This window comes from Carassius gibelio, chromosome B7 (genome assembly GCF_023724105.1).
Source record: "Carassius gibelio isolate Cgi1373 ecotype wild population from Czech Republic chromosome B7, carGib1.2-hapl.c, whole genome shotgun sequence".
Lineage (NCBI taxonomy): Eukaryota > Metazoa > Chordata > Actinopteri > Cypriniformes > Cyprinidae > Carassius > Carassius gibelio.
In genome coordinates, this window is record NC_068402.1 from 36,973,203 (window position 1) to 37,086,141 (window position 112,939).

At 35.6% G+C, this 112,939-nt stretch overlaps 3 protein-coding genes across 9 annotated transcripts; all 3 read left to right on the top strand.

Annotated features, from left to right (window-relative positions):
- Positions 1-8,696: 8,696 nt before the first annotated feature.
- On the top strand, positions 8,697-87,607 carry lrp4 (low density lipoprotein receptor-related protein 4). 5 transcript variants are annotated; one of them, XM_052562122.1, is made up of 38 exons: positions 8,697-9,036; positions 42,757-42,903; positions 44,731-44,847; positions 47,806-47,919; positions 48,242-48,358; positions 49,392-49,520; positions 51,015-51,134; positions 51,238-51,363; positions 52,299-52,424; positions 52,566-52,700; positions 53,775-53,900; positions 53,993-54,223; positions 55,196-55,352; positions 57,081-57,298; positions 63,129-63,305; positions 63,974-64,099; positions 66,296-66,504; positions 66,788-66,869; positions 67,190-67,295; positions 67,967-68,168; positions 68,254-68,443; positions 69,868-69,999; positions 72,414-72,554; positions 72,643-72,729; positions 72,818-72,989; positions 74,079-74,241; positions 74,801-75,026; positions 75,907-76,210; positions 76,916-77,134; positions 78,318-78,452; positions 81,752-81,860; positions 82,132-82,276; positions 83,080-83,193; positions 84,137-84,239; positions 84,368-84,432; positions 84,510-84,597; positions 84,689-84,830; positions 86,772-87,606. In XM_052562122.1, the coding sequence occupies exons 1-38, from the start codon at positions 8,979-8,981 to the stop codon at positions 87,108-87,110; spliced, it is 5,697 nt and encodes a 1,898-aa protein (XP_052418082.1). In that variant the 5' UTR covers positions 8,697-8,978; the 3' UTR covers positions 87,111-87,606. The 5 variants fall into 5 exon arrangements, with proteins under 5 accessions (XP_052418082.1, XP_052418080.1, XP_052418083.1 ...); XM_052562120.1 differs by having other exon boundaries at positions 8,747-9,036; positions 82,084-82,276; positions 86,772-87,607; XM_052562123.1 differs by lacking the exons at positions 8,697-9,036; positions 86,772-87,606 and adding exons at positions 9,530-9,705; positions 85,034-85,132 and having other exon boundaries at positions 82,084-82,276.
- A 5,255-nt stretch (positions 87,608-92,862) lies between these two features.
- On the top strand, positions 92,863-98,862 carry psmd9 (proteasome 26S subunit, non-ATPase 9). Of its 2 annotated transcripts, XM_052559943.1 has the most exons (7): positions 92,863-93,011; positions 93,099-93,232; positions 94,291-94,390; positions 94,977-95,164; positions 97,875-97,976; positions 98,114-98,202; positions 98,326-98,862. In XM_052559943.1, exons 2-7 carry the CDS (start codon positions 93,107-93,109, stop codon positions 98,351-98,353), a joined length of 633 nt encoding a protein of 210 aa, XP_052415903.1. In that variant the 5' UTR covers positions 92,863-93,011; positions 93,099-93,106; the 3' UTR covers positions 98,354-98,862. The 2 variants fall into 2 exon arrangements, with proteins under 2 accessions (XP_052415903.1, XP_052415904.1); XM_052559944.1 differs by having other exon boundaries at positions 92,910-93,232.
- Positions 98,863-100,868: 2,006 nt separating this feature from the next.
- On the top strand, positions 100,869-109,017 carry ywhae2 (tyrosine 3-monooxygenase/tryptophan 5-monooxygenase activation protein, epsilon polypeptide 2). Of its 2 annotated transcripts, none has more exons than XM_052561446.1 (6): positions 100,869-101,084; positions 102,597-102,796; positions 103,816-103,922; positions 104,918-105,124; positions 105,307-105,443; positions 106,988-109,017. In XM_052561446.1, exons 1-6 carry the CDS (start codon positions 101,021-101,023, stop codon positions 107,038-107,040), a joined length of 768 nt encoding a protein of 255 aa, XP_052417406.1. In that variant the 5' UTR covers positions 100,869-101,020; the 3' UTR covers positions 107,041-109,017. The 2 variants fall into 2 exon arrangements, with proteins under 2 accessions (XP_052417406.1, XP_052417405.1); XM_052561445.1 differs by having other exon boundaries at positions 100,870-101,084; positions 102,567-102,796.
- Positions 109,018-112,939: the final 3,922 nt, after the last annotated feature.

Below are 112,939 nucleotides of genomic sequence, written 5' to 3' on the forward strand. Positions count from 1 at the left end.
GCCCCCAAAAACGGCTCGTTCTGACACGCTCCCACATGTCTATGTCATGTTGTGCTAAGATTTGCATAACGCCGCCAAATGTTTACGCCAAGATAAAAGGCATAACTTTGATCCTCGCTGCTGCTGCCGGCAGCGTGTTATAGAGACGCTGTTTCTTGTGAAAGCAAAAATACTTTGTTTGGTCTTCCAAAAGAGGACCCGACTATAAATCAGTGGTTAAGTTGTATTTACAACACTATTCCAGAACAGTTCAACCCAAATATTCAGATGTGTGCAGCACATTTTTATAAAGGAGTGTTTGCTGATCCTGGGAGAGTATGTTAGATTACAATGCCAGTAAGTATGTTTACATATGTAAAGGATTTGCCACTGATTGTCACTGATCAGTAGCCGTGTTTCCACTGTCGGGCTAAAGGCTGGTGTGCTAGTGCGTGCCAGGGCCAGTCATGTTTCCACTGTCACTTCCGGGGCTTGATCATGCCTCGCTGGGGCTTCCTCAGGGCCAACGGCCAGGGTTTTTTGGCCCGACGAAAACCTTGGGCCAAAGCGGGCCAGCTGGGGCTAGAGGAGGGGTTATGAACAAAGGCGGAGTTTCTCCGTGTCTAGAGAGCTCAGCGCTGCGGATCATTTCAGAAAGATAACAGCTACAACACCAGCTTTAAAGACTTTTTAAAATAAGTTGAGCTCAAAACTCACTTTCAGTCAGCAGCGAGTGTTTGAAATAACTTGATCCGATGTGGATTATAATCACTAAACATGGGAGAAATATTTATAAGCGATGTAAAAGACTATGCACGCTAAACATTAACATTACCATAGTAAACATGGTAAATGCAACCAGGAGAAATCAGACGTCAGCTTCTTATTCTCTATCACAATCGTTTATTTATTGAGTAACTTATATTATCTTTCATAAGTCTCCTTTCGAGAGTTATAGCTCCACGTTTCCTACCATAAAAATATAATAATGTTGTTGTTCGGGAGCTTTTATAAAAATAGAGATATTATCATTCATTCTTAATGTGACGTATATAGGCTACTGTGGCTACAAACAAAACAGAAACAGACTCGACTGAATAAGCAGGCGATTTTCATAAGCGTATAAAATAAATAAATAAAATAGAAATAAATGTATTTCTGTGTGATTAATTTTGGATTTAAATTAACTCATTATGATCAATGTATCACTTATTCTATAGTAAAACACCGATGCTTTTGAATTTAAATATTTACCAAATCATGCAAACAAACGGCAGCTTTTATCATGTTCGATCGCGCATGTTCCAGTGATTTATTTCTTAGTTTTTTTGATAACTTCTCTTTGTTGGTGAAATAATGGGGTTTCGTGACGTTGTTCTGAGAGGCGTGTTAAGGGTGTGTTTTAGTGAAGCGCAGCAGAGCTTCAGGCCCTGACAGTGGAAACCCTGAACTATTCTGGCCCTGGTGCTACTGGCCCCAGGCTATGAGCCCTGCCCGGCCCGCTTTAAGCCCTGGCTCGCACTGACCCCACAGTGGAAATGCGGCTAGTGTAGAGCAGCAGTTCCCGGTTCCAGTCCTCACACCCCCTTCTCTGCACACATGTCTCTCATGGCTTCAGATGTTTGTTTTATTCGAACGTAAGTGCTCTGCGAAGTGGACATCACAGGATTTTTCCGCCATGACTCCAGTTCAAAGCAAACTTATATGTCCCATTCAAAGTCCATTGAAGTGAGTGAGACGTGAACTTAAATTGTATTTATTTATTTACAGAAGTATATGATGCAGCGCAAATCCGTGAATGAATGTTGTGGAGTGAGGTAGACTTCAACAGATTTCCCCTGCTCAGGGAGTAGGGAGCAATAAACACTGTGTAGGGACCATGTCAACATATAAACACAGTTCATGCATGGAGCTCACTTCTAATGAGCTGATTATCTGAATCAGGTGTGTTAACAAAGAGAAACATACAAAATATGCAGAGCTGGGGGGTGCTAAGACTGGAATTGAGAACCGCTGGTGTAGAGTAGAGCTTGTTGATTGTCGTTTCTCCAATCACAAATGCAGAAATGGTTTTATGTTTATGCAGCGCGATGCAACACAATTTGTAAAAACACAGTTATAAGTCAATATAATCCGTAACAATGTCCCCACTGGATACAACAAATGGCTCGTTTTGTGGCACCGGTGCTGTGACCGGGACATGCATCACTGTGTAAGGGGCGTAACATTTCCATCACGCGCTTCAGGCATTCAGCCAATCACAAAGCACTGCTGGCCAATCAGCATACACCTCGCTTTTCAAACCGATGAGCTTTGTATAAAACAACGCATTTCAGAAAGCAGAAACAATAATGTACAGTATGTTTAAAATAATGTGTTTTTTTTTAACCTTAAACTGCATAAACACATTTAATTACACCAAATTGTACAGTTACAATGAATGAAGAACACGCAATTTATAAATCGCGTATTAATACATTACAAATCCAGCAACTGCAATTTCTAAACTATAAAGAAACGAAGAGTTTGTTAATGATTTGTAAGTACTTTGTTAGTGTATACTGATTATAAAGTGTGATATAGTTAATATTTTCAGTACTTAGTTTAGTTTATCTTGATGCTGTTGAAATAATAGTATGTCATTTAGAAAGTTCAACAGCTTTTTCTGTACTGTCCATGGTTCATTCATGTCTGCTATTAATATTTATAGTTTACTAAGACTTTACAGTACTTCCATAACAAAAGTTTAGCTAGAAGTATAATCCTACAGGGTTAAATTTGATTTTAAATTACACATATTTACAGTGTACTTATATTTTACTTAGCCAAGAAAGTATTGGGTAGTACAAGGTAACTACATGGTTAAAGTTAGATTTAGGGGTCGGTTCAGCTTTATCACATAGTTATTACATAGTTATTATAATTGTTATAACAAGTACATTGCATGGAAAAATGGAACAGGACTATAAAATAAAGTGCAAAGTTCCCTCGTAGTTTTGTTCAAGGATAGTTGCAAAAGAATCAAAATGTAGTTTTTAAGTACAGTTAAAAACATAATTTTATGAATTACAATTTGACCTCTTTAATCCTAAAAAGTGTGCAATGTAAAAATATAAATAGTACGGTTATAAAGAATAAGTAATTGGACAGTTGACTCAAAGGCTGTTTCATGGACAGGCATGGGCTATTCTTTCATTATTTCTGCAGGTATTCTTGTATTCTTTAATAATTGCACTGTCCATGGAGTGGACCTGAATTACATTTCACTGCTGGTTATATATGCTCTATGTAATTGTGTATGTGACGAATAGCATTCTTGAATCTTGAGTTGAAAGTTCCGGAGCTGATTCTAAGTGTTCCATTTGCATTTGAGAGCTGTTGATGTGAATCCACCTCATGCAGTCGAAGGATCTCTCTATACAAGTGAAAGAAGGCTTCAAATCAAAACAAATCCATCAGAGAGATAGCAGGACCATTAGGAGAGGCCAAATCAACCGTTTTCTTACATCATGAGAAAAACAAAAAACAAATACATTCTAAACATGGATACAATATGTTTCAATAGAAATGAAATATTTTAGGTTACAATGAATGCTTGTCAATACATTCATACACCTTAACCATATTTCAAAGACATTCATAAAATTACTCATAAAGATGTACTTAAGTCCTACTTGTTAAAAACACACTCTTAAGTTTAGCTAATGAATTTAATATACATTTTAAATATAATACATTTTTGCTTTGTTGCAACTGACATTAAGTGTCTGAAAACATTACACTTAATTATATTCTATTAAATATTACACTGTTTTTAAAAGTGTACTTTTTCAAAAGGTGATACTTGGTTTTAAAAATGCTTGTGAACCAATAATCTAAAAGATTGAAGACATATACCTCAACCCTGCAATATGTATAAATCAAAATCGCATCATTCTGAGATTTATCTCGATTGTCATGATTGTGACAGGTGAGAACGAATCTCAGATTGTATAAAAAGGACTTAAAAGGGGCCCAGAGGTTTTGGATATAAATGATACAGAAAGTGCACATGGCTCAGAGCATTTCATAATAGTATACCAGGTATGAGGTATGAAAGATCCCTGTTATCAGCCAGCCTAAATCCCCAAGACCACCTAAGACCCTAAAACAAATCAATCCAGTTCCTAGAGAAAGAGGTTCTGTGACATGCATCTTCCTCTCCAGCCCACTAGAGGGAGCCCTCGTCTCAATATTACTTCAGTGCACCTCCATCAGTTTGTTTTTACAGCACTTGGTTGTTATATTTCAAGGGGTTGTTCCGGAAAACAGGTTGTGGGACATAAATGGGCATATTAACGGATAATCTCAAATTTTGGCTCCAAAACCTGAGGTAACGTTCACGGTAGTAGCAATAGCAACTTATTCTCTGAACAAAAAAGGTTAAATGGTTAATTAGCTAACTTAAGAGATGCTTTAAGACATATGCATGGATATTTCTTTCTAAATGACACAAAATGAGTATCATAATAATAATAATAATAAAATCACGCTTGCTTAAGTCCAGAAATTGACTGATGTCTAAACCAACTCCTCAAGGTCTTCAGACTCTGGAAACTTGATCTGGTTGGAGCTGGTTTGAGCAGAGGATGCTGTCATGTCCCAGATGGAAATCAATTCATGAATAATGCGAACATGTCCTTGTGTGTCCTTCTTTCTAATCACTCCGACAAACCGTCCCTATATGCCACTTTCAGTTTGTTTTCAAATGAGAACTAACATAAAGTACTAGTCTCCATTAAACCATACATATGTGTGTATGGCATTATTTTAAAATGTGACGCGTGCATATCTGTTATGGTCTAAAAAGTAGTATTTTTGTGTTTCATCGTGGCCCAGTTGAGCTTTTCTTTGACCATGCAGGTAATTCTACCACCAGCAATTTGTTGAACACAAAAGAAGATATTGTGAAGATTGTTGGTTCCCATTGACTCCCATAGTATGGAAAAATTATGCTATGGAAGTCAATAGACTGGTAGCAACTGCTACTAACATTCTTCAAAAACTCTTCTCTTGTGTTCAGCAGAAGAAAGAGATTGAACAATCTAAGGGTGAGTAAATTATCCTTCTTCGGTGACCTGTGCCTTTAATATGGGCTCAGGGTTGGGTTCAGGGTTAATACAAGTTGTTAGTAAATACATGTAGAACTGGACTGTAAAAAACAATGCTACCAAAGTATTTTAAACATTGTGTCAGCACACCTTCATAGAGAAACAGATGGTGCTGCAGCAGTGTTCAATATTCATCCTGTGAGTGTTATTCAAGTCTTTGTAAAGTAGTGGCTTGTCCTTGATAAAAACAGTTTAACAGATGGCCTCTGAATATGCAGTTCCTTCAAAAAGCCTTGCAGACATCACACGACAGACTGTGTTCAATTTTAACCGAGCAAAACTTTTGATTAACATCAGTCCAGAAACAGAGTAAGTAAAACTTTTACAAAATTAGAAACCTTTTGCTCAACATATGAGCAGATCCATGTTTTTTGGGCAATTTCCGGTTGCTTGATCTTCAAAACTCGTACCAGCGAACCAAACCCAGGTCTGTTTAGAGGATAAGTTCCCCCAGAAATAAAAATGAACTCGACCTCAGACCATTCAAGAAGTAGATAAGTTTGTTTCTTCATTTTTTTGTGGATTTCTGCACACCACCATTACACTCCCAAAATAATAAATATCACAACAAATTAAGACACTTAGTACAGAGTAAGTTTAAGGAATAATGAAACTGTATTATTTCTGTCTATTTAGCATTACATTATTAGCAATGGGTGCCGTCAGAGTGGTTCGCCTAACAGCTGATAAAAACCATCACAGCTCTTCACTTCACAAGACATTAACTGATGGACTGGAGTGTTGTGGATTACTTGTGGATTATTGTGATGTTTTTATCAGGTGTTTGGACTCTCATGCTGACGGCACCCATTCACTGCAGAGCATCCGTTGGTGAGCAAGTGATGCAATGCTACATTTCTCCAAATCTGGTGAAGAAACAAACTCATCTACATCTTTGTGAGTAAATTTTCAGCAACTTTACATTTCTGGGTGAACTATTACTTTAAATCCCAAGGACAAAATGCTGCTGCAGCAAATTCAAGGTGGTACTCTGGTTGATATTACAATATTACAATATTAAATAAATGCATTAAGTTGACTCTCGCTACACAGTTTATTAATAAGAGCCGATGGCATGAAATATTTTATTTGCTGTTGTAATAAACAGAAGAGTAAAAGTCCAGATATAGCAGAGAACACATTTGCAGACAGTATGTCCATCTGAATTTCTGTTGAGTTTGTAATGAGAAGATCCTCCCCCAGATGGGGATGACATGAAAGGAAAAGACATTTTGCATAAACACAGGAAAAAAGATGTTGTTATTGACGTTATGAAATATTCATTGTTTGTTACCACAGCATGTGCTTCACACAACCTTCGTCAGCAGCGCAACCAAAGGTGTAGTTTTGTGCTGGTCATTGTCCTCAGACAACAAGGAGAAAAATATCACCAAAAAATGACCTCAACATTGATTTTTTTTTATATTAGATACTAGGAAAACAAGGTAGTTTAGTAACTAATGAAGATCATAAGCAGTAAGCATAGCAGGATTATTACAGTTAACTCAAACTAAAAGCTCTCTCTCTCTCTCTCTCTCTCTCTCTCTCTCTCACACACACACACACAAAACAAATATTTTACTTTAAATAAAAAAGGTTAACTGAAATAATACAAAACAAACTTTAAACCTGAGCTGAAATAAAAACAAATACACACTATATAGACAATAAAAAATATATATAAAAAATTTATAAAAATACAACAAAATGACTAATACTTGAACTAAAATTGAAAAGAACATTGAAATCTAAAAATAAAAATTATTTCAAAATATTATTAAACACTATAATACTATTTTGAAAAATGGCATATAAAAAAGTGGTACAGAAGCCAGTTCATAAGACTTTAGGTCATCTTATGCCTAATCCACACCTTCAGAAGAATCATGATCACTTTATATGATGAACAGATGTATTATAAGGTTTTTATTCACCTTGACCAATGCACATACAAGTCAAATCAATGCAAAATCTCTGTTGTCCTGCTTGAAATCTCTTGATCTGCTGAGCAACAAAACCAAGCTCAGTAATATGATTAGCACTGTAAAGGCACTGACTTGTCTTTTGGCAACCATGCATTTGTAGAAAAAGGCCAGAAAATGTAAAAGATTAACAGAGCGTACTATGTTGTGAATGTAGATACAGACATCTATGTTCATAAGATAAAAAAGACAACATCTTGCCAAGATTTTCAGGCCGGGGAAACTGTCCAGTGCAGAATCTGAGTCTGTATTTTGTATCCAAGACATTTACTTGAGACCTGTCAGAAATTAGCAGGAAATATATATATATATATATATTTATTTTTCGTTGAACACGAGAGAAGATATTTGGAAGAAAGTTGGTAACCAAACAGTTGACTGTAGTCTTTGACTTATAGAAACAAAATACTATGGAAGTCATTAAGTCAATGGCTCCCATCAGATTATTTTCATTTTGGGTGAACTATCCGTTAAGACATTGGCCCTCACCTGGAGTTAAAAATACAAATAAAAATACATTTTAGGGAAAACAGGTTGGAAAAGATGGCAGCTTAATAACAGTATTTATTTACTGCTGAATGTCAAGAAATGACTTTCATACAGGATTATAATTGGTGTAAATATAATTCTCCCTCATTGGATTTTTGTGTGTTTCTTAACACAGAAGTGCACTTTGTAATAATGTCAAATCAGATGTTTTACTTTTTTTAAACTCTAGTGTGTTATTTGATATCACATTTGAAGCTTATATATTTTAAATGTACTACATTGCAGATTTATCATTATCATTTGCAAATGATAGCAATAGCCTTTGTAGCAATAGCCAACAATAACATCGTATGGGTAGAAATTATACTTTTTTCTTTTACGCCAAAAATCATTAGGATATTAAGTAAAGATCATGTCCCGTGAAGATATTTTGTCAATTTCCTACCGTAAATATATAAAAAACGTAATTTTTGATTAGTAATATGCATTGAACTTCATTTGGACAACTTTAAAGCTGATTTTCTCTGTATTTAGATTATTGTTTTCAGATCTTCATATAGTTGATTCTCAGTCAAATGTTGTTCTAAACCATACATCAAAGAAAAGCTTATTTATTCAGATGGTTATTCAAATTGACCATATGACTGTTTTATTTTTAGGTCCAGGGACACCATTACATGAATCATTTGTGGTTATATCTTGTATTTTAGTAGTTGTAAACCTATACTACCATCCAGTAAATATTCTGGGCAGGCAAAGTGTGGTTTACTGAAGCCGAAAGTTAAAGGCGTCAGGGTAAGTTCAGTCAACTGGTCTATTGACGTCTCCTTATTTGACTTGGATTGCCTCACTTGTGTTTAGAAGGGACGCTGTAGTCTCCCGTTGAAAAAGGGTCCAAAGAACTTCAATGTTTTGGTGGCGAGGCACAAACTGCGCGCATTTCCAAAACAGTCCTTTAATACATTGGACTTCCAGAGCGACAGAAACCTCGAGTGCAAACTTGGCCAAGTTTCTTACTAGTGAACGGCGATTTTTAATTTGTCCCCTAGGTTTCCCTCTAGAGATCCTACACTGGAATGGGAACTACCCCCGAAACACACATGGTACATCCCAATGCACCTTTTGATCATTCCAGCAGAAGCGACTGGCTGACTGTGTGTGAGAGAGTGTGTGTTGAACAACATTTCGAGGTTTCTGCTGGAGTTGCGCTGTCCTGATTTGATCCGTGTCTGTAGTTCAACTCATCCTGTGTCTGAACGGGGTCACGCATGCCTTAAAACAATGGGTTTTAAAGAGTTATTAATCTAACTCCGTTCATCTGAAGTGTGCTGGTACTTCAAAGAGAAACACAGAATAAAGCGCGAGAGGATTCTTCACGATGAGGCTCACCGCGGTGCTTTGTGGCAGTCTTCTAACTTTCATGCTCCTCGTCGAAGGTAAGTGTTCTGGAGCTCTTTGATTCGGCTTTGAGAAACAAACACATGGGGGCTTGTAAATCCAGTTTGAAAATATCGAAGCGTGTGATCTTTAAAGAGTTACAGAAGACTCTTACACAAACACTGAACAAACCAAAACAGCGATTCGTGATACATCCAAAGCGCGTTTAAACAGAAAACCGCTTTCAGATATGAAACTGATACTGCTATCTAGTTGCAGATGCATATAAATAGTATTTGATCCAACGCGCATAGAAATTCCCTCTTTTTTGAAACCAACTTGGTGCCTTTGGTTTGCGTGCACGTTTCTACAATATAACGCATCAGGTAGGCTGTCTTTTCAGTAGCACTGTCTTTTATAAAAAGACAAAATCGCCTCTTGGTTGTAAGTCAGCAGTGTCCGCTCACTGTATTCGCAACATGTTGGAACAGCCGCTGCCGCACGCGCGCAGGAATGTCGCGACTTCAAAAGCGCGGCGTCGGCCTGAAGAAAGAAACGCACGGACGCCGCTCTGACACAATTACACGCGTAACACGAGTGTTGCATCGGTGGAAATGTCGTGTACTAGATGGCTGGGCCTGTAAATGTCAACTAGATGTCTTCCCTTGTATATCAGGGAACAAAAGACCCTTGGAGCGATTGCAGAAAGCGTGCGTCAGTGCAGTTCTGTGAGTTTCATGATTCATTGTATGCTTTCCAAACATTTCCAGCGCTTACATAACACTAATTATATGCATCTATGTTAGCCATGCCTTACACTATTCACATCGTACGGTCAAACCGTTCAAATTCCAATGTCACAGCTTGAAGTCATGTTCTACAATATAGGGATCTAAACTTTGACACACTATGTTTCCCAGGGTTTGGAAAACACTAATGCATTTTGATTGAGTTTTGTATTGAACGAGATTACAGAAGGCATGCTCAGGTGTAGCTCTGTGAATTTAATGATTCATTGTATGCAAACAATTGCAGCGCTTGCATAACAATAATTATATGTGTCTGTTAGCCTTGCCTTATGTGTTATATTCACATCATAATGACAAATCACTCTAATGTTTCGCTACAGCTTGATGTCATGTTCAGCTACACCTCATTCAGGTCATTCTGCATGTGAATGAAACCGCATTGAGGTTCACACACTTAAACATTTAGATCATGTTTTATGAGATTCAACTTTTTTTAAGGTTTGGCAGGACATTTCAACATTTTTGTAAATGTTTGTCACATGGACATTATTTGTTTTTGTTTTCTTTGGAGGTTTTTCTTTGTTTGCAAGACAATGCAGAAGACTTGACCTGATGCTATTGGATTGAGTTTTATACAGAGACTCATTTCTGACCATTTAGGAAACAAACGTCAAGATTAATGTTCTGCAAATCTGCATTGTGCACTTTTAAACTTGTTGCTGTACAGAATTGGTTTTACAACTTTTGTCATTAATGTTACAGGATTATAAATTGTGCGTCATCCCTTGGTCTAGATTTTCTGAGATGCTGAAACCCATAACAGGATGATTTGTTGCTTCCTTGATGCTTGTTTTTATAGTCACTAGCATCCATATAGCTTTATCAATGTCCTGCTTAGAAGTGTGTAGGCTTTTTATAAAGTGTGTGAAAATGTGTGGCAGTGTCTTGAGTTTCTCACAACCCCTATGGGCATTAGATCTAATGTCATGATCCCATTCAGCTGCTCATAAGATGCATATATATGCTCCTAATTACTCTAGGAGGCTTGCCGTCAAACAGCCAAAGCAGAGCCAGGGTACATTTTCAGTGATGCAATGAAGAGGTTTTTAATATTTGTAATAATTAATAGAAGATATTTTTTCCTAAATGCATGGAAATTTTGTTGTGCGTATAGTTTTTTAATATTATAATAGTCATAAAGAAGGGAAAAAACACTTAAAAATAACAAAAAAAAAAAAAAAAAAAAAAAAATCAGACTGAATCAGACTTCAGCAACATATCAGGTGATTTGGAAACATTTACATGTATAATAGCTTTTTTTTTTCTCCATTTCTTCTACAGAATGTAATTTAAGTAATAAGTGATTCAGAAGAATTCAAATCTGAAGAAAATGCTGAGAGATCTTTGTTACTGTGGAATCATTTGTTGTAAAAATCCTTGTTATTTGAGAATAATGCGTGGAAATACAGGTATTACAAGTGCAGATGCTGGAAAAGGGACGTAAAGCAGCATTGCTTGAGACCCAAGTTTTTAGTTGAAAAGTCATTTTATTGTCTAAATGTTGGTAAATTTTGATAATTTATACAGTATAATTAAAATTTATGGTGCATTTTTCGGTTTGATTTGGTGGGTGTGAGTAATTGCAGAATAATCCTGTACCTCGAGGTAGGTGATATGATATCGAACAGTAGCATTCAACTAAGAAAATACGACAGAAATTAAATAATCAAATGCAAAAAACCTCTGCATAAACCTCACTGCATGAATTAAATATAAATGAATCATTATTAGAGCTACAAATGTTATTCAGTCAAGTACAGTAATTGATTTTTCTTTTCCTTTAGTTGTTTGATTAACATTAAGGACGCAGACAGTCACAGCTGCTGGTATGTAAGTTAACAGACTTAATTAACAGATTCCATATATTGACACGGAATGCAGATCCAATTCCCCCTTCCCAACCATTTATGCTCCTTTAAGACATGACATTGTGTATTAAAGGTAGAGTAGGTGATTCCAAAAAGGCTAGGGGATAGCAAGCTAGCTTTGAAAGCATAAGATCCCACCCTCCTTGCATAATCACTTTGGAAAGCCACAGCTCCTCCAAAACACATGAATGTGCACTCGAAGAGCAGAAACTAACCTGTGACATGATGAGAGATGCAGTGGATGCGCGAAGGATTGAATGCAATGCTGTCAGATAACCTCATGTCTCATTTACCGATGAAAAAACATTACAGTACAAGGCACGTTACAATAATTCTGTCTTTCATTCTCACTGGAACGCACTGATGACGTATCATGTATCAGGTATCCAAATATGTTTGACTGGCAGGCAGGACAGTCTATCATAATGTTCAGACCAACATTTTATGGTCCTATGCCTTCCACAGATTATAGAAATACATATAAGTTTAGACCACTTAACTTAGTGATTGCTATCGGGATGTGAAGTAACTTTCTTCATTCTCTATATCAGAGTGTCACACAGTGTAGAAACCATGAACAAAAAATGGTGCACTTTTTCTTGCAAATGTACTTTTAAATCCAACAACAAATGACACTTCTAACAGGATTATCAGTTATTTTAGAGTACCTGCATTATCTTAACGTGCGTGCTGTACATGAACTGTGTTACTGTGTCATATTAGGTGTACTGAAAAGATTTAGGCTAGGGTGTATGTTTTTTTTTTTCCAAGAAGATTACTATTTAAAGAAATGCCTGTTTTAGTGCAGTGGTTAATTTGACAAGTGAGTAGACCTTTTCAGTGCATGTGTGTTTATACTATAGGTGCACTGGGGTTACGTGCATATTGGACCATGAGTGAACCTGGGCTAAAGTGGACAAAAAGTTAATTTCGGTTCACGCTAACACTTGGTCTCTGCCGCTTAGCCCAATTCTTTTTCGGAGAGAGGAAATGGCGTTGTGCTATTTTTACTTTGTGAGTAGGCATTTTATTTTGTTGTGCAGTGGTTAATTGCATTTAAGAGGATTTTCAATCTGCATGTCATCACTAAAGTACATTGATACCATGATTAAGATGAGACATGCATGATTTTACTCAACTTAGGCTCAGTGGAGAAAATCGCCAGGGTTGACATTTCTGCAAATTGACATTAAATTACCGTTTTCGTGATATTTTCAAAGTAAAATGTCCAGGGAGTGGCATAAAAACGTGTTCATAAACCGATGCAGAAACATTTTATGTTGGCTATTGCTCATATCATGGCATTCGGCAAAAAAAAATCATTTGCTGAGACAACCGTGCTATTTTTGCTGCCTTGGGGAAGTAATTGATCTTATTTACTGAGTGTTATGACTTATGTTTTACAGTACTCCTATCCGATCACTTCACATCACAATTGCAATGTTGTATCGGGTGCGCTACTGAGCAAGTTTACAAAATCAGAAAAGCCACACATATGGAACTGGTTGTGGTGCAAACTTCAATAAGTGTTTATTAATTGACTTTTAGTGATATCCATATGGTCAAAGAGAAAAATAAAGGTAAAAAGATCATTCAGACATGAAAATGTGTGTAATTTAAGTGAGTATGCAGCATTAGTATGTGCATCATGTAGGTGTTTAGTGTTCGTTATTGGCAAATTACCCTTTTAATTGCTATCTGTTGTATTCATTAGTGTGTTCACAATGGCTGGCATTCCTAGTGTTTAAAGAAACCATTCTGAATCCAGAACAGCTATAGAATGAAGCAGTAAGTAATTTTATTTACTGGGTGCATTGTGTCTAATGAACTCTCACTACTCTTTTTCCCAGGCTGTCTGTGTCTTTCTTTCGCTCTGTCAAAGGCTTTCTGTGTCCTTGGCCTAGAAATCTTTCACTCATCCATGTCACGTTCTGTGGTCCCTCGTTTTCTAAAACCCTTCTCCAACCCCCAGCACACACACACACACACACACACACACACACATACACACACACAGAAATACATTCACACCACTATGTCTGCATACCCTCATCCATCCAAGAGGCCTCAGCAACAGGCTCTATTAAAGGGACAATATGGGTTTCTAATAGAAATAGTCCAACAACACAAGGCTTTAAGTAGCAGTATGCAAGTTAAAAGCTCCACTCACTAATGAAGTCAGAGAACTTAAGTGGTCCTTTAGTTTAGGGACAAAATGTCCAAACAAGCCAGCCTCTCTGCTTAGAAGTATAGGATGTAGCCTATGCAAACAATAGCTTTTGACTCTGTGTAGTGTGTGTGTGTGTGTTTCTTCTCTTGCAGTCAACAAGGAGGCAGTTGGAAAAGTGTTTGTCAAACAAAAACAAAAACTCACCCAGAAGCTGCTAAGAAATTTTCGAAATATTTACAAAGATATGGAAAGTAACATTGAATTAAATGTGAAAATTTATAGTAGAAACTAGAAAGCAGACAAAAACTGAAGTAGAAAGCTGAAGAAGAAAATAGACAGAAAAAGTAGAAAAACTGAAATAGAGTATTATTGTAAAACATACTCCTATAATCTAGGTTTTATTTTAATTAATTTGTAATTTAGGATCTTAATTAGGGGAATAATGTTTATCGTAACACTTTACAGTAAAATTTGTTTGTAGCTACTGCATTCGTTAACACTGACTAGCAATGAACAATTTGTTTTTTAAAATTAATTGCTGAAATTGTTAGCATTAAATAATGCATAAAATGAACAAATACAGCATTATTATTACCCTGTTACCTGTCTGTTTTTGTGCATTTTATTTTCAAACAGCTGCATTAATTACTTTCTCCCAAGCTTTTGACATTCAAATGGTTATTTTTTACGATGGATATGTTTTGAAGCATGATATAATGTGTGAGTTTTGAAAAAGTGCTCTACCAGGTGCGCTACCGAGCAAGTTTACCGCATCAACAAATGGAGGTGGTTTTGATGTAATGTACTGTGATGTAAACATCAAAATATTTTAGTTTTCAAACCATGCACTATAGTTTTTTGAGGTCATAACATGGTATTGTGCAAGAGAAAATAAACCATGAGGAAATAAGTCTTTGTTAATCAATAATCTGCCACTTTAATCATAATTTGTGTAAAAAGGAATGCAATTTTTGTTCATTTCATCTGGAAACTGTAGTGAATTGTACTGTATGTGTAGGTGAGTTTAGGTAGAGGCACGTTTTCTAGTGTTGACATTTTGGGTTAAAAACTTCTGGGCATGAATGCTACTAAACAAAACATTTCAGCATATCATTTCATGAAGTGTTTTTAGTATCCCTTTTTAATGACCTTCTTTACAGCTGTTTTTAAGATTTGTCTTGAGTCACTCAATCATAAGTAGAAAACTCTAAATTCGGGCCCAGAATGTGATCCAGTTTCTCAAACCACATTTCAGAGGTAGTCAGAAACACGCATATGTGGTGTAAGTGCTCTGAAGCGTCCTGACAGCACTGAAGAACCGCCTACTCACCTGTCAATCAACCGCCGAGCGAAAACAAGAGCTTTTAACGGTGACTGTTTTGTTTCCCTTTGATCTCTTTTTCTTCTGAAGGGCCAGATGTAGTTGAATATCATTCATGTTCAGAGAGATTAATGCTACATTTGATGAGTTTGGAAATTGTGGTTACCACGCAAAGTGAGTTCAAGTGGTTTTAGTTGGAATCAAACAGAGAAGTTGGCCAATTTCATATTTCTTTCTCTTTCTTTTACTTCCCAACAAGGACAGCCCCATTTTTTTGAGCTAGTAAGACAAAAACAAGAGGAAAAACAGTGCAACTTATACACATTATCTTTGCTGCCAGAAAATGATGGAAAATGTTTTTTTTTGTCAGTTTGTTTGACAAGAAGTACAATTTTAGACTTTCTACATCAGTATTACACATTTAGTCATGTTTAATGTTACCATTTTTATGCAGTGCCATTTCTATGTAATTAGGTCAGCTTGACAAAGCTGTATATATTGAAATCCTATTTCTTCTTTTTCTTCTGAGAATAAGTTTCCCCTCCTAAAGTTTTCAAGCTACAACCGCAAAACTCTGGTCAAACCTTTAGACTGAACTTCCTTGGGTTGCTGTATATTTCTAACTGATCTGATGTATTGTTTTTTGTAAACGGAGTGATCAAAACTACAGAATAATTCCCTAAGCTTTCATTGAGGGGGTCAAAACTTTTGTACAATAAGATCTGTGTATGTACACTATTGCACTGTTCAAATACCCACACATGAGGTCTTTGCCCTTGACTACTTACAACATATTTCCTGTATTTGGCCCAAGTGTTCAAATAAACTTGCCAAGAAATTAATGAAAGAACATAATTTACAGAAAGTAACCCACCAAATTGACTATTGATTTGAGAGTGATACCAACCACAGCTGATTTTTACCTGCATTTGGCAGGTGTTTATTTCAAACTTCTAATTAAGTGATTTATGTTATACAAAATATCACCAAAAGCAACACTAAATATGCAATATTAAAGTATTTCACTTGCATTGGAAAGTTTTCTGTGACCTCTCGCGAGATCTCGGTCAGAGAGTCTCACGATTGATGCATGATGGGATACACTAAGCCTTGAATAGTGATCTGGTAGTCCCATATTTAAATCATGCTATTAGCATATCAAAACATGCTAGCAGCATATTAAAACATGCTAGCACACTGTTAAAATGTGAGAAAAGTATAAGAACTGTGTAGCATCATGCTAATTTATGCAACAGCATGTTAAATCATGTTAGCAACTTTCTTAACATTTTAGCAATGCGTTAGAACAAGTCAATAGCATTTTATGGACTCGGAGTACAATCTTCAAACCTCAAGCTTTACACTTATTTCGAACTTTCAAATAAAGTTTTGCCAAGCCAACACTAAAGTTTGTTTACAAACATTCTCCTCTGGCTATTTCTGAAATTCACAATGATGTGTGTTTCAAGTTTTATTTGCTAATCTTCAGTACACACAATGTGCACTAACTGAACTGAATTGAAGCACTAATTATGGCACTATCATATTCTGTAGGGCTGGTTTACGGCTGAATTGCATCTTGCAACATCAACACTGGAATTGAGTTTCCATAATCATCATAATAAGAATAATAATAATAATGTGATTGCTATTTTCCTGTTTATCTCAATAAAAATGCTTTGGCACAATCTGTATTGTATGACGCGCTGTATAAATAAAGATGATTTGATTGATGATTTTCATTTTGACTGTGCTTCACAAATAGTTTTCCACCAATTTGTTGTTTTGTCACTTTTTTTCACTGTCTTGTTCCAGCTCTGTAGCTTTTCTTCCAGGTAGCAGAGCCTAAAGACCGTGAAAAACCATGGCAACAGTCTATTCTATGCCATTTTGCAGCAGGATTTCCAGTCTGCTCAGTAGTTTCTTTACTGGCACCGACTGCACAAAAAAGAAGGTGTCAGAAGCACAATGTATTTATTAAAATTAAATTAAAGCTGCTGTTGGTGTCTTCATGCTTTTTGTGGCTTCCTCTACTAATCATGAGCTATTTTTTGAGCTTGTCACTGTGTAAATGTAATAATCTTAAATTATGGGATGATTATTGCTGTGGTTGCTTAGCAACGGGCTTATGAGATTTAGAAATATGAAATCTCAGGCTACAAACCCATTTAAGTCATGGCCTTAAAAAAATCCACTATGTTCTTGAGAGGAGCAACATTGCACTAAAGATTCATGATTTTTAACTAATTTCTATTGAGTGTAATGGATTAATAGGTCATTACTGTAATGGAATTGCTTGATACTTTAACATTTTACTCTTTATTACTCTGTAATTTAATTAGTTACTTCTGATGTAATTATAGAGTACTAAACAATTCTATATAAAACAATAGTGGATTAAACATCGAAACGTAACATCTAAAAACTTAAGCTCTAGAATAATTTATGCAATTTTATTTGAAAGAATTAAAAGAATAGTTTCATGTCTGTTTTGAATTCAATTGGTTGAGGTTAATATGGCATTTATTAAGTAATTAGTAATAATTCATACTTTTTCATACTCCAGTTATACTGTTGAAGATGTGATTTAATTAGTAGGATAATTAATTATGTTTTTAGAGTAACTGCATTGGAATGGTGCTAAAAATTCAGATTTGCATCACAGGAATAAATTACACTTAAAAATATATTCAACTGGAAAATAGTTATTTCAAATTGTAATAAAATTTCACAATATTACTGTTTTTACTGCATTTTTGATCAAATAAATACAGCCTTTGTGAGCAGAAGTGACTTAATTAAAAACATTTAAAAGTCATGTCATTTGAATGCTCTTGATTCTTTGCCGGTTTCATTTTGGTCTTTCCTTTACAGTGCCAAACATTTCTTATATTAAAGTTCTTCAGATTAGTTGGAAATAATACAAAGATTACTAGAGATACTTTACAAGAAAATACTAAGATTTCACATTTAATTTGATGTGTTACTTGTCATTTCTTCGTAATGATTTATTAAATCACTAGCAATTTCTGAATGTTATTTTTTCCTATACGTCTTCAGTGTACAGTAGTAACAAACTTTGCAAACTGTAATGAGTTAATAGAGAACAGACCCTGGCTCTTCCAAACAAGCGGTACGCATGGTATGACGATACTACTTGGCATGGTGATCCTTCAGCTGCTGTATTACTGTGAGACTAAATGAAGGTGTCGTGCCACCTCTGGTCTCCAGTGTCGGGATACTGTAGGTCTCCTGCAGGTTTCACAGTGATTCATGGGGGTTTGGGCTGGAATGCTGTGAATGTGCCAGTGTTCTTCAGCCAGTCTGATACTTAAGCCTTCAGTTACAGTCCTGACAGGTGCCGCGGCTTTAGAGCAGTGTGTGCACACTTTTATCTCTGCGGGTGTGTGTTTGACATGCACAAACCTTACTGTATATGCATCCGCGGACTCTGTCCTGTGTGTGTGTGAGAGACAGGTGCATGGCGCGGTCCAGTTGCTGGGCAGTCGTGGCAGCGGACAGAAAAAAATGGCTCATTTGGTGCCTGGCTTCATAGTCAATGGTCAGATATTTTCCATTGGCAGCTTGCCCTTACTTCCACCCACCCTCACTTTTTATGTGGTATTCTTTGAACTCTTCCCACACAGTCTGACATACATAAAGAGGGTTATACTTTTATTTTTAATTATTCTAAAACCTGTTAGCGTTACTTTTCAGTTGCCATGGTATTTCTATTATTTTCTAGAATGTATCTCAATAGTGTATTTTTTTGGAATTCATATTGTGCAACACTTCCTAATCAGTTTTGGTGATGATAATTATAGGATATGCTAAATTATCTTTAAAGCTTCAGTGCAAACTGAATGCAGTGTTGTCAGACTTGTCATTGCATTATAATTGAATTCAATGTAAATACATTATAGTTTTCATTTATATTAAATGCAGTTAGTTGAAATAAGTTAGTTGAGTGTTTTTTGACTCCAGGCACACTTAAGAGGCTTTTATTTCATTACCATTATACCATTACATTATCCGCAATAACATTCAATTGTGTGTGTGTGCATACACACACACACACTTAAGATTTTAAGAACTTTAGAAATGCACATCCAAAACCGCATGTTAAGTGATCTTTGAAGCTTAAGTGTGCAGTGTTTTCAGACATGTAATTGCATGTTAATTGCATTATATGAAAATGTATTATTGTTTACATTTATATTAAATGCAGTTAGTTGAAATTAAGAGTGCTTTTTGTGTCCAAGCACACTTAAGTGGCTTTTATTTCATTAATAGCCAATATTATCTGCAAGTACATTTAAACACCCCCCCCCCACACACACACATTATTTTATTTGAAGTGCACAATCAAAATAGCATGTTAAGCGATCTTAAAAAGCTTAAGTGCAACTGAAAGGAATGCCTTTTCACATATAAATGCATCAAATGGAAATGTATTGTATTTTACACACAGATGAACACTTACATGAATATTTTCTACTTAAATGCACCAGTGGAGATTAATTGAATGCTGTTATAGATTATAATTGGTGAAATGAATAGTTCAGACCAGTAAAGTGCGGTTTTCAATACACAGCTACTGTTCTGTTGTTGATTTATGGTATATCATTTGGTTTTGATCAACATGATTGTGGTTCCTTTTATTTGCTTGCCTGACTGTGAATACTGAGATTGCAGATGACAGTCGAGCAGGGAAAAGAGAACATGAAATGCACTCATTTGTGTCCTCACTTATTTAACTGGCTATTTTGCTTTAATAGTTTTTGTTGTTGTTTGGTTTGTTTAAACACACCAGAACAAAACAAGAAACCAGTTCACTATGGCTAATCAAACACACCAGCTCTACTTGTCTGTACAATTACTTGAAAAAGTTGCAACCATTGTTTCGAACTTTCTCTTTTCTCACTAAATTTTAATGGTTTGGAGTAAATCAAATATTGTTTTCACCATCCTCCTTTTAGCCAGGATTTATTTTATTTTGATGTATTTTATTTTATTTTTGTGACATGTAACAAAAGGGTGTGAGCAATGTATCAGTGTAAAAGTATTTATTTTCATCTAAATGCAATCAAGTAAAAGTCAATAAAAAACCTTATAAAAGCATCTGGAGAAATATTTAGGAGTAAAAATGCATAACTTTACATGGATACATTTTTCCAGATTCTTTTTTCTTTTATTTCTCAAAAACAAACAAAAAGAAATAAATAAATTGATAAGAATAAAAATAATAAGAAAGATTTAAACTACATGCAGGGTGATTATAACAATAACTGATTTGTTCAATTATTTCAATTTTATTATAATTTTGTTAGAAAGAAAATCGACACTATGGCAGAGGTTATAGTAAAATAATAAAAAAAAAATTATTTTTTTATTTTTTTTATTTTACTGAAGCATACATGTTTGTTGACCACTTTCTTGACTTTTGGATGAAAAAATAAATAATTTTGCATCTAAATGTTATGATCCTGAGTGAAGTAAATCCTTTGTTTAGTGTGTGCAGTATATTAAATGTGCTTTATTACTACACATCACTGGTGTAGATTGTAGACAAAAAACAATGTATAAAGACAGAGTTTCTGTTAAATGTGGCGTTATAGTTTTGGTACTGGACAACTATGATAAAGTAGACGTCTTTGTTTGAGAGCCTGTTTTGTGACTGTTTACCCATTAGGTTATTACCTTGTGAGCCGCTGCTAGAATGACTCTGCTAACAATGTTGAGCAGCAGCAGCAAGCGATGAATAGAGTGCAAATGAGGGCCTTGTGTCAGGAGTCACATGATTTTGTAGAATAGCGCTAAGATCAAACAAACCCTTTGGCTTCTCCACAGTGAATGCATTTATAGGACTAAGTTCCCAGCATGCAAGATAAGACTTAAAAAAAAAAAAAGAAAAGAAAGAAGCCCTCAATAGTGATAATGGGTAGATTGCCTTTGGCTTCTGTCCAGAGTCCCATGACTTTTCAGTGTATTATTGCATTATTTCTCTAACTATCAAGACTGGGTTTTGTATTCGGATAAGTTGTTGGTTGATGGTCATTTCTGTTCAATAATGTTATCTCAAAATGATCTGTATGCAGTGTTGATTATTTGATGATATCCTATTGTGCAAAAAGAAGTGTTAAATTGTATTGAATGTGCACTTGTAGTGTACTTCAAAATGTAAAAGTGTGTGTGTGTGTGTGTGTGTGTGTGTGTGTGTGTGTGTGTGTATATATATATATATATATATATATATATATATATATATATATATATATATATATATATATATATATAATATAATATACACATTTTTTTAATGTGTATATATATATATTTTTTTACAGTACCTAATGAAATAAAAGGCCACTTAAGTGTACTTAAAGTACACTTTCATGAATAGGTTGTCTTGGCACACTTAAATACACAAAAAAAATGCACTTTTTAATAGTCAAAATAAGTTATATTTCATGTACAGAAAAGTACACTTATTTTGATGTGTTGACTTGCATACATAAATGCTTGTCAGTACATTCATTTCAAAGGCAGTAGAAGGGTTTATGAAATTGGTTATGAAGGTGTACAAGTCCAACTTTAAAATGGACTGAAAAGTTTGTCTAATTGAATTTCAACACATTTAAAGTAAACTATAATACTTGTTTAATTTAATTGCAGTTAATATGCAATTGTCAGAAAACTTTACGTTCAGAATTCTATTTTAAAGTATATTATTACTGTAATTAAAAAGTATGGTACAATGTACTTCTTCCCAAGTATTGATACGTGGGTCAGAAGGCTTGTTTTCTCTTTGCTTGTTTAAAGGGACTGTGTCACTGATGCTTTTCTCCCACTGGAAGTCAATCATTCACTAAAGTCATGTTCTTTAAATGGCTTTGGACATTTTTCAAAATGTGTCTCGGCATCCCGGCAGAGCTGTTTAAGTATGCTGCCATTACTCTGATAATTTTTTCATGAGCATGGCCGTGTCCAGACACGAGGATGCTGCGGATGACAGGACATCATGGCAGATCTGGGTCATGGTGCTTATCTGGCAGAATTTGAAATGCGGCTCCCTGCTGGAGGAAGAACTTATTTGTATGTGGACGAGACCTTTTGCTGCTCTGTCCTTTTCTGTATTCCAGTCAAATGAAGGTGGGGGATTAATGTAGTCTGTCTCACACATCAGCCTTTATATCCCGGTCAGTAGCCATCTGTTTCCATATGTCTGGAGCCATTTCTTAATGCGACCTCTGAACATGGGACACAGTCAATGAGGAAAGAAAACTCAGCGTAAAATCAACTCCAATCTTGCGAAAACTAAAGCTAATGTCAAAAGTTCAAAAAGTACTGTTGCTTCGATACTAAGTTGATATTGTGATGAAAAATGTATATATCTGCAATACTGGTAGTAGACAGGAGCATCTCAGTATTAAATAATTCTCCAGTTCATTTACGTCATCACACAGTGGCATCACTTATATGTTACACTGTTATCCTGGCAGCTGAAAATACACTCTTAAACTTAAATGCATATATATGGTTTATGAAATTTAATAATAATATTGTTGTATATTTTTAAAGCGCCTAATAAACGCCATGATGTCCAAAAGCAGATGTTTTACTTGTCTAAAGCATATCAAGAGGATAAAGTAGTCTTAGCTAACCTTTTTACAACCTTCATTCAAGTTTACAGTTTATTGAACTGGTGACGTGAAACTGTTGCAGCTTTTCACTGATTTTTGTTGTAAGATGTTAGCAAACTACTGTTGACTTGAGAACTACAAACTCTTATATTTCCAGTATGTTTTATACTTTCAGCTGCTTAGCAACACTCCATGCAACTAAATGATTTGAGAATCCCTGCATTTGTCACCAGAGAGAAGTGTGCCATTTCCACAGAAAGACTGAGTTATGACATTTTGATTAAACATGAAAAGGTCAAAAATGAATGAAACATTAAATGAAGCATATTCACAGATGAATAATATTTATATGCAGTGTAACTAGTAAGAGTTTAACTTAGACTGTCATACAATACAAACTGCCATATAAATCATAATGTGTTATGATTTCCAGTTTGATGTCTGATTTTGATGGTTAAAAACTACAAATGTTATTGTAAAAGCCTGTACATTGTTCAACAGTAAATTTCTATATGGTGAAAAACTGATGGTACATTTCAAAATACTTTTAATTTGACAGTTTTTGGAAGTGGAAAAAGAGTTTACAATGAAAAAAAACCAAATGAACATTTGATGGTTTTTCACTGAAATTGTTTCTTCTAAATGTCGACCGATTAATCTGCACCGATAACCGACAATCAGTTAACGGCAAAAACGATTGGTCAGATGTTGTGCTATCTGAAAAATTTTGTATTTTTCACTGTTCAACATAATTTCAACATTTACTAATACGTTTTTACATTGTAAAGTTGTCCGTTAACATTAATATACTATGAACTAATATGAATAATCAAGGTATAATTATTATATTGATATTCAGATCAATACATTTTCATTGTTCAGTACTGTTTTTTTTATTATTGTAAGAAAGTTCAGCCCCATTTTACTTGAGCCCCTTTCACACTGCACGTCGGACCCGCAATATTCCCGTAACATTGCCTGGTCGCCTTCTGTGTGAAAGCAACCACGTCCTGGAATTGATTCCCGAATTGAACCCGGGTCGGGGACATAGTAACATTGCGGTAATCGATCCGGAACGAGCGCTGTGTGAACAAAAGCCAGATCTAATTCCGTATCGAAGTGATGACGCGCGACAATTTTACCGGCTGTTTTGAAGGAAGATCAACATTCGCGACGAAAACATATGTGCAAACTGTAATGAAGCAGAGATCAGTTAGTTCCTCACTTTCCGCGCTGACGCCGAGATCGTTTGCTTGCTTCAGTTAAAGTATAACGTGCCAAGCGTTGTCGACTTGTACATTACACGTCACGTGCTGATGTCACATGTCCTTACGGGATCTTCAAGGGTTGTGTGTGAAAGCACGCACATATACCGGGTCATCACTGGCAGTGTGGAAGTGCCAAATCTAGCGACCAGGGAACAATTACAGGAACACTTTACCCCTGTATTTGCCGGAATGGCAGTGTGAAAGGGGCTTTAGAGAGTTGTTGTTGTTTTTTCATGCAGTGTCCATTTTAAAAAATATCGGTTGCTTAATTGGTTATTGGACAGCGCGGTTCAACATTATCGTTATCGGTAAAATCCACTATCGGTCAGCCATTTTTTCTGATTATGTAAATTAGGGTTTTATGTTACATCTTATGTTGTTGGATGAATGTTTTTGCATTTGCATTTTAGTGTGACCATGATGCATTATATATTGGTATTTTCCTCAGCTTGTAGAAAAGCTACTTAATACATTTTAATCCATTTTGATCTCTTTACCACTTCTGTGTTTAAATTTGTTGTGAGTGCATTATACAGGCAAATATTTGAGTCATTTTGTAGATTTACATTGCTAATGAATATACTTTTTAACCATACATTTAAGTTCAATCCTTTAAACAAAAAGAAAAAAATGACCATATTTGTGTACATTTCTGGCAAACCACAGCCTACTGATTTTTTATTGTAATTAATTTTTTTACTGTAAATTTCACTTATTTACTTTGTTTACAGTGCCACTTGGAGATGTTTATTGAACTGCCTGATTGTTGATGTGAAAATGTATTTAGCGATTCATATTCACAATGGACATTTGATTTAAAAAAATTTGGGCAATACAAAAAAGTTTGGTTTGAATAGTCATTTTTTTTTTCTGTATGCTTGTCTTGGTATCTGTTATGACTTTCCCTCATCGCTGTCTTCTCATAAGGTTCACAGCAGCTGTTTGGAGAGTCTGGCCTAATGCATGTTCCTTGAACCATTGTCTGATCTTCAGCTCTCTTGGGGAACCCCTTCCCCCTTTTCTTTTCTCCGCTGACCCATCAGCTGTGCCCAGTCAATAGCCGTCAGTCCCTCGGGGACTCGCTTGAACTCGCTCTCTGTTTTAGCACGTCCTGTCTAAAGGACACACGGCCTGTCTACTTTTGTTCTTCTGCAAATATGATCAGAGCTTTATTTCCTTTGCTCTTGTGTCTAGAGCAAATGACACATGCGCTGCTTGCAGGACTGTTGGTCTTTGACAGGTCTATCAATCAGAGGCCCCAAAAGCCTTCGCAAATACATCTTCCATTCTGCTGTTTTAAAGTGTTTCTCTGAGCCAGCAAGGGCCTTTTGTAGTTGTATGGCAGGTAGGGCTGCACGATAAATCACATGCAATATTTAATGCGCATCTTGTCAGTAAAGCCAGTTCTGTAATCCGTGGTAAATCTCCATCACCTGCGCGCTTTCACATGGAATTAGCATTTATCGTTCATCCCCTAATGGCAGGTGGAAGTCAGTAAAAAACTGTGACGTTTGTGTGCTATTTGAATACCGCACTTTCTCTACTTAGCTGCTTGCTGCACGCTGTTCAAAGTTAATTTATTACAGAGGCACTAACTTATTGGTTTGCTGATTGTGGAGATTATACCGACATCTCTTTGCATGCACTTTAAAAACTTTTTTTTTTTTTTTTTTTGGTGAAGCTTTTTTTTTTTTTTTTACACAAAAATAGTAGGTAGCCTAAATTTTTTTTACCATAAAATCAATGAGATATGCCTTTTATGAATTGAGAAAATGTTAAATAAAATATTAAGTGTCTGGAGAACTACACTAGTATGTTTTAAAAGAAAATGCTTCATTTAATTCATTGTGTTGCTTACTGAAAATAAATAGTATAATTTCTCCATCCTTAAATATTTCAGAATACACAGTATCAAGTTTATTTTAGCAATGCAATATGTAGTCAAGTACTAGTTTATTATCGTGTGTGTGTGTGTTTGTGTGTGGATATATAGATATTATTGTGACATTTACAAAGCCAATTAATTTCATTTTTAATTGTATTTTTTTAGAGTATGCATGCAGAACCTCATGTAATCTTTCAGTTACAGAAGTGCTTTTGTAAAAAAAAAAAAAAAAAAAAAAGTTGGTTCTTGAGATAAATCCAGCTTTTTCAATCATATTTTCCAAAATCACTTTCTGTAAGTTGTAAATGTTTAAATGGGGGGAAATGTGCATAAAAATGTATAAAGTCTGGACGCACAAACCCAAAGTGTCTAATCTTCTAAATCTTTCATAGCAGTTTAATTCAAACGGACCTTATTATCCTCCTCCTGGGGACAGTTTATCTCTCTTGCCCCGCCACATTAGAGAGACACAGGAAGCAGGAGCTTGAGACGGATGGCTATAATAAGCTTGGCTTGACTCATGAGTTCACAAACACACTGAAAAAAACAAGCGTATTCCTAACGGATTAGTTCAGCCGAAAATGAAAGTTGTATCCTTGTTATCACACTGTCTCCAAACCCATATGACATTCTGCTTCTGTGGACCACAAAAATTGAGTTTTTGGGTCATATACTTTCCATTCTTTTCCATATCATGACAGCTAATGAGAACTGGAGCTGTCAAGCTTTAGAACAACTAAAATATCATGAAAGTTTCTTACAAAACTCATGAAGTGGATATACTCCAAGCCAAACAATAGATTTGTGTGAGGAACTTAGACACAATTTGCTTAATTCTGAATTAAAATCTTAATTCTACTTGCAAATTAATGAGTGGTTACAAACTCTGTTTAATAATGTGACTATGAAATATGTTTACTAGTTGCTGAATGATTCATTTAGCCATTTTGTTCACATGCACTTATTCCTTTAGGAACAAAACCTTATTACCATGTTTACTAATTTACAAGAAGGTTAGCTGCAGTTATGTACGGGTTTAGGATATATACTGCTATACAAAAACAAGTAGTTTTACAGAATAAATGAATTTAGCCTTGGAATTTATAATTAGTGGCACTATAATTAGTTAGTTTTATACTTGTATTTTCTGTAATTTTTTCCTGTGGTATTGACTTGGTATTGAGTACTTTGTGGAATCTGTACCGACGAGGGGAACCAACTTTTGCCATGTTACTGATCCACCAACCACCTCAGTTTTGAGAGAGTTGGACTTCGGTGGTTTTTCTTTCTAGAGAATGGGCCGTATAATGACTTTAATAGCCACTGTTTCATGCTGACGGGGAACATGAACACAAAGGTTGTGTGTAATCTTGGTGTCACTTTTCTAATTTCATCATGCTATCATGAAACCTAATCCATTCGCTGCGGTTAAGTGTCTTTTGAAATGCGGTGACATTTTCACGAGAGGTAGCAGTGGCTTTATAACTCTGTTGTTTAGTGATTCATTGTAGTCCTATGTGTGTGAACGCACTATTTTGAGTTTGCATAGGGTACCTTTGTAGTTTCCGGTAAAAAACATTGTTGATTCATCATCGCTCCTAGATGTTAAACTTCTTTTTTTGGATATATGTGAGTGAAATGCCTTTCAGGGGTGTTGCTAAGCTGGTTTTGAGTCCTGTGGCGAACTGGCTTTGTTAGTGTTTTGGTGTGAGATCCAAGCATTTCCTACCTACAGCTTTCAATCAATCAGCCTCTTTCTTTTTGCTTCCTCTTTTTAGCCCTTTTCTGTGGCTCAGGTTTTCTGCAGGGTGGGGGGGGGGATTGAGGGACGCTGAAAAGACGGATAAGAAAGTGTGAGTTTCACGACTCTCTTCTACTTTTAACTGCAGCTCATTCTGCCTATGGTGCTTTTGTTGGGCCCTTCGCACCCCTGCCGAGCATTGTGGGACAAACCCTTCCCAGTAAAGGCTTGTGGGAAAAGCTGTGGGTTCACTCATCAAGGCTGAAAAAATCAAAAGGTCCCCAGGAATCTCCTTCACTCTGGAATGAGCAAGTAGTGAGTTTTACTTGATAACTAATCAAAAACTGCTCTTTTGAAAAAGATTATAGTTTAAGCTGGCACTGCATGAAATGTTCATCGATATTAGACGCTAATAGAATTCTGTATACAACATTGCAATTAATCACGTGTGGCTCCGCGGTTAATCATAATTAAGCGGGAATTGTGATTATCAGATTGTAAAGGTTGTGATTGAATTAAACCGATGTGTGCGCTGCATGTTTCAGAGTGAAGCGTGGCACTGTGTTCATTTACCTGTGAGCAGCTTGTGATCTGAAAATTCAAGTTCACTCTTCATAATAAAAGTTAAGTGTTATGTTTAAAAATGATCAAGCCATAAATGTTGTAAATGTACAGTTGTAGCGTAAACTAATTTGAATATTATTGTGTACTTTTAATTTTTAATTAGTAATTTTAATATTTTTATATTTGTTTAATACTAGCAGTATTAGGAGATTATTTCCCCCAAATTGTGCAGCCTTTATACCTAGTAAGACATTGTGGCGCTTAATCCACCAGACATTAGTGGCATGATTGGGGAAAAATTTTTTGTTTTTCTGTCAATATTGTGGGTATTTTTTATTTCATGCCATATGCTTTATGGATACCATGCACACCAAGAGCAAAATTAATATTCAATTCATCATTAAACAAACATTAACTAAAGGCAGGTTATTTTTATGGTTTAGTTTGCTCATTGAAGGTCAGCACCAAAAACCGTAAATAAAGCGAGATCAGATCCTTAAAGTGTTTTTGTAATGTTTAATGCATTAATATTGCTGTTTGCAAGTGTAAATATTGACATTGCAAGAGTATTGTGAGAGGGATAAAGTGAGAAGTCGCAGAGAACCAAATGAGAATGTAAAAGATTTGGTGAAAATATTGATGGAGCAAGTAGATCTGGAAGCGTCATGAATCTTTCAGACATGTTTTTTTTTTACAGAGAAATCGGTGACTGACTGTTTTCATAGAGCATCTTACCTTACCTAAAAATACATCAGATTTCCTTTTAAACTGGAAAAATTGCTGCATGCAGCTTTAAGTTGTGATCTTTAGTCTTGGCTATATTGCACTCTATTAAAAGCATGCATGACCCTGTTGAAGGAATTCTTATGACAGATACTTTTCTGAGCAAATGCCATCACCACACGAACAGCTGATAATTTGGGCTATTTAAAACACAGTCTGACTGTCCGCCTCCTGCTAATACTCTCTTATACACACACACACACACACACACACACACACTCTCTCTCTCTCTTTCTCTCTCTCTCTCTCTCTCTCTCTCTCTCTCATGAAGAAAAATGTTTCAGTCTGTGTTTAATAAAGCAGTATTGGTTGGTTGACTCCACAATCTAGTATTTTCAGTTAGCGATATGAATTTTGTGTCACATGAACACGAAATGTGACTCTGCCATGTAAAGAGCAGAGGTCAAATTAAACCATGTCATTGTGCTTTAAATACACCTTTTTTTTAAATACATCTTCTTTAATGTTGTGAATAAGCTATTTCACATAACAGAAGTTGACATATATTTATCAAGACAAAAATATAAACCAATTTTACACAGATAAGTCAGTTCAAAAGTTTACACCCCCTTTGTTCCTTGTTATGGTTTGTAGCTTCCTTGATGATCAGCCTCTGTTTGTATGTTTTGTTATCTTCTGCATCTGATTCAGTGTTTTATGATCTTATACACAATGGGAATATGATCCTGCCTTTCACACAAAGAGCTTTTAAAAAGGTGCAAACCTTTACCGATGTATAAACATCAATGGCAGGATCTAAACACTAAGTAGCCAGAAGGATTTCAGTGTCCACTGTCCAGTGTTGAATATATGCACAATTAAGTATTGTTCCATCATCATAGTCCAAGACATTAAACTCATTTTGTGAGTTACAGTTAAAGTGACCCCCTCCCCAAATAGTAGTGAGAAATGTTATATAATGAAAGCCCTGCACCCTAGTACTCCATGGAAAGGAACTTTTCCTCCAAATTCACCGAACCCTTGCTAACACCCAAAAACATTTCAGTTGGCTACATGGCCCCCTTCTATTGTGCACTGAGAGAAAATGAGAAGGACGCTTTAGGTGGAAAGAAAAGATATAGTGTGCCATTAACAGAGGACAATGGCATTGACTATTAGGCCTGGCCTAGCGGGAGGCTATGCTTTATGCTACAGATTATGCTGGTAGAAACGCTTAAAATATATTTGAAATACTGTGGGAACTCCACAGAGTAAGTTTACATAAACACGGTAAGAAAACTGCTTTTCACCACACCCTGTAGTGAAAATCTAGTTTTAAATGCTGTTGACATGTCTGTCTGATATATTTAATATGCTTAAAGACAAACCATGTGCAAATTCATCAGTTGACACCATTGCTGAGCATTTTCTCCTTAAAACTGCATCAAAGTCAGTCTCAGAAACGTGGATTGAAACAGACCTTTTTTCCCCTGGATGCACAAAGCTATAACCAATCCAATCAATTTATGGGCCAGGCTTTTCATATCATTAGCCGGCATTTCTACCGAAGGATAACTGATATTTTTTAGAAGCTATTTGTTTAAGACGGTGAATGGAGTATGGTTTATGTAACATTAGAAAAAGGTTGATAGCTGTTTGATAATGTAGTCAAGCCCAGAGGTCAAGGATATTGATTAGCATTACGTGTCTGACGTTGTAGATGCATTTCCGTTTTGATACATGGACTTGTAGATGACTCTGTATAATTCACTCTTCCTCTTCTTTGAAGTCCGTATCAAACATATATGGCTGAATTAACCCAACTTGCCATTGTGTAGTGTTTACTACTACAAGTTACTGAGTAAACGTAGCGCAGATGTGATTGAGTGGAGGCGGGGCTAATCTGCATATTCATGAGTTTGCGTGTATACTAAATGAAGTGAGAGTCGTCATACATTCAAGCAATTTTAAGGCATGAATACATTATTTTTATATGAAAAGACCAAGATTTTGATGATCACAGATGAATTTTAAGGATACAGTTAGTGACTGCTCACTACACATTGGGACACTGATGACTGATGGAACATAACTACATGCATGCTAAAACGTCACTTTTTATCACAACAGACAGGTCCAATATCTTTCTGCCATTTTTTATGGTGTTTATAGTATGCTATAAAAATACTTTTAGGTGCAAATCAAATCATCACACAAAAATACCTCATAGTCTTTGATTTGTGACAACTACTCCTTCTATTGTACTCTAACATTTTGCCAAAATAATCTATAGGTGTTACACTTTAATTACTTATGTGTCAGCAAATAAGTGTGGGCATTGCCGTCAGCGAAGCACATAAAATGGAAAAGATTCATATATAATAAGGTCATTCAGGGTCCTGAGAACTCAGACATGTGTGCAACTTCATTCTGTCTTCTATTTCTTTTAATTTGTTTCTTTCACAAGACTGATTCAGTGCTGGAGGTATTGCTGATGCTGGACATGGTGGATGTATTGAACGGGGCAGAGCAACAGGAATTGTTCGGAGAACACCCATAGCAGGCAGCATTGTTCATCTGTGTCTTTTGATGAAGACAGAAGCGTTCACACAGCGTGCTCTGATGTCCTGCTGGGCTGGCATGGGAAAAGGCTTCTCAGCACTTTGTTTAAATTGAATCTGGATGATAATGCTGAGAAAAAAAGCAAAGACACACATATATATATATATATATATATATATATATATATATATATATATATATATATATATATTCTATTATTTCAGACGTTTTCTAAACTGTTCTGATTGATTACATTTTCATGCAAGTCTTTAATAAACAATGCACAACTGGCTACATTTTTGCAAAACCTGAAATACGGGTACATTTTACTGCAATTTTCAGGTGATGTCCACAAGAGAATCCATATAATTTTTCCCCCATTGCAGATGTGTTTTTTTTTTTTAAAACAGACCAGTGTCATGAAACAAGAACTTGTTTGTGGCTACAAATGAGCAAAATGATATAGCATTGCTTGTAATATGTTTCACGGCAGTTTCACTGAAATGTCCAGTCTGTGGCACTGAAAGCATGTTCAATTTTCTCCAAAATGGTTAAACGTGACTGTGGCAACATTTTATTACATTGGTTAATGCATGTATCAGAAAAGCTAGGAAATGTAATGATAAATGGATAGTTCACCAAAAAATGAAATGAAATAAATCATTAATTGCTCACCTTCACGTCGTTCCAAACCCGTAAGACCTTTGTTCATCTTCGGAACATGAATTTAGATATTTTTGATGAAATCCGAGAACAAAGGTCTCATTGGTTTGGAACGACACAATTTGAATGGTATAATTTTCATTTTTGGGTGAACCATCTCTCTAAGTGAGTAGCACTTATAGGTTAGTGCTCTATTACATTTGAAAATAATGTACCACCTACACTTAACCTAACAGATAATGTAAACAAAAGCAAACCCGAGGTAAAAACTTTTTCAGAAGCAACTACGACATTTAGCTTCCTTGTTGTACCAGGTGCGCTAACTAGCTAGTTTACTACACCAGAAAATCTGTACATATGCGGCTGGTAATGTAATGCTAATTTAAAAAAGAGACAAATAAATCAAGCACTACTGCAAAAGTGTTTTAAGGTCATAACATAGTAAAATAAAGTCGAAAGTGTATATACATTTACTTTTTGTTATATATTTATTTACTTTGCAGCTATGTATTATTTTGTGGATGTGGATGTCTGTAGAAACTCCTGGTGTCATATAGTTAGAATAAAAACATTTACTGTACTTTATTGCTCAACTATGATAAACACTTATGGCTTTTAAACCACTTTTCCTTAAATCATTGGTCATTGGAGTGGATGTTGTGTTTATAGTTTTATAGTTTACAAGTTACAGATCTGCCACTCTTGTGTTTGGCTCTGTGTAACTTTGTTTCTTTAAAGTTGGTAATCAAGTAAATGTTAAATATTTTTGGATACAAATAGCAGAGGTGTAAGGGAGGGAGGATAAATTTCTTGAAATCAGAGTTCGAACCTATCAGAGCAGAGAGAAGAGCCATAGTTCAACAAAAGTGTCTTTGTGAGATGAGCCACGATCACAAGGAAACAAGTGACCCTTGAAGAAAACACTGCTGGTTCTTCTTTAAGGACAGGATGTTGGCAAGTGATTAGAAACAGGCGTGCTAGATGTCTGCTTGAGCCCATCTGTGATTTTTCAAAGAAATGTATGTATGGTATCTTTGTGTGGAGGAACTGGCAAATTTAGTTTTCCTTTCATCTGACACATCAAAACCCCTGAATCCCATTAATCTTAACTTCTGTATGTGCTGCTTCTTTGTCAGTTTAGCTATCGTCTTACAGTCCTCAAGGTGAATTCCTCCCTGCTGACGGATAACATGACAAATGTTCAGCGAAGAAACCACGACTATGCAACAGTTCTTAGCAGTGGGCTTGAAATGAAGCATTTTAAATAAAATCTTGGCAATGCAAAGTGATGCATACAGTAAAATATGCAATAAATGCGATCAATTCAAAACAGGACACATACACAAAAACCTATGCAAATATGTGGCATCCAAAAATTATTCACAATTTGCAAAAATTTGTGACGGCAAAACTTTAAATATTTTTTAAAATTTTTATTTTGATATACTGGTCTTAATTCTTCAATCTCAAGTTTTTTTTTTTTTTTTTTTTTTTTTTTTTTTACGTTTATGCCAGATTTTTTGTTGAAATGTGAACTTCACAAAACAATATTTTGTATTGCCTGTTATCGAATAATCCAAATAAGCTTTGTGCTCTTTGCTTTGATATAAAGCAAAATCTAAGCTTTTTAAATTGTCAGTTTTACTATGAAGTGAATGAACATCAGAAGAGTTAAAAAAACTGTACAACTTACAGAAATATTTAATGCCATATGTAATTGCTTAATGTATTGAAAGATGTCATTGTAAACAATAAGGCACATTAAGTTTACCTCAGAAAAGCATTCCATGTCCCTGAACTTGATAGTTAACTAGGAAAAAATAACTTGAGAGGAGCATTTTGATAGATACATGCATTTTAATGCTTGTTAAATTAATTTCTTAAATGTATTATATTTTTCTGATCCTGCTATTGGTGTTTTAATTAATGTGTATTTGAATAAATCAGTCATGAAAACTAGTTTTGACAGCCTCCATTTCAGAGTATATGATTCAAAAAGTCGAATCATAATTTTAACAATGTATTATAAAGTTAATATCAAAACTGCCTTTTAAAAGACAGCGATGAAGAACATGGGAGGAGGAGCTTGGAGTGTTTGTTGGCTGGGCCGGTTTGTTTGAAGCTGTTGAATTAGTGGTGGTTCGCTTGTTGTGTTTGACAAAACATCTTGTCTGACAAACTTCACCAGCCCGGAGATTAAGGAAAAGGATGTATGTCACGTGACTTACATTGAGCAAACACGTATATTTACCCTTTGCTAGACACACTAGGGAAGGAGCGTGTGCAACCTTGTGTAAGTTTTGTTAGTTAGCGAAGCTTTAGGTATGGCATGTTGAACGCCGAAGACTTTATTTTTGGGTTTTGTTTTCAGTCAGAGGGTGGAGATTTAGTCAGTGAATGTTTTGTTGTTTTTGTGTATTTTGCACCGCTCATTTTCTTATCTCCGAGGCTGTTCAAATTAGTGTTATCTTTCTTTGTATATAGTTGTAAATAAGGTTTTGGTTGGTGTTTTCATTTGTATAATTATATTTCTTTTTGTAATTAAAGCGAACTGCTTATTGTCATGTCAGTTGTCCTCGTGTCATTCTCTCCCAGTACTCCCCAGAGACCAAAATTATAGGGTTATGTTTATATTTTATTATGTACGTCTTCCTCATACCTCTATACCATCAGGAGATGTAACAGCAATATAAATGTTTTTAGATAAATCAGTTTTTATTTAAGTGTTACTTATATATCTAAAACTAAAATAGCAATTTAATTTGTGCTGTGGTGTTAATTTTAACCATTAGTGTTGTAGTAAACCGGGTTCTCTGTATATTTTTCATCTTTAGTTGAGAGAGATTTATTTCTCTTGAAGAATTGACGTGCATTTTCTTTGAACAGTATCCAAATAAATCATTGTTGTATGAAATCGACATTGGATTCAAATTCAATCAAAAAGTTGTGCATCAAAATCAAATTGACATTTCTGAACACATTCAGTACTCGGTATGAAACTTTCCATGAGCGTAATAGTGTATTTTGTTATCTCTGGAAATAAATCTGTTCATTTCAGCTCATTTCTCCAGTGTTGTATTTCAAGTTGTGTTTTTCTCCATGTTGGTATTTTATTGGCTTTATTTCAGAAAAGCACACCCATAAACTGCTTGCTAGAATCAAAACAAATCGCGGTTGGTCGCTTTGAATCAGTCAGACCGTCCGTCTCAGTGCCAGAATAAACTGCAAAGTGAACCAGACTTCATGCCGATAGTCAAGTTTGGCTACACGAGATTGTAGGTTATCCAGACAAGCTACTTAAGCCTAAAGACAAATCATTTCAGTGCTGGAATTGTTTAGTCATTACATCTGCTTAGATCAGCTTGATCCAGATCTCTCTCTGTGTGTGTGTGTGTGTGTGTGTGTGTGGGGAGGAGATTGCTGATGCATGCGTCCTGTGAAAATCTCTCTGGGTGGCCTCACTTTTACCCTGGTGTCTTTCTGAGCTGCTGGTTCAGACAATATAGAGCACATAGCAGTGACTGGGCAACTGGAGGGAAGCCAAACTCAAATATCTCACAGAAAGAACATCAGAGGAATGTGACACAACACCGAGTGTTAAAGAAGCTTCAGATGAGGAAGAGATGGGCAACTGACAAGCAAATTATATTTAATTGCATGAAACATTTTTTATTATTATTTAAAAAATGGTAACTGTTGGATAAATACCATTTTTATGTATTTATGTAAATACATACTTTTAAAAATATAAATTTTCTTTAGAAATATATTTTTAATTGAATTAGTCTTTAGTCTTAAAGATGTTATTTATAAATGAATGTTTCTTACAATAAGAAACCAAAATTGTCACCAAATTTGAAATACTTAATCTGTTGAGTCTCTTGAACATGGATATATTTGCTAGAATGTGAAGAGTTTACAGCAAAATATTTTGAAATTTTGTATAATAACATCCTATTTGTAGTCATTTTTATGATCCTACACACAAATAAAGAAAAGACGCGGAAGCAAATTGTTGGTAAATTTCACCAATAATTACAAAGAATCTGCAAGTAACACTTTTTTGAAGACTAAAAAAAAAAAAATCTTTTTACAGTGTATTTTTTTCCTACGTTCTTATTAGATAATAGAGTCTGAAATTAGCAATTAGTCATATTAGTCTCATTTTAATCGTCTCCTTTACCCTTGCCTGGAGGGCAACTTATGTGGCTCTGCTAACCCAAGTCTCCCTTAATTGTGGCACTCATAATTTTGCATAACAAATGAATGCAAATGTTTTAAATTGTAACCCTTGCTCATGCTGGTTTTGCACAAGTTACACAAATCGCCTCGGCTGACTGTACAATGATCCAAGATTACTGATTTATCTTCCAAACTGATACCGAGTCACATATTAGTCCTATTTATTTTCTGTAGTGCTTTTCACAGTACATACTCTTCCAAATCAGCCAAAACAGACTCTTTTGCAAACGAGACAATTCCTGTGAGGGTTTTGGTGTGATATCGAAGAAGTCTTTTTGGAAGAACAATGACAGTTTCTCTCCATCTGCCAAAAATTCTGTGGGTTTGTGTGAACCGATACGACTTGACAGTATGACAGTCTTCTCGTTGTGTCTGAACACACCAGAGGATTCCTTGTTTGGCACAAATACAGCAGGAATTACAGTGAGAGAAGCAAATGGAGCACAGTGAAAAGATCTGATCATTTTTAACAGCTAGGATCACATGCACACATTTGTACAAAAACAGGTAATGTGCGTGCTGGAGAATTTATTCACCTTCAGGTCATTCAAGATGTAGATGAGTTTGTTTCTTCATCAGATTTGGAGAAATGTAGCATTGCATCAGTGTCTCATCAATGGATGCTCTGCAGTGAATGGGTGCCGTCAGATTGAGAGTCCAAACAGCTGATAAAAACATCACAATAATACACAAGTAATCCACAGCACTCCAGTCCATCAGTTAATGTCTTGTGAAACCAGCAGCTTAGTGTTTGTAAGAGAAAAATCCATCAAGGTGTGTTAAACTTAATAATAATGGTTCATCCTGTGAAAAAGTCCTTCTCATGTTGTGTGTCACATTAAAATCCACACACATATTTGTTTAAAGCTGTTTTGGTTTGTAAACAGTGCAGATTTCTCTCCTGATTCAGAGGACATAATTAATGAAGCAATATTACGAGTAATAGACATCAAAAACATCTTAATGATAGATTTTTTTTTTTTTTTTTTTTTTTTTTTTTTAGAAACATGCAGCTTTTCAATTCAATAGTCATTTACTGATGGACTGGAGTGGTGTGGATTACAGTGATGTTTTTATCAGCTGTTTGGGCTTTTATTCTGATGGCACCCATTCACTGCGGAGGGTGATGGAATGATAATTTTTTCCAAATCTGATGAAGGAATGAACTCCATATTGTGGATGATTTGAGGGTTGGTGTGAAATCTGTTCTAAATGCACGTTTTCTTGTTGTGAAGAACTATTAATCCATGCATGTTTATTACTTGTTTATTGCCCTTTTAGAGGTTCTTAATGCATCAGACTTCTAATGATGTAGGCTGTACGTCTCCAATCGTTTATTCTGCTTAAACTCCTTTTTGTTTTTTTACGTTAACTTGCATTCAGATCTGTCTGGTTCAGATTCAAACTGCGGTCGGGATGTTTGAGTCGAGGCTGCTAATGCTGCGGCTGAACTTCTTTTCTCTCTCTCTCTTTTTTTATGTTCATGCCACTGTTAAACTTCCCCGTCCCATTCCTTCAGCCCACTGACTCTCAGCCCTGCCTCAAATGCAGGCTACGACAGCCAAGTTCATTAAAAATGGCTGACTGTGATGGAAAAGAACCGCCGCTCAATGACAAGTCCTCACTTTTTCTTTTCCAGTCCTTTTTTTAACCCTCTAAATACATCATAATCATTTCCCCCTTTACTGTACCTCCGTCATTCAAAGCCACACTTGGCATCTGCAATAGGATACCCTTGTTTTAAATCTCAGACCAATGTCTCTTTCCATTTTTCTCTAGGGTCTTTAAAAAGGGCTTGTGTTAGAGTTGTCAAGCGGATATTTTAAACGTAGTGAGCCCAAAGCCATTCTACAAAAAAGTTCAGGTTATCTTTTCCCAAATATATATATCCTTTTTCCATCCATTCTTCAAAACACGTCCAATGTTGGGGCTCGGGATCCTGAAGCCCATCCATTTGGCTTTTTTTTCCAGATAAACAAGATATCATCAACTAACTAGTTAATTAATTATCAAATAATAGCTCTTAGTTCACCAGTATTTCGCCAGGTCATTGTTTATTGTAAGGCCAATTTTGATTCACTTCACTAATTAAGTTATAATGAACTGTTATATTGTATTATAATATTGTTAATAATTTTGGTAAATTAGGAAAGTTTTCAATTACAATTTATGTTGACTAGCTGAAATAAACATCAAATGAAATAAGAATATAAATGTGTGTGTGTGCAACCCCCTCCACCCCAAGTAATGAAAATGCCTTTTTATGGTTTTATTTTATTGAAGATTTAGTCACTTTGCATAACTTCAATAGAAATAGTTGCTTTTTTGAAATAAGCAAAATATATATATAAAATGTCAGTGATTAACCTCTCTCCCATTTATAAAGCGATGAATAGATCAGATAACCAACTTGCAGCACCGCTGAGCTCTTGTGAGCAAACCTTTCATAAGTGTTGACGGACTTTTTAGATGTAAATCCTTTCTTTCGCTGCTGAAAGAGCGGCTCCCCGCAGCTGCGTCTTCATTCTGCGTTGGAGGGGTTAAGCTCAAAAGTCTGACAGCTTTCTGGAAAGACATGTTGAAATATCTTTGTGGTTGAGGGGTAATTTCACGGGATAGAAATTAGAGAGAACGGGAGTTGCACATGCACACACAGTGAGGTATTGGCATTTTTTGTTGCCAGTGTCTGTAACGGAGAGCAAGCGTAGCCACGGGGGGAAGAGACGGAGAGATTCCAGATGTGAGGGGTTTTCAGAAAATGGAAGGGTGGAAAATGAAAAGATGATGTTTGGGATAATTCAAGTACAGACAAATCTGCTGCTCTTTTATTGTGTAAGTGATCGGACTTAATTGGTCTCTAAAGCTATGCCGTATTTATCTGCGTTGAGCAAAAATAAGGAAACGAGTAAATTACTTTAGGAGATGCATATGTGGGTTGCATAACATGATCCTTTCTATCTTCCCTCTGGCATCCTCATTTATATGCCACCTTCGCCAATTTACGATGGTGCTACTGGATGCTAAACACTAACATAACAAAATGTCGATCAATAGTAGTCATATCTTGCCAATCGGTGTCCTAATCTGCTCTGCTCTCATGCGTAAACAAGCTATTTAGTTGGTATGATCTCAGATTGCAGATTCAAGGCAAGTTCTAGCGTGAAATAAACACGATTGAACATCAGAAGGTATGTTGAAAGATACACTTACTGAAATGTATTATGTCTCATATAATTGCTCAATCAGCGTCTCAACCACGGAAAGATGCCAATAAAACAGCCTGTGGATGAAGTGTTAACCAGCGTTCACAGTTCGTTAGTTGGCAATAAAACAAACACTAGAGGGCACCTATTCACTGTTAATTACATATGCATATTTGAATAAATCTGACGTGAAGATTATGTGCAATTGAGTTGAACATAAACATTTCCGTTATTATTTTAGTGTGATTTCATGTATCATAAATTAAATATCAGTTGAATGTTACAGTTTGGGATCTGTTCTATTGTTAACCTCTATTATTATATTATTTTAACAAATGAGAGCGCGCCCTATAGTTTAAAGCATTAGCTGGGAGAGATATCGTTTCCTTAAGAAAACCAAATCATCAGAATATCGTTATCGACAGACATCATTCTAAATAATCGGCAGTTGATGTTATTGGTGAAATTCTCGGAAATTATCGGTGGATCCCTATTTGTTGGAACAACTAAATTGTTTATATTAAATTAAATTAATAGGGATGAATGATGCCAAACCTTTTTGATTCGGTATGATACTGATACTTTTTTTTTTTTTTTTTTTTTAAGAAAGCAAATATGACTGCAATTAAGAAATGTACCAATAGGTGTAAAAATAATCCCGTATTTTACAGAAATATTGTGATTTAAATAAAGCTTAATCATTTGTTTTTCCTACAAATGAAGTTTCTTTAACTTTGCAAGTTCTCATAACTGAAAAGATTGATGCAAGCTGTAGTTTTTACATTTTTAGTTATTATTAACTTTTGTTGAGTCATCTGTTTTTAGAATGTAGACTATAGTTCAAACCGTAATTATTACTGCAATTCGATGACTCTAGATGAAGTGGACAACTAAGTGGAAAAGAATATATTTTTTTGCCTTAAGTACAGAATTGTTTATTTATGAAAATAAACAGCATTTAAAAAACCTATTGGATTAAAGCAATAGTGTAATGAATGAATTAAAAAGCATGGAATTTCTTAATTCTTTCATTAATTACAATGTATCTGAAAAAAATGTCCTCAACCATTTTTCCTCACTATTTGAGCAGTCGAGTCATACTTCAAGTATTAATTTGACTGCATTTAAATTGATTTGTTTTAGAATTTTTTTTGTCTAAATGAATGCTGATAAAAGTATACCTTAAATGCAATATTAGGATACACTTATTGATACATTTACATTTATAGATCAATACATTTAAATGTTTTAGAATGTTCATAATAGTTTGTTTTTTTTACTTTAAACTTTTGCTGCAGTTTAAAGTCTGCTTCACACACACAAAAAAAAAAAAAACATTTCTACAGGTCTGTCCAGCAATTTTAGTTAGCTTACATTGACTTGTGACTAATACAAACCAATAAAGGTATTTTTAAAACCTGCTTCAGCTGTCATAAAAGTATGCCAAAAAAAGCGCCCCATTATGTTTTGGGACTATGAATAATAAATGGTATATTCCATTTTTATCTCTGTCGTTGTTTGCTCCGTTTCAAAGATATTAAGGCTAACAGTGTTTTTGACTTTGAAACAGAAATGGCAAGTCTTTAAAGCGTACATGATGAGCGTCTTGCTCCATTTAGTGACTAAACATGGCATTTATAACTTGATCTCCCACAAGAGAAGGGCTGTAATTATTTTAGCTTGCCAAAAACGAGCACCAAACCATGTGATGCTGAGCGCCTACTCAACTCCAGTCTTCTTCACTTTCATTCGGTCACTCTCTTCGGTCCTGTCAAGAGCTGCTCACGATATGAGAGGAACAGATAGATGCGAATGATCTGAAGTTAAGCCAAGTACATCAAGTCATTCTCATGCACCATACATGATGAAGCACATACTTGAAAGAAGCGAGGTGGACTGGAATAGTTATTAATAGACTTTTCTGCTTCCTTGAATTATTGAGTTCAGAAGAAATTGCAGGGGTTGACATTTTCTAACTGTAGTCTGTGGTGAGGAGTAATTTTGGTTGAAACAAGCTGGATGAACTTTAATGTGTTTATCTTGTCACGGGTCATCTTTATTTGTTTAATAATTTCCCCCGTGCAATTTTGGGAACGTAAGCCAGTGGCCATATTCACAAACGTTCTTTGCATTTCTCTTGATAGAAACATGCAATCAGTCATTAGAAGCATATATTAATCTTCTGTTTGTGGCTAGTGACTTTTCCTTGAACTTCAGATCCCAGACTGACAGCTAGGAAGTGAGAGACGGCACGTTTTGCGTTTTGTTTATTTCTGTCTGTAGATTTCATTCATTTTAAGCACCATTTACTCCAAATCAGTTTTTGCTTCACTTCAGCAGCAGATAAATACACCAGGTTTGTGGTTTATTGCCATATATTTTGAAGGTTTTTACTGAGGGATTTGTTTATCTCAATGTTTTATTCAAAAAACAAAAAACAACAACAAAACGTAAAACCTTTAACTCTACTATTAACCTGGCTTCATGCAAAGTTCAGATTTCTATTCTGGAAATTTGAACAGATTAGTGCATGTTTGTATATTTAATGAACATTTTAGAAAACTTACAATGCAAAAAAAGTGAACTTTTAAAAAGTTTAATTAAATTAATCAAAGAGAAAATATAATGTTTTGAACACTTAATTGCATGTCAATTGCAATTATTAATTTATTTTATTCAGTTCAGATTTTTGTTTTGGAAGTTAGTGCATATTAATTGGACAAAACGGTCTCACTTTATATTAGGTTGCCTTAACTAGTAAATACTTGCTTATAAAATAATACTTTGATGCTATGAACCTATTGTGTACATGTTTTTACACTGGAAAAAAATGCATATAATTACATCTGTAGTAACTTTCTAAATTTAATTTTATAATTACACTGACCCATCCCTTACACCTAAACCCACCTTTAAACCAATCAATAGCACCAAACCATAGCAATAGCAGCAAAAGTGTTTTTGCAATACAATATAAACACAATAAGTGCATCGTACTTATTTTTTGATGCAAGTACATTGTAGTTTAGGTCACTTAATATAAAGTGAAACATTTCCTTTGCATATTTAAACAGCAGAACTTGTAATGGGTGACTCATGTTTTTGTGTGTTTTGTAGCTGTTTTAGGTGGCGCCGAATGCTCATGTGGAAGAAATCACTTCACGTGTGCGGTCAGTGCGTTCGGTGAGTGCACGTGTATCCCGGCGCAGTGGCAGTGTGATGGTGACAATGACTGCGGAGATCACAGCGATGAAGACGGCTGCAGTGAGTCTCTAAACACACTCGTTCAGGAGAATGCAATCACATCATACAAATGCACAAACTCTTTATTTATACATCCTAAAACCGGTTGCTCGGAGGTAAACTTGTTATTCAGTCCTCTACTGAAACAAGTTCTTTTGAATGGTAATGTACATTTATATGTGCGCTGGAGTATCCTTTGTTCAGTTGTTGTAGTATTGAGCACACTTCATTTTACATTGTCAAAGGGGTACACCAAATGCTTTGCTATTGAAACGTTCGGAAATCTCTTTCAAGTGCTGTGGAGTCTGTAGTGGTTTCACACTCAATAAAACAATAACGTGATTTTTTTAGAGAACAAAGAGCGCTGGATGAAGTGAGAATTTATCTACAATCAATTGAAATTGATTGTACATCACAAAGTGCTTTTACATGCACTTTAAATGTCGATTTCAGTCAGACTAAAACCATCATTTGTCTTCATAAACTGTCATGTAAATGCTTTAGCCTGACTGAAATTGTAATTTCCGGACTAATAGCCTAACATAATTGCAGTGCAGCTTTGTCTAGCATGTGAATACAATTCTTGCAAAAAATACATTTTAGCATACTTAGACACTGTAGTGTACTGTAAAATAAAATTAAGTAAAAATACATTGTTTTGGATGCTTGTGTGCATGTTAATTTCAATTAAATTAAAATGTAATATGGTTTAAATGTATTACTTAATGCATGATACATGATTTTTTTTAAACCCACTTAAGACTTCAGTTCATTTCATACGTCCTTTGTATTTAAAATCTGGTTATAAGTTCTGCTGAATGTACCGACAAAGCATTTATAATAAACAACAAAATACTTGATAATGACATTTCTATTGAAACTTGTATGTTATTTATTTAAATATATTTGGAATTGCATGTTTGTAATGAAGTTGCAATTAAGTGCTTTTAAAATACAGTACATTCAAGTACTTTAGTTTAGATTAGATGTTAGTCAACACATCAAAATAAGTGTTTTGCTTGAAAGCACAACAAAAATTAAAACAGTGATTAAGTAAAACTTAAGTTGACATTATTACAAAGTGCGCTTTTTAAAAGTGTACTTAAGTGACATATATTTATATATATTTCTTAACGCACTCAAAATATCTTTTATTTCAGTGTTATCTGTTATCAGTGTTTTATCTGTTTTTTTTTTTTTTAATAACACTTTTAACATTTGAAGTACATTAAAAGTGCACATTCAGTACAAGTAAGCGATCTTTTTCTTCACAAGGTTTTGTTCACCTGCATTCACAGTGTAGTAAAAAAGGGGCTCAGGAATTTCCTGGCTATGTATCAGGAGATACCTGACATCCGTGTGCGGCGGCACAATAGAAAGCATCTTTTTTGGCTCACAAAGGGCACCTGATGGGACTGTATGACCCTGCGGAGGGTGCCGGGCTCAGCTGAGCGTATCCACCTCGACAGGGCCATACAGACGACACTTTTGTCCAGGAGGTGCAGAACCAGCACCAGGAGGATCCCTAACAATGTCCCGTTCTCTGACTCCAGAGGGGTTTCTTCCTCTAAGCTACCATAGATTCCTAATGAGGAGCAACACTGAAGAGCTCACTACACAAAACACACGGGACGCAGAACCGTTATAAGACATGAACTATTTCAGCCAGAATGTGCAGTACAATGAATACACAGTTTATTACACTGTTTTGTGTGTTATATGTTTATCAAATAATTGTGACACTACTATTTTAACCAGATTTGTTTAAATGTCAAAATGTCAAACTTGAAGGTATTTGTCTTTTATTTACTTGTTAAATTGGTTTTGACTTCTCCACCGTTTCTTCAGTATTGCCCACATGCTCACCGTTAGACTTTCACTGTGATAATGGAAAATGCATCCGACGCTCGTGGTTATGCGATGGAGACAACGACTGTGAGGATGACTCCGATGAACAAGACTGTCGTGAGTACATTTCGTATTTGTTTTATAGTTTAAAGACCAAAAACTTTGAAAACCTACAGGAAAAAAGGAAATTCGGTGTGGGATCTGAAGTTCAAGAGCATCTGATAAATGCTTGTTCATACAAGGACAGCAGATAGTGACCATCTTTTCAAGCTACAAAAGGTTCAGAATGATTTTAAGACTCATGCTTTATATTCTAGTGTTGTGGAAGCATACAGCAAGGTTTGGAGAGAAACAAGCCAAAGTGGCATATATTATTGAGTGAAAATCCTGACCTTGGGGAGCTGCTCTCTTGTGTGCATTCATGAGTGCATGCCAGCAGCAGCTCTATCATACAATAATTGTGCTATTATTATTTTGACACCTATTTTCGAGTCGTTTTGAAGCCCAAAGATGGTCACTATTGACTAACTCTGAAGAGCAAGCATGTAACTAAATCCAGGTGGTTGTACAGTCATTAGTAAGTGCGATGTATAAATGTACCCTTAAAGGGAAATGTTCCTTTTTTTTTTTTTCTCAACCTCGTACACAAACAAAGATATTTTGACCAAACAGTTGCTGGCAGCCATTCACTTCCATTCCATTTTTGTGTGTACTATGGAAGAGAATGGTTACAAGCAACTATTTGGTTCCCAGCATTCTTCAAAATATCTTCTTTTGTGCTCAACGGAAGAAAGAAACTCACACAGGTTTGGAAAAACTTGAGGATGAGTGATGACCTCAAGTGTTAGACTGGACAACAACATGGTTTTTGTTGACCTTAAAAGAGGGAAATATGTCTATTTTCTGTCTTTTCTAAAAGTGCGTTACAGTAGTCAATTCTAAATTGAATAAAAGATTATAAAATAGTTTCCAGATCCCTGTATGTGACAACATTGGCTTCACTTTGGCAGTGGTTGTAAGTGGAATAAGACCACAGATGCGCTCAAACATGTCTCCTGCATTTCTTGCGTTGTTCACACAAATTAGAGGATTAGTGTTATGAAAACATAAACAGTTAAATATCTATAGTTAAATATTTATTCATACTCTTGTGCTGCGCTGGAAATCCTTTTTTCAAGACTAATTTGGTGTTCCTGATCAAAAATCACCGGCCTAAAATAATACATTAAATTGCTTTTAAATGTCTCACTATGCTGTGTTATCACCAAACAGTGAATGCATCTTTTTGTCATCTTGTTTTCTTCCAGTTAGCACAGGTTTTGTTTTTCTTTTTGGAGCTGATTGTATGTAGGGCTCATTGATTTGAGCTTTTGCACTTTTTTCAGTAAATCGATGTCGATGTTTGTTTAAAAACTGAGGTGCATAACCTCAGATCACTGAGACTTATAATCTGTCAGGTCCAAAGAAAACCAGTTGATAAAAAGATTGAGTCCAAGATTTAGTAATAACTATATAAATATAACATTTAAGCCTTTTTTGTAGGCCAGTCATTTTTGATGGGGAGCACACAGCAAGTGGTTATATCCTGTGTGAGTAGAGTCAGTAAGACTTAAACCAATAAAATGACTAGCATCTTCAGGACAAATGTAATATATTTTACCTTTTTTCAAACTGATTTTAGCACTGCTTACTAAAGGAACAGCATATGGACCTTACTATTAATGTCTTGTGTTAGTTGTATTTCTCTCATTGTTGTTCCATCTGAATGCTGTGAGGCAGAAAACAGAAGCAACAATAGTCTTTGCATCTGACCCATATTTCTCAGCGCGGCACTCTTGAGGCTCGTCTCTTGATGGGGGGTCTGTCTGCCATAAGCTTTCCATGAATTTTTCATTCCTTTCCACAACACTGCCTCATCTCTTACATTCAACATCTCGCTTTTTCAGCCTTTGTCTCCTTTTGCTTTATATTATTAGTTAATACATCGTGAATTAGTGGCATGCAATCAGAATAGCCCAACGACTGCTGTATTTCTTGTGTATTTGGAATTCATTTTTCATCTTAATTTTGTGAGATAGTGAGATTTTTATTTAACCATATATGCTTATATTTTACTACATAGGAACCATAAAAAAGAGGTATCAGAAAATGAGTGATGGATTTCATTAGATTTGTCCTTTTTTTGATTTGTGTTTTTACTTTAGAGAAATGTTTTCTTTATATGGCAGGTAAAAGAGCAGTGGTGCAGAAATACACCTGTGTGTGTGTGTGTGTGTGTGTGTGTGTGTGTGTGTGTGTCTGGCGCGGCGGGTGGTGTAAATACAAGTAGCATCACGTTTAATGCTGCTGTTCTGGTGTCCCGTACCAGTATCAGTATAATGCTGTGAGCGCCACCAGTGCACGGGATTGAGTCGCTGCAGTGTGTTGCTAGCTCTTTCTGTAGCACTGCTGGTGAGGAGCACAAGGTTAATGTTTAGATGATATACTTTTGAACTCTCAAACCTTTAAGAATAAGGAATAGTTCAACCAAAAAAAAAAAAAAAATCTAATTGATGAATGTATTCACCCTCAGGCCTTCAAGATGTAGATGAGTTTTATTCTTCAGCAGATTTGGAGAAATTTAGCATTGCATCACTTGCTCTGCCGTGAATGGGTGCCGTCAGAATGAGCTGATAAAAACATCACAATAATCCACAAGTAATCCACAGCACTCCAGTCCATCAGTTAACATCTGGAGAAGACAAAAGCTGTGTGTTTGTTAGAAGCAAATCTATTTTAATATATTTCATCCTTAAGCTGTCACTTCTGGCCAAAATACACGTGAAATACAATATTATAGATTTATAGACTAAAAATATTTATAACTATTTTAGTCGGAAAACAATGTTTTGAAGTTATATACGTCTTAATGGATTCATTTCTTGCGAACTGCTTTACTCAACTGTAACAAGACATTGTTGAAGCACTGGAGTGGTGTGGATTACTGTGATGTTGAAGGTAGTCATCTACTGTACGTCTTGAATGAAAATGGTTTGTTTTCAGTGTTTAATCTGTGTTATGATTTTTTTTTCTCAGCTCCACGAGAATGTGAGGAGGATGAGTTTCATTGTCAAAATGGATACTGTATCCGGAGCCTGTGGTACTGTGATGGAGACAATGACTGTGGAGATAACAGTGACGAGCAGTGCGGTGAGATCACATACTGTGTGTGTGTGTGTGTGTGTGTGTGTGTGTGTGTGTGTGTGTACATATGACCTTATGGTTTCTAGCCATCAGTTTATTAAAATATTCAGAAGTTTACCAAACAAGGTTATCTAATCAGGTCTGCACCTGCCTTTTAATTAATATTATTTTTCTTCCAAATGGGGTGGGATTGGGATTTATTTGTTCATTTTTAATTTCTGCCAAGTTTGCCTGAAGGTTTCTTCCAAACAACCTTCATTCCAACCCCAGCAAATAAAATAAATATATTTTTCCAGACTGCAAGAATTGTGCTTGTATGTGTGTCCAGATAAGAGGAAGTGCTCTGATAAAGAGTTCCGCTGCTCTGACGGAAGCTGCATCGCAGAACACTGGTACTGTGATGGAGACACCGACTGCAAAGATGGAACTGATGAAGAGAATTGCCGTAAGTTGATTTTGAGTTTAAGTGCACCTATTTGTCAGATAAACAACCCTTCTTCTATCTATACATCCACTGATCCATGCATCCATCATGCATTATGTATCATCCATCCATCCATCCTTGCATCCATTGATCATGTATCCATGTTTCCTTCTATCATCCATGCATCCATCCACCCATCCATCCTTGTATCTGTTAAATATGCACCCATGTTTCCATCTATTTTGTATCCATCCATCCTTACATCCATTTAACATTAATCCAGGTCTCCATCCATCCATCCCTCAATGCATTATCCATCAATCATCCATCCATTCATCCTTCCATCCATTAATCATGCATCCAAGTTTCAATCTATCAGTCTATGCAGCCATCATCCATCCATCCATCCATTTATCCATCCATCCATGCTTCCATCCATCCATCCAGCCAATATGCACCATCCATCCACGTCTCCAACTATCCGCCTATGCCTCCATTCATCCATTCATCCATCTATGCCTCCATCCATCCTTGCATTCATTAGTCAAGCATCCATGTTTCAATCTATCAGTCTATGCAGCCAACATCCATCCAACATTCATCCATCCATCCATCCATGCTTGCATCCATTATTCATCCATCCATCCATCCATCCTACAGAATCTATAGAACAAAACATACATGGTTGAAACATAAAATTTAGGCCGAAGGTTCAGAAAACTGACCGCTACACATGGAATCAAAGTCATGCAAATTGTCATATTGGTGATGCTAAAGATAAAATGTATGTTTTAGTCGTATTCAATTATTTTAGATTTTTCGGAATCAATTCTGCTCATTCTAGGCCATCCAAAGCTGTGCATGTATAGTGTAAAGAGTCAGTTTCTCCACTTTTTTCATATGCTTGGAACCCATTAATTGCTGCTTGTGACTGTATTTATTTCTGTTATATTTGTTATGTTTGTTTTATTGATGGCAGATAGCTGTTGAGAGGGATGTGTTGGACTGTTTGTGTGTGGGAGTGTTAATCACGTTACATCATTTCTCTCTCCAGCATCTGACGTGATGACGGCCACATGCAGTGTTGAGGAGTTTCAGTGTGCATACGGCCGCTGCATTCTGGACATCTACCACTGCGATGGAGATGACGACTGCGGGGACTGGTCTGATGAGTCGGACTGCTGTAAGGAACATCGCGCTCTCACTCTCTTCTCATTTATTTATTGATTTTTGGGTTTAGAAATGCCTCTTTCTCAACTTTCCTTATAAAAAGCACACTTTAGCATACTTAGAAATAATACACTTTGTAATTAAATTCAAATGTATTATAGTTTAAATTTGTATTACCAATTAAGTGAAGTATTTTGAGCCACTTAAGTAGGTTTTAAGTACATCTTTATGTACTTTCATAATTGTATTGTCTCTGAAATATTGATAAAGTGTACTAACGAATGTACAGACAAGCACATGGAAACTAAACTATACTTTAATGTCATTTTTGTTTCAATTTTAAAATGAAATATATTATTTTTAAGGCCTGGTTTCACAGACTAGTTCAATAAGGACACTTAAGTATTTTTTTTATAAACATGCCCTTTCAGGTAATCTGAGACAAAACAAAGGCGGTGACATGTTTTAAGATCAGTCAGTGCACGTTGTTTAGTTGAAACAGTTTGTTTGTTTTTAGTTGAAACAGTTAATTACAAAGTGCCCTTTTAAGTGTGCTTAAGTGTGTTAGGAATGAAAGTGTCTGTCTTTAAATGCACTTAAAAAGTGGCCTTTTATTTAATTGATATTATCTGCAAGAAAATTATTATATATTTTTTAAATATACATTTACTATTTGATGTACACTACAGGTGTGCATTTAATACAATCAAGTGCACTTATTTTAGTGTTTCATTTAAAATTAAAAAAAATGTAATTAAATGTATGTATTTAGCAGACGCTTTTATCCAAAGCGACTTTCATTCAGGCTATCTATCAAATTTCATGCATTCAGGCTATCAATTTTTATTGATAGCAATAATAAAATATATATATTTTTAACGTTTTTTTAAGACCGTTCTTTGGTAACTGTGTGGATTTTCTTTTGTTTTTGCTTGTTGAATTTTTTTTTTATTAAAATGCTGTAAAGTATTTGATAATAATATTACCTATATTGTGTTGTTAAATCTTACAAAGTATTTTTTTTTTTAATGTAATAAATTGCAACATTATATTCTCTCTCTCTCTCTCTCTCTCTCTCTCTATATATATATATATCTATATATATCTATATATATATAGATATATATCTATATATATATAGATATATATATATCTATATATATATAGATATATATATAGACACACACACGTTTAAGTCCTGCTTTAATGGGTCAAAAATCACTCTGAAGTTAACTGTATTCATTGTAGATTTAAACATGGTATATTTGCATTTAATTGAAAATAAGACACAATTTAGTGTCTGAAATCATTTCATTCAATTCACACTTAAGTGTATTCTTATAAAATAGTATATTCCCACAAAAGTGCTCTTTTTAAAAGTATGCTAAAGTATACTACTTTTCGCAAGGGTTATTCAAGAAGATTTCCTTATGAAGACGTGCTTCATGAGTGTGTATGTGTCTGTGTTTATGTCTGATTTGGTGTGTGTGTGTGTGTGTGTACGCAGCCTCCCACCAGCCCTGTCGTTCTGCAGAGTTCATGTGCAGCAGTGGCATGTGTATCAATGCAGGCTGGAGGTGTGACGGAGAATTCGACTGCGATGACCAGTCAGATGAAAAGAACTGCAGTGAGTAGCTGTTTATTGTGGTATTTGTGTGTGTGTGTGTGTGTGTGTGTGTGTGTGTGTGAGTGGATTTCCCATCTGTCACACGCCTCTTTCTCACCATCAGGTACGTCGATGTGCATGGCTGATCAGTTTCGCTGTACGTCTGGTCGATGTGTGCGGCTGTCCTGGCGCTGTGATGGGGAGGATGACTGCTCTGATAACAGTGATGAAGAAGGCTGTGAAAAGACAGGCAAGGAACATAAAAGCCAATTTATACTTTTTAACTCTTAAAGGAATAGTTAACCCAAAAAAGAAAACTTGCTGAAAATGTCCTTGAATGCCCTCAGGTCATTCAAGATGTAGATGAGTTTTTCTTCATCAGATTTGGAGACCACTCACCACTGGATCCTCTGCAGTGAATGGGTGCCATCAGAATTAGTCAACTGATAAAAACATTACAATAATCCACAAGTAATTCACTTCACTTCAGTCCATCAGTTAAGAATCAAATCCATCATTAAGATGTTTTAAGCTTCAAGCCGTCACTTTTGAGCTAAAATATTATGAGTCCATAATAATGCCTCCACCAGTGAAAAAGTTGTCTGGTAAAAAACATATGTGGGTGAATTTTGATATAAGCGACAATAGGTGATTGACTTTTTATTTTTGCCAGAAGCAATGGTTTGAAGTTCAAAATGATAGATTTGTTTCTTTTTGCTTCCCAAGCTGTTAACTGATGGACTGGAGTGGTGTGGATTATTGTGATGTTTTTATCAGATGTTTGACTCTCATTCTGACGGCACCCATTCACTGCAGAGGAACCATCGCTGAGACACTGATGTGATTCTAAATTTCTCCCCAAATCTGCCCAAAATAGACTTAGTATATATAGATCAAATGAAATGGATTTTTTTTCAATCTTTCAGATTATTTATAAGATCTAGTAATGAATGCTGTGCTTTGGGACAACAAAATAATGCACATTTTGTTAAAACAGGTTAAAAGTGATGTTTTTAAGCATTAAATCTTCGCACCTGCTGTGCATAGTTATGGTTTCTAAAAAGTCTGCTTTGATTGTTTGATAATGTGTAGAAAACATATTCGTATTTTTAATGTAAAAGGGTTATTTACATTTTATTTGCCTTTTTATGATATTATATATATTTTTTACATTCTCCTTCGTAGAAACTCCTCCATGTGCGTCGGATCAGTTCCTGTGTGGAAATGGGCGCTGTATTGGCCAGCGTAAGGTTTGTAATGATGTCAAGGACTGTGAAGACGGGACGGATGAGCATCCACACCAGGACTGTCGTGAGTCTACTAAATGCACTATTACATGCTGTACCTGTGAGATTTTACAAAAGATTAGTAGTGGTAGTTCCTCTGTGATTTATCTTATTCCCTCTTCTTTTCTTTGTTAACATTCGACTGTGTGCCTGTGTGTGTTTATAGGCTCCAAGTCGAGTGAAGAGAACTGCAGTGTGAACAATGGAGGCTGCTCGCAGAAATGCCAGATGTCTCGAGGTCTGGTGCAGTGCACTTGTCACACCGGCTACACATTAACACAGGACGGGAAGACATGCAGAGGTGAGGCCAAAGACAAGAGAGGAAAATAAAGGACAGTTATAAAATGAGAAGACAGCAGAAAAGATTGTTAAGAACCAAAGGGACAAACTTTTGAACAGGATGGCTAGTTTTATTAATCAGTTTCTTATGGGTAAATAGATGCATCATCTGAAATATTGTCCGTTATCTTTATTTTTTATTTTATTTCATGATCAAACATTTAGTTAGAAATTTTTTTTTGGCCCACTTTAGTAGAACTTAAGTACGTACATACAATTACTTCTATTGTCTTTAAAAAAGTTACTCATTGATGATAAACTAAAATATACTTTAATGTAAATTCTATTGAAACTTCATATATCTAAATATATTTGTAATTACACATTTGTAATGTTGAAATTGCCATTTTAATACATTTAAAATGTATTAAACTAACATACTAACTTAAATAATAATATAAGCTTGAATATAATATCAAATGAAACATTGCAGTTTAAATCATAATCAAGTACTTTACCTGTGCTTTAGTATGTTAGTCAGTACATCAAAGTAAGTGCAAAACAAAATATTTTAAAATCAATTAAACATGTACTTTAAAGTAAACCTTTATTTTGTTACCATTACAAAGCACACTTTTTAAAAGTGTACTTAAGTGTGTAAAGGAACATAGTTATGCAATGTCTTTTATTTTGTAAATATATTATCTGTAGTGTTTTTTAAAAATACACTTAAGTTTTGAAGTACATTAAAAGTGGACTCAATACAATTAAGTGAATTAAGAATCTAACTTGTAAAACTTTTGCACGGTACTGTATATTTATTGCACAAGCACAAGAGTGTAAGAAGTGTGACAGTTTAATTTTAGGAGCTTAAGTGCTCACTTAAGTGGTTACTTTTATGCAAGCTTATCAATTTGTTTTTTTATTAAGTGTAGAAATCCAGGGATGTCTCTGGCTTTTCTACATGGTTCACCATAGTGTAATTAGATATTGTTGCAAGTTCTAAATTGTTAAAGGTTAAACTGATTAATAAATGTTTTTTATGTGATGTATTTAATCACTCTAAACGTTTCCTGCGTCTGTGGACTGAATGCAGATGTTGATGAGTGTGCAGATGAAGGTTATTGTAGTCAAGGCTGTACCAACATAGAAGGAGGATTTCACTGCTGGTGTGTGCAAGGTTACGAGCTTCGACCCGACAAACGCAGCTGCAAAGCTTTGGGTGAGGCGGAATATCTTCTGTGAAAGCAGCAAAACGTTGGTGATTTTGTAACCAGGATGACTAATTGAAAAGAAACTGTTCTCTACTTGCAGGACCAGAACCGGTTTTGTTGTTTGCGAATCGGATTGATATCCGTCAGGTTCTGCCGCACCGCTCAGAGTACACGCTGTTACTGAATAATCTGGAAAACGCCATCGCACTGGACTTCCATCACAGCGAAGAGCTGGTGTTCTGGTCAGACGTGACACTGGACCGCATCATGAGAGCCAGTCTGAACGGTAGTAATGTGGAGGAGGTCGTGTCCACGGGTCTCGAGAGCCCAGGTACGGCGACATTTTCACTGATTTATGACTATTCCCAATTAGCTGAATATAAAAGAGCAAGATGCAACAAAAATGAAAAGAAACTTATAGTCAACATGCATTGCACACAGTGTATATAAGAGTGTAGACCGCTGCATTGATTATAACAGGAGTTCAGACTCCTACTAAACTGCACCGATACATGAAACAGTCTAAAGTAGTCAGTGACAATTTCAGTGATAATGGAAACTTTCCAGGATCATTATGTTTCTCACTTTAAGTAGAATTTGTTCAAGGTTTGAATAACAGTTTTGTTCTTTATGCTGCTTAGTTAAAGTCAAAGCTTGCTCAAAAATAAAACTTCTGCTGTCATTTTGCTCACACTCAGGTTGTTCAAAACCTTTATGATATTTTTTTTCTTCTGCTGAGTTATTTTGAATATTGTTTTGGTCAAACAGTTGCTAGTTCCCATTGACTTCCATGTTTTTTTTTCTCTCTCTCCATACTATGGAAGTCAATGTATACCAGCAACTTTCTTCATCTGTTTTAAGCAGAGGAAAGAAATTTATACTGGATTCAAATAACCTGAGCGCGAGCAAATGATGACAGAATTTACATTTTGAGAGAGCTATGCCTTAAACCATTGAGTTTGACAGTTTAGGTTTTGATATCCAGACTTATAAAGCAGCAATAAAGTCATCCAGGAACAGTTCTTGCTTTATTTTTAATGCTTTTGTAGCTTAGATACAAAAAAAAATGGCATGCAATTTCCAAACACAAAACAAGACTTTTATAAAAACTCAGACTAATGAAATTAGTTAAAACAACAACCAAAATCTGTATATATGTCTAAAACATGTATTACAGAGTGATTTTTAACTAAATGGTAGATCAAGTATGTCAAATGTTAATTCAGTGCTTTGGCAAGGAAACAAGGATAATACATAACGTGTAGAAGCAATAATAGTTTTTTCCCCATATTATTATTCTTAGGTGGTCTGGCCATAGACTGGATTCATAATAAGCTCTACTGGACTGACTCAGGGACGTCTCGAATCGAAGTGGCCAATCTGGACGGCACGCAGCGTAAAGTGCTTTTATGGCAGAGGATGGAGAAACCCCGGGCCATCGCGGTGCACCCCATGGAAGGGTAAATAATTCCGACTGTTTTTACTTAAATTATACTATGATTTGCAAATAATGCTGTTTTTCAGGAGGGTTTTCAGCACAGTCTTTTTCACAGTAAATACTCAATACTGATTTTGAAGAGTTACAGCATTTTCATAGTACCCCTCGAGGAAAAGAAGTGCAATGTATTATTGAATGTGTATACTTTAAATATTAAAAGTAAATTTGGTTGCACTTTATTTTAAGGTGCCTTTGTTACAGTGTAATTATATATTAAAGCAATATTATTAATTAACTACATTTATTTACTATATGGTTAGGATTAGGATTTGGCTTAGTGTTACTTGCATGTAATTATGTGTAATTTATTGATATTTTAATAGTATGTACATGTAACGTGTAACAAGAACACCTTAAAATAAAGTGTTATTGTATATTTTTATAATCTGTGCTTGAAGATATTTTCATATGAATAAAAGACCACTTAAGTGACTTAAAAACACTTTCTTAACACACACAAGTACACTTTTAAAAAGTACCCTTTATAATGTCACATGAAAACTTTTACATGAAAATGTTAGTACATTTTAAATAATTGTTTTAATACTCTTTTGTTGTGCTTTAAAGTACACTTATTCTGATTTTAAATGACATTTAAAATGACAAAGCACTTGATTATCATTTCAGCTGTAGTGTGTCATTCAGTTTTACATTAAAAATATTTTAAACATACTACAGTACAACATCATAATTACAAATGTCCAATTCTCAACATATTTTTTAAACACAACACTTTATCATAAATGACTGTCAGTGCATTCAGCAGTACTTTAACCATATTTCAAAGACAACTACTTAATTCCTACTTAAGTGGGTCCAAAAATCTCTCTTAAATTCAGCTAACTGCATTTAATATAAAACTACAACACATTTTAATTTAATTGCAGTTAGCATGTTGTTACTGTAAGCGTCCAAAAGCACTGCATTCAGTATATTTTGTAAAGTTTATGATTTCCATAAGTACTTTAAAAAAATACTTTTAAGTGTACCTCTCTTTTAAAACCGACATCAGATTCTTTCCTCATATGTGGACCCCTTTATTTTATGTGCATGCAAATTCCGTACATTTTATGATTTGAAGCACTGAAAATTGTCCCTGGAACCTCTTTGTTCTTTTGCATTGGGAAAATCCTCTCTTGTGACCAGTTGTTGTTGTTCTGTAATAAGCAATGGTAAGCAGAGCATGAAACCATTCTGGTGACTTCTGGCTAAACTTCATAACTCAATTTGCTTCTAATCACAAAGGCTGGGCAAAAATTTCATCCAGGGACTGTCACAAGGCTTGAGTTGCAGCCGACGCTCATCATGGCTCTTTGTCATAGAGGACAAAGAGGTTTATGAAATCTGGCTTGAATTCCCTCTTCAACAAGATTTAGCCCTTGTTTTCGACCGGCTGTGTGTCCACTGATTCTTACGCACAGATGCATGCAGATCTAGCTGTATGTGAGAAATAATAAGCCTTGGAAAAAAGCCCTATCCATTTTACTGATGGATAAAATGCATGGCACTGTTCTTCAAAAGCACTTATTTTATTAACTTAAATAAAGAGTGCACAATAAATCCTGTCAAAGATGTGAGAAAGATCTCTATCCAATGTTATGTTGTTATCAAAAAGAACAATAATTGTTTGCTTTGTTGTATCCATGGCTGGATAATATTATAAGGATTTCTTATTGCTTATACTCTTTAGGAAGATTTACTGGACCGATTGGGGAAATATGCCATGCATTGAATATGCCAACATGGATGGCTCTAATCGCAAAATAATTGCGGATACACACCTCTTCTGGCCAAATGGACTCACCATTGACTACGCCAGTCACCGTATGTACTGGGTGGACGCCAAACACCACGTCATTGAAAGAGCTGACCTGGATGGGAAGAACAGAAAGGCTGTCATCAGCCAAGGTAAAAAAAATTAAAATTATTTAATTTCTCTTATGCTCGCAAAGGCTGCATTGATTTGATCATAAATACAATAATATTGTAAAATGTTATTAGAATTTAAAACAACTTTTCCATATGAATCTGTTAAAATGTAATTTATAATTTAAGAAACATTTCTGATTATTATCAATGTTGAAAATAGTTGTGCTCCTTTATATTTAATGTAAATCATGATGCATGTTATTTTTCAGGATTCTTTGATCAATAAAGTGTAAAAGAACAGCATTTATTTTAAATATAAATATTTTGTAACACTATGAATGGATTTACTGTAACTTTTGATCAACGTAATGTGTTCTTACTGAATAAAAGGTAAAAGAAAATGTATTCCAAACTTTTTTGAAATGCAGGTAAACTAACAATTTGTAGTAATTATTTCAGGAAACAGGGTTTACGACATCTAAATTCATCTTACGGACAAATTATTATTATTATTATTTTTTATTATTTTAAAACATTGCATGTTCATTATATTATCGATTCAGTTTTTCAACAGCTTCACAGATTTGCAAAGATAGATAAGTTGGTCAGATTTTTCCCCCTGTAGCATTCTGTAGTATTTTAGTAAGGAGTGTCTGATGAATAAATTCAGCTTTATGTCTGATGTGTGATGGAGTGCAACCAGCAGTCTTTCTAAATAGAACACTAGAAAAGAAAGCCTAAGCCTCAGGGTTTGCAGGAACAAAATACCTGTGCACCTGGGAAAGGTGGGGGAATATTTAGACCTGAAAACCGAGCTCTTAAAAAATAAAGTGCAGATTTGCTTACAGTGGTAAATGACAGATTTACTAGGGAGAGAGGCACCAGCATTATAAAAAATCAGGGCGCACACACGGAGAAAAGATATGTTGACTGGAAAAAAAAAGATCAAAAGTGAATGATGATTGAGATGACAAGAGAAAGGTACCAGCAAGGAGGGGGACGGCAGATGGCAGTGAAGCTGGGAACAAAAGATAAAAAAGAGAAGAAAAAAAGCAAACAAGCCTTCTAACTCCAACCTAGCCTTGCTTCTCTACAAAGATAAGATCACAAAACCACCCCACGCTGTGTGTGTACACCTGGGGAAGGGTGAAAGGTGCAGAAAAGGCGGGAGATACAGACAGGGTGGTTACACACCTATAGTTTGGCAGAGGGCCAGGTTTAAAGTAAAAGCCGGAATAAAACAAAAGCAGCTCTTTTACAATGAGGGTTCTAAAAGGATTTTTTTTCACAGTGATGCCATTGAAGAGGCATTTTGGAACCTATAGAACCTTCCAGTGATCAGTTCTTTAAAGAACCGTTTTATTGGTTAATTAAAAAAAAACTTTACACTATAAAGAACCTTTTATGGAATGGAAAGCTTCCATGCACTATTAAAAAATGAAGGTTCCAAAAAAACGGGTTTATGCAACAGTGGCATACAGAACATCTCAGTCATGATTTCTTTAGAATGAAATTAGACACTGGATCATCTAGAGGTTGCTATGGGGTAACGCCTTCTGCATGTCAGGTGTCTGAAGCATATATCTAAAGATGACAATAACTTTGGCCGGCGACAGCCTATGATGTCATTACCCAGCATCATTACAGTATAAAAGGGTGCCGAGAGTACATGTCATCTGCTTCTTTTCTGTAGCTTACGTCCGAAGCATGGCAAGGGAACTAGAAGACACAGTGTCTCGTTCCCTTCTTAAGGAAACATGGTTACATATATAACCTGAGATGCCCCCTATCGAGGGAACTTCAAACTGTGTCTTCTATATGTCGCTATGGGGAATGGTATACCCATGCCACCATGGGGAGTGCATGCCAAAAATCACTGTGAACGCTAAGTACCAACTCTACTATAGCCATGGGATTTGCTACAAGGATGCCTTGATGGCTTTCAGTGACATTATCCCCTTCTAATCAGGGAAGCAGCAAGCGGCCAAAATATCTGATGGCACTGTCACAGAGCTCAAAGAGCGGAGGGCTCGACCCTTGGCTAAGAGGGAGGAACTCCGCTTAACCAAATTGATTGATAGCCCAGGGGCAAAGTACCTAGCTCTCAAGTAGTGAGAAGCACTCACATAAGCTCCCAAGGACCGGTGAGCTCATAAAACACCCTCTCGCAGTGAGGGGAGCACAGCCATGTCCGGGGAGCAGATTGACCACAAATGGGATCAATCCTAGCATAGAGGCAACAGACCAAGGAGGCAACAGGGACGTGCCAAACAACTCCGTATTGTTTACACATGGTGTTTTCGGGAGCAGTGCTCTTGGCTCACAAGCTGAGGTGGTCCCGCAAAGTGGGAGCGATAGGCTCATAGATAACCCTCACAGTGAGGGGAGCATTTCTCAGCTTGAGCAGAAAGCAGTGCTTAATTTGAAGGGGCAGTCTAGAAGGGCCCAATGAGAGACCGTCTCTTTATCTCGATAGCATGGATCCCGTTTAACCAGACCCAAAGAGAACCTGTAGAAACAATGGGACCCAATAACCCATTCATGCATGAAGAGAAACTGCTCTTCAGAGCCGGAGCACTCAGGAAAGGTTTCCACAGAAAAGCATCTCACTTCTAACCAGCTAAGGGGGATCTCGCAGAGGCCCAGCGACTTGGTTGCATGGTCCAGTAAACATGAAGCTGAAGATGCAAGGCTATCATCCAGCCTGGATCCAGTAAAAAAAAAAAAAAGAAAAACGGTCCAAGTATTGCTGCGGAGAAAAGCTAGTTAGTGAATACACACAAAACTAGCTCACATATAACAATAGAGTAAATGAAAAGGATTGTACTCACCAGCCACAGCTCCCAAGCATGACTTATGTTCATGGATATAATATGAAGAAGTTAGAAGAGCACTTGCCTTTTGTAGCACATAGAAACTAAAAAAACATCAAGCAACATCAACCATGCAAGCGCAGGAGGCTCCTACCTAACCTCGTCAGGTGGGTGGTTTTATGGAAATGAAGGGGAGGAAGATGATAGCAGATGTTAATCCCCTCAGAGGGAGGTAAGTAGATATTTCAAGGTTTACTCCGGTGCGGAGGTGTTGGGAATGCCTCATCCGGATCACCTACCTTAAGTCTTGCCTCCAGCCCCAGACAGCATGACCACACCCAACTTTGGGTACAAGAGCACCAGCTCAGTTCAGGGCCAAGCATCAAAGAGGCTTGCAAGCCAACACTTAAGAACAGAGAGTCATACAACCCTTACTGAAAGTAAAGGTTTCAGAAATAGGCTCCTGGAGTGCAGTATAATGTGGTTATCTGATAAGGACATGATATAAATCATCAAACAACTGCAGATAGATATCAACATCATACAGTAACTATATAACCAGAAGGAAATCACTGATAGGAAAGATTTTCCCGTCAGATGCTTTCCATGTTCTGCCCATCAACCATGAAACGTGGACAATGGGCGGAGAATTCTCTGTGCAACAGAAACATGCAGCATGTATTTAACTCATGCAGGAGCTAATCTGCCCACATGCTAGATTACCTTAGAAATCAAGTGAGAATAGAAACCGCTGCCGTGAATGTGTTGCAATTCTCACAAGAGGCAAACGCACTCATGCAAAAGCAATACGAACTTGGGTAAATTGTGAAGCACAAGCCCTGCATTCAATGGCATTCAATTCATGCTTATCCCTCACAAGAAAAAAAGCAATGAATGCAGATTGCTTTCAATTCCCTCGAGAGCTTAATGCGCTTGCTCTTTACCACACACAACACGCAAAATGTTGAGAAACTGGGTATCAGAGCAAAGCCTCTGGCAAGAGAACATGCCCTCCTAGTCGTGCTTAGTTTATTGCTAACATAAATGGTCAGTGTAGATGAATATAGAGGATGACGTGTTCTCCAGGCACCCTTTCATACTGTGATTGTGCCAGGTTATGACATCATAGGCTGTTGCCGGCCAATGTTATTGTCGTGTTTAGATGCATGCTTCAGACACCAGTCACGCTGAAGACATTCCCCCATAGCGACCTCTAGAGGACGCAGTTCGAAATTCTCAGGAAACCATGGTTACATCCGTAAACGATGTTCTATAGACCCTTTTACAGTTGGTAAACAAGGTGACGTATTTGTGTGGGCGGGGCTTAGCTGGAGGCAGAAAGATTCCCCTCAACACTTGAACAAACGGTAGCTAGCGAATTTTCTTAGCTTGTTTTTTTAACAATGGCTGGAGAAAATCTGAATATATCTGCTTTATCTGAATATTTAAGGTCACTCACTGTCCGGGACCGCGATAATTATTTGAAAAAGTTAACTTTAACGGACGGAACCAGATCGGTCGACCCGTACACAATCACTCATTGGATGGACGATCTGACAGGATTACCTCCGATTGAGTGGCCTGACATCTACACTTACCTGATAGAGAAACCGAGCGTGTATAGTAAAGAGAAACTGAGGGCGTATAAATCCTTAGATTAAAGAGTGACATTACAGTAAAATTATTATTAAGTTGTAAATATTTTCTAGAAATAAAAATTCTGAAGACTGCAAATTAATTATAAACTTTCTGTATTTATTCTTTCTTACCATGTTCTTAAATTCCGGTCACCATTAATCACAACAATGTATATAAAATGTTCTCTGTCGATTCTGGCAACCAAAAACACAACAAGACGACATTTTAAGCTCCTTGAGTAGCCGACCCTGTGTTGATTTGTATTAGCCGCCTCCAGTTTTCCGTTTGTTTTGCCTCCAGCTAGTGCCGTGACGTACCTGTGACATCCGCGCAAAAGGGGTCTATATGGCACTGTTGCATAACGTGTTTTTTTTTTTTTTTTTTTTTTTTCTATTTCATTAGGGTTTTTAGGAGCATGTCTTAACCAGCTTTGAGAAAATCATAAATGTTCCGACCATCTGCAGTGAACTCACCCTCCCCCACCTCAAATAGACTGTTACTCGGAGGGAAAGATTTCTAATCCCTGAAGGATGGAAAGTAGCTAATTAGTGGTTTGAAAGTAGTTTATCTCTGCCAGTCTGCTTTATATACAAATTTGATGTTTTATTTTCAAATTTTATCCAAAATCCCAACAGAGCCTTGGGAAAAAAAGAAGTAAGCTTCATCATACTTTCAAAAGAGTACTTTTTATGGAAATAAAGTGTGAAAGGAATGTAATGTTTTCAGGCACTTGCATGTTAACTACAGTTAAATATATGTATATTAAATGCAATTAGACTTTTGAGTGCTTTTTTTTTTTTTTAAGTAGCACTTAATTATACGTATGTCTTTATGTAATTTCATAGTTACTGTAGCCTTTGAAATATGGTTAAAGTACTGCTGAATGTGTTGACAAGCATTTATGGTTTACAAAATTTCTTACTGAAACCTGAATGTCATGTATTTACATGTATTTGTAAGTACAAATTTGTATTGATTAATTTGCATTTTAATAGATACATTAAAAGATATTACCTTTAAAAAAATTATATTGAATAACACATTACAGTCAAAAATAAGATCAAGTACTTTACATGAGCTTTAATATTTTAGTCAACATTAAAAATAGTGTTCTTTAAAGCACAACACAATAATATTGATTAAAAATCCACTCCAAAGTCAAACTTTTAATTTGATATTACTGCAGAAGTTTAGCTGCTAAAGTATTAATAATGGTTGTTATTAGTCACAGACACGTGCTTGGCACATTTAATGATGTCACAGCTGTGTTTATGGAGTATTTTACATTAGCTTAGAATGCATCATACTGGAACTGCTTGAGCTTTGTACTGCTGTTGTTAATCATTATGTTTTACACAATATGAATGCATTTTAGAGTACAGAGTCTGAATATATATGTGAACTTTTCCCTCTGCCAGGTCTTCCACATCCTTTTGCCATCACCGTGTTTGAAGACAGTCTGTACTGGACCGACTGGCACACCAAGAGTATCAACAGTGCAAACAAGTTTACTGGCAAGAACCAAGAGGTCATCCGAAACAAGCTGCACTTCCCCATGGACATCCACACCCTGCACCCACAGAGACAACCAGCAGGTTAACTAATCATAAAGTCCCTATTACTCGTAGTATAGTATACAATGTTTACTAATGCAAATAAAATTGAACTAAATGCAATCTAGCAAATGCCACCCACCCCCAACCACTTTCATTCCTTTACACACAAATTATGATTACACGAGTAGATTATTCATTAATAAAGGCTTATTTTCACACAATTCCTTGCACAATACTATGTTGTGACCTTTAACCATAGCTCATGATGTGTAAATTAATACATTTTGATGTTTGCACCATAAAGCCAGCTCCTTATTTGGCTTGCTCTGATGTAGTAAACTTGCTTGATAGTGCACCCGGTGCAACATTGAACTTGAGATGTGGCACATTTGGAAACTAGTCTAACTATCCGGTTAGGTTTCATTTTCAAACATGAAAAAGTACTAACCTTGGACATTTTATTACTGCGACTATATTTACCACAAATAACATAATAAAACATTGCTAAATCCACGTTAATCTGTTTCTGATAAAACGGAACATGCTTTTAGTGCCTTCCACTGGTCATTTCATTTTGAAAGTATTACGAAATGAGCAACATAATTTATGCAGCAATGTTGCCACAGTCATGTTTTTCCTCTGACCCTGTGTTGAGTCAATTATGGTAATTTTTAAAGCATTATTTATTTTTCTCTTGTTATGTTTAGGTGGGAGAAACCGGTGCGGGAGCAATAATGGAGGCTGCAGTCACCTGTGTCTTCCAAGTAATAAGACCTATACCTGTGCGTGTCCTACTGGCTTTAAAAAGGTGGACCACTATAACTGTGCCCAGAGTGAGTACTGCTTGTTTTAGTTATTTATCCATGATTTATATTTATCCTACTTTCGTGCTACAACAGTATCCCTTCACCTTAAGGGTACAGGGTAAGGGTATTTTTGTCCTATCATAACAAACATTCATGGAAAGCTTATTTATTCAGCTTTCAGATGATGTGCTTTAGAAATCTCCATTTTAAAAAAATTGACCCTTATGACTGGTTTTGTGGTCCAGGGTCACATATTTTATTTAACAAATCCAGGCTAAATTTGTAATTTTTAGTGCTGTCAAAATTAGCGCGTTAACGCATTCGATTAATTTGATATATTTAACGCGTTAAAAAAAATAACGCAATTAACGCGGTTGCAGTTTTTTTTATTTCCGGTTGTGGCCTATGTGTGTTCGACGTGCAAAGAAATATGGATAAGACCAAGGAAGGACTTTTAGACGGAAAGTTTCAGTATAAAACTCTGCTGGATTACTCTTCAGTCTGCCACAAGAAACATTACTCTTCATTTAGTCTGCCACAAGAAACAGCAACATTAAAATCATGAACTCAAATGTCATTGTTTAAAAAAAAAAAAAAAAAAAACAATGACTGTTGTAACAGTGCGTAAATCAGACCTTTCTGTAACGCTAACGTTAATAAGCTTAAACGAAAATAATGAAATAATTGTGTAGCGGAGTATTTTTTGTACACAGTGCCGCGAACGGTCAATCACTCCTGTACGCGTGCATCACTGTCCTCCTCGCAGCTGCAGCAACTTGCGCTCTCTCTCTTCATCAAGCTTTAAAACAAAAAGGGGACAAAAAGATCATATTGTCTTTGTGCATAGGCTATAGATTAATTAGATAAATGAATATCTAAATTTGTGTCTTGCAGTCTACAGTATTTTTTTAGAACTTAGAAAAAAGATGCTGCAGCCAATGAGCCGCCAGCGGGGGCTGCAGGACGACTCAACCTCCGCAGACAGTTTTTAATGTTTATCAGACAATAAATACTCAAGATTTTGCTTTAGTATAATTTTCGGGACAATTAGGGCCAGATTCGGGAGTCGGGACAACAGTTTAGATTTCGGGACTGTCCCGAATTTTTCGGGACGTCTGGTCACCCTTGCTGAAAGAGCTGCATTACTTCATTAGCTTGAGTCTGACCTGCAGTGATGGGTTTCAAATTTGGTGAGGTTTCAGTCAGCGAATCATCTGATTCTGATCTTGTTCTTGCAGTATTCAGAGTCTGAAGCCAAGAAAACATGTTAAGTGTTGTTGTTAACTGTATTTGATTTTTAACCGAATCGAGAGTGGTGTACACTCACAACGAGTTTCACACACCTTCTCCGGCCACGTTGAGTTGTTGACACTTAACAGTGGGAAAAGCGACACATGCGCTATTCACTTGTATAACTTAAGGGTGAATGGGTAATGTAGTTTCTGCTCTGGGTGGGATGAATTAGGAAGCTTGCATTGTGAAGGGCGCTCTGAAAATCGGCAGTGCAGGTAAAAGATTAAAACCTCTATTAAAACAGATGTCCAAATGAGCGTACCGGTACGCTACAAGCACGTTCTGGGCGCACGGAGAGGTGGCGGTACGCTCAAGAGCTATATTTGGAAGTGGCTGTACTAAGTACCGGTGCGTACTGGCCCACTTAAAGCACTGGCAATGACTATACAGCCCACTTAAAGCACTGGCAATGACTGTACTTTGGAATTTTTTTGCAGTCCACTTAGAATTCAACATGGAAATCATTTTTGTTTTTTATTGGCATTGATTGTTTTGAAATTCAAATGGCACTTACATGCCTGTGTTTTTATTTCTGTAATAAATATGGCTTTCAAGCCAACAGTTAATTTGGAGGATATTGATGGTTTATTGCAGGTATGTTGTTTACATGAGAAAATCTGTGTTACAAGTTAAACAAAAATTCCAATAAACAATCATATTTTGAATTTAAATAGTTTCTTTGTCTTGAGTTCACATTAATTATTTACATTTTACATTTACATATCCAAAAAGTTTCAGTCTTTTAATTGCGATTAATCGCGATTTAATTTTAAAAAAATGTGCGATTAATTAGTTTTTTTTTTTTTATCGATTGACAGCACTAGTAATTTTTCTTTTCACATTGAACAAATTTCTGATTTTGTGACATGTATGTACTGATAAACTTCTTAAATCTGAAGAACTGACAGGAGACCTTTGGTCTTTGATCAGGTCTTGACAAGTTCCTGCTTTTTACCCGAAGGACGGACATCCGTCGAATCAGCTTTGACAGTGAAGACAAGCTGGACGACGTCATTCCACTGGCTGATATTCGAAACGCAGTGGCCCTGGACTGGGACTCTAGTGAGCGTTATATATACTGGACTGATGTCACCACTGATTCCATCAACAGAGCGAAATGGGATGGAAGCAAACAGGAGGTTAGCAGGAATTTAGCCTGAGACACAAAGATCAGATTGATACTGTTGGGCAGTGTTGTGTAAAAAAACAAAAAAATACACTCACATAGGTCTTTTCATGCCACTAATTTTGGGTATCTAGTGTATGAATTATTAATAAACTATAATATTATAAGGAGAAATGTGTAAAACACTGACCTCTGCAGAACAATCAAGCAAAAACTAAACAAATCCTCCCTTATGTAGTAGGTGGTTGTAATAAACTGTCATGTAATATGACCGATGATATTCATGTTGCTTGCAGGTTGTGGTGGACACCAGTTTGGAAAGCCCTGCAGGTCTAGCCATCGATTGGCTTACACACAAACTATACTGGACTGATGCAGGTACTGCTCTGTTATTAATTCATCTTTCAGTTCCTAGCCTCAGATCTACAGTGTATGCCTATTTTCATGGAATAATTTCCATTGTTTAATTCCATTTAAAACCAAACACACATACTACAAGACAAATACTTTGTTTTATTTTTTGAGTTCTCCCTTGCCTCTTCTCACTCCGTTTTCTTAATTCATTGAATGTAGATGCTGGTAGTCTCATGCTAGAAGAGCAGTGACAGGCTTATGCTGCAGTCTGGAGTTTCATGCCAACTAGATATTCAGTTTTTCCAGTGTTATTTAGAAAAAAATTGTTTTTATAACTCTTTTAGGCACAGATCGGATTGAAGTTTCAAACACGGATGGAAGCATGCGCACAGTTCTGATCTGGGAGAACCTCGACCGTCCCCGGGACATTGTCGTTGACCCGATCGGAGGGTAGGTGTTATACAGTGTCCCCCACAAATGCAGATTTGTTTTATATTTGGTTTATATTTGTGCCCGTCTGACCTTCAAACGGTCTCATTAATAATGGAAATGAGAAAATTAAATTTTCAACAACAAAGCTAATTGCTGATTTGTGCGAGTCAACAATCTTTTGTCACACATCATTACTTTATTGGGTCCTTCCTATGGTTATTAATAATAAAAAAAACATATATATATACATTTAGCAGATTCTTCCTAAGTGACTTGCATTGCATTTAAGGTTTGCACTTTATCTGTTCTTTCTTTCCCTGGGATTCGAACCCATGACCTACTTTTTGAGCTACAGGAATGATCTAAAAATTTTAAAATGTAAAATAAAAAATATTAGGTTGCAATAATAGTGACGCATAAATACTCTTGAAGTCAATGGGGACCATCAACTGTTTGATTGCCAGCATTCTTCAAGACATCTTTTATGTTCAACATAAGAAACTCATACAGGCTGATGATGGAGTTTTCATTTTTGAGATGCCCTATTCCTTTTCAGACTTAAAGTAAAAATCTTATATAAATGGAGAATGCTTTATAGACTGTTTGACAGTATTACAAGTAGTAGTAGCTGTTGGGTTTACACAATATAAAGAAATGATGCATAACCACTTTGTTTTGCCTCACAATAGATTCATGTACTGGACAGACTGGGGTGCCAATCCTAAGATTGAGCGCGCTGGAATGGACGCATCCAACCGTACAGTTATCATCTCAACAAACCTGACCTGGCCTAATGGATTGGCAATAGACTATAGTACTGAGCGGCTGTACTGGGCCGATGCTAGCATTAAGACCATTGAGTATGGCAACTTCGATGGATCAGGCAGACAGGTAGACACAAGTTAAACTTTAGTTAAACTGATTTGCAGTTTATTCCCTCTAAGGTTAGAGATTTATTCATTCTTATCCATTGAAGGTGTTGATTGGCAGTCAGTTGCCTCATCCGTTTGGGTTGACGCTCCATGAAGACAGAATTTATTGGACCGACTGGCAATCCAAGAGCATCCAAAGTGCAGACAAGCTCACTGGTTTGGACCGAAGGACTCTTGCAGAAAACCTTGAAAACCTCATGGACATTCACATGTTCCACCATCACAGAACTACAGGTAAAGCATCACTGGAGACTGTCATATACGATATACAGTTTGGACATATTGTAGCTTAGTCAGTGTAGCCTCTCTTTGGGTGCTTTATAATGAGTTCACTTTAAAACAACAACCACAGATTTTCTGTTATTAAAATAAAAGGCCACTTAAGTGACTATTTGTGTGACTGTTTCTTAACACACTTAAGTACACTTTTAAAAAAGTGCCCTTTGTAATAATGTCAACTGAAAGTTTTACTTTAAAGTGCATTTTAAATCATTGTTTTAATAATCTATTGTCGTGCTTTAAAGTACTTATTTTGATGGGTTGACTGACTGACATACTAAAGCACATGTTAAGTACTTAATTATAATTTTAACTTCAGTGTGTTATTCTATATCTACAGTAAGTATATTTTAAATGAATTGCATATTCATCAGTACAAATGTGCAATACAAATAATAGCATGACATACAAATTTCAATAGAAATGGCATTAAAGTATATTTTAATTCAGCTCTCTATTTTTCATTCTGTTGCAATTAACATGCAGTTAAGTATCTGAAAACATTACATTAAATTGCTCTTTAGTGTATTATTTTACCAAAGGTGTATTTTCATTTATTTATTTTTATTTTTTTTGATTGGCTTTTTTTTATAATAAAAAAATAATAATAATTAATCTGATTCAGATTATGGTCATTGTTTTAATTCAGTCAGGATAGATTAGCGGTTTTAAGCATATTTAAAGATGTGATGCATCTGTGTTATAATATTCAGTGTAATGGATTATTTCAGGGTTGCCAATAGATTAAAATAATTGATAATAAATCAATTATTGATTTATTGGGGGGGCTCGCAACAATACAAAAGAACATATTGGGTTCTCCAAAGTACCTTTCAGTAAACCACTCTTAAAATAATATATATTTTTTTATCAGTCCAAAGAACATTTTAATAATCTAAAGAGCAGTTTTCCACTATAAAGAACCTTTTTGTGCAATTGAAAGTTTCCATGTATGTTAAAGGTTCTTCATGGATCCATTGATGCCAATGCAGGACCTTTATTTTTGTTGTACACTCAGCACATCAAATTAGGTAAAATGCATTACAAGTATGCAATAAAAATGAATTAATTTAAGCATAATTCATTTTCAAGTTAGCAGTTAGCAGCCCTCTTCTTTTTCCTGTTGACAACTGAGATTCACACGCATACCTAGCAGATATGAGTTAAAGAGGAATGTGACTCTCTGTCGTATCAGATGTCTTGGGTTTTCAGACAGCGGATTAAGGCCAGCAGTAACTGATCTTCAGTCTGGAGACTCATTGGTGTATAATGATCCAGTGAGACACCCAGAGGCCCGTTATCTGTTACATCTGATTGAACGGCCAATCCTAGCCCCCTCTCTCTCACCTGTCTCCACTCTTTCTGCTTTTTGTCTATAGTCCAGACGCCCTGTTCGGTGAATAATGGTGGCTGCAGTCACCTCTGCCTCCTGGCTCCCGCTCCTAAAGCCTCAAGCTGTGCGTGTCCCACTGGTATCAACCTTCAGGCGGATGGCAAGACTTGCACTCACGGTAATGCTGATAAGTCCATGCTTCTCTACCCGTCTCGAATATCTAAGAAACCAGCTATAACTTCTCATTCAGGAGCCATGTCTCCACAATTGACTTGAAATTTAATGAAATGGCCACAGGTGTTCTTTGCTTTTGGGATTCCAGGTGACAGTTCTGTCCGTGGTTTTTGTTGCATCTTTGAAATTTGAGGCTCATTTTGAGTCGCCTCGGGGGTTTAGGGGTCACCGTAATGATGTGTCAGTGGAGATGATGTCATGGGGCATTTCATTTGCTTTCCCGTACAATTCACTAGGGGATTTGTCTCTTTTTGTGCACTTAATTGCTCAGGGGTGGGGATCTCTGGCCCTTTGGGGGTATTTAGTCTTGGCCAACTTAATGCATTTTCATTGTGAAAATAGCTATCTGATTGACAAAGGCTATTTACATTAGCTCTGCCCACCAAAATGACAAAAGAAACCATGAGGTTAACTGGGACGGTAACATGGAGAGTAAAGGGGTGCTGGTAATATGATATAATATGATATAATGCATAGCTTTGTTATCAGGGTACTTTAAAATACAGTGAATTATTCTCTACACCTTATTATGAGTTGTTTAGACTTTTAGAAACACATTTTTAGAATGCATTGTCATCATCAACAGGTTTTAATTTAACAACATGAAAATATATATTTTTTAAATGGATAGACGCACCCTTTTATCTAAAATTAGACTTATTATTTCAGAATTTTGACTTTTTATCTCATAATTACTTATATCTTATATACTTATATCTCTTTAACTTTTATCTTTAATTTTAACTTAATATGTAAACATTTTGACAGTTTTGTTCAATAAAGTATATCTTCATTTTGACTTTTTATCTCAGAATATTACATATTAACTCATTATGAGATAGTTGAAGTTGAGATACTAATTATGTCATAATTAAATTGGAAAAGAACTACTTATGTTATAAGAAGTTGAAATTGTGTCTTTAAAAGACTTTGTCAGAACTTTGACTTTTTATGGCATAATTTCACCTGTGACATAATAAAGTAGAATTTTACTTCTCTTAATTACATTTTAAGTCATAATTAGGACTTCACAATCATGCTTTTTTTTCTTGCACAGTGGAAATGGGCTTCAATATAAAAGCTGAAATTGGATGTGATGTGGTGAATGGTGGCTGTACGTTGATTGGATGCGCTGGTGCATCATCTGCAATGTGTGTTGCTTATTTTGTTGCCATGCTCAAAACTAGCTACTATTTTTACTTCGTGCAAATAGCCTCTGCCTGTGAAATGGTCTCTTCACTGAGTTAGTTTGCACTGAGAAAGGGAAGTTTTATTTTTTGGGTTTGTGTATTGAGGGAACCCAAGCCATATGAGGAATGTTTGGAGCTGTGGTTTGCAGACAAGAGTTGGGCAGAAGGAACATTGTGGTCGTCCAGGTTAATGCCAAAATGTGATGTAGCATGTGAATCATACAGTACATCTTTATGGAGAGGCAGTTAAAAGCTTGCATATGTAGCCTGAACTACCAGATGTGTTTACACTTGACCAAGTCATGGCTTAAATGCATGTCAAACCATTTCCTAAAGAGGTTTGAGCAGTCTGTCGGCTTACAGTCTGTCTAGAAAGTCTCAGAAAGCCTTTTTACGTTTTGTCTTTTCTTGAATGGATAGCTGTCCACATTGTGAAAATGCATGGTGTACTGGTATATTGTCCTTTTTGGAACTTAAATATACATCATCTTCCACTTTTATTGAGTGGAATAAAGACACACCCTTTGTGTTTCACAGAATAAAGAATATAGTTTGTTTGTTTGTTTGTTTGGAACATCATGAGGGAAAGTCAGTGCATGTGCTTCCATCCATGCATTTTTGTGCGTGATCTTTGGGATGCAGCATTAAAAAATGTTGGATGGGAGTCTTAAAATGGAATACAAATAGTAAAAGAAAAAAAGGTAAATGTAAACAAATTTATTGAATAAATTCCTCAATGCACAGCAAAAAGTTGCAACTTTGCCTCAATAGATCATGTAATGTACTACCCACACAACGTGTCTCCTTTCTGAAAAATTTCATAAGATTGTGTTCCCAAACATCAAGCATCCTAATGCAAGATAGCATGACAGCATTTGTGTAGAAAAAAAGAAAATTCACAGGCTTCCTTACTTACATACACTTTATTTTTGTATTAATGATATTTTGCTGCATTTTCCCAGAAAGAGATGATTTTTTTTGTTCTCTTTATTGCACGGGATGGAAACTGCTTTATTTGCAAATGTTTTATGCAAAATTCTAATTTTCTTTACCGAAGCTTAATTTGCATTTTTGCATGAAAACACTATTGATGCTGTTTATGATGGATGTTCATTTCTGAGTGAAATGTTCCTTTCGAAATCCTTCATTATTCTCTCTCATCTCACAGCAATGAGCAGCTTCCTGGTCTTTGCCCGGCGGACAGACGTCAGAATGATTTCTTTGGACATCCCGTACTTTGCTGATGTGGTTCTTCCAGTCACTGTGTCTATGAAGAACACCATTGCCATTGGAGTGGATGCAGTAGAAGGTGTGAGGAAACTCTCAAAGTATAGACACTTTCACTCATAATGTTCATTTAGGGGAACTTCATTATGAATGTTTTCCTGCTCTTGCAGGTAAAGTGTACTGGTCAGACAGTACATTAAAGAAAATCAGCAGAGCCAATATCAATGGTTCAGAATATGAGGACATCATTTCAACTGGTAAGGAGTCTACAGTTGACCTCAAAACTGTAATCGTATTCCTTTTATCAAGTCTCTCAACTTTGAAGTGTTTCCTCCACTCTTTCAGGTCTGATGACCACAGATGGTCTAGCAGTGGATTCAGTGGGCAGAAAAATCTACTGGACGGACACAGGGACGAACCGCATCGAGGTGGCTAATCTCAACGGCTCCATGAGAAAAGTGCTTGTGTGGCAGAACCTGGACAGCCCTCGGGCCATCGCCCTGTTTCATGAGATGGGGTAAACCAAATGCCCTTTTCACTCGGTCGTTGCAGGCTAGGATTTACTTGGCTCGTAGATAGTAGGCTATGTGTCATTCACTCTATACCCTTGAGAAAAACTTCTATTGACTTTTATTAAAAGAATATACTTAAGTATGAACTAAATGCAGTGTTTTCAGACATGTTAAATTAAATGTAAATCATAATTGAAGGATAATGCATTATAGTTAAAATTTATATTAAATACATTTAGCTGAACTTTAGAGTGCTTTTGACCCACTTAAATAGGACTTAAGCATATATTCATGTGTAATTATGTACGTAATTACTTTTATTGATTTTGAAATATGGTTAAAGTGCTGTTTAATGTACTGATGGTAAAATATACTCATGCAATTTTTATCTAAACATGTGTCAAGTATTTAAATATATTTCTAATGTCTATTGTAATTTTAAAATACGACGAATTTAAAGTTAAAATCAAGCATGTCAGTCAAGCATAAAATTTGCATGGGCTTTTGTATTTTAGTCAACACATCAAAATGAATGTACTTTATAGCATGACAAAAATGTACTAGAAAAGCATTGAATTTGCTATTATAAAGTGCACTTTTTAAAAGTGTACTTAAGTGTGTTAATAAACGGTCATTAAAGTGTCTCTCTTTAAGTCACTTAAGTGGCCTTTTATTTCATTAATATATTATCTGCAAGTACAATGTTTTAGGTATTTGGTGCACTTCTAATACAAATAAGTGCAGTGATTTTTTTTTATAGGTATAGTTGTAGAACTGAATAAAAAAATGAACGAGTGAGGACTTCTGAGGCAGGTGGAATTTATAATAACTTTATTAATATTCTGGTCCTTTAATGCATTTGATTGGAAAGTCTAATGATTCTTTGGCTAAGAAGATAGAGAGACTGAAGCAAATTTTGTCACTAGCATATAGATGACGTCCATGCTAATAGACAGATTTAATTTCCATGAAAGGTCCAGGAGTCAGTTGCAAGAAACACAATTATAGGTAATGGTTTTCATAACTTGCCAGGCTTCTTCTAGATGAGCTCAGGTACAGTATGTGATGATTAATGCTATAAAAATCTTCTGTAGGTACATGTACTGGACCGACTGGGGTGAGCATGCCAAGCTGGAGCGCTCCAGTATGGATGGTTCAGATCGTGTGGTTCTGATCAATAACAATCTGGGCTGGCCTAATGGACTGGCCGTGGACACAGCTGGATCACAGCTGCTATGGGCCGATGCTCATACTGAGGTTGGTGTGACCTGAAGGGTGTTTTAAGGATGAAATACACTACACAACTTTTGGGTGAAACGACACTAGCTGACCAGTATCTGGCACTGATTTCTGTAGCCAGAGTTGACCGACTTCTCAAAATTGCTTGGTGTATTAGGTACACAGACTCTGATTCCAGCCAGTCATTGATATTTTAACTGCAGTTAATTTAAATTTTTTTTTAATTTTAATTATTATTTTATTAATTGACAGCACCTATTTTAACCCTTTAAAGCATCAAATTTGAAATAATAATAATAAAAAAAAACCTTTAGACAGAATTTTAAAGATGCTGATATTTATATTGTCAAAACGTACATGGACAGACAGACGGATGATAGATAGATGGATGGATATATATATATATATATATATATATATATATATATAGATGGATGATTGACGGATTGATGGATGGATGGATTGAGTAGTGGATGGATGAATGGGATAGATAGATAATTACATTTTCCTTCAAGAGGAATAAGAAACCCGTGTAAATGCATGCTGGTTAAATGGAAATAATCTGGTTTTCTATTAGCGGATAGAAGCATCTGATCTGAATGGTTCAAACCGGAGGACCCTGGTGTCCCCCGTCCAGCACCCGTACGGTCTCACCCTGCTGGGGCCGCACATGTACTGGACAGACTGGCAGAGCCGCAGCATTCACAGAGCGGACAAGGACACTGGAGCAAACACCATCACCGTCCGCTCCAACTTACCCGGCCTCATGGACATCCAGGCTGTTGACCGGGCAAGAGCTTTGGGTAGGCTATAAAGGACACGTTTACACTGTTATTATTGTTTATTTAATATTGTCATTCTCTAAGCATTTTGAATTCTTTATTGCTAAAAAGTGCCTTATGTTTCAAAAGAACAATAGAGTAAGTTCCACAAAAAAGTTCCTGTTTTAAGACCAAAATGTATTTGTTTTGTAACCAGTGTTGTTAGTGTACACTAAAAATATTAACAATTGTTAAACATCAATTAAAATGAAGCTGAAATAAAATAAAGTATAAATATTGAATGAATAACTTAAAACTAGAAAATTAGAAATGTTGTTAATGAACTAAAATTGGACATTTTATTTCAACTAAATAAAATCATTTTAAGTTGAAATACTAAAATTAGTGAAACTAAAATAGAAATGAATTTAATTTTAGAATTAGATTAATAATTTTAGAATTAATTTAATTTAAATGGAAATAATAAGGACTAATCAAAATGACCAAAGGCACATAAGAAATACTAAAACATGAACAAAATAAATAAAATAAAATATAAAATAAAAAGATTACTCTCCAATTACAATTGTTCTTATTCTTTTTTTTTATCCTGTGACTGAAACAAGCTTCCATAATAAATATAATAGTATTGTGGATATTACTAAAAACTTCACAGGTGTGCAGTAAACTCTCTTTTGTTACAGAAAGTGTCTGCTTAATGTCAGATAACCATTAACCACTTAGTCTTCATGAACATTGGTATCTATTTTCCAGTAAACAATTATAGCAATGATCTTTAAGTACTTAAATAGTAGGTAATTGGTGAATAATCATGTGAATTCAAAGGCTTAGCAGAGCTTGGCATATAATAATACAAAACTGATGTAATTTTCTGGCATAATCGTCCTTCCTCTGCCTGCAGGCTTCAATAAATGTGGCAGGAGAAACGGTGGCTGCTCTCACCTGTGTCTGCCGCGGCATAATGTGACGTCTTGTGCGTGTCCCACCGGTATTCTGCTGAGAAGTGATGGGAGGTCATGTGACAATTTGCCTGAAACATTCCTGCTCTTTTCAAATCGTGTCAGTGTTCGAAGAATCTCTCTAGACACTAATGACCACACAGACGTGACCGTGCCCGTGCCCGAGCTGCATAATGTGATTTCTCTGGATTATGACAGTGTGGAGAGGAAACTCTACTACACGGATGTGTCTCTGGATGTTATAAGGTATGCATCTTACAAAATATTCATATTAAAATACTAATATTACAATTAATTAGTTTTGAAAAAGCGTGCCTAATTGGATTGAATGTACACTTGCGCTCTTACAAAGAGCATTTAAAAAAAAAAACACAACTGTATTTGCATATATTATTAATTCATTTAAAGGTATGGCTATGTTTCTTAACACTTGATTACTCTTTTAAAAGTACGTATTATAAGTACACTTGTGACCCTGGAGCACAAAACCAGTCTAAACCAGAATAAATCAGCTTTCCATTGATGTATGGTTCGTTAGGAGGAAAATATTTGGCCGAGATAAAACTCTTTGAAAATCTGGAATCTGAGGGTGCAAAAAAAATCTAAATACTGAGAAAATCATCTTTAAAGTCCAAGTGAAGTTCTTAGCAATGCATATTTCTAATAAAAAATTTGAAAAGAAAATAAATTTACAAAATATCTTAATGGAACATGATTATTGCTTTTATTTTGCATTAGTGTCAATTTTTCATTTGTCCTTGGAATTTCTGGAAATATTTAGAAGTTTTTAAAAGAAAAACAAATTCATTGTCATTTGCTATTTATATGCATGCTTAAGTATTAAGCTCTTTTATTTATATATATAATTTTATATATATATATATATATATATATATATATGTATGTATGTATGTATGTATGTTTTTTCTATTAAATATTTTGTTCTTTCAGGCGGGTGAATTTAGACGGCAGCAGTATGGAAACTGTGATCAGTCAGGGTCTGAAGACGACTGATGGACTTGCTGTTGACTGGGTGGCCCGTAACATGTACTGGACAGACACTGGTCGTAACACCATTGAAGTGGCTCACTTAGATGGGACATCTCGGAAAGTTCTGGTCAATAGCAGTCTGGACGAACCAAGAGCCATCGCTGTGTTTCCTAGCAAGGGGTGAGAGCAGAAAACTCATTATCAGTTCATTGCAGTGTTGTTGCTTTGTGTATTTCTTTGCAAAGAGAAAATTAATCCTGAAAAGTGTATAAATCCTTTAGTTTATTTCTAAAAGGATCGTTTTACACAGTGTTTGTAGTTTCCATATGTTTTTTTGTACTTGTATATTATTTATATTTATTGTATATATTTTATTATTATTTTATATAGACAGGTGGTGGTGGAGAGGAGGAGGGCTAAAGAAAATGTGTAAAAATATAACATTAGATTTTATTAGATTTTGTTTGTTTTTAATTTACACATTTTATTACAATTTTAATATTTCTTTATGCATCGTTAAAACTCATACATAGTCTGCATATTTACACTGGCAGTCCAGGATGTGAAATGGCCAGTCTCTCTTGAAATAGCACTCAGTTTATAAGAGTTGGCAAAAATAAAATCGAGGTTGCGGGGGAAATGGCGTTTAGATAGAGATAATATGTTTGCCTTTTAAATTAAATTAGTTACAATTAGTTACAAAGTATCGAAATAAGTGGTATCTGCAGAGAAATGATTTTAGAGATTTTTTGAGTTAACTTTTCTGTGCCACTTTTCATGACTTTAGCCAATTGATCTAATTCATCATGAATAACTAAAAACAGTTCCCGACGATTTTAAACAGAATAATCACTAGTGTAGTTCATCACATTAACTTCCTTTAAACTCTTACAGTTTGACAGCCAGAGAGTGTTTAAGACTTTTGTCTTCATTTAAAACAATATTTTTACAGGTTCATGTTTTAAAATCCAACACACTTTTTCATGAAATGTTTTGATTGCAAAGACAGAAACCTATGGGATGGGAAGCGATTGCTTCCGCAGAGTGGATTAAAATGGTCAAATATTCACCTAGTTTATTATATGGATATGGATTATCCTGGATTATGTATTGTCCTGTTTATACCATCACTTACTACATGCACAAACTAAAGCTGCATTGGACAGATTAAAATAATGGTTAATTTTTATTAGTTATGTTGTCTTTGTAACTAGTTGCATCTAGAATTCTGAAGTCAGAATAAAGTAACACTGTAAGATTGCATTTATTTGAATGAATGAGGGAGTGAGAGAGAAGGGATCTTGTTATATAGTTGCTTTATAATTACTAATGAATGCATTTCTTAATTGTATTCTTTGGCAAGGTTGATGTTCTGGACAGATTGGGGTCACATTGCAAAGATTGAGCGTGCTTACCTGGATGGCACGGACAGGAAAGTCCTCATCAACACCGATCTGGGATGGCCAAACGGCTTGACACTGGACTATGACACCCGCAGGTAAAAGAGGAACATTCATTAAAAAGAGTGGGGAGTTATGATAATGATATTGTTGGAAGCTGATAGACATGTGCAAAATCTATATTAACCAAATTCTGATGCACCGTTAGGCCACAAACACACTGCAGACTGATGGTTGTTTCTATTGAGTACATAATGCCATTCTGTACACACACACACACACACACAGTTTGGTCAGTTACTGAATAAACCCAAAATACATGACCATATTTAGAAAAGAAGACCAAAATGTTGCAATCCAAGGTAGGCCATATTTATAATAGATTAGATTAAACTTTGTCATTGCACATGTGGGTACAAGGCAACGAAATGCAGTACAGGGGCAGAAGAAATACAGCATAACATGAGGGAAGGACAGTGTGAGAACAGGAAAAACACCTGAGCAACGAAAGCACATAATCAATACAGCGTGAAAAACACACGACTTGCAACAGGGGAGGGGAGTGGGGGGTGGAGGTAACCCAGTACAGGCAAGCAGCCATACGGTCCTGCAGCAATTCGATCAGACTGGCGGTACAAAGAGGTGAAGGCGACGGATGGGGTGGTGCTGGTCGAGGGGAGCCGAAAGCAGATAAGATTGTGATTGATTGGTCTTGGGATGAGTAGCCCCATTCCAATTTACACGACTACTCTCTTAGTCCAAATCCATTCATTTACCTTTGCAAAGCCGTGAGCTTCTCTGTGATGTTATTGCATATAACATATTGCGGTTAATAGTCTCAGTCTTAATGCTGACCGCTCTGCCCATTGCTTCTTGGATAGCTGTTCCCATTTTCTGAATTCTTCGATAACCCAGGGCAAAGCCTAGTCCAATCAGCACAAGACCTGTTATCATTGTTTCGAATAGGCAGATATCTTTAATATTCATCACGGAAAGAACAGCCAGACACACGACCCACCATCTCTCGCACACGTCCATCGTGTAGCCAGCTGTGAACGTTCCTGCAGGGCAGTCAGGTTCCCCCGAACCCAAGCTTCTCATCGAGACCATGCGTTAAGAGACCAGTTGATCAAATCCATGATTTTTCAGTTTGGAGAGCAGTGCAGAGAGAGTCTCTCAAAGTATAAGACAATAGACGAGACGAGAGGAGAGGAGCAAAGAAGGGAAGGCAAGGGGGAGGAGAGGGAGAGAAAATGTGCCTGCCTTCGTTGAGCGCCAAAGAATATGAAGATGAATATGCACTGAAAACACCCTTTTATTATAATTAGAAGGCATGGCAACAAAAGTGAGTTGTTTGAAAGCATAAACAAACAGTGCCTCTGTCAATGGCGGATATCTCATCTTTGGTTACTAATATTATTTAGGTCAAACAGGTTTGTACTCATGCTTCTTGTTCACAGTAATGCTCGTCACTGTGTTTGTCATTGCAATGTTTGGAGGTTATGCAAACCAAATGTTTTATTTTTATTTTATTTATTTTTTGAGAGCGGGATCACTACCATATTTAAACACTGTTGACACTAGTTGCAGTGTGTATGTAGCCTCAGATGTAACATACACAATATTGCAGGTTTTGAAAATAATTTTCATTTGAAATGTTGATGTCTTTTTCATTTCTTTCTTCAGTTGTACACCTATATAGTAATACTTTATTTTCAATGCCACTTTACCACTAACAACTGGCTTTGACTGTTCAGGTACTTTCCATGAATAAGGCACAGTTTAAGCCCCTTTCACACTGAGATTCCAGATAATACACAGGTAATGTGTGCTGGCAATTGTGCCCGGATCGTTAGATTTTGGTTCATTCACACTGCCAGTGATTTACTGGAATCTGTGCGTGTGTTCACACACAACCCGTAAAGGTCCTGAATCAATGCACGATTTGTTTGCATTCACACAGAAGGCAATCCGTCAATTTTCCAGCAATTTCCTGGGACGAACGTGCAGTGTGAAAGGGGCTTTAGTGTCCCATTTTTGGGGTAAATTAGGGAAAACAACATTTGATCCCAATGTAGCTAGTGACAATGGAGTTACAATGATAGATAGACAGACAGGTGGTGCTGGGGAGGAGGCGGGCTGCTTTAATGAAAGAGATTTATTATAGTTAAATATGTCGTTTTTATATTATTAAATTATATTTTATATGGTATTATAGTGTCCCATTTCAGGGGAAATTAGAGAAAACCACTTTTAGTCCCAACTTGGTGACAACTGAGTTAAGAATGACAGACAGATAAGACAGGTGGTGCTGGGGAGGAGGAGGGCTGCATAAATAAAGAGATTTATTATATTTAAAGATTATATTGTTTTTATAATATTTACTTAACGCTATAGTATTTTCAGTCGAATCATATGGACATTACATCACAAATCAGAGTTTTTTAATCTAACTAGATTAGACACCTGGCACTCTTTTTTTTAATTGTATGTTTTCTCCGTCACACATTTTAGTAAGCATCGTAAATTTGATATCATTTGAAATCTTAACATTCAATGTATCCTTTGAAAACCATTTTGAAGTCAGCCATTGCATTACCATAGAAATGTTACTTTCAAACCTTTCAATGGGCACCTCCCTTTAATGGGTGGTGTCAGGTGTCTTATTGCAAAATTTACTACAATATTTTTTCAAATCTTGACAAAACACATCGTTGGGGTATTCAATATGTTCCATATTTGGTGGTAAAATTAATATTGTTACAGAAATGTACTTTTTTTTTTTTTTTTTTTTTGGCAAAGCGTCTGAACAAAATCTCAATGGTACCTGAATTTTTGTAATATCAACTTCAAAATTGAAACATTTAAAACCTATTTAGATGAATTTGATTGTATAGCAAATAGCAATTTTACATTGCAAAATATATTGTAAAATAGTTACTCTATATACAGTACTCAACATTTGAAGTGGATCGAAAATCTTCAACAAAGTGGTCCTAAGACAAGAATGGGTGTTGTTTTGGTATTTCAACTTTAATGAAAGGTTTTGATCCACTTCAAATGTTGACTCATGTAAAAATGTACATTTAAATGCTTCCACTTTAGCAATAATCTGCTGACTGTCTTTAAAAGATTGACAGTTAATAGATTAAACAGTATTTAGACATGTCCCAAATGTTATTGAAAAACAAAACCTCTAATAGAATCTTTATTTCGACCTGCTGATGTTAAATTTTAACATTTTTGGGAGGCATCTCTTATTTTTCGAACTCGTTCATTTGCCCTAAACATGGCTTCTTTAATGATTTCCGACTCTATTTTGTACCATAATCATGGCAAGTACCTTCAAACATGTTTGAGAACACATAACTGAAACTTCACGTGATTTCATGTATAGGATCTTTTGGGTGGATGCACACTTGGACCGCATAGAAAGTTCTGACTTGAATGGCAAACTGCGTCAAATTCTCATCAGCCCTGTATCACACCCGTTTGCCCTCACGCAGGTACCTTTCCATATCTGATCCTCACCCTCACTTAATCTGTCACTCACCTGCACCTTCATCACCCTCTGCTCCACTCACCCGTCCTCCTTCACTTATGTCTCTGCATTTATAACCTTAGCATGTTGTTCTCTTCTTTTGCATCTTTCCATCTTCTGACCCTCCTTTTTCTTCCCATCTTTCCTTCCCTTCCCCCCTTTTTTTTGCCCCCTTTCTTTGTCCCCAGTTGAAACCGGTATACTCTCCTTTAACTCCTTTTTCCCGAATCTCACAGCAAGACCGTTGGATTTACTGGACGGACTGGCAGACCAAGTCTATTCAGCGAGTAGATAAGCATACAGGTCGTAGTAAGGAAACTGTGCTGGCTAATGTAGAGGGCCTCATGGACATCATAGTGGTGTCGCCACAAAGACAGACTGGTAAGATTGACTAGTTGAGACTCAACTGAAGAGTCTACAAGTGCACTTTATTTTTACTCTGAATTTTTACATTTTTACTTTATGGACAACACACACTTTGAAGGGATTTTGAGATGCACCATTTGAATTTTAATTATTATTAAAGCAAGACACTACAGGTAAATAAAGAGTAAACTAATAGCTAATATATGTTACCATACTTCTCTGTTTGATTAATTGCAATGAATTAAGGCTATTGTTTTGTATCAATGCAATTGGTGCATTATGTGATTAAATATGCAATAATTTCATTTAACTTTATTTTATTTTTTATTTTTTTACATTTATGTTACAAAGGGGATTTTGGATATCTGTATTTATCATTGTATTAGTTATCCAGAAATGTAAAAAACTAATAAAGTAAATAAATAAATGTATAATAATATAATATAATATAAAAAATTCCCAATACTGGTCCTTGAGGCACCCAACACTGCACATTTTGTTTGTCTTATTAAAACAAACTAAATTAAATTCTCATAACAAATTAATTCGCTCATTTGAAGAGAAGTCCTGGAATGCCTTCACCAGAGAAGGAAGATGTCCAAAATTTTATACTTATGTGCAGTTAAATTTCAAGTAATTATATTAAATATTAATGTTGCACATAAACAAGTGTACAAACAAGTTTGTGTTTTTTAAGCATTTTTTGGTCCGGTAATGTTTTCAAGATAGTCACTGATATACGAACATTGATCATGTGTGATGAAGAAATGTTACCATTGAACGAATGCATCCATAAGATTTACTTCCTGTCTTTCTAGGAACGAATCATTGCGGAGTGAATAACGGGGGCTGCACACACTTGTGTCTTGCACGGGGTAACAGTTTTGTGTGCGCATGTCCAGATGATCCTGACGGCAGACCTTGCTCTACAAGTGAGTTCATCATGTGCAATTATTATATTCAAGAATATTCAAGAAATCACTTTTAAACACTGAGAAGTTACGCAAATTAATATATTCATGACATGACTGTTTACATCCACCAGTTTACCATCAGTGTTATTGTAATATTGTTTATGATTACTGTATTTAATAATATTTTGGTGTATTTTTTTACATTTAAGTCTGAGCAATTTTCTAATGTGCTGTCTGTTTTTAATTTTTTATTTTAGTACTTCAACTTAGAATAGTTTTATTTCAGTTAGGAGCCATTTATAAAGTGTTTATAAGTGTAACGTTTTTCATGCGATATATTTTATATATCAGATTTATTTCTGATAACAATTCAGTTTTTAAATGGTTAAATAAGAAAACATAAGATTTTATGTAAATACCCTCATTAAGAATATCCATTGCAAGTTAATATTTATCTATATTTGCATGTCTTTATTATGAATTACTAATTAATTAGCATAAATAGTAGTTTATTAGTAATATTATGTATTAGTTTATTTCTGATTCTGTTTAGCTTTTGTTGATTACAATTCCAACATTCATTATCAACCAGATTAACCCAATATTCTGTTATCTACAAATTTGAATAAGAAATATGTCATATCAGTTTTAGTAATGGAAGTACTTAATTTCAGTTCATTATAAAGGTTTTTTATGTAATGTTTACATTAATTTTATTCAATTCATTCAGTTTTTAAAACTGTATTTAATGAGTGCAACACTGATTATCATAACCAGATTAAGCCAGTACTCTGTTTCCTAGAAATATTAATAATATGCCCGTATGAGTCCAAATCTTCGCCTTTATAAGCATCTTTTCATTGCAAGTGAATAATAATTGCATGTCTTTATTATTAATTACAAAATAAAAAATAGCATTCTGTAAATAGTGTGTAATATTCCCATCCTGTTTTTGGACTAGTCTCTGGTTACATTCCCACGGCTCCTGAGAAAGACCCCAAAGGTACTCAAGCCCCCAAAAAACACCCCACGCAGAAACCTCACCAGGGCCTGTCAAGGGTCAAGTAAGTCAACTGCAGCTAGCCAATCTAATAATAATAATAATAATAATAATTAAAGATTGAGAAAAAATGTCTTCTTTAAGAATTAAGTGAAATATTGTCAGTAAAATCCAATCATTTTCTCCTCACAGTTGCACAGATGCAAGTCTCAATCTGGAGGACTGCATCCAGAACAATGTGGTGTCTGCACCTCGTGGTAAATAATCTGATTTGAAATAGTTGTATACGAGTAAATCAAGCATGAATTGACCATTTACGCTTCTCTTTATGAAGACGAGAGCCCTCATATCAGCTACGTGATTGGTGGAGCTCTGTCAATACTGGCCATCCTGATACTCATCGCTGCCTTCATTATTTACAGGTAAGCTTTCATGAAGCACTTTATGAATGCATTACTTTCCTCAGCTGCTCAAGATGAATATTTGATTGTGTTGTTACGGTTTGCTTTCAAGGCACAAAAAATTCAAGTTTGCAGATCCAGGAGTGAGCAACTTGACTTACAGCAACCCTTCATACAGGACATCAACACAGGAGGTTAAAATAGAGACCGCACAGAAACCGGCAATAAACAACCAGCTGCGGTATAAAAAAGAGGTAGTGTTAATCGTTCTTATCTTTGAAGATTTCACTAAAGAATTGTTCAGATGCGCTGTTGCTGTTTGACTTCAGCCATGACTGATATAATTGTTCTCATCGAGATGAATTGGTTTTATGTTTTTCGTGAGCAGTATTTTACAGAGTCTCAGATCCCGCTCATCTTATTATTATTTTTTTCCCAATGTTTTTCTTCATGACAGCTCAATCATCCTTACAACTCCCTTTCTCCTTTCATCTTTTGACATCCCCCTTTTTCTTTTCATCAGAATGGCATCAAGGTAGTTCAACAAATCGGGAAAATAATGCTTCCCATATTTAAAGTCAGCCGTGTGATTGTGACAAACCGCTTGATCTCAAACCCAGCATCTTCTTGCATGTAATCAGATTTTTGCATTAGAGTGCAAAAAATATGGTGTTTATAGTTACAATTTGTTAAAATGATAAAACAATGTTATAGGCTACAGTAGTTTCTTAGTGTATTCTGCCTGAGGCTGCATGAATCGTGAATTGCTTGTGAAGTTGCAGTGTGTGTGTGTGTGTGTGTGTGTGTGTGCGCGCATGCATTTCTTAATGCCATAAAAAGAAGTGCAACATTAGGTTCACTATCCAGTCAGTGCATCACAGTACAGACGTAAAATGGGTTGTGAGTGCAGTTTCATGTTGACTTGATGAGTGTAAATTCTATACATTACAGTAATTGTTCTACAATATATACAATGTATACTATGTACTCTATACATAAATAAGTATACTACTAGCATAAGTGCAAAGAAGTGTGCAAAATTGTATTGAATAATATGTGCATGCGAACTTCAACTGTGTTGTTCATTATGCTGTCAGAATGAGTCCAAACAGCTGATAAAATCATCACAGTAATCCACAAATAATCCACACCACTCCAGTCCATCAGTTAACATCTTGAGAAATTAAATGATATGGGTTTGTAAGAAACAAATCCATCATTAATCGTTTTAACTTTAAACCTTTGCTTCCAGCTTAAATATGACTCTATAATCCATAATAACACTTCCTCCGGTGAAAAAGTCCATCTCCCGTTGTCCTTTCACATCACTGTTTTGGTCTGTTTTGACTTGTAAACTGTGCAGATTTCTCTTCAGATTAAGAGGAAATGGCTTTTTCACTGGAGAAATCAATACTATGGCTGATGGACTCAATCTTAGCCAAAAGTGATAATTTAAAATTGAAAACATCTTTATAGATTTTTCTCTTACAAACACAAAGCGTTTGTCTTCTCCAAATGTCAACTGATGGAATGGAGTGCTGTTGATTATTGTGATGTTTTTATCAGCTGTTTGGACTCTCATTCTGACGGCACCCATTCACTGCAGAGGATCCATTGGTGAGCAAGTGATGCAATGCTAAATTTTATTTTTTGGGTCAGAAATCAGGCTAAAGTTCAACTAATTGCATTTAATATATATTTAAAAAAATGTAGTTAACAAGCAGTTAAGTGTCTGAAAATATTTTCTTGATAATGTCAGATAACTTAGATGAAGGTTTGTAATGAATTTGGTTGAAATTGTCAGCTATATTTGAGTACACAAATAGATAACACAAATTTAGGTCAACCAGTTACCAAGCACTGCATAATTTGATTTAGTCTGTGATGTATTAGCAATTAAAGAAAAACACTGCAGCAAAACATGGTCAGGTCAAAGTCTCTGAATATTTTTTTGATCCAAATTTTACTGGTAGTCCACTGTATGAAGAATATTTGGGCATGTCACAGTTTGCTTTATTTTGCTATCCTCACTTACATACTGTAAATGAACTACTCGGTATAGTGTTCTGCACCTACTAGTAAAAAAATAATAATAATACAGTGTGTATATATATATAAAAAATATATCTGGTGTCGGAGTAATTTTTTTATTCTATGTCTGCCAAATTGAATCTCCCTTCACATGCTGTCTGTAGGTCCAGAGTGTTTGTGATGCAGGCTACACTAAAGAGAAGATCCGCATCGTGGAAGGCGTGTGTCTGCTCTCTGGAGAGGATCTTTACTGGGAAGACTTGAGACAGCTGAAGGTGTGTCGAGGAGCCGGGCTTCACGCCTGCATGCGTACAGACACGGTCTCTCTACAGGCCAGCTCCGCCTCTCTGAACGACGGAGAGACCGAGCAGCTGCTGCAGGGCGACCAATCAGAGTGCTCGAGTCTAAGCACCGCCCACGCCGTGACGGCTCCGCATCACAGCACACATCCCGACACCGGCTGGGTCCCCAACCGTAAAACCTCGACTGAGAGCGAAGTGTGAACTCCACTAACAAACACGGCAGGCATATATGAGAGAACAGAGACTTCTGAGCAGAAAAAGGCTTGAATACACACTGTCTTTAGAAGTTAAACAGGTAGGTAAGGACCATATATATACACACACACATATATATTATATATAGTAGTGCTGTCAAACAATTAATCCATAACAAATCACATCCAATATAATATATTTTATAATATAATAATATATGCATGGATACAGTGTTATTTATTATGTATATGTGAATACAAACACATGCATGTATATATTTAAGAAAAAAGTTAGTTTTATTTTTTGGAATATATTTAAAGAGTTCATTTGCAAAAACCGATAACTCAAATTAAGTTTTTTTTTTTTTAGTTTTTTATATTGCGCATTCCAATTAATCTCAATCAAAAAAAGTTATTTTGATTAGGTTAAAAAATAACTAAGAATTACAGCTAACTAACACAATAAAAACATGACATAATAAAAAAAAAAAGTTACCAGTTTTTTGCAACAAAAAAAAAACACTCTTCATATTATAACAAATTATAAATGTATAAATATATATATATATATATACATGTTAATATTTTCAAAATACATACTTTGTGTGTGTGTGTTGATAGTTTATATGAAGAATTATTTTGCAAAAATGGATAACCTCATTTTTAACAATTTTCAAAAATCATGGTTTTTTTTTTCATTTTGCATTCCAGCTCATCTCAATCTAACTGTTGTTGGTTTATTTTGATTAGGGGTAAAAAAAAAAATTAAATACAGTGAATTAACAATGAAAACATGATAACAATAATAAAACATGATTTTTGAAAATGTAAAAAGAAAAGTTGTTTTTGCAAATATACTCTTCATATTCATAAATATACACAGTACACATACATATATTATGTAAACAAAAACTTTTATTTTGGACGCATATATTATTATATTATAAATTATATTATATTGGATGTGATTTTATTTTGGATTAATCATTTGACAGCACTACTATATATATATATATATATATATATATATATATATATATATATATATATATATATATATATACATACATACATACATACATACATACATACATACATACATACATACATACATACATACATACATACATACATACATACATACACACACACACACACACACACACACACACACACACACACACACACACACACACACACACACACACACACACGCATTCACACACACCCACCCTTAAGCAACTGACACAGAGGAAAGCTAACACATACACCAACAGCCAAATTAACTGTAAATAGATTTAAGACGGACCTCGTACTTGAAAGTTTCCTTTGCATTACTCTAAATGTCAATAATACACATATAAACACGGTACGGTGACGTGTGCACACAAACCCTCCATCATCTCGCTCCGTTCATCTGGATCGCCTCTCCTCTCCTTTCGGACTTCGCTACAGCTTTTTTGTAAACTCTGGAAAAGGACGAAGCTCGCTAGACAGAGACCTTGTGAGAAGGAAAAAGAAAGAGTCTGACAGATATTTTGAGCCTTTTTTTGTACACGAGAGAAACTCTGTGAAGTAAACTGCTCTTTGTTTCTAATGCGAGCTCATGTTTTCAGTCCACGGACTGTCGGTTCAGTCGGTTTCTCACGAGGTGTGTCAGCATCCAGTCCTCATCTTGCCATGATGAAATGTATTTATTAACTTTCTGTACTTTGGATTGGGTTTTTAATGTTTTAATGTTTCGTTTTAAACGCATCGGGACTGTTGAAAGACTCACACACAAGTTTGTGATGGTGCCAAAGGACAGAGTTCACACACTCATGAAGAATCTGCTTTTCAGTCATACTGAATATTTCTAATAATTACAGTCCATTTTAAAGAGTATTACAGTGTTTTTTTTTCCCCTCTCCTCCAAGGATGAAGCTAGTTTATATATATATATATATATATGATTTTGGCTTTTCTTTTCTTTTTTTAAAAGTATGTTCAGAGTTGATTTAGCAACCAAACAAACAACAGTCAAGCAGAATCTGTAGGGGAACCTGCACTTGCACATGATTTAGTGTCTATAAAATAAGGCTATGCTAATGTGTAAGTGAATGTGACTGATGGGTGAACGTCACAGAATGTCCAGGTCATGTTTACCCCAAAATAAAAAGAAATAAGATGCGGTTTTGTTAAAATGTGTAGGAGTAAGCCCATTATTTCTCAATACCGTAATGCAAATAATATAATAATAGACTCTCGTCATTTGTAATATATTTGAATTGTAAAGTTTTTATACATCATGGTAGTGTTTTAATCATTTTACTTGCTATAATACAACAAATAAATAAAATACTGTATTTTAAATCTGACTTTGCAAAAGTGCTACATATTCTAAAATGGACTTTTAATGCAAAACTGTTTCTTTATTTTGGGTCGAGTTTGACGTGTTTTTTTGTTTTTGTGATATTCACCTGTATATTTGGACATGTTTATGATGCTTTCGGATTTATTTTGTACAGGTTTATTTTCTGTAAAGTTTCTTTGAGGATTGTTATGAACCCACATGTGTTTGAGTTCTCAAAACCACCTTGGAGGAAGTTGTCCAGGGTTCAGGACTTGGTTTTTGCTGCTAAAACTCATGGCGCGTTCAGGCCACACAGTAGTTTATTGGTCTTGGCAGCTCAGATCAGATTGTTGGCTGACGATGTTTAGTTCCTCTTCCTCCCCTCCTTGATTTTCAGAAAAGATGTCAGATTTCCACAATTTATACAGTGTCTTTTGAACAAACATGCATTAATTTTATTCATTTTAAATTATATAACCACTTCATTTGTTTGTAGGGTTGGTGCCAGTTATTCAACAGTGTGCTCTTTGTCCTTATTTTTATTCCAGTCATGTGTAACTGCTGTAAGTTAACTAAGATATATTTATAATTTTCATTGGTTGTAACTTGTATGTAAATATGAAGATGCTGTATATGTAGTTCTCCTTTGCAATACTAACAAGCTGTGTGTGACAGTGATTTACTTTGCTTTTTTTTTCTATCTTTAATATAAAACTGCATTTGCTTTTGAATACAAATATGCTTCTTGTTTTGAGTCGCTTTCTTTTAAAGGTAGCCTACTCCATACTAAGTGTTCCTGTAGCTCAAGTGGTAGAGCATTGGGGGTTCGATTCCCCAGGAACACAAGTAAAGATTGATAGCCTAAATGCACTGTAAATGCATAAATTTAATTTAATAGTAATCATTAGTTATATTACTCATTCTTAATTGGTTCTAAACGGTCCTCTTTGTCTAATATGTATCTTTGAAAGATTCGATTCGATTCATTCGGTTAAATCTGTCCTTTCTAAACTGTGTAACCAGAGTAACTTTGGTAGATTCGAGTCATTTGAGTGAATCTGTTCAACCGAGACGGACCAATTTGGAAAGTCCAGTTCACTTCGTCCTCATATCCCGAGCTTGATGACGTAGATGTCACGTGAGTAACATGTTAGTCTTCTAATCGCTGTGCCAAGAGAAATCTGAATCACCCACCGAATCTTGCAGACGTTGTTGAATAATTTTGTCCCGTTGCTTTTATGGACTCTCTATGTGCTTTTCTCTTGACGTCATGCCTCCACGTCCCCCGATTGCCTGATAGACAGTAAAAGATTGCCAGCGAGCTTCTCCTCCTGTCCATACGGTAATTTCTCTACTGTGCGACAGAGAGTCGCAGGTTATGACGCAGTCGTTAGCTTATTTTTTTTACAAAACCTGCTTCTACGGGGCCACAACGTAAGATACATGTTGTATACATTTATCTGACGCTTTTATTCAAAGCGACTTACAATTGCTATATTTTTCAGAGGTTGCACGCTTCTGGAGCAACTAGGGGTTAAGTGTCTTGCTCAGGGACACATTGGTGGGTCAATATCACCATAGAGTGCCTTTCAACCCTCACAATACTCACACATTTTGATTATAATTCACTTTATGTCATGTCATAATAGTAGACACTCAAATACTATAATAAATATATTATCTGAGCTCCCACAATGTTTATTTTTATTTTTATTATGGGTCATTTTTTAGAGCATAAAGCATGTCGTGGACATATAAATTACAGTTAAATATGTTTTCATTGCACTATTAAGATACAAATTATACTTTCTGAAAGGTATGATGTCCCTTTCCTAAACAGGGTTATTTGTTTGCTTTAAAATTATAAATACATAAAAGATTTTAAGTAAACAATGTTTTTTTAAAGAAACTCATACAATTCGCACATGTATTTTTTCTTATTTGGAGAAATATTTGAATATTTGGACGCAGTTTTTTGTTTGCATGTTATTGCCCCCACACCTAGCACAATGGATTATATAGGTATGATTAAATTATTATTTTAAATATTATGACAAGATGACAGGGTGGACGAGCCCACGACGGAGTGGACACATAAAGCAGAACACAAAAAGCATGACAAAATATAACAATGAAACATTTATTCAACGTAAAAAATAATAATATATAATTACATTCTCAATCACATTGATATATTATCTACAGCAGATGTTTCTATAAAATGTAATATAACATTTCTATAAATTGCAATATTAACTACAAATGAATGCTTTGTCCACCCCATCGAGTCTAGTGGCCGACAGGGTGGAGATTTTGAGCTTCAATTAGCATATTAGCTTACAACAAACTGTGACTAGCTAAATAGCTAGTCTGGTTGTTGAAGAGAATTTGGTATATTTAAACTTAAACTTAACATATTTTGAAAATATTGTATTTTAATCACTTCCTGTATATTTTATGGTGACAGGGTGGACATGTTAAGCTTTGGCAAAACAAGTAAGCAAACTTCTATGAAGAAAATTTGTCGGTTGAAAAGTCAACTGCGACTCACCTCAGCAGTTGAAATTCCAGCCACTGAAGATATAAAAAATCTGTTGCAATGATGTCACTAATGGTGATGGCCTCTTCTTAAAGGGACAGATTCCGCAATACGACAGGGTGGACAACCATTCAAGGGACATGGACAAACTCTTCTTTTTTTATTAAATAAAAATATTGACATTAACATTAAACGTTCAAATTTAATGAGCAGTGCCTGGGACATAGCAAAACAACATACATCCTCTCATACAAAACTAAAGAAAATATTGAAAATGTATCTAAAGAGCCAAGTAATGCTTCTGTTTTGAATAAAAAAAAAAAACTTAGCCTAATATAACACACCTTTCATAGTCATTTGTATGCTGAGTTATCATGGCAAATGAGTTATTTATGGTCAGGACACCAAAAGGAACCCTACAGTGATATTGACCCTGGTGTCTCACAGAGGATTTGAACCCGGGTCTTTCACACCAAAGTAATGCATCTTATCCACTGCGCCAACACCACCCCTTACCCCTTACCCCTTACCCCTTACCCCTTAGATACAAGGTAATGGAGCCTTTTATGCATGTTCGTGTTTTTTTTAGAAACAATAAATGGACAAATTTAGTCTTTAAACGCCTCAGATGTAAAGTTATTCGCTGTCAAAGTGACGCCAAAATGAATGGAAGTCAATGGAATGCCAACAGCAGGTAGGGGTCCGCTAACCAATGGCGGCGCCCAGGGGTGCTTCAAAAAAACATGAAACCCTGCCCCCCTGGTAGCTTGAGAAGGGTCTGGCTGCTTTCGAAAGTCCGATTCAATCTAATGAATCGCTTTGTTAGAACAATTCTTTTAAATACATGGATTACAAAAAGATTAGTCCCCATGGAATTCAAGGGCCATAAATAAACTCCGACACATAGGCGGCAGTAATGAATCGTTTAGTTCGTTTACAACCCGTCAGTGAATCCACAGAAGAAATCGGATCAGCAAGCAACTAGTACTTTCCATTGCTTCTATTTGTTGAATCATTTTGGAGAGAACGTTTGGAAGGTTTGTTGAAATAAAATACCCAGCATCTATAGCTAATGAGCACTTATACATTACTTTAATAAAGACCATTCCGTCGCGTTTTGGCAGCACTTGTGATGAAAATGACCGAGGAAAACAACGCTGGTAAGACAAATGTTACTGAAGAGGATGTTCGACTACTGATAAAGAGAAAGGATGACATTGAAGAGCAAATTAAAGCATACCACGACATGCTCCAAACCGTAAGTTTAAACCATATACCTATACCTACACAATATCTATATCTATACATTTAAATGTGTTTTGTCTTATTAAACACAAAGAGACACTTTGCTGGCTGCTTGGAAGCTGTTTATTCGGTCGCTATCACAGAACGCGATCGCAACAGATGAAGTGGATTTGAACGCAACGGTTTTAAAAGTTTAACCGTTTATATTTTGACGCTGTAACGATCAAATACGGCTTTGGCGCTCGAAAATTACGTTCATGTATCGTGCCTTGCGAAACTTCACTGCATTTGGAAAGCGTGTAACGTTTAACGTGTAAACAAGAACTAACTTACAATAATGAGGGAAATGTGATTGCGGCCTAAATATAAATGCCATTTATACTTTACAGTTTTATTTTATTAAATGGTTCACCAAAACAGTGAAATACTGTATCTTAAAATTAATGCCAAAATTAATAAAATATATTACGTTTACAAAATACAGTATGCACACACAGTTTTCAGTTTTGTAAATTCTAAAATACCCTCACGAAAATTAAACCTGCTACAAAAAAGAAAAAAACTGGTTTATGTGGTTAAAGTACAATTTAACCATGGTTTTGCAACATTAACTATAGTTTAAACATGGTATTAAAAATGGTAGTTGTTATACAAATAGTAATCTGCCAAAAACACTAGACTTCTACGTAATAAAACCATGGTTAATTTCCGTAAGGACTAACAAGAGTGTTGGTTTGACTAGACAACATATTTTTAAACATTCTGTTAATTGTTTCTAGACTAAGTTTCTAAAGTATAGTTTTTTTGTTGTTTGTTTTTTTTTTTTACATTTAAGTACATTATTAAGCCTTGAACTTTAATCTTTCTGTTACATTTTCAAGTCCTTTTTCTTTCTTTTTTTTACATTAAATAAAAGACATCTCTATAATATCAGTTCCCATTCCCACCAATCTATTTTGAATATTAGATAGGACAACAGTGTGATTGACCCATGTAGCTCATAAGCCCAGTCTGCACTTCTCACATGTGCAGAATTGGTTTAATGCTGTGGTAATTGGTGTTTGCCGGCAGGACGGTGTAGGCATGGACGCTCCTCTGGTGGATGAGGAAGGCTTTCCTCGTGCAGATGTGGATTTGTACAAGGTCCGAACAGCGAGGCACAATATCTCCTGTGAGTACACTTTTCACTTATGTGTTAAATGATTCTGATGAATGTTCTTACGCCTTTTCATGACATTGAACAGACAAGGTATCATGATTATAGTATTTCATATTCATTTTTAATTATCATTTAATTTTTGTAATGATTTGCAGAAAACACCCACTAAAATGACATTCAGTGACATACTGAAGCTTGTTCATCCTGCACATGAATAGCAATGTCAAATATTGGTGTCATTGTACAATCTGATTACAATATTTCATAAACGATTTCTTAACGTTTTTGAAAGAAGTTCCTTCTCTTACCAAGGCTGCAATTATTCAATCAAAAACACAGTAAAATCTATAATATTATGTATTTTTACAGTTTAGAATGATTGTTTCTATGTGAATATACTGTAAATTGTAATTTATTTCTGTGATTAAAGCTGTATTTTCAGCATCATTTCTCCAGTCTTCAGTGTCGAATGATCTTCAGAAATCATTCTAATATACTGATTTAATCCCCCCCCCACTCTCTCTCTATTTATATATCTATCATTTGCCATTTCTGTAACTTTTCAAGATCTTAATTCTTTTTAAATACCATTTTTAAGGTTTACAGAATGATCACAAGGCAATCATGGTGGAGATCGAGGAGGCCCTTCATAAGCTGCATGCCTCAGCAAGGGTCAAACCTGAGAAAGAGGAGACAAAGAAGGAAGTCACTGAGCCGAGCGTGTCTCTTCCAGCTCCGTTTGCACTTCTGGATGCCGTCACACCGGGCTCCCCTGCTTTTCAGGCCGTGAGTTTGTGTCCCACTTCTGACATAAAGCTGCGGTAGGTAACTTTTGATGCTCTAGCGGTTAATAAACAGAACTGCTTGCGTCTTGCGGAAGAACATTGTAGCCGGAACTACTTCTCTCTGTTTATGTCTATGAAGAATCACAAAGGTACTGGGTTACTCCGCCGCGGTATCCCCGAAGCAATCTAAAATAGTCAGAATATAAACATATTATAGGTGCACCCTAGTGATTCAGGACAAGCCAAAAACACGGTTTGGAAAATGGATTCATGGTGTACTCGCTTATTATATACATTTTTCTAAAATTTTCATTAACCCTTTGAAGTCGATTAACGCATATATGTGTTTTTGAGTCATTTTCTCCTGATAACCCCGAAAATAACTTAAATTACACTTTCAGTTTTAATTGTACAGATAAGAGCAATACACCAATCGAATCTGTTAAGGGTCTACTTTTTTTTGGATACAGACATAATAACAAAAAACCTTTGTGCACTTATAAAATAAAGATAACAAACAAGGTGCGCTGTCTGCAGCCTTTGTCTCCGCTGATCGTCATGTACAAACAAGTCATTAAAATGAAGTGTAACTCCGTGAATACTCAACAAAGAGACATGAGAGACATATCTATAGAAAGCTTGGCATGTCTACTTTTAAACTAAACAAGTGCTGCCGAAAACAGATATTCTGTGATAAAGTAATCCATATGAAAAAAACGCAATGTCTGTTTTTCATGTCTCCCTTCATTATATCTAATGTGACCACGCCCCCGCGCTGAACGCGATATTCAGATTCAAACTGAAGCGCGCGGCTTGAATACGCCCACACAGAAGAAAAAGCAGCCAGACTATTCTTCAAGTTTTTATTTTATTTTACTGTTTGCTTCGTGATGAGAGGAATAAGACATAATTTACCCCAAACGTGATGTGGTTGAGGATTTGAGAAATGGATTTCAACAGAAAAAAGAATGAAGCACTTTATTCAGCAGAGATCATAAACATGAGTAAGTCTCTTTTTATTTATTTGTACTAGTTTTCACATAACGTGTAAACATTTTACTAGTTAGACTTTTTCCAAATACTTTTTACAAACTATAATTCCTAACTAAATGTATAATCAAGTGAAACATTATGAAGTTTCAATAACAGTATACAATACTATACCATTCAAAAGCTTGATGTAAATAATATAAATGTGACAAATAGAGATAACTCTAACAAATGTAAAAACAATGCAGTTCTTTCGATTTATTCCCCCTAAAAAAACCTGAAAAATATTATCAGCTCTTTTCAACATTAATAATAATAATAATAATAATAATGATGATGATAATAAATGGGGTTTATTTGGTAGAAAATAAGATTGTTAAAAGGATTTCTGAAGGATTGTGTGACTGGAGTAAGGATGCCTAAAATTAGTTTGAAAGTAAGCTTTGATTGTCCCTAAATAAACTGTTTAACTGCTCCCCCAAGTGGATATTAAATTATGTTGTGGGATAATTAAATATATTCTTAATAAACTGCAAACATTATATTATATAGATTATATCATATAGATTTGTTTTATTCTCAAATTTTTTCTTGTAACTCCACACTCACAGTGGCACAGTTGAATGAGAGGCTCATTATGCAGCTCATTATGCAGGCCTTTGTCTTCTCAGGTGTAAATCACAATGATATTCATGATAGTTGACGCCTACTCGTGTATGACTTTTACCAACAAAAAGTGTCTTAGAAAATTTAAATCAATATATTGTTTTCTGTGAGTGAGTAAACAAGATTATTTTCACATCATTTCGAAAGATAAATTCTAGGCTACAAGCTCCAGTTCGCAACATTTTCACTAACCATGCATAACTTTTTTTTTTCTCAAGAATAAAATCATGTACATGCGTGCATTTCACATATTATAATAGCCCAGTTTGTGCTGATTACAGTGATATTAGACTTTACCCATTTAGATATTTATAAGAAACTGAAAAACGCACAAATATCAGGGTATGACAAAACTTCTCCAGGCCCCAAAAATACCCTTAGACTCCAGAGGGTTCAATTTTAATTTCAATTTTAATTTTCATAATCGTGTTCCTGTAGCTCAACTGGTAGAGCACTGCGTTAGCAAGCGAGCAAGCGCAAGGTTAAGGGTTTGATTCCACGGGAACACATGATATGTAAAAATTGATAGCCTGAATGCACTGTAAGTCGCTTTGGATAAAAGCGTCTGCTAAATGCATAAAAAAATTCTACATTTTGAACACAAACAAAGTTACGGACCACAGCTCTGATTGGTTGTTTTTTACTGGGAGCGGATGAATCTCTGCAAATGGCAATAGGACACTGGGAGGAGCCAGAGGAGCTTGATTTTTTTTCACAGATTATCTGTCTCATATGTTACTGTCAGGACATACTGACAGGTTTAACAAATATGTAAAAAATATATTTTTACCAAAGTTACCTACTGCAGCTTTAACAGTTAAAACCCTTTGCTTGTAAATGAATATGCAACATTAGAGAAATAAAATAGGTCGCAGCTTTTAGAATGCTTTCATGTTGACTACAAGATCATGTACATTTAAAATGATTACATTATACTGATGACATGTTAATTTTGTTCTTCTAAGCTGCCGCTCGCAAGGTTAATTTCATTTCGTAGTAGTCTCTTTTGAGTCTATACAGAAACTGATGATGCAGCTGTTGTCCTCTGTTTGTAGGGTCTGCGAGTTGGAGATGAGGTTATAGAGTTTGGGTCTGTAAACACACAAAACTTCAGGAATCTGCGTGACGTCGCTTCTGTTGTCCAACACAGTGAAGGGGTTTGTTGTACCTCCAAACTCTTTCCTTTCAATTAAAACTGTAGTGCATTTACTTATTTTTTTAATACGTTACACTCCTGATCATACGCTACATGATTCGGTTTAATTTTTTCTCTGTTGTTTTCTGTTCCCTGTAGAAATCCCTTCGTGTGGGAGTTATTCGAAGTGGACAAGAAGTGCATCTTAATTTGACTCCGAAGCAATGGTCTGGTAGAGGACTACTGGGGTAAGTAATGTCTTTATATTGTTTTTATTCAATTTAATAAGGAAAATGTAAAGGCTTTAAAGAACTCTGTTGAAAAACAATTGAATATCATCACTAGTGGCCTTTTTATTCTGCTGTCTATAGGTGCAACTTGGTACCTCTCCACAGATGACCGGTGAAAGGGGCGAGGATCATCTTTATGCCAAACAACATGCCCCTTATGCACTAAATAAATTTGCAGTGGGTTTACTTTAATTTTGCTTTTGCATTCATTGCAAAATGTAATTAAGTAGATAAATGACCAAGAGGAGAAGAGACCATTTAGTATAAGACTATCGTAATCTATCAGAAAAGTTTGAGCAGATCATGTATAAGCGAGGTTTTTACTTACCTTCTTCTGCTTTTATATTTCTTGCATCCATATGCAGAAGTTCTCAACATGTTTATGTTAAAACAGGTGAATGGTAAGAGCAGGGTCATTCTGGAGTGAGTGGGCATAAGCTGGATACGCCTTATGTTACAGTTAGTTTTATTAGAGAAACACCAGTGTGAGTAAATCCTGTTTGCATTTTCCTTTTTTTGGGGTGAGCTATCCTTTAAATATGAGTAATAAACAGTACAGGGCTTCAGTCTTTTCATTTTCTTAAGTAAAAATTGAATTAAAACTGACTTTGAAACGTTTTCCCATGCCTTCATTTTCTTTCTTCTCAAATGCCTTATAATTTAATATGAAATATAAAATAATAATTAAATATAATTATAATTAATAATATAATTAAAACTTTATAAACTGAAGTTATGAAAAGGTAAATAATTTCAGTACCTCATTGTGTGAAAATTATATACGGAGTATCTCACGAAAGTGAGTACACCCCTCAGATTTCAGCAACCATATTAGTATATCGTCTCAAGGGACAATACTATAGAAATGAAACTTGGATATATTTTAGAGTAGTCAATGTGCTGCTTGTATAGGAGAATATATTTACTATCCTATGAAAATAACTATTGTCAATATAGCTGGCAACAAAACGGCACATTACTCTAAAATATATCCAAGTATTTCTATAGTATTGTCCCTTCAACTCAATTTGTGAAACTAGTGTATTAAATAAATTCAGTGCACACAGACTGAAGTAGGTGAAGTCTTTGGTTCTCTTAATTGTGATGATTTTGGCTCACATTTAACAAAAACCCACCAATTCATTCTCAACAAATAAGAATACTTAATAAAACCAAAATTCTTCTGGAAATTATGTTGATTTATTGTACATGTACTCAATATTTGGTAGGGGCTCCTTTTGCTTTAATTACTGCCTCAATTCGGCATGGCATGGAGGTGATCAGTTTGTGGCACTGCTTTGACAGTGGCCTTCAGCTCATCTGCATTTTTTTGTCTTGTTTCTCATTTTCCTCTTGACGATACCCCATAGATTCTCTCTGGGGTTCAGGTCTGGTGAGTTTGCTGGTCTTTTAACCAACCTTTGGTGCTTTTGGCAGTGTAGGCAGGTGCCAAATCCTGCTGGAAAATTAAATCGGCATCTTCAAAAAACACAATGGACCAACACCAGCAGATGACATTGCACCCCAAATCACAGACTGTGGAAACTTAACAGTAGATTTCAAGCAACTTGGGCTATGAGCTTCTCCACCCTTCCTCCAGACTCTAGGACCTTGGTTTCCAAATGAAATACAAAACTTGCTCTCATCTGAAGAGAGGACTTGGGCCACTGGGCAACAGTCCAGATCTTCTTATCCTTAGCCCAGGTAAGAAACCTCTTTTTCTGTGTTTCAGGAGTGGCTTAACAAGAGGAATACAACAACTGTAGCCAACTTTCTTGACACATCTATGTTTGGTGGCTCTTGATGCCTTGACCCCAGCCTCAATCCATTCCTTGTGAAGTTCACTCAAATTCTTATGTACCATTTGCTCGACAATCCTCATAAGGCTGGGGTTCTCTCTGTTGGTTGTGCATCTTTTTCTTCCACACTTTTCCCTTCCACTCAACTTTCTGTTAACATGCTTGGATACAGCACTCTGTGAACAGCCAGCTTATTGACAATTTCTGTGACTTACACTCCTTGTGAAAGGTGTCAATGATTGTCAGAGACCATTTTGAAGGCTCAGAAAACCTTTGCAGGTGTTTTGAGTTGATTATCTGATTGGCATGTCATCATATTCTAATTTGTTGAGATTTTTTTTAGGTTTTTGTTAAATGTGAGCCAAAATCATCTAAATTAAAAGAACTAAAGACTTAGACTACTTCAGTCTGTGAGCTGTGCTTATAAATTGGCTTGTCATATAACACTTCTTATTGAAATAAATGACTACATTGGGTAAGGGTTTCCTTTTTATCCTGTAAAGGACATATTCAAGTAATTTGAGTTTTACATTTAATTTCAGATCAAAATACATTCTGGATATTTCTAATGATGTAAATATTAAGATGTAATTAGAAACCAATTAAGGATTCAATCTTATTAATAGTATGAGTCATAATTTAATTACACATTGCTAGCAGATATGTGGAACTGAAATTTCGACAAGTAAAAAATCATTCACGATTACTGAAGCTTTTAAATTATTAAACGTCTACCCATTTTATTGATTTATTTATGTGACGAACGTCACAAAAAAAAAAACTGGCAAATCCGTTTCCACATCCGTCGCGAAGGAAGTGCGCAGGACTCAGAGCTAGTTTCCCGGATGCAGTTTTGTCGCCATATTTAGTCGCCGGTAGGATACGAGGATTTTAGGCTGCTTTTACTCTGCGCCCGTCTTCACAAACACACAGCGTCTTTTACCGTCGGTTTTCCACCTCCTCCGGTCCCCGGCAACATGGCAGACCGAGAGCACTTGGTTTACCAGGCTAAGCTAGCAGAACAAGCCGAGAGATACGACGGTGAGTTGATATGTTTTGTCAGGTTGTGTTGTCACGCATTTGAATTACATCATAGGGATGTCGATTTACTGATAAAACTGTGTGATGAACCCAAAAAACGAAGCGTTATCCGTTCACACGTGTCTCTGCAGGCGACATGCGAAGACAAACACGAGAGATGTTTGTTAAGGCCTAAACTAACTCAAGCCAGCCTCAGCACTGAACTGAAGTCAATCTGTGCTTCTCTTGTCAACAACTGTCTGTGGATGATTGATCTGATACTGCACTAGAATTAGATTGACTTGATCTAAAAGAGCTTGTGATTCAAAGAATGTGCAGCATTTAAACGCACTGATTGATACCCTGTTTTAATTTCGCTAGAAATGACCTGAATAAGTAAATAATAATCGGACTGGGTCCAGATTTTAGGTGATGCAATAATGACTCGGCCTGAATCCATCTGTTTATTCTGCACTTATCGATTGTGGGTTGGTCAAATATAATGGGTGTTTTTATGCTCACTTGTGGGACACTGCATAGTGTTTCTCATAGTTTTCATTGGTGCATTACATATGCAATTTCCCACATTTGAGAGAGCTTTGAAATGATGTGCTGTGCTTTCTTCATGGACTATTGAGAATGACACGGCACTTTGGATAAAAGAATTATAAAAGAGATTCATTTACTTTTACAAGTTTTTACAATTAATCTTTATAGATTCATATGATTTTTCAGATATGCACAAACAAACATCTAGATAGAAAGATACTCAAATTTGAGCTTTGATGCATTACCAAGTACAGCAGGCATTATAAATCTCTTAGATGACTGATGAACAAGGCAAAAACTGATATGCATTGTGGATGACAGAGCAATAAATAGTTTTTTAGTTTTTTTTCCAACATGCACTCATTCAATACTTTATTCTTGGAATAAAGTCTTGGAAAGTTATTTGACTTGAGAGAGAGAGCGTGATTTGGGTTTTTGAGTTTGTTGATATTTATTTTAGAACCAAGCTTAAAATGCATAATCAAGCATTTATGCAACACACATAATTTGTGCAATAAGGCTGTCATGTTTAATACAATTTATTAGAGCAAGGCCTTTTTCTTTCTTTCAATCTTGCATGAAATTCACGAAACATCCACAAGATGGCAGAATGAATCGGTGGATCCAATGCTACAAAAGAGATCCTTAAAATGCATTAATATTGGGAAAGATATTGGTAAAACCATTTATTGGTTGATCTCTGCTTCTATAGACTATAATCTTATTATGCACATCACAATACAAAATAAAAGATCTGTCACTGTTTCTGTCATTGAGACTTTACCATTTAAACTAAATATAATGCATGCAGAAGAATAATGTCTTGAGATAAATGAGTGTACTGCATCTGCTTCAAGTATTAATTAAATATTTTATCTTTTGACATGTACTTTCTTTTTAAACCACCCATGCATTGAATTTTGTTATGCACTAAATTTGTGTTTTTTCCTCCAGATCTTAGGATGATTATTCTCTGTGTTTCAGAAATGGTGGAGTCCATGAAGAGCGTCGCAGGAAAGGACACAGAGCTGACCGTAGAGGAGAGAAACCTGTTATCGGTGGCGTATAAGAACGTGATCGGCGCTCGACGAGCCTCCTGGAGGATCATCAGCAGCATCGAGCAGAAAGAGGAGAGCAAGGGAGGAGAGGGCAAGCTCAAGATGATCCGGGAATACAGACAAGCGGTGAGACGCGTGCAGAAGAAACTCCTCAGCATAAACACAAACCAGTGACCGTTCATCTCCGGTTATGATTTCTTACACTGTAATCATTCTGTGTGCTCAAGTTATTTTCAAATGCTAGACGGTGGATTTAGTGGACTAGTGTTCCTTACTGAAGTTTGACGTGCTGCATATGAAAAGCACATTACTTTTTGTGCATCATTAATAGTGCATGAGAAATACATATTTGTACAACTTATACACGCTGGTCTGTTATTACTCAAGCATAAAATTGATATGGTACGTGTTAATACTGAGCTAACAACAGTTAAACAAACAGATACCAAAAGAGAGTCGTGCAGAACTTTAAAAGTGTTCATTTATTGGATGACTTTTCTTTTTTATGACCAGTCCCACAATCTTCTGGATTGTTCCAGAAAGCACTAGAATATTCCAGAGTGTTACACAAACTTCTAGAATATTCCCATCTTTGCAAAAAAATAAATAAATAAATATATATATTTATTTATATATATAACTTAAAAGTAAAAAAGAAGTGCATCCATACCCATGTAAAGCCAATGTTTTATAATTAATAAAAGCAAAAAGGTGGAAAATTTCCAGTTAACTTCTGAAACATTCCAGAAGTTTCCGGAACTTTACAGGATTTTATTTTTGGAATATTCCAGGGATTTTTTTTTTTTTTTTTTTTTGAAAGTTTCCGGAATTTTTCCACCCTTTTGCAACCCTAATAGTAAACGATAGAAGTTCTAAAATATACCTGACCGAAATATTGATGCTACATGAAGATAAATGGCACAATAATAATTAACACCACAAAAACAAATTTTTCTTACATTGTCACTGATTAATAAGGTAGTTTTAAAAACATACAAACATTTAGATAATTGTTTATAATTGCTTAATGCTTTTTCTCCTTTTCTACATCAACCCATAACCTGAAATGGCTTGAGTTGTGAGCTCTGTGGATTCATGTGTGCAGTAAGGCCATCATTACTCTGCGGTTCTCTTCTGTTTTGCAGGTTGAGAATGAGCTGAAATCTGTTTGCAGTGACATACTGGATGTCCTGGACAAACACCTCATTCCTGCTGCCAACACGGGAGAATCCAAAGTCTTCTACTACAAAATGTAGGTGTTTGACGAAACAAAGTACATGTGAGCAGATTAGTATGCTTCAAGGTATGAAGTTAATAATCATGCATGTTTCTAGGAACTCAAATCCATGAGCTACATGAGGGAATAGTTCCATGCTCTACAGACATAAAGCCATGTATTTAGCACACAGAACCTCACTCATCTGAGGGACCTATGAAGTCCTGAATGCATGCACTTTCTTAAGTAAAAAAAAACAAACAAATCGTAACACAAAATGAGCACCCGATGATATATTGAGGTCTTATGAAACAAAACCATCAGTCTGTGCAAGAAACTGAACATTATATATATATATTACATAATCTCCTGTGATCCAGAGCCTCAGGCTAACGGGGAAATACGATTCTTTTCTGTGAACTGCTTGTTTTGGACAACTGATTCACCAGTCTGTTTACATAATCATGCAATGATGTAATGCATATGCATCTATATTATTAAAGCACACAGTAATGATGCAAAACGTGGATGTTTTGCATGTCTAAAGCATTTAAGGTGAACAAACTCATCATCCCACCTTTTTATACAAGCAATGAGAAACCATAGAAACCTCTTCTTTCGATTGCTTTGTTCATGTCTGCACATCAGCAGCTCATCGTCCTTCAATTCAAGTCTGTTATAATGTTATGGTTCATTCATAAGCTCGAATATGCCGCTATTTCAGCTCATTTAAAAAAGAACCGTTTCAAAAGAATTATTTAATTGTGAACTGGACATATTTGGGTGTACTGTCCCTTTAAGTGCATAATACTTAAAGGGACAGTACACCCAAATATGGAACACCCTAAAAATGTGCATGTGTGCATTTTAACGTTCTGGCCTACAGTAGTCTGCTTTCTTCATTCTAGTGGTTTTGTGTAGTCTTGAACACATTTCTGATAGCAAGATCTCAGAATAATCATTGTAGCTAATTAGAAGATACTGGGTCTTTTGACACACTTCATTTGGTGTGTGTGTGTGTGTGTCTGCAGGAAGGGCGACTACCACCGGTACCTAGCAGAGTTTGCCACAGGTAATGACAGGAAGGAAGCAGCGGAGAACAGTCTGGTGGCGTATAAAGCTGCCAGTGACATCGCCATGATTGAGCTCCCGCCCACACATCCCATCCGGCTCGGACTCGCTCTCAACTTCTCTGTCTTCTACTACGAGATCCTGAACTCCCCCGACCGAGCCTGCAGGTTGAGCTGCTTCTCTCCTCACTCAAACTGTGTAGTGTTTGACGCTAGCTTGCTTCTGTCCCATATTAATATGCACACACACCTATGGATGAGACGGTTTAATATTTGTATTGATTTGAGCACTTCGTCCTGCAGCCCTGATTGAGGAGCACATTGATAAGCTTGACTCGCTCCTCCAACAGGTTGGCGAAGGCAGCGTTTGACGATGCGATCGCGGAGCTGGACACGCTGAGTGAGGACAGTTACAAGGACTCGACGCTCATCATGCAGCTGTTGCGGGACAACCTGACGCTCTGGACCTCAGACACACAGGGAGACGGTGAGACAGAGGAGCGCTCATCATTACTGTGCACTGCAAAAATCAAGCACTATATTTGTCTTGTTTTTTCAGTTAGGCCACAAGCCATGGAATCCCAAATTCTGTAGTTTGAAATACAAAAACAAAAGATTTGGTATAGTGACAAATTTTTAAAGAACCTTAGAAAACCTTCAAAAAAATCGAAATCTTGAGAAAATCCTCTTTAAAGTGCATTAGAATAATTTTACAAAAGTGATTTTATGTTCATAGAAAGCACATTAAATGTGAGTAAAGTGTCTACTTTTAAGGTTTCAAATAAGTTTGAAAAGAATAAAATGTAAAAATTTGGTTGAAATGTTATATTGTCATTCAATGTAACACTATTTATGTAGTCATGTAAACCACATGTTTAATCTGATGTGTGCATATTAAAATATGTAAAAGAATAAGGGAGCATATTAAATTTTACTGTCTTTTAAATAAGTAAAAAAAAACTCTTACTGACAAATGGGCAACACTTAGGACAGTGGCAAATATAAAAAAATTTAAAATTACCACTAATTAATATTTGGGGTGAAAGTAATTCATCTCTTAATATGTCATAAATATATTTTTGTTGTAAATAAGTCTGCCAAGATTGTTCCACTGAATGTCATTTACTGGGTGTCTTCTGTAAATCAGGGGAAAATGTAAGATTAATTTCTTTGCTCATAAAAACCAAAACAAAATTGCAATTAAACAAAATGTAAAACAATTTAAAGCAGTATTACACTATTTCGTCTTTGACCCGAGTACATGTAACAGATGTTACAAGGACACCTTAAATAAAGTGTTACCTTTTCTTTTTTTTATATCAAATTCAAAATGTTTTATTGTATTCTAATATTTCTACTCCTTTTAAGAAAATTTTGAATAGCTAGTAAATTCCTTATTGCATTAAAAATATTGCATTGTTTGAAGTATAACATTGTTTTAATCTGTTGATACTCTTCAAAAGGATTTAATCAAACATTATCTAAATATCTTTAGCTTCTATTCCTATAATTTATAGTTTCTATAGTTTTTAAAACACAAATATGGTTTACGTTGTGAATAAAGTAATTGGTATAGTGATGAAAACGATTATGATAAAAGAAAAACCTCTTTGGTTAGAAATGAATGCATTGTCTAGAAGTCTAGAAGTTCAAATTTAATTTTATAATGTTGGAAAAGTGGATCTTAAATGTCATTGTTTCTATCTCTGTAACTTACTCCAAGTGTACCGTTTCCATCACTTTTAACAACTCAACTATGGTTTTCGTCATGAAAAAAGATTCCGCCATGGTGTTAAAACACAGTTTCTTGGGCTTAAAAAAGCAGTGTTGACTAAATACAGTGAATGTAATTCCTTCCTAAACCTGCTGGTTTGTAGGATCTGTGGCTAGTTCTCTCTCACAGATGCACTTTCTCTGTGTGTGTGTGTGTGGGTTGACTTCAGCTGTGTGTTTCAGGCTCTAAACATGTCAGGTGTGGAGTTTGTCTTCTGGTGTGCAGCCACTGGAATAACACAGACTCTTCTCTTTCAGGTGAAGAACAAAATAAACCTGCGCTGCAAGATGCTGAGGAGGAGAAGCAGTGAGATGTGATCGCCAACACGCTTAACCCCCTTCTCTCTCTCTCTCTCTCTCTCTCTCTCTGTCATAGAGAAGAGTTCAGATGATGAATTTATCACTTTATCTGTCTGTCTGTCTTTCCTCTCGCTCCTTTGCTCTTAACCTATCTGACCATCTGCACTAGTTTGGAATAATTTAGACTTTTAAATGTTTTAGAACTGAGTCTCTTCTGCTCAACAAGGCGGCGCTTATTTGTTAAAAATACAGTAAAAACAGTGCAATATTATTAGTTTAAAACAGCTGTTTTCTAAGTGAATGTTGTATAATGTCATGCATTCCTGTGATGCAGCGCTGTATTTTCAGCATCATTCCTCCAGTCTTCAGTGTCACCAGATCTTCAGAAATCACTTGATTATGATGATATGCTGCTCAGTTATTATTGATGGGGAATTACTGGTGCTCAAGGGCACGCTAAAATGATCAAAAATGATCTTACATATATTTAGATTATATATATATATATATATATATATATATATATATATATATATATATATATATATATATATATATGCTGAAGACTGGAGTAATGATCCTGAAAATACAGATTTGATCACAGGAATAAATGACTTTTTTTAGTGTATTCAAATAGAAAACAATTTGTAAAATTTCATATCACTGCACTTACTGAGCAGAAGAGACGTCTTCTTCCACAAACAAACACAATTATTCCAGACTCTTGACCGGTAGTGTATATTTTTAGGAGGTTTTAGGGTTTTATTGAATTATTATTTTTTTGATCCTAAGTGTTTTTTAATTAACTGTTGACTTCGATGTTCTGTGAATATAAGAGACCAGAATGGAGAGTTTCCTCTGGAAGGTTTGGTTTTGTTACCGGTTACAAAACCCTTGAGAATCACACTTTTATTACACAAGTTTGCATTTGCATATTTCTTGATCAGTGTTGTTCTGTCGGTCATTGAGCTCAATGCTCGTTACTGGAGGTGTTTCTTTTGATTTTCAAGCGGTTTATTGTAAATTCACCCTCACAGACGTTTCTTTAAAAGATAAGTGTTTTTTGTTGTTGTTGGTCAGCAGGTTGTGTGTGTGTGTGGTAGTGTGTGATGTGGTCTGTGACAACGGGTCAATAACTATAATGCTTTGCAAGCTTTTAGGAAATGAATGCAACCCTCGCCTCCTCGTTATTCAGAGGCTGCTGCTGCAGAGATGTTGCTACAGAGCCGTAAATAAAGAAGGAAGATCCGATGCAAAACAAGCGCGATGCATTAGTTTTCCTTCAGATGATTATGAAGTGAAACTCTAGTTTGGGATGTTGGTGACACTTTACAATAAGGTTTTAATAGTTAATATTGGCACAAGTTAACAATGAACAATACTTAAACATTTGCATTTAGTCTTTAATCGTAGTTGAGTTTTAACACTTACTAATGCATTTAAAATCAGGTTATAGTTAACGTGCTGAAATAAACATGAATAAACAATTGTTTAAAAAAGCTATCAAATTTGATTACACTATTTTAAAGTGTTTGTGTTACACTGTTATTATGCAATTAAGCTCGGTGTTATTAATTAACATGTATTTACTATCAAATGTAAGGTTAGTGGCTTGTAATCATGCACAGTACTATTATTGCGTACGGTATTGTGCATCAAGGAGACCGTAAAGTTAAGCAAGTTTATAAATATTCTGCTGATTTCTAGTTCATGTTAGGTAATACATTAATGTTAACAAATCCGACTTTGTGAAGTGTTACCAGGATTTGTTTGTGTTTCTTCTCTGGGTCTGACTCTTTCTCTCTTCTGTCAGCATCCTCATGTATTTCTTCTGTTTCTTCAGTACGTGTAACTTGAATCTGATTTATACTGCTGTTCGTTCTGCCTGAAGCCAACAAGCACCTGGAAACACCGCATGGGATCCACTCCACCTTTCAGATAAACCAAGACTAAATAAATGAACTAATAAAACACTATCTTTACCTTTCTCTCTGTTTCGATTGATTTATTGGTGTCCAGGTTTATTTGTAATGATGACAGGAAAACAATTCTTGGTACACTGAAAAAATATGGTGTAGGAACTTTTTTACGGTATGAGGAATGAGAAGGAATGTGTTTTTGTGTGTGGAGCATATCCCAGGAGATGCTAAATGACCCATGCTAACTAGCCAAACCTGACACATACAGAAGAGAAGGGTTGATAATGATATCAAAATGAACTTTTATTAGTGACTTAAATTACTTCAGTGTTGTTCTACAGCCGTTCTCTTTAATGGATAGCTCACCCAAAAATGAAGTTGTCATTTAAGAATTTGCCTAAATGATTGCAGTCCGTGTTTTGAAGAACTGTTTGTCCTTCACACATTTACAGTCAACGGGGTCCAAAACAACACTGTGCTTGGACTCCACTCACTTTAATTATTAGGATCTAACGATAGAGATGCAGCCCTGTAACTATCTCTTTATCTTCTGCGCCGTCAGACTGAGGGTCAGTTGGGGGCACTAGTGCATCTCTGTAACCTGTTGGTGCAGATGTCCTAAATACTTGTAAAATGTCCAGAAGCTGATGCTAGATCCAGACGAGCATTTCAGTCCCAAGATCATGTTGCCCTTGCATTGCTCTTAAGACAAAAAAAAGTGGAAAATGGTTTCTGCTGCTTCATATTTTTATGGAAACCATTATTATTATTATTTTCAGGATTCTATAAATTTATAGTATAAATGTTTTTAATTTCACTTTTTCATTCTTTTGGATGAAATTAAAAATTGAAATAAATGCATACAAACATACAAACCTCACCCCAAACCTTAAAGTGGTCGTGTGTCACAGAAGGCCTGTATTGGACGTGTCCTCATCCAGTACACGGCGCTTGTTTGAAAGACTGAAGTGTCTGAACACTGATGGTTCCCAGAGCCATGTTCATGTTCCTGTTGATCATCATCTGATCCAGGTAAGACACTGGCTGCCAGACCTCATAAAACATCTCTAATGTGTCTTAATGCTGTTGCTTTAGAAACTGAGCTTCTCTTTCTGCTGTCTCTGGCCAATGGCAGTGAAGTCACAAGCCAAAAATAAGTTGCAGGTCTTAAAAGTCATACGTGGCTGCATTAACATAGTTAAGAAGACAACATCTTGAATTGATCTTGTGATACCACGTTAACATATATTGTGTGAATGTGTTTTAATATCGACCTCTATATTAAACAGGCTACAGCATTTACACTGAAGGCATGAGCTGTGTGGATTAACATTCAACGAAATGTTAAGTCAATTTTAATTTGTATAGTGCTTTTTACGATACAAATCATTGCAAAGCAACTTTACAGAAAATTAATGTTTCTACAGTATTTAGTAGTAGCTTATAAGTGGTGACTCCGTTTATGGTAGAAATGTACAGAAGAATCAATTAAAAACATAAACAGATGATGAACACTATTAACAGCAATTATTATTTTGCCATCCAACTTATAGGAATATTTGTTAGTTCTGTTTGTTGATTCAGGGTTAGCATCATCTGGGGTTCTCTGAGGGTCAGCATCATCTCTTCTCAGGTGTTCTGGATCCAGACTGGAGCTTGTGTAAATCCTAGTTACCACGGGATGTAAATCGACAAATAGAGACTTCATTAGCATAGCTGCTGTTCCAACTAAGTAAAATGAATTAGTTTAACCCAAACTAAAGAATAAGAATTCACATTTGATCAGATACAACTGCAGTCACAAATTATGAGATGCATTATTCGAATGCTTGGCGAAAGAGATGTGTTTTTAATCTAGATTTTGTGACCATAGGACGCGTGATGGATTGTAACATGCTATAAGGCTAGTTAGGTACACAGCTAAACCATTTTGGGCCTTATAGGTAAGTAATAATATTTTGTAATTGATATGGAACTTAATAGGGAACCAGTGCAGAGACTGTAAAATTAGGGTAATATTATCATATTATGTTGACTTGGTAAGGACTCTGGCTGCTCTATGTTCCCACATTTTCTAATAATATTACCAAGGGGCAACATGTTTATTGAAAATAACAGAGGACCTAAAACAGATCCTTGTGGCACTCCATATTTTACTGATGATAAATGAGATGACTCCCCATTTAAATAAGTTGTAGTGATCAGACAGGTAGGATCTAAACCATCTTAGAGCCTGCCCTTGAATACCTGTATAGTTTTGCAATCAATCTATGATTATGTCATGATCTATGGTGTCAAATGTGGCACTTAGATCAAGTAAAACTAGCAATGAGATGCAGCCTTGATCTGATGCAAGAAGCAAGTCATGTGCAATTGTAACAAGTGCAGTTTCTGTGCTATGGTGGGGCCTGAAACCTGAATAAAATTCCTCATACAGATTTTTTATTATTATTTTTTTTTATTTTTCTGAAGTGAACGGAGTGGATTAGGACCCTGCTACTTCTCTGAATTAAGAACAGCAAGAAGGGTAATGACTTTGTTCTCTGAATGGAGTCGAGAGCACTATAGGCACATAGCTGTGTTTTGGTTTGACAATGACACTACAGTTGTAAGGCCCAAACTCAAGGCATGAGCCACTGATCAACAGTGCTTGCAAGTTGCCCACTCCTTTGACCAATGCTCAAGCCAAAAGGAGGGAGGACTGGAGCAGCTCGAAGGGAGGACTATGGATCTAAATCTTGCCTGTTTTTAGGAAAATAATTCTAAAGCTGCATCTTTATTTTATAAATATAAATTTAAAAGACTCTTCAGAGATATGGCTGAAAACTATCTTATAGGTAATCAAGATTAACATGAGATTTTGTGAAACTGTATGGTATGTCCCCTTTAACTATGTACTGACATGATAAACTAAAACTAAAATAGAAGTGTCTAATAGAAATTAAATAGAAGTTAAAAACTATATAGACATAAAAAATATGTATTGTAATATAATATTATAATGTAAAAAAGTATTATAATTAATAAAACCATAGTAGCTCAATGATTCTGAAACATCACAGGACAGAACATCTCATTCTTATTATTGCACAAAAGCTTTTTAGGAAAAGCCATGAAGAATTTTATTTTCCCCTGTCCACCATAATTATTATTTAGTGGTGTTTTGTGATTGCACTAACCTCTCAGAAAATATCATCTCAGTGTTATCACTTCATAGTATTATTTGAATGTCATAAAACAGAAGTCACACACTGCTTGTTAACATATAGATTGGTATCAATAGTGAAAATATACAACGGTATACCTTAAAATATGTGGACATCAATAGACGGATGCCGCAAAAATCAGCAACAACAACAACCAAAACATTTTGTGATCTTTTAGCAGAGTATAGAGTAGATATTTTATTTAGACTTGTTGGTTTCCCTCCAGTCTAACACACAACACTACTCACACATTATCCATTATGTTATAATATAGAAATATTAAAAACACTTCAACTAGAATTTATGAAACGAGACAGTAAAGACAGTAAATATTTTGTTTTGTGTACTCTCATACTTCATAAGAAACAAATAACCCTAAATATTCTCTTATATATATTATACATTTTGAACACTATTTTTTAATTTGCGGTTATTAAAATGAACAATTATAGGAGGAAGATCTGAAATTTCAAAAAACACAATCAGAACATGTGAATTATATTCTAACAAGTTACAATCCTCTTTTTAAAAACATCCAAAAAACAACTATCAAAAATACAATCAGATTAAATTACTACAGGAGGCAAGCCTGTGTTGTTGTTTAAATGTATATTCGTAAAACACTAAAATTATGTTTCTACAAATATTCCCACACGTACATGAATAATCAAAGAAGAGTTATCAGTCTCTATAAAGTATTGCTACAGTCAGTGCAAACAGAGTAAAGACAGAATTACCACAACGGGATTACTTGGTCAATAACTACAGGAAATAAACACTCTTTA

Excerpts from the sequence above, each read along its gene's own strand:
- ywhae2 (XM_052561445.1), top strand. The coding sequence starts at position 101,021 with ATGGCAGACCGAGAGCACTTGGTTTACCAGGCTAAGCTAGCAGAACAA. Across the intron at positions 101,085-102,566 it reads ACAAGCCGAGAGATACGACG|ATCTTAGGATGATTATTCTC; the intron begins GTGAGTTGATAT and ends TTTTTCCTCCAG. Across the intron at positions 105,444-106,987 it reads CTCAGACACACAGGGAGACG|GTGAAGAACAAAATAAACCT; the intron begins GTGAGACAGAGG and ends CTTCTCTTTCAG.
- psmd9 (XM_052559943.1), top strand. The coding sequence starts at position 93,107 with ATGAAAATGACCGAGGAAAACAACGCTGGTAAGACAAATGTTACTGAA. Across the intron at positions 95,165-97,874 it reads GCTCCCCTGCTTTTCAGGCC|GGTCTGCGAGTTGGAGATGA; the intron begins GTGAGTTTGTGT and ends CTCTGTTTGTAG. Across the intron at positions 97,977-98,113 it reads TTGTCCAACACAGTGAAGGG|AAATCCCTTCGTGTGGGAGT; the intron begins GTTTGTTGTACC and ends TGTTCCCTGTAG.
- lrp4 (XM_052562119.1), top strand. The coding sequence starts at position 9,633 with ATGTCTTCCCTTGTATATCAGGGAACAAAAGACCCTTGGAGCGATTGC. Across the intron at positions 42,904-44,730 it reads CAGCGATGAAGACGGCTGCA|TATTGCCCACATGCTCACCG; the intron begins GTGAGTCTCTAA and ends CCGTTTCTTCAG. Across the intron at positions 77,135-78,317 it reads GCTGTGTTTCCTAGCAAGGG|GTTGATGTTCTGGACAGATT; the intron begins GTGAGAGCAGAA and ends TTCTTTGGCAAG.